We start from the raw sequence: 135,932 nt of genomic DNA on the forward strand, positions 1-135,932 counted from the left end.
CCACCTCCCCATCGCCCCTCAGCCCCTTCCTCCTCCTCCTCCTCCCAGTCTCCAGCCCTGGACCCCTCATCTCCCCCCCCTCCACCCTGGCCTACCCCTCACCTCAGGCCTCCTCACGGCCCCACCAGGTGCCCCGCCACCTCCCCGCGCCCCAAAACCTCCTCGAGGAGCCCCAAAACCCAACGCTCTTCCCCCTCCTCGCACCCGCCTCCATCTTGCGCCCCCCGCCCGCGCCGCTGGCGCTCCTCCTGCCGGCAGGGGGCGCTGCCGCGGACCGGGGCGCCCGTGGCGGCGGGGGCGCCGCTCTCTCCGCCCGCCGGGCGCCGCGGAGGAGGCGGCGGGGCAGCGCGGCGGCGGAGCGGGCCGCGGGCTCGGCGTGAGGCGGCGCCGGCGGCGGCGGCAGCGGCGGGGCCGAGCCGGGAGGCGAAAGCCGCGGCCCCGCTGAGCCCGCCCCGGGGCCTGCGGGAGCAGCATGGCCGCCAGCCTGTGGATGGGGGACGTGAGTGTCCGGCCGGGACCCGCGCGGGGCTTTGTGAGGCGGGCAGCGGGGCGGCCTGGCCGGCGGGAGGCGGGAGGGCAGCGGCCGCAGCGGCCGGCCCCGGGGCGACGGCGGGCTGGGGCGCACTGACTGACTGACTGGCTGACACCCGCACACTGACTGACACCCGCACACTGACTGACACCCGCACACTGACTGACCAACTGACACCCTCACACTGACTGACACCCTCACGCTGACTGGCCGACTGACACCCTCGCACCGACTGACTGACTGACACCCTCGCACTGACACCCTCGCGCACTGACACAGCCTCACGGACCCTCACGCTCTCTGACACACGCATGAACTCCCGAGCCGACTGACACTCTCACGCACACACGCTCCTGTGCACGCTGGCAGGCTCACGCAGGCTGACACGCACACTCGGACATGCTGACAGGCACACTTACACGTGCTGACACACAAACTCACACTCAGACACTAACCCCGGCCCAGCAGGCACCTTCATGGGCAGTTCTCACTCACAGACACAGTTAAGGCACACCCCCGCCCCGAGTGACCCTCGTTGCCTGCCTGCAGCCAGGGTCACAGACACGCTCACGGCACTTACACCAGTGTCCCGTGCTGCCTGCGCTCACGCTGGTGGGCAGGCACGCTCCCGGGCACTGACATGTTCTCACACTTTCATGCTTGTGCTCTGTTAGGCACTTACACACTCACTCATATACTCACTAGCCTGTACACTCACATGCTTCTAGGGTTTATATGCTGGCTTCTATGCTGATGTGCTTGTAGGCACTTACATGCTCATGGCCATACGCTCTAAGGCACTTACACACTCACACGCTTGCACTCGTGCTGCTAGGCTCACACGCTTGGGCTCACACTTGTAGGCAGTTACACTTACTTGCATTCGCGTGCTTTTGCGCGCCTATCCAAGAGCATCCCTCACTGCCTGCCCCACACACGTGCACGTCTGTGGGTACACTCACACGCTGGTAAGGATTTGCACGCTCCTACATGCACACACACTCATAAGCACTTACACACCCCAGTATTTCCCTCATTCCTGCCTGCACGTGCACCTGGCAGCACACTCACGCTCACAGGTGCTTCTTCACCCTAGGGTGTCTCTCGCTGCCTGCTCACGTGCACACCGTGGGCACGCTCACACAGTGATACGCACCCCACAGCGTCCCTTGTTGCCTGCCCTTCACACACACTGCGTACACCCTCATACTCACGCGCCTGTGTCCCTCACCGCTTGCCACTATACACTCACGCTTTCATACACGCTCACGTATGTGTGCTCACACCCAGCGTATTGTAGTGCTTTGCCACCCACGTACACTCCTGTATGTATGTGCTGATGTTGTATTGTAGTGTCTGCAGTCTGCCACTTTTACAGTCGCATACGCAATCGCACCGCTGTATCATAGCGTCCTTGCTGCCTGCCGCATGCTTGTATACATCTGCGCATATGTACAGACATGCACATGCAGTTACACCGGTGTATCACAATTTCCATGTTGCCTGTTACTTGCACGCACATCTTTCTCCAGCCTCTTTCTTACAGACTCACACCAGCATATTGCGTAGTCCTGCTTGCACACACACGTGCACCCTGTAGTCTTCCTCAGCCTCTCTCAGGTGTGTGTACGCACAACCCAGCGCATCACTCAGGATCCCACCGGCTGCTTCTCTCTTAGACGCGCGCTTCCACCAAATTTGCCATTGCATTGCACGCATATACTGACACATCAGTGAGTCTTCCGCTGCTTGCCACTCATGCAAACACACTATAGAGTCCCTTTTCTCTTTACCCGCACAAAGTGCTATCTGCCACCTCTCCACCATAAGGCCATCTTCTTTTTCAGTCACCTCTCTCACAAGCAGGCCGCTGCTCTTTGAAACACACACGTACATATCCAAGCAACAGTCACCTGTTGCCTTTACGAGTCTGGCTTTCCTGCACACACGCACCCCACAGGATCACCCCCTGCATGGCATGTCTGTACAGAGTAGTGCTGCCTCCTGCTATTGGCACATGTAAGGGAGTCATTTCTGCTTTACACTCACGCCTCCTCAGGGCACCTGCCATGTTTTGCACGTGCGAGTGCAATATGGTTACCCGCTATCAGATACTGCACGAATCTGCACCTTCTGTCACGCACAGAAGTGACAGAGCCACCTGGTACCTGACAGACGCACGGACACGCTCGAGGGCTGTCACTTACCACAAGGCCATCTGTCTTACTCACACAGGTGTATGTATATTTATATATATGGAGCTATGTGTGTTTCCCCCACACCCCAGCCTCGTGTTAGCTGTCACACGCAGCGCTCCCCATCAGTATGTGTATTGCACAAAACCCGAATTTCAGTTAGCTTCCTCCTCCACTTTCTGTTACACAGAGAGGCATCCTTTTCCCTCAGTACCTTCATCATATATTTGGTCCAAATTGCGGTGCCGTTTCATACTTCTCAGTCACTGACACCATACAGACCCCTGCGCTCCAGCGTGTTCACTCACACAGTACCACTGCCCTGCGCTTCACACACACTCTGACGTGCACAGTGCCACCCTCTCGCCACGACATAAACACGGGCAGCGCACCCACGTGCAATACAAAGCTCAGACCTACTGTGGGACGCGGTTAGAGGTTTCCCCTCCAAGTGCTGCCCTGCCTATCTCCACAGTTATGCGAGGTAGACACAGCTCTGCAAATCCCTACCCCAGCTCGATGGGGGCTGTGTTACCTGACGCATGCCGCCCGTTCGTCATAGCACCCCGGGCTGTGCCGTGCCTGTGTACCGATAGCGCTGGCCCAACCTCTGTTTGCATACAGAGAAGGAGCCTGCCTTCTCCTTACCCCCTGCTCCGTGTAGTGAACGCTCAGTTTGTTGCTGTATGTTTCTGAGTGGCTTTTGTCCTTCTGTGAAAGCTCCCTGTTCTCTGAAATTCATGCTGTCTCTTGGGTTCCACTTTGCAGACTGTTGAGCCTGGTTCATGCATGCCTGCTGGTTTTGAGTGGCATCGACCCTCTTAAATGAGTCTTCTTTTTGAAGTGTAAGGGTAAAATACTTCTCAATAATGTTTTAACTGCTTAGGGTGACATTGACACATATATTCTCCTTTTTGTAGATGCCCTGGTCTAACTTTTTTTTTTGCTTTTATAGCTGGAGCCATATATGGATGAAAACTTTGTCTCAAGAGCCTTTGCCACCATGGGAGAGCTCGTACTGAGTGTAAAAATCATTCGAAACAGGTTGACAGGGTAACTGTTTATGCTTGTTCTCAGTTTGTTCTACCAGTGCATTTGGACTGAACCGTTTGCCCTCTGCCCGTCACTGTGGTCCTGTCCGTATTACAGTGATTTTCCCTTTGAGCTTTTCACCATTGCTGCCAACGATGTGGGTATATTGATGATGGCAATGGAGAGGACAGTTGCTGGCTCTCAACAAACCAAGGTTTGGCCCTCATCCTGCAGTGCTGCAGCACTCGTTCCGAGCAGCATATGTGTGCCATACAGTCCCTCTGGGAATTGCACCTCCGGGGCTGAAAGCTTCAGTGGCCGGTCTGTGTTAATCATTGCACCAGTGCAGCTACGTGATGCTGGCAGAGGTGGGAAGTCTGACTTGAGAAGGAGCCATATGAGGACCCTTTGAGTTCATTTGGAATAAAAAGAGTGACTACGTAGGATAAAGTAGTTTCATGTTCTTGTAAATGTTGTAATTTCGGTTTTCAATTGTTTAAACTTGGGTGGGAAAATTTATGTAGTCAATGAAAGTAGGAAGTAAACTAATTGTGAGCAAAACTATTTTCTATGTGCCTATGTTGACATGACTTACTGGTAAGTAGGGGCTGTTACTTTACTTGAGATCTGAGATTACTTTGCTGGCTTCTTTTTGGTAGCTAATGTTTATACTTTGAACCAGAAATTGTTCCAAGTATTACAACTATAGCAAATTTCCCACCAGTTATCTAAAAATATGGTATTTCTCCTCAAATGTGTTTTAAATCTGAAATCTTTCTCTCTCCTCTCCCGTGTCGTATGTTCAGAATTCCAGCAGGCTATTGCTTTGTAGAATTTGCAGATCTAGCTACTGCAGAGAAATGTTTACACAAAATCAATGGAAAACCGCTTCCTGGTGCTACACCGGTAAGTAAATGAAATCAGCCAGTTGAGAACCAAAACTGGGAAGGAATAGATAGTGTAGAATCTGTATTTTGAATGATTACAGACAAATTCATAGTTAGCAAACTGGGTTTCTTCTTTTCTTTAGAGTTAAATTAATGAACATGAAACTGTTAATGTTCTTGCTCAGCAAATTGTTGGAAAAAATACTAATTTCTCTGTGAATGTCTGGATAAAATCCAGGTATAGAAATGTTGCATTTCTGAGCCTTTCTACTATTACCAAAGTTGGACTAATAAGACACCAGAGAAGAACAAGGAAAAAATAGATGGAGCATCCCTACCACAGTCCTTCTGTCTCTCTCCGTTTGTAGTTCCATATTAATTTGTTACAGCATGTATGTTGTTATATATGTACAAGATGAACTTGCAAGTTTGCACTGAGTTTTGAGTAACTTTGATTTGCAAGAGAGACATGACTTTTAAGCCTTCCATTATTCTTGGCCCTTAGCAAACAAAAGTTATTCAAACCTATTTACAGTGGAGAAAGAGCTAGTCCATTGCATAGTTGCAATACGTAACAAATGTCTTGGATACATAAAAGCTAGGTAGTTAGGAAGAAGAGGAGGAATAGTCTGAGAGGCTAATTTTAGGATGTTGACTCGAATGTGTAGTAGATTAAAATGGGACAGCTGACACAGCTGTCCGTTGCACCCACAGAAGTTGGCTGCAGTAGCTAGGATGACTGGTTCATAAAGCAGCTCTAGAATCACCTCAGTTACACTGTGATATAGTAAGGTAAAATGATGCCTATTTCAGTGTAGTTAATACCCTGAGCGGGAAACGGGGAAGTTCAGGTGTTGTTCCTTGAACCGTTTGGTCAGCCTTCCTGGGAGGATGGTGTCCCCTGTTAACAGGGGCGGATGAGAGGCCTGGAGGTATCTGCTTCACCTGTCCTGATTAATATGCCCTTATATTGCAAATCAGAGGCCACGGTGAAGGGAAGCTAATCTTCCTAGATGCCTTCTATAGTCAGTAGAGAGAGAAAGAAAGCAGCTCTTGCAAGGAGTAACATAACAATTGAAGTTTGGTTTCGGGAATACCCGGCTTTGTCCACAGTTTAATTCAAAATGTGGTGTTGTGTAGAGGGATGATTTACATAACACATGGAGAGAATTACAGATGTCAGACAGAGATCCAATGTAGGCAGACTAAATCTGCGCTCAGCAGCCAACTGTCCAGCTCCTCTCTTGCATTTAGATACTTTTTCTCTTGTTTGCAGAAAATTGAATGTGGCTCACTCTTTTATTTATTTTTAAATACTGAATCAGCCAAAGGAATAACAGCCATGGTGCTGTTGCTCTCTCTGTTTTACAGAATTACTGTCCCCAGTTCCCATTTGACTGGAAGTACTCTCAGGTCTCTCATTGATTTTAAACCCAAAATCTTGCGATGAAGAGTGAAGTCCAAAAAAAGATGAAAGTGCTTCAAAGTGTCATCTAAATTTTGTGTTAGCTTGTAAATGGTCCGCAGAAAGAGCTGTGTACCACTGTGCACCAGTGAATGCAAGCATGCAAGGAACGTGATTACAGCCTAGAGATAAGTCTTTGCTCTATTTCCCAAGAATTATTTACACTATCTTTGAGGGAAAAAAATACATCATACAAGGTGCAGGAGCACACTAGGCTCTCCGCTGTACTAAACAAACGTCCTGATCTTTAGGTTATGGACTCACAGTAGGCTTGCTTTCTTTGGCCAAATTGCCCATGAATTCTTGCTATGCCACTGTGTAGTACAGAGGGGTATCTGCTTTGGAAGCCTGTTGGGAGATAGAAAATTGCTTTTGAAGCCCCTCAAGCTGACAAGGGAATCCAGCTTAGGTCTTCCACTCTCTGGGTGAGTTCTGATAGTAGTGTTCTTGTAAAGGAGTGCAACCCTTTGCTTCTTCCTCTGTCAGACATGTTTCAGAAGAAAATAGCAATTACCATTGCACTCCGCAGTGAGCCTGCTTGGGTCATTGTGGGCTAAGCATCCTATAAGAATGCCCATGGGATTGAGACCCTCGGGATTTTGAGGCAGAAAACAAGCTGCTCCTTAGATCTTGGTCTAGACTTAAATGTGAGTTGGGTTCGAGTTGCTGAACCCTGGTAGGATGGGGGCGAGGAATTCCAGATGTGCCAGTGGGCACAAATCTAGGCTCCTGGGAAACTTGTTTAAAAAGAAAATCAGGTGCAAAGTTTAGGGAGGCCTCCAGCGTCCAACGACAGGTAAGGCTTTCAGAAGAACCTTAATTTTGGATCTTACTAAATGAGCACATCATCCAGAGCAAAGCATTTGGCCATACTTCCAAACTGAGGGACTGATTCCATTTTCTGATGTGGCGGATTCTGGTCTGCCAGTATTCTTGTAAATCACAAATGTCCAACAGTCTGTGCTGTGATTTCATTTAAAGACCTTAAAATTAGAAGTCATTTAATATTTGTTGTTAGTAGCTCTGTTTTCCTGTCTTCCTTAAAGACAGAAAAATTTGATGCTATGTAAGGTTAACTCTCTTTCACTAGCTTTATAAACTGGTGAAATAAAGATAGGCCAGACCTCTTGGTGCAGGTTCTTTGCTGATTTTCATTATTATAATTGTACTGAAGTAAAATTAAAATGTTGCCCTTGATACCTTAACTGGCTGGCCTGATGGCATTGAGCATCTGTCAGCATTTAAAAAGTTGTATAAAATAAGCCTATTGTATTTTTTCCTAACTGTTTGGATTCACATGAGAACATTTGAATGTATGGATTAATTTTTGCCTTGTTTCAGGCAAAGCGATTTAAATTGAATTATGCAACGTACGGAAAACAGCCTGATAACAGGTAAACGTTCAATATTCAAATATAAGTTTTGCCTGCTTAATGTCTCTTCATCAGTTGCCTCGCAAAGAGCATTCAAAATATGTAAACCCACAAGTTCATCATTGCCGGCTGAGACGTACAGCTAGCGAAGTCGGATAGGGGAGCATTCATGAGATGCATACAACTCAAATTTGTGCCATTTTGTCTAGCCGTGCCAGATAACTAAATCCCATAATTAAAAATGTAGATTACGTTAAACTGCCTTGGCACACACTGTAGATACTTGTGATGCTGTAGCATGTTAGCACTTTTTATGTATCCGAGGATGCATCCTATCATAATACTATATAATGCCATGAATGTGTTTAGCGCCTGAAGATAAATGCGGTGGTTTCACACCAGCTGGCTTAACTGGCTGGAGTACCACCAGTGTCAGCAAAGAGAGCGAAGGGTGCTCCGAGTTGCCCTCTGGAGGAGCCCAGCGTTCTCCATTGACGGTGAAAGGTGCGTAAGGAGACAAACGGGCTAAATTAGGCTCCTGAAGCTGGGTGGTGTGAGCGCCTTTCATAATGCCTGCCCAGAAACGCTTACGCAGTTGAAGCAACAATAACACAAGGAGGCGTTCAGGCAGGTGTGTGCGAGGGTGAAAGCAACACAGTCCTGCGGTTTATTAGGGTAGTGTTAGTCATATCTCGGCAATTATATTTGTATTTTAAATTATTTTTTATGAACCTTTTTATTAAGAAAACAGCTGGTTAGATTAGAATCAAGTCACAACAGATGGGACCAACAATGAGATTCGCATCTGGTAACTAATTCTTATGGCTCCATTTGCTCTGAAAATGCAGATGGATAACGTAGCCTTTCTGATTGCAGCAGCTTGCCCCATGACTCTTTAGCAGAGGGACGATGACTTAGACTGCCTCTCAGTTTTATCCTTTTAACTTTTGTGTGGCACAGAAGATTTGCCAGGAGTGAAGATATTTGAACTTTCTAGCATCAAAGTATCTTAATTCATATGTTATAATTTAAGATCAATATGTTGGAAATAGCAAATCTATAAATGAAATATTAATGTTTTCCTGCCGTATTAGAAACCCAGAGATATCCTGTGAGAACTAAAAATGAAATTCTCTTTAAATAAAAGCAGTATTGAGTAGATTAGTTGTGCTGCTTGAATTAACTTGAAAAAGCAGTGTCAATAAAAATTGTAGTCACCTAAGCAACTTAACTGGTGACACTTTAAAGTATCCATTAAATGGTCTTTTAATACCACTTTTCTCTGAAGTCAAATGTTTAGGCTAAACGTTAGGTGTCACTCAGCACACCTCTTTTTTTTGTATGATTGTACTTAAGAAGTTTTCTTTTGTTTTCTTTAGTCCAGAATATTCACTTTTTGTGGGAGACCTGACTCCTGATGTGGATGATGGCATGTTATATGAATTTTTTGTTAAAGTTTATCCATCATGTAGAGGTGGAAAAGTTGTTTTGGACCAGGCAGGAGTATCCAAGTAAGTAATCTTTTATTCATTCTTTTCTTTCACTTCACATGCAGCAAGAGGAAAGATATAATGCAGCAAGGGAGACAGAATAGTTCTATCAGCTTAGATTTTAGTTATCTAAAAAGACAATGTTCTCGGATATCCAGTCTACAGTACGCTTGGGTTTTGATAGTCACCACAGCGTACTGTCACTCTTCTGTCAGTATTATGTCCTTTTTGTGTTGGCAGTATGTTATTGCCCTTCTGAAAATGCTGACAAATGTCTGTGTAATCTTGAAACACTGTCTCCCTGGACTTTCAGATGGAATTGTGCTTTTAGAGTCTTTAGGCTACTGAGTGTGTATTCCTGTGAAGGCTTTACAAGTGTTTGTTTCAAATAGGGTAGGGCAAATAAAGCGATGATTCATTGTCAAGTACTTAGTAGCCGCCTTGTTCATCTTCACTGGAAATGTCTCACCAAAAACAGATATCAACAAGTCGGGTTTCTTAACGTTATTAAAACATTTTCTAAGTAGCAGAAAATGAAACTGTATTTTCCTGGAAGAGGGACCAGTCGGTGAGCATCCTTGTTTTCAAAACAGAACATGGTTTCAATGAAACACAATATTCTCATATAACACCTATAAGAATGTTGTGATAAGACTTAGAAAATGGCTGTAGATCTCCCTTCTTTCTCACATAAGGTTTCTCAGTCTTAGACATTTTGGTTTGAAGGGACCTTTGGAGGTCTGATGTCCAACTTCCCACTCTGAACAGGACTGCTGCCGATGCTAGATCAGGTCAGCCCTGAATTGTGTAGCCTGCAAAACCTCCCAGGATGGAGATAATACAGCCTATCCGGGCAGCCTGTTCCAGTGCTGCACTACCTCCCTAGTAATGAAGTTCTTAATGTGCAACGTGAATCTCTTGCAGAGTTGCTCAGTAACTCTCTGGCTGTTAAGTACTCATGCTGTTACTGCCACCTCACCTGAGACCAACACTACAAGGGGTGGGCTGGCTCCTCAGAGGTGTAAACCCAGCAATTCTTCTTTTTCTTCACTGCTTCAATCTCTGCCTACAAAAAAGGTGTTGGGTGATGCAGGTTGGGCCATTAGTTGCGCTTTGGGAACTGTTCCGAAGTGCAGACCTCAGGGAAAGGGAATCTGTGGTAGCTTGGGAAGCGGGGAAGGAGCAGGGACTTAAAGTCCTGTTGCTGGGAAGAGCACAGCTATCTCCCCTAGCAGTGCCGGGGTGTTGCTGCCAGGGCATTTGTTGTGACTTGTGCAGTTACTCAAAGCTGAGGCAACTGCAAGTGTTAGTGTGATGTGAGAGAGGAACTTGGGGCTTGTGGACGTGCCTAGCAAAGCCCTGGCCCTTCCAGCCAGGGCTGGTAGATCAGGAAGGCCTCCTCCCAGCACCTCTTGTCCAGGCAAGAGAGGAGCTTGGAGCCTCACACCATAGCGCCGTGCCTGCTCCTTTGGTTTCTGCTGAGGGTGCAGGCTAGGGGGTTTGTCCTAACTGCTGGGACAGGACAGAATGTCTGCCAGGGTGGTCCTGGCCATGAAGAAATTACTTGTTGGTGGGTTTTCTTCTGTACTAAAATCTAGTTTAGCCATTGGTGTGAAAAAACTAAGTGTCTGGAAAAGTTGGAAGAATCACTGTCTCCCTTGCTGCACCTAACACCTGTTCCTATATGCTACATCCAACTCTTTATCTGTCCGTCTCTATTTTGGAACTGCCAATATTCCTGGTTTCACTTACACGCTCCTGGTCCCATCCGAAAGGCTGCAGGACTCTTTGTAGCAGCTCAGAAACTTACACACTTTTGCGTCCCAAGACTTCAAACGGACTCAAAAGTTGACTTGCACTGGTTTAATTTGCCACAGTCCTTTCACAGAAGGCAAGTTAGGCAGAATGTGTACCCATGTAGAGTTTTGCTCTTGCTTAATTATGCAGTTTGTATATAGGTAAGCCTGAGCTTGACTTGCTCTTCTGTATGTGAAGAGTACACGTGCATACATGCATATATGTATAAAAATATATATTTGGACTTGTGTGTATAGGTTGCTATGCAAGACACTGCATTTTATGGGGCACCAACTGCTCTGTGATAGCTTCCAGTGTGGACCTACTACGAGTACTAGGTGATGCCGCTTTCAAAATAGTGTGTTACCTGGTGTTTAAGAGTTCCCACAGAATAGATAATTTACACCCTTGCTTACGGCTCGTTCTTTTCCCCAGGTAGACAAGCCCTTTCCCTCCTGAACTCCTTCCTTCGCCTAGATGGATTCCTCTTTCCCTCCCACACCTAAGTCTTTGATCTTTCTGCTGCGTGAGGCAGCCCATCCCATCTCGGGATCCTGGCACTGCCCTCTTGGATGCTGTTGCATTGCTTCTGACTCACTACAGCCTCGGAATCCCACGCAGAGGACCTCTGGGGTTGGAGGGGAAATTAATATTTTCTGTCTGGCTGATGTACAGTACTGCTAGCACCGCAGTGAAGGATTGCCACGGAGCTGCGGGGTTGCTGGCTGCATGCTATCCCTGTTCAAGTTGCGCTGTCGGAGCAGGTTTTAGCAACTTGACGTTAAGAGCTCGTTTTCAGGTCCGCTGTTGAGAATGCCGATGGGGCAGTGCCATTGTTAGGAATGACAGAAAGCCTATTTCAGTATTTTCCTGTTGAAAAAAGGACTCGATTGGAAAGTGTATCTCAGTTGATCGTACAGAAAAGCAAAGTTTTCCTTCACAGTGGGGCAGTTTTAGATATAAATGGTGCCTGTGTCTTGCCAATCCTGTGCTGACTTGCAACTGTTTAGGTTATCTGTATCCTCCCAGTATAGATTTGAGGCTTTACTACTGTCTGTTCATGCATTTCGACATGTCTTGTGCCAGCTCACTTCCAGTTCCCCAGAATCCACTGGCACAAGAATTACTTTACTTTTGCGAAGCTCTTGCAAGTACTGCCAAAGCTTGGACGTACGGTTCCAAGCATTTTGCAAATAATACAAAGCAACTGGAAGATGGAATCACTTAATCTCTACTAAAAGCAGGGACAGGCCTAGCAAAAGTGTTTCATTTGCTGTGTTTTTCAAAACTGATCTTGACTTCACTGTAAATATTAAAAAAAAAGTGGCATGGCTTTTTTGTTTTATATGAGTTACTCTATCTCTACAGAGGTTACGGGTTCGTGAAATTCACGGATGAACTGGAACAGAAAAGAGCGCTGACAGAGTGTCAAGGAGCTGTGGGGTTGGGCTCTAAACCTGTACGCTTGAGTGTGGCTATACCAAAAGCGTGAGTATAAGAGCAGCCAGACGTTTATATAAGAGCACGGTGATGTGAAATCACATGTATTTTTAAATGTCTTTTAGTGGTTTGGGTACATTTTCTGGATGTTTGCATCACAAAGTGAAGGAATACCCACCAATATAGTAAAGTAGCTAGAGTATCAGAATGCACAGGAATTAAAAAAAAATATAACATGAGATCAAGACTAAGCATTTTACACTGTTTTTATTTGTATACATTATTAAATACACACACGTACACACACTGTATTTAAATGTGATTATTTTTAAAGTATATGTTCCTTTACGTTAAATTGAAATAGTCTAAATCTGCTTATTGATTTCTGGATAGCAAAGCTCAATTACCTTGCTAATTCTATTATGATGTCTACTAAATATAAATCTTTTGGGGCAGGGATTAACTTTTTTTTCTGTGTTTGTTCAGAACCTGATACAATGAGATCCTGGTCTGACTTGGGGCTCGTAGCACTAGGGTAATACAAATAATAGTAATTGCTCCCTATTTGAATAATATTTAGATTTTCAGTGACCTCAGAAGTCTTGGGGGGATAAGGAAGAGAAAAGCAGAAAAAGGGGGTGTATCGTGGTGAGAAGATTGATGTTTCCCTCTTCCTACTTCTCACTAGTTTCATCATTAGACATAGCTTTATGTGTGACGTATTTTTATTTCCAAACAATATTTGTCATCTCATTACTTCAAATCTTAATAATCAGGTGAGGTTCCCAGTTCCGTGGGAATGCTGCCACTTTATGGCAGGGAATGGGAATTTTAGTCAGCTCACAGGCTATTTAAGTTTAGTTTTTTAATTACCTGTAGTCCTTTTTACTTCATGAGCTCTTCCGACTATGTGCATTGAAGACCACCCAGTTCAGTGGGAACGGGGACGACCAGTCGTTGGTTAGGCTTCTGTACGATAGTGGCAGAAGGGAGAGGTTTTTGTCCATCCTTACTAAAGGAAACCCCAGTTCTTTTGCAAGGCTCTAAGTCTTTAATTCTTCATGTAAAGCAAGACTCAGTACCTTGTCTCAGGAAGCTGCAGAGTACTTAGCTTCATCCTATTTATCAGAAGGAAAAAGGGACCCAAGAGTCTGGATCATGGTTCAGGATTGTTCTAAACCGAGGCTCATAGTCCTGAACTCTTCCCTTCCCAAAGCCAGGAAGTGATACTGAATTACTCCTAAAGAATGAAAGCAATGTTTATTAATGAAGATGGAATTTAAACCACTTCTTTCTTTCTGCAAATGTATGCAAATGATAAATGCTGCAGCAGTAAATAGTGAATATATTTTAAAGACTGAAATTTGCATGTTAGACTAAGCCTTGTCTATGTACCATATTGTATCTTAAGCTATTTCACTGCTTTTTTTCATAGTTGTTCTGCATTATTTGCAACTTATTCCTGCTTTATCTTTTTAAGTAATCGTGTGAAACCAATGGAGTACAATCAGATGTACAACTATAATTATAACCAATATTACCAACAATATCACAACTACTATGCCCAGTGGGGCTACGACCAGAACACAGGCAGTTACAGCTACAGCTATCCCCAGTATGGATACACGCAGAGCACAATGCAGGTAGGACAGCGCGACGTACTCGCTCTTCAGGGATCTGTCAGCACAGAAACACGACATAGGTTACAAAACGGTGATGGGCACATTTTATATTCAGCTCTGGGGCCTTATAGCTACTTGATGAGGAAGCAGAACTGTTTAGCGGACCCTGGTGTGTACTGTTGCCTTGTATGGGGGATATTGCTGCGACTGGAGGGGTAAAAAGGCGGGGGGAGCATAAGGGAGTCTCTTAATGCAGTAATCATGGTAGAAGGGTTCTCTTGATACAGGCAGTTGGACAGACAGTGCTAAGACTGCCTTCTGGGATCCTTCATAAGCCTTGTTTTAGAGGATAAAACACATCAGAGCAGCCACCCACTGCACCACAGGAATTTGAAGAACTGCTGCCTCTGTTAGAAGTTTAGTGTGGGATCTGCCCCGTGGAGTCTGTTGGGAGAGGAACACGGGGCTTATGTGTGAAGAATTCTGTTGTAATCCGTGAAATATAAAAGTCAGTATATGACAGCAGTAATCAACAGATGATGTTCGTAAAAGAAAAAATAAATATCTGCTGTCCTAAGGTGTTTTTTTTTTTTCCTTGCAGACATATGAAGAAGTTGGTGAGGATGCATTGGAAGGTACGTTTCTTGAATTCCATATTGAAGTTGTCTGTTTGTTCTGCACTGATTACAGATAGTCTTTTCAAATTGACCCTTAATTTCAACGTATAATATACCTTTATCTTTGAGTAAATCTGAGGTCTGAGAAAATTTGTGGGTCACTGTCACCTAGCACAATTGCATCCTTATTTTACAGTTGCTGTTCATAGTCTGAACCTTGTCAGGACTGAAACTAATTGACTTCCCTAGCATTGAGGTTTTAATCTTCTATAGTACTCAAACTTTTATCCTTTTTAAATTTTTTTTTTTCTGGTACGCTACAAAGACAATGTAGATATTCTGGTTTTCTGTAAAATCTTCGAATTTAGAGCCCAGGATACTTCATTGTGCTTTTAGTTTAAAAAAGAAATAATATCAGTTAGCACTGTGATAAAATATTTGCTTTAGCAGTTATTGCTTGAAATGGGCCACTAAACCATGCCAGGGTTTTAGAGGTACGTACAAACGGTTTTCATTTATTGATGCCAGAAAAAATCATTTTATACTAGCAGTTCCAAATTTCTGTCTTGAGCAGAATATGCACTATGTAGTGTACCTTATTCTTCTCTTTAAAAAAAAATTAAAATCGCATGGTAACAGTAGAAAGCAGCTGGATCCTTTACAGGGTCCATAGGTTATCAGTAATGATGTCAATGAGAAAACCCTTAATGGCTTTATAAGAGCGTTACAGGAGAGCTTTCCCTTCTCTGAAACTAACACACCAGTACTGTAGTTAGAATATCTCTGGGTGTCTTTTTCTCATTGATTAAATTAATATGTTGAAATTTGTAGGAAACTGAAATAATGTATTGCCAGTGTATCATTCCTTTTTCTTAGTTCTGTTCTCCTGTGATGTGTTACAACACAGTATAGCTAAAACTGAACATATTTACAAGCGTTTTATTCCTGATGTGTTTTATAGTTTTTCCATTCAGCTGGCTAGTTGCTTTGTACTCTGACAGTCGCTTACTAACCTATGTGATTGTGCTAGGCTGATAACCTCAGCTGTAGGTTGTGGGTGGTGTTAGGTGAGCTTTACATCCGTCAAGTGGTTTGGGGAATACGATGAGTCAATTTTTGTGAAATGTTAAGTGTGCGTTGGTAGCAGCAGAATTGTACCCGCTGGGTTGCTATCCAGCTCCAAAACGCTTTACAAACGTTTCTTCCAACTGTAAAATAGGGGACATATTCATACGTAATTCACTGGGTGTCGCTGGCACTTCTTTGGTTACTAACTGTGAAATGCTTTGAGGTGTTCGAGGCTTTGGCAGACGAGCTCTGGTGACTCTTGTTGCAGCAGCGTAAGACGCTACCGTCCCCAGCCATCCACTCTGACCCTGTAGCGGAGGGAGCAGAACGGAACGTGTGCCTGCGCCTCCGCTCCTCCACTTTGCAGTCCGGTGCCTCAGTGCCAGCCCACCTTCTTTGGCAGTTTAAGTGGCTACACTGGGCTGCGAGGTGCAGGTATGCGTTCTCTCTGTTGACTCTGCTATGGGGGCGATCACCACTGGAAAGAGGGACATATTTGGATGTAGTTATTTCTTATCCCATTGCAGAAAGATCTATTAGGGCTAATCTAGTCAGGGTCACGATTGGGCAAGCGCTGGGAATGTCTTGTGACTCCCCCCACATTTGTTTTAATAAAACTAACGTGTTCACGGGGTGTGGGTTTTTCCTAACACGTTTGGCGTGTGACCTGTTTGTCTGTCTGTCTTTCCTCCTTTAGATCCGACGCCTCAGTTGGACGTCCAGGAAGCAAATAAACAGTTTATGGAACAGAGTGAAGAGCTCTATGATGCCTTGATGGACTGTCATTGGCAGCCTTTGGACACTGTCTCGTCAGAGATTCCAGCCGTGTTATAGCCTCGTTGCTGAGGCACTGTGTCTGTGTGACAAGCCCGCCAGTGCGCTCCGGACTGTTACGCTGCACCTGGATCCTGCAGTAGCGAGGGGTGGCCCTTTCTCCACCCAGGTCTGTTACTCGAAGTACAGGAGGACTGTGGCCTTCCCTGTACAGAATGAGTACCGTAGGAGCATCATGGTAACTTTTATTCATGGTGAAAGTTAGAACTGCAACGGTTTTATTCCTTTTGTCTTGAAATGAACTCTTAATACTTCTTGGGAATTGTAATTTATAAACTTTCAACGAGATGGCACAGGGGAAAGACTCTACTCCAACATACAATAAAAAAGTTGGTCTTTTAAGTAAAATCACCCTTTGCATTTTGGTTCCTGCCCATCTTTCTGTTTTGCTGCCCATTTAACTGTCTTCAGTCATTTGATCCAACTCTCGTAAACGTGTTCTTTTAAAAAATCATTGTCGGATACCACTAAAATGTCTCAAAAGCTTTCTAGTGACTGGGTGAGGTTGCTGCAACTTGAGCACGGGAAAGAACCATGTAGATGAAAGCTTATGTTCTGCTTAACCTAAGCTGTGATCTTGAGCTAGCAAGTTTATAGCTCGCTGTTCTTAAGCAATCTACCTGAAGAGCATTTTGGAGAGTAAAGACGGAAGGGAGTGTTGCAAAACTACTACAGACCGATGCCTTCTACCTGGTGGTCTCTCGCACGTTTGGCTTGCCTCTCCACCTGTGCGTGAGGAAATAATTCCCCATCAATCAAGCAGTTCAAAACGCTTTTACCAGCAACCTTGTTTAAATGTTCTGTTGTGTATCATGCCTTTTTTCATTGTGGACACACCTTGATGGTCTCATTAAGATGTTAAGATTTCGTAGCGTCTTCCACTGTCCTGTCAGAGTGAATATGGTGAAACTGAAGATCTTGCAGCAAAAACGGGTCAGAGCAATCTAATCGATATATTGTGCAACAAATTGTTGCTAACCTGGAAAGCAGTTTTCTACTGGATGTTGTATAAGCTGGATGGACAAGCAATATATTTAAGCTAATATTATGTTGCATTAGAGGTGAAAGCGAAAAGAATAGCACTTATGTACATGTTATAAGCCCTTTTCAGGCTTTTGTGCCTTAAACTCTTTGAGAAATAGGAACAGATAAACTACCTGTAATAAATGTCTATCCAAGAAATAGTTTGGTAACTGAAATTGCTACTGCAACGCATTTAGTTGCCTCCCTGCCCATGTTGATGGAGAGATTTGCCACAAAATTTAAATACTTTCATAAAGCCTACTTCTTCTACACCTTTGTTTGTGTCCATAATTATGATATATTTGTCAGTCTGTGGTCTTTTTATCAACTGCAATGGTAAACGCACTGTGAATGTGAGGGGAATGGTGACATACGCTGGAGTTAGCATATTTCTGAACAAGCGGAACTAGAGGACTGCTGGACCCCTGCGTTCTCATCTGCTGTGAATTTTTTCCTCCTCCTGTGCATCTGATTGTGCTGTGGGCTGTTAACAGTGTCCTAACCTTCAGTTACTCTGAATTTAAGGAAACGAATGTTCCCTGTGTGTGCTGGTAGTGTTTCAGAGGCAGCGGAGAGGTGGAAGAGAGCAGAGTGGTTTTTTTCTTCTGGTGTAGCTGGTCAGCGGTGCTGAACACTCAGATGATGCCCCTCTTCTTGAAAAGTGCCTGTTCAATAGAGTGGCATTTCAGAGGTGACGTAAAGAAGGTTTTCTTTATGTTCTGCCATTAAACGCTTTCTAGATCGTTCTGTTACTGTGCTGCAACAGTGCTACCCTGTATGCCCTTCATTCTCCTCTTTTGGACCTGCCTCGGTGGGAAGAAAGTTGGTAGCGATGAGTCTGAGCCATCGTAAGTGGCATCCCTTGTTTCTGGGAGAGCTGTGTATATACAGACCCTTGGGCCCTTACGCGGAGAACGATTTGGGAGTACAGAGGCCAGCAAAAATTACCCGCTGAAGCCTGTTTACTGGTGATCAGAGCTTAAAATAGCTCGTGATATCCTTGTAGGAGAGAGGTTGACGTGAGGCTTTGGGCCACGCTCCCTTGATGTGTGAGCCAGCCTTTTGGGGTTGTTTGTGAGAATCTCAGCCAGTGTTCTGTTGAGCTCTTAATCTCTCTGCCCTTTTTGCTGTGTATCACTTATTCGTTTTAATGTTCATTTTCAGCTCCCGGCCATTATTGCAGCATCTGAAGCGCAGAGGAGACTTTTATGTGGAGCTACAAAACAGCAGGTCACCTGGATTTTGTAGGGTTTGTGTTTTGGAATCCAAGTTAAACAGAGTGTGGGATTTTGTTTGTCACGGATGGCTACAGGAAAAGCCCTGATTAATTACCGTTTAGTGTAACACAAGATGAAAGACAAGGACTCCGTGTAGTAAGGTAAATTCTGCTTTTATCTTTATGTGCTAAAGGCAAGAAATCCAAGGCAGATGATATCGCAGCTCACTGGGATTATGTAATTCTTGAAAATTGCATCAAAATCTGTGACTGAGATTATGAAGTATTCTGCCTTTCAGCATGCAGCGTTTACTAGTAATTACAAAAACGCCTCAAGCATTCTTACCGTGTTACTTGATGAAGATGTGATGACCCAATGTAGGTTACTCTAAATCGCAGGGACTCTCGGATTACCCTTTGCGTTACGTAGCCTGAAAAATGTTTAGCGAACTGCAGAGCTGGAAGGACGTGGGCGTTGCTGCTGTTGGGCATGAAGTGGTGATTTCCAAAGCGTAAGCTGCAAGGCTGCGGGGTGCCCTGTTGCCATTAACGTGTTTAATTAAAAGCTTGACAGTAAGCATGGGGGGTGGCCTGTGAGAAATTCTGACCCGCTTCCAATGGGATGAGGAGTCTGAAACCATTTCATTAGCAAATGTGGGGCTGTACCAGCGCAGCGCCGTGTACGGGTCGAGGGGTCTGACGGGGGCCAGCGGTGATGTTTTCTGTGTGTGTCTGACTAGAGAAAATTCCTGTTGCCTGGACCGTTTTCAGGAGACAGGTTCATATCCTCCACACCAAAAACTACCGAACACCCGCAGGTATTTCTCTGAATCCCTTTTGAGGAACAGAGATGTTTGACTCTGATCTTTGCGTACTCAGTTTCTCATTACTGGCTTGCTAATCCCCAGCTTCTGCTAAACACGATCTGAGAGGAATTTTTACCTTCCAGCCTTGCTATCTCCCAGTGCATCTTGTAAAGCACACTGGATACACCAGTTTCTGGATTTAACTTGGGATTTGCTTAGACATGAAATTAATTCAGTGTCAGGATAGGGTATGAATTTTAAATGCAATAGCTACATTTAGAAACTGATAGAGCTAGGTCAGAAAATGTCACTCTGACAAAGCTTGCTTTACCTTTTTGCCTGGTTAGAGCATTTCTTCAGAAAATACCTCCTTTTTTTTTCAAGTTACTACGCTTTTCTTCCTTAGCAGTTATTCCCAGTCAAAATGGTTTTACCGAGTGCAGTCAGTTTTGTAAGAAGGGGTTTGGGGGTACCGGGTGGTACACACTCCGTTTTTCTCAGACGATACGCTGCTTCTGTTGTAAAATTCCCAGGGTCGGAGCAGTGGTAGATAACGCAGTTAAGGCGATGCAGATTGAGCTGCATCTGGACAGGGTTCATCTTCTCCCCTCCGCACACAGGAGCCCCGAGGAGCTGCAGGCACAGCAGCCCACCTGGATCACTAATCCGTACTTGCTTTTCCTTACTGCTATTTTTTCAGAGTGCATCCCTGCGGGTTGTCTGCTCCCACCTGTCCAGCGCTGGGAATTGCAGCCTCTCCCAGCGTTTGCTCCCCATCCTGCACTACGGAAGAGGCTGATGCGAGGCTCCCAGCCACGCTGGGAGGTTTCGTCAGGGCTTCGCTGACCTTGTGGTCGAGCACCGCAGACACACAGCGGGATTTTCTCTGCTCCATCTTCTCTCCATCCATCATCTCGTGATGGGCTGAGGTCTACAGAGCATCCGTTGGTTTTTGGTATTGCTCTTTGGGGATTCTCCATGTTTAGCATTTGGAAGATTCTCTTCCCAAACACTTGATGTTTTCCAAGGTTGTCTGAATTTGTGGGGTGGGTTATTTTTGCTACAATGAGCAAAGTTCTGTCCTGCGCTAGGATTTGACAGGGAGATTTCTAGGTTCACTTTGCACGAGTAGCTGTGCCAAGGAGAATCCGGGCTGCCCGGGGAATGCCTTGTGACTTGTCAGAGCAGCTGCAGGATGCGCAGAGGACGTGGAGTATGGGACCAGCTGCCTGTAACCTGTCCCCGCCGGCTTTGACACGGGCTGTTTTTGGAAGAGCTTGGTCGGACAACATTTGGGGCTCATTTCCAGACCGACTGCTGCTTTAAATGGGTGCTGGGCTTATTTTGTTGGTAATCTGGCATGTTTGTGGTGGGGCTACCAGCTTGAAAGGGCAATTCCTGAGCACTGTGAATTTTTTCATCTGTGAATTTTGCTCAGAACAGATTAAAAACTAACTATTGCTCTCCCTCATCCTTTTTTGCACTTTCTCCAGGGCTCAGGGGCAGGAAGCAGTCTTTTCAACCTGATTTCCCATGGTGGCTGTGGCTTCAGCATCAGTACCTGCAGAAATTTCAGCAGTCCCTTCCAGCGAGGGTGCTCTCATTTTAAATCCTTTCCACTGATTCTGGATCACGAGCCAGGAACCTGACAGAGGTACTGTTTTGGCGATACACTTTTGTTTCCAAGAAACTTTCCTTCCATTCCCCGAGGGTGGGGTGTCCCCCCTGCCTTCCAAAAGGGAGGAAGGAGTGGGAAAAACGTGGCTGCTGCCTTCACCTTTTTGAAGAGCAACCACTGATGGGGAGGAGGAGGGAGAAGTTGTCTTTGTGCCACGGAGACTGGGAGTTCGTTTAGGTGGGGTGGGGGAGCGCGGCTCAGCTGCCGGTGCAAGGAGGGGGGTTGCAAATGGTGGTCTTGCTGCTTGGGGCTGGGATTTCCCCGGCCTTCCCTGCTGCATTTATCGGTTATCCTTTGGGAAGTGGGGTGGCATGGCGGCCTGGGGGGTGGGCAGCGCCAACTACAACTCCCAGAAGGCTCTGCGGGAGGGCCCGGCCCCAGCAGCCAATCAGCGCCCGCGCTGCCGCCCTATAAAAGGCTACTGCGGGGGGTGTTCCGCCTCTCTCTGTGATGGCGGCTGCGGAGGGGGCGGCGAGGCTGCGGCGCGGGGACAATCCGCCGCCATCCGCCCTCCCGCGGGGCTCTCCCGCCGCTCGGCCCCGCCACATCGACGCCCCGCCGTCTCCGCGACCGGACGGCGGCGTTTCAGGGCGCTGCGATGGGCTGTGAAGGGCAGCGCGGCCGCGGGAAGGCCCTGCTCCCTCCCGGGCCGGGCCCGGCGGGCGGGGAAGGCGCCGGGGCCGCCGTGGGTGAGTGACTTCCGCGCCTCCGCTTTGAAAAATTAAAAACCCACCGTGGGAGAGGCGGCTGCTGGGCGGGGGAGCCCTGCCGGCCTGCCCGGCCCTATCGAAGCTGCATCTGTCTCGGTGCTGTGGCAGATGCAGTCAAAAAGGAGCCGAGAGCGAGGCGTTTTCCTCGACGGTCGCCGCGCAGTTTGACCCTCCGTAGCTGTCCGGCAACATTTCGGGAAAATACAGAAAATGCACGGCCCGGGGGGCTGCCGAGGCGAGGGGCTGGGCCTGTCAGGGGCCGCTGTCGCTAGGAGGAAGCGGCTCCCCCAAATACCTGGTGTTGGGGCCTTCGTTGGTGCACGAAGCGGTGGGAGGTGGTGGGTGTCGCGGCTTTTCTGTTTCAAGATACTTTTTCTGTCTTAATCTACCTGAAGCTCAAGACTCTGCTCTTCCCCAGCAGCACCCTGGTGTGGAAGGTGGTGCCAGTGCTGGTGACGGCCGTGGCTGGGCAGCGTCGGGCAGGTGAGATGTGCGATTCAGGCTCCGGAGTCTCCCCTAATGCTGGGAGTTTGGTTGCCATCACGGCCTCCCTTGGCCGGAGCAGCAGCATTTGCTGGCCCTCTGCTCACAGATGCTGCCAGCGTGGTCCTCATTCCGACGCTGTGGATCCTCCGCAGGGCTCCTGCTTGGGGTCAAGCCCTGCAGCCAAGGATTTTAAGAACTGCAGATTCCCCTTTTTTCTTGCTCTGTCAAGATCAGGTATGGGCGGGATAAGGGGAATTTCTTTCTCCAGCATCACTGGGCCAGGCTAGTGGCAGAACTGGGAATCAAATCCGATCCAGAGCCAGCAGATCGCTGCTTTCGCTCCATCTGCCGCTCTGAGGCTGTAACAGACGATGCCAGGCAAGGTCAGTGGTGCCTCTGCATGTTTATCCAAGAGCTGTGGCTCCCTGCAGTAGCTACAGGTCTCCAACAACATGCAAGAGCAACGGGAAGGTCTTTGACTGCTGGGCCTCTTTTGCCTGTTGCTGTCACTCGCCCCTCCTATATATTTTTAGGAATTAGGGTGGCTTTTCTTGCGAGGCGCGGGTGGTTTCTGGGCAGGGTGCGTCAGTGGCGTCTGCTCGCGAGCCTGCAGCCTGCTGCTGACTTGCGGGGGTCTTTGCGATGTGTTCCAGGGTCGCTTGATGTTTCGGAGCGCGCTCAGCCAACAGCCCGCCGGCCGGATAGACCCGAGGTGAGAACGCACGCTCTCGTCAGAGCTCCGCAACCTGTCCCTCCAGATCCCTTTCCCATCAGATCTGAATACCGATCTTGTGGTCGAAAAAGGAGGAAAAATAAAATTCAAACTGGTCTCGGCCTCTTTGCTGGTGCAGTCCTGCTCTGAGAGGGGCCGGTTTGAAGACAGTCTGTGTTGGCCTTGCTCCGTCGGGAAGGCTGGGGTGGGAGCAAAAGCTCCTGGTCGGGAGAAGGGATAAATGCTGGGCACGGAGGGCAGCGGTGCCGTGAGGATTTGCAGGCTGGTGCTCACCTGGGCTGGATCTGATGCATCGATTCCAAGCGTACAGCGGCCCAGTGACCTCGGATACTTACCTGTGGCTCTGTTTTTTTCAGGAATTACTCGCTTAGTGGAAAAGGCCGAGAGCTTACGAGCCCCTCTCCGCAGTGAAGGGATCCCACTTGCTCTCCTTAGGGCCTGAAGCGTGGGGAGGCTGTGACACGGAGCACGTGAGCGTCCCTTGTGGGTAACGGCCAGATGTCTGGTGTTTCATGCGCGGGATCTCGCCGGTCCTAGAGGACAAAGGAGGGTTCAAGCTGGCTGTGCCTGTGCTGGAAGTGGCCAGTCCTTAGTCGGGGCTTTGCAGGTGGGAATGATCGACCTGGTTGGTGCGGTTTTTAATTGGGCAGGCTGTTAGCTGCAGGGCAGAGCGTCGGGGAGAGGGGCGCACCACAGCAGCCCTCCGAGCGCAGCCTGGTCTGTGATGACTCCTTTCTTTGGAGACTGGTGGATGAATCCTGCGGATATGGGGCTGAGGCCAGGCGCGAGCTAGCAGAAATCGCTGCGCGGTGCAGGGAGAGGGAACGCTGGGGAATTCATTGACGTAGGTGAAATCTGAATCAATCCCGAGTCAAACTGCTCTTCATTCAGGCTGCATTATTTTTTATCCCCTCTTTAGGTCTAAGTAGAGCGTGGAGCTGAGATGAGCCGGTCCCTGAGGGTTTCGGTGCTGCAGTGCAAGGCTTTGCCCCTTCCCAGCCCTCTCCTCCAGAAGCGGGAGCTCTGCCTGACAGATTCCCGGCTCCGTCCTGAGCCGTGAGCTCCCCCGGGCGGGAGCAGCCGCTCCTGTGCTCTGCTCACCTGCGCCACGGCGGGAGGGAACTTGTTTGGCTCTGGGTGCTGCTCAAGCTCCCGTTTAAACGCTTGGGATGGAGGAACAGTCCCTTCTGTGGAGTTTTCTGAGGAGAAGAGCTTGGGGGAGCCCCTGGCCAGAAAATATTTTGAGGGTGAATAAACACAATCAATCACTTCAACCTCTTGCTGTGCCTCCCGTGCTCGTCCTTGGGGTGCGTTGGTCTGGGGCGATGCCCGACTGCCCTCGCCCGGGGCTGGGGGGGAGCCTGAACTCGGGAAATGGGAGCAACTTCTCCCAGCCGCGGTTACCGAGCCCGCAGGGAGAGGGTCTGTGGTTCTCCCGCGGCTGTCGCAGGGCTGGGTCTCCCGGCAGCTGCTGCGTGACTGGGATGCGCCCTTGGATGCGCTTTTTTCTCCTGGAAATGAGCGTCTCTGACTTTTTCTGTGCAAGCTGGTGCTCCTGAACATCGAGCTGCCGCCTGGGGGAGCTGATGTGGAAGCCCCTCGCACACCAGCGCTGCGTTGACCAGGGGTTGGTCTTCTGCTTTCCCTTCCTCCAGACAGGGAGCTGGTGCAGCGCCCGGGAAGCTGCCTGGGAAGGCGCGGAGGTGCCTGGGATGGCTCCTGCCTAGGGAAAGGCGGCGGCGTCTTGCAACAGCCAGCATCCCCTGGTGCAGCCCCGGTGACTCAGTCACCCGTTTTCTCACGTGGAGAACAAATCGGGGCTGGAAGCAGCCGCGGGGCCGTTGGGGCCGGCCTGTGGCTCCCGTCCGAGGGAGGGCTGGGCCATGGCAAAGTCCCCGCGCCGCTGGGGGTGACCCGGCTGTTTGCGGAGCGCACCTTTGTCCGGGGGCCGCGGGGTCGGTGCCTCTGACCCCTCTCCCCGTGGGGACTGGAGAGCCCCTTCCCCACGGAGCTCGTCCCTCCCAGTTCTCCCAAGATTTTGGCTTCCTCGGGGGCACCAGCCCCTCTGCGGCACCCAGGGCCCGGCTCTCCCCGTCGCTGTCACCAAAACCACGCAGCGGGACAGAGCTGGCATGTGACAACGCCGAACACGGCGTCCCGGGGACGGGAGGACGAGGAGGGAGCTGGCAGCTTCTCCCTCCTTCCCGGGACGGTTTGTTTGTCCGCCTGGGTGGCTGCGGGGTGGGAACAAGGGTGGGGACCTGGCCCCGGCCCCGCCAGCACAGCAAAGCCCGCCCGGGTCAGGATCTGGCCTCACCGGGCACCGCCGCCGGCATGGGGACGGTGACGGGGCCCCCCCAGGACCCCGGCCCCGGGGGACACTACCAGTTCCGCGTCATCGTGCTGGGGGACGCGGCCGTGGGGAAGTCGTCGCTGCTGCGCTGCTTCGCCGAGGCTCCGGGCGAGGGGGCGGCCGCCCCCTGCCCCACCGTCGGCGTGGAGTTTTACAGCCGCACCATCCCGCTGCCCAACGCCAGCAAGGCCAAGCTGCAGCTCTGGGACACGGCCGGCCAGGAGAGGTTCAGGTGAGGGGGGGACGGGGATGGGGACACAGCCCCCATGCGGGACCCCAGCACCCAGCTGACTCAGCCCCCCCACCCCGGGGTGGGTGTAAAGTCCCCGGCCGGGCGTGCGGGGACGGGCAGCGACGGCTCGCTGGGACGGTGACGCTTTAGGGGCCGCTGCAACCTTGTGCTGAGCTTGCAGCAAAGCCGGAGCTGGTTTTGGGGGGCAGCCAAGGGGGCAGGGCTGGGTGCTGGTCCTGGGCTGCCGGTCCTGGGGCGCGGGTGGGCTGGGGCCGGGTGATTTATTTCCCTCCTGATTGCATCAGCCAGGAGCTCCTGGGAGCGTGAAAAAGGCTCGAATGGGGTGCGACGGGCTGAAGAGCCCGGTGCCGCGGCTGGAGCGAGGGGTCTGGCGCTGCCCCCATCCCTGGGAGCCTTTTGGGGGCCCCAGGGTTGGTCTGGGGGTGCCCCGTTTCTGCCCAGAGCTCAGCCCCATCAGCACCCACCCCCGGGTGCTGCCCCATCCCCGCTGCACCCCGGGCTGTGGGGGGGATGGAGGGACCCCCGAGCCCCTGCAAAACCCCGCAGGTCTCCTCTGGAGCCCCCCAGTCTTGGGAGGGGAGATGTCAAACAGAAAATTGGGGTGCAGATGGTCCAGGCAGGTCTCCCCTTCCTGCTCCCGAGGTCCCAGCTGGGACCCAAAAATCCCCCCCGGGGAAGCGGCTGCAGGGTCTGGCGGGTGCTGGGGTGCCCCCCGAACCCCCCCGGTGTGCCCAGGTCCATCACCAGGTCCTTCTACCGGAGCGCGGCGGGGGTGCTGCTGGTGTTCGACCTCACCAACCGGGCGTCCTTCGAGCACGTCCCCGAGTGGTACCGCGAAGCCGCCGGGGACCGGCCCCCCGCCTTCGTCCTGGTGGGACACAAGTGCGACCTGGCGGCCGAGCGAGCCGTGTCGGCGGAGGAGGCCGGGCACCTGGCCGCCACCCTGGGCATGGCCTTCGTGGAGACCTCGGCCCGCAGCAACCTCAACGTGGAGCTGGCCTTCCAGACGCTGGCGGGGGGCATCCAGCGGGCGCTGGGGCAGGGGGCCCTCGCCCCTCACCGGGGCTGCGGCGGCGTCAGGCTCATCCCCAGCCAGAGCCGCCGCCGGCCCCCGGCGCGGGGGGAGCCCCGGGAGCGCTGCCAGTGCTGACGGGGGGACGCGGGACCCCCCACCCACGGGGACGTTTCTCTGCCCTGCAGCCCCCTGCCCTTGGGCGATGCACGGGGCTGCGTCCCCACCCTGGCTCGGGTTCATTTCAAGCCTTAATTTGGGGGCTCTGAAAAAATACTACTCCCCTGCAGGAGTGTTTTTAATAAACCTGAGGCTTTTCTGCACTAAATAAAGGCTGCACCGAGCGCCGGACCCCTGGCAGGGACACGCCGGTGTGCTCAACCCGTGACATGGGGGATGCTCTGCTTTGGGGGGGTTACTGGGGGAGTTGGCCACATCTGCACGTGGCCCTGTCGCTTGCCGGGCCTGGTGTCCCAGGGCCACCCCGGGGGAAATGGGACCAGGCATCCCTGGAGCGCTTCCAGCTGGATGGAGCCAAGAGAAAGGGAGCAAAGGGGCCCCCCAGCAGCCATGGCGAGGCGGGAACGCCTCTTGGGTGGAGGAGCAAAGGCGCCGGGAGCTGCCTGCCTGCCTGCCTCTACATGCGCCCGGCGCGGGGGCGGCGGGTCCCGGCAGACGGCGGAGGTGCCGATGGAGCCGCGGTGGCAGTACCAGTTCCGGGTGATCATGCTGGGGGACTCGACGGTGGGCAAGTCCTCGCTGCTGCGCCGCTACACCGAGGGCGTCTTCCTGGACGCCGTCAACCAGACGGTGGGGGTGGATTTCTACGTCCAGTTTGTGGAGCTGGAGCCGGGGCTGCGGGTGAAGCTGCAGTTCTGGGATACGGCCGGGCAGGAGCGGTTCAGGTGGGTCCGGATGGAGCTGGGGAGGTCCTGGGAGTGAGGTGTCCCCCGTGGGTTTGGGGTGCTGGTGGGATGCTGTGATCCCAGCCCCAAGGGAGGTCCTCGATACGGCTGTGTCCCCACCGGTCCCCTGGCTGGGGGGAGCCCCATGGAAGCGCGGTGCCCAGCGCCGGGCAGGCCGCAGGGGCCCGGATGAGCCAAAGCCAAGGGCGTTCCCCAGGGAAAGGAGCCCTTGGGGTTGCCTTGCAGGCCCCGGCTCCAGCTCCAAAGGGGGTACGGAGCCCCCCCAAGCGCCCCCCTGCCCCAGCAGCTGCAGAGGCCTGGGGGAAGAGGCTGGGAGCCCGCTGGGCAAAGCGGCTTCCTCAGCTCAGCTGCCAGGAGCCTTCACAGCTCCCTGCCGGGGCTGCCTGCCGCTGGCCGGGCTGGCTGCTGGGGACGGGGCAGCTCGGGGGATGTGGCTGCAGGGGACAGATGAGCTTTGGTGGCCGTGCAGGGACAGAGCTGCCTGGACCACTTTGATACAGCAAAAGGACCGATTCTCCTTACAGCAGCTTGGGAGCAACATGGTGGTAGCAGGGGGCAGGACACGGCTGGGGCTGCTCTGCAGGCAGGGGAGACGCTGCCCACGGCGGCACGGGGAGCCCCGGGGGCTGCTCACCCCGGTTCTCTTGGCGCCCCAGGTCCGTGACTCGCTCCTACTACCGCAACTCGGCCGGGGGGATGCTGCTCTTCGACCTCACCAACCGCGCGTCCTTCGAGAGCGTCCGGCAGTGGCACCGGGAGGTGATGGACACGGTCCAGCCATTCCGCATCGTCTTCTTGCTGGTGGGGCACAAGAGCGACCTGGCGGGGCAGCGGCGGGTGGGCAGGAAGGAGGCGGAGAAGCTGGCGGCCTCGCTGGGGGTGCAGTACGTCGAGACCTCGGCCAAGGACGCCAGCAACGTGGTCCAGGCTTTCCAGATGCTGACGCTGGCCATCTACCAGGCACTGCAAACGGGGCGGCTGGCTGCCACCGAGGCGTGGGACGGGGTGAAGAGCAGCGTCCCACTGCCAGCGCCGCTCAAGGCTCGGGCACCGGAGAAGGAAGAGAAGCGGAAAAGATGCTCGTGCTAGAGCTGGGGACGCTGGCAGCCTGCCCCGGCGGGGCTGGGAGACGCCGGGCTCTGCCCGCCGCGGTGCGGAGGAGGTGAGGCAGAGCAGGGGTGCAGGCAGGAGCCACAAGCGACCGCGAGGGCGCATTAAACACCCCCTGCTCACCTCTGCCTGCCCGTCTCTTCCTGGGGAAGGGAAGCGGCCAGCGCCGAGCTGCCCATGGGGAGGGCGAAGTCCCCAGGCAGGACCAGGACGGGGCAGCGCTCTGCGGAGGCGGGTGTCACCCCCGTTCCTCCATTCTCTCCCCAACCCCTTTCTACCAGGCTGCCCCCATCCCGCAGAGCGGAGCCGCCGCTCCCCCGGCACCCCAGCTCCCACGTCGGACCAGGGCTGACCCAAAACCCCTTTCGCTACCCGGCCCGTTCACTCAGAGCTGGCCTCCGCCAGCTCGGGGGGGGCAAAGCGGCCTGGTTGGAAGAGGAGCAGCTCCTCCCGGGTACCCCGAGCTGGAGCAGCCGCTGAACCACTCCACGTCCCCGGGGCAGCAGCCGAGCACGGCTGGGGTGCGGGAACAGCTTCCCTGCGCCCCGAGCGCCCGTCAGACCGGCCTCGCCTGGGAGGCTGCGGGCGTTTATCGCGCTCCCCGGGCTCCTCAGCCGGTCCCTACGTGAGAGGAGGCGAGAGCCCGTACCGGTTTCTGAATTACTGCAGCAAAGGCGGTTTCCCCTGCAGGTACCGGCAGCCCGAGGGCCCCCGCAGCGAGCTGGGCAGGGGGGACGGGCCCCGCTCCTGCCCGCGGGTGCGCAGGAGTCCCCCCGCCAGGCAGGGGAGTTTGCAGAGCTGCCGGCTCCTCCGCCACAGCAAACGGCGCCTGCGGCTTCCCTGATGAAGACTGAGCAGAGCAGGCAGGAACAGGCAGGGGGACGCGGCCTTTCTTTATGTCCCGGGCAAGGAGAGAACCGGGATCGCCTCGATTTCCCGTCCTCAGCCACCGTGCCCCACTCCTAACGGTCCAAACAGCCAAGCAACGGGCAAACGACTCGCTCTGGGCTGGACGTAAAGAGGGGAGCGCCCGCCGAGCCCTGTCAGCATGGCAGAGGCCACCCAAATCCTTCCCCTCACCGCAAAGCCCAGGGCAGGAGATCTCTTACCAGAACAGCACCGCACACAGAAACCAGGCAGCGCGGAGGCCGCCCGTTTCACCGGCAGTCCCTCTGCGTGCTGTTTGAAGAGCACAAGACTGTGCCGTGGTTTTAGATTAATAATTTCTTTATTCATGTAAAACAAACGCAAGTATTTATATAAACACTGACATTACAAAGTACTGGAGCAGGTAGGGGCAGGAAGGAGGAAACAAAAACCTCTACAGATGCTTCTAATACTGTCCCACGCAAGATCAAATGCTCTGTCCCTCGGATAACCACTTATACGATAAACCACTTTCAAGTCACAAATAAAAGTCTTCGTTTTGAGATACGTTGCACTCTTAGGGCCAATGAGGAAGGGGGCGTAGAATGTTTTTGGCAGATCTCCTCATAAAGTCAAGGTATTGCTGCACCATTAATAAAAAATATATGCTTCTCTGTAAAGCATTAAAAAAAATATCCCATGGATGGCATCGTGTAGGCTTCAGCGGAGAGGCAGATATCCCAAAATGCACTGGCGTCTTCTCCCGGCTCTTCCCAGGGGCTATTTCTTGGTGGTTTTGCGAATCAGTGCCATTCTCTGTAACAAGAAAGAGAAAAACACGGGAGGGCGAGCGTCTCAGACAAGGTGACTGCAAAACAACCCGTGGCTGTGCAGGAACAAGGTATCTCGGGTTCTCTCAGGACTCTGCCTGACTTGTTTCCACACAGGTCTTTCGAGTCCATTTGAATCTTAATGTGGTCCCAAGCTGGAGCCAGAGGAAAAGAAAGCGTCTGTGCTCCTCTCCTCGACGCCCGGGGGTGGCAAGTAAAGCGCCGGCGGTAGTGAGGGGCAAGGGGATGAAAGAGCACACGGGGCCAAACCCCACCCCGAGGCCTCCTCTCTCTGCCCAGCAGTTGCTGCGGGAGCTTCAGGAGGGGAGGTGCGGTATCATCCACGAACTCCGATGGCTCCTGCGGGGCAGTTCCTTCCCCGCCTCTGACCGTACGCTTAAAAAGCGCTGGCCCCATTCAGTTAAAGCAAAATTAAGAGGGGAAAAACCCAGAGCTGCTCAGCTCCAACCTACCGCTGAAACCCCAGGGCAGCAGCGCGCTCTCTGCTACACCTCCCCAGGCCTTTGGGCTTTTTGCAGCTGTTTAAATTCTTACGGTGGCGAGCGGCCCAGCGGCCCGACCCGTGCACAGGCACGGGAGGTGCCGTACGCTGCTCACAGCACACCCGAGCGCAGCAGGGGGCTGCAGACGTAAAACGGCCCCAGGAACTCGAGCCGCAGCCTGCCAGGGAGCCCCGCGGTTCACCTGGAACACCCAGACTGCGCTTCGAGGGGCTACGCCAGCATTTAACCCCCCATGCCTGGGTATGGATTTTCTACTGGACCAGAGGAGTTAGCAGTGTCTTTTCAGTCCTTTCTGCGCAAAGACGGAGCACACGATCTGCAAGGGGGCAGCTGACAGGTTACTGTCTGCAGCTCTCAGCTGGTTTTTATCCCTTCCAAGCTGGGTTGCCCTCTAGACAGCGAGTGCTGCTGCTTCTCTTAGGGCACAGCCAGCATTGCACCGCTGCAGAGGAGCCAGAGCAACCCCAATCCTCTCTGCACAAACAGGTGAGGAGACTCTGGAAGTTATTTCAAGTCCAAACTACTTGGTAGCTACAAAGCCAGGTCGTGCCAGGAGTCCAAGACCACCCTCCCCGTATCAGGCTTCTACCATGCGATTCTCGGTGTTCCTGAGGGCTCCTTACCTGTTTGTGAGCTTCTGTAGTGCAGGCTTTTTTGTAGGGCCTGATTTCTTCAGAACCAAAGCCCGGGATCCACATGTTCCACTGACGTTCTGGAAGAGAGAGCGCAGGTCAGCACGCTCTACCCCAAGCGCCCACCGCCAAGAGTGGCCTCGTCATCACAAACATACCGGCAGCACGCCCGCCTGGAGCTGGTGCTAGAGACGTGCCGGTGATCCGCACACCAGCTATAAAAGCTTCACAAAAGCAGAGTAGCGGAGGGCTGCACAGCATTAAACATGGTAAAGACGCAGTCCCTGTGCTAGGGACCTTCCAACACAGGCTGATGGACAGCTACAAACTGCACAACTGCAAAATTTGGAGAGGGGATGGTTAGGGGCAGACACCCCGTTCATCCCCCGATTATTAAGGCATTATTAAGTAGCAACGAATCTGTAGCTATTCACGGGTTTCCACCCCAACACCGTGGCCGTGCCCTGACTGCAGGGCGTGCGCCCAGCTCTCACCTGAGGGGGGAAAAAAAAATCACTCACCAAGATGTAACTGGACGTCTTTCACTTCCAGGGTGTTTGACTTGCGATGCCGTGCAAGCTGGCAGGCAGCCGTCACCACGCTCTCTATGAAATCATCGGCGATCTGCAACAGCATCTGTGGCAGAACAAGGACAACAACCAGTCTTATCGGTACTGAGCAGCTGAAATAATGCAGAAAGCATGAAAATGAACCCGCAGAAGCTAGTATTTCAAAGGCGTTTGCTGTAATTGCTGTTTTAAAACCCTTCTGGACACCGGGATGCAGAAACAGACAGGGATGGCTGAAGGTTGCCGCGAACATGAGAATACGTCGGTGTTATGTGAACCAACCCTCCCTGCCTTGGACAAAGGGCCACCGGTCCGTGAAAAATCCCAGATTAGCTCTCCCTGCAGCCCCTGCCACGGGTTGGTACCTACTTCCTCCACATCTTCATCCAGCTGCTCGTTCGGATCCACCTCACGCACCAGGTCCTGCAATTTCTTCTTGGTTAAAACCTGAGCGTGTGGGAGAAGAGGAACGATTTACTGCCCTACTTTAGCAGAGCAGCTGCCCACCCGGCACAGCCGCAGCCTCCCCCGCTACCCCCGAGGCCCAAGTCACACGTGTTGACACAGCGTATCAGTTCAGGAATGGCAGAGATAAGAAATATCAGGTGTTAAGGAGACATTTTCAAGCACCAGTGGTTGCTCTGAACAAAAAGTGGAATGCAGCAGGCCAGGATAAATAAGTCCCCTGCACTAAACTGGCACTAAAATGCCACTGGCTGAAGCAAGGCTGCTGGCAAGAGGGGACAAAGGCAAAACTACAAGTCTTAAGAGGCAGACAGCAAGTGCAAGCAACGTTATCAGTGACTAAATTTGTGCTCAGGGCACAAAGGAAGTATTCCCATGGCTCTAGCGCTTATCAGCTTTAGTGTTTCAAATGGAAAACCGAGAGATACGCGAGTGCTGGGTTATTCTAGGGCAGAAGGCAGCACCCTCTCAGCCCAAACATGGCAGGAAGCAAAAATTTTACAGCTGCTGAACAACAGCAGGACAACAACAGCAGTCTTAGAGGATCTGGATGACAGTTATCACCACTGATCTGTCAGCCTGGTCAGATGAACCAGACACACGTGGGAAATTCTGGCCCTTCCTGGTTCACTTCCACCACGGGTGGAACTGCCGTGCCTGTGTTTGTGCCAGGGGACCAGTACGCTTCCCAGAGAGGTCACAGCAGCAGTGAAGCCCACAGAGGTTCGGGGTGCGCTCCTGGAGCACCTGCTGGGCAGCAGCATATTTTATGCCCGCCAAAGACTCCACACCACAACAAGCAAACACGCAAGTCAGCAGCTCCTGGCAGCGATGCTGCCTCTCACACCACCCCGGTAAGACAGAGGCTACAAACCTGCACTTTTATTTCTCCCATCTAAACCACATTTAAAAAGAATTTCCCAATCACACCCCCAATATACATTTTCCTGAGACTGAAAAAAACCTCTACACCTACAGCGTCCATACCCCATCTAGCCTGAAAGTGCCTGGGAGGGAAGAAATACATGAAAACGTTTGCTACCTCAGTAACTGATACTTTAATAGGCATTAAGTTTTTGCCAGTAGTTTAAGGAAGGAGAGGAATTAAGCCACAGGCAGGTCTGAGCATCTCCCCCGTTGTCCTGAAGTTGGGGATGAAATTACCTGGTTGCTTTCAGGACTGAGCCGTCCACCTCCGCTCGGCGTCCCCGGCATCTTTGCCACGGTGGTGCTGTTGGCCATGGAGCTCTGTGGGGGAGTGCTGGCTGGTTCTGGCTTTATCGAGGAGAAGTTGGAGAGGTTGATCAAGGTAGAAGGGCCAAACTGGTTCATAATCTGTTGGGCTTTAGCTTTTAGATCATAAAGCTTATCTAAGTCCTGCTTCTTCTTGGGGTTGTGGGGACCCAAGCCAATCAACTGGAAAAGGAAACGAAAGCCACAGTTAGCAAACAGAGAAGGAATTCAACAGGGAGATCACGTCTTTGTCCAGAGTAAACTGCAGTGTCCTGATGGGGCCCAGAGGTTACAGAAGATCGGGTCTCTCTGGACGCAGCAGGAAGGGAGGAACAATGATTAGAAGAAGAGAAAACATTCCCTGGTATATGGAATATGAAGTTTGCCACGAGAAGCATAGCGGCTGCACGCAGCACACTGCCAAGAGGCGGCAGCTCCGCAGCGGCACTGACCCGTCTGCTCGTTCCTTGGGCTGAATCCCACCCGCGCACCCACCCCTCGCCCTCCGGTCAGGGCCTTTCTGAACACATTTCACTTGGACCACAAACAGCTTCGAGGAAGAGACCATGCAAAGAAGATTTAACTAACGGACACGGCTTGCTCCCGCGGCAGCAATGCAGGGGAACGGCAGGCGCAGCGTTTTCAGTGTTTATCTCCACACTCCGTGGGCCTGAGAAGACGACAGGGTTCAGGCTCCCCTGGGTGGCTGCCACAGAGTGGAGATCTCGTTTTCAGCAACACCACGCTTCGAGCCTGACCCGCAGCAATCCCTCGATGCGGGCTTGACAACGTAGGGTTCGGTTTTGGTTCTGAGAGCACAAGTCTGGGTGCTCGGAGGTGACAGAGAAACACAGGCGCGCACCCACACCTTCAATTTGTTCTTCCCACACCAGGCAACTGACAGCCACAGTAAACGAAGTCAGATTTACTGAGCTGTTAACAGTGAACCAGAAGTGGGTTGCGGTAGCTTAACTGGTTACTCGGATCTTCCAGGTTCACCCTTCGGTGCCTGAAGTTATTCAGGTATTGGCCGCTGAGCTAACACACAGGCTGACTGGCAACCACTACATTTCATGGCTGTAAGGCTCCGAAATCCAGGCTCAGTGAAGCTGTGCTCTGTCCCCACTGCTCTGTGAAAGGAAACTCGTCCAAACCCTGGGCCTTCCACGCCCACAAGAGGTGTGTTCAGCAGCGACAGGCCTGTCACGTGAAACGAGCATTTAATGAAGAGTTTGATGCAAAAGCCCCTCGCGCAGTGTCTGCAGCAGTGGCTGGACCCAGAGATGGGCGAGAAGCAGCTGCTGAGAGTGGACGCCTTTTCTGAAAAGCCCATGCATTTCAGGGTGAACTTAGTTACGAGAGAAGAAGGGAATTTGTTTAAACAGCTTTATAGCACGTTCGCATACAAAGTGATGAACAGAGCATCTGCTACCTGAGCTACAAACAGACATTTTCCCCTCATCAGGGCAAGCTTTGTTAGTTTGGATTAATTCATACCAAAACACAAACCAGAAGTCACACAGGAGTACTCAGAAGCGGCTGCTTTAGTGCTTCATTCCAAGGCACATTCATGCACTGCCGCACCTACAGACACGGAGCCCTTTTAGGAGAATTTATATCCAAGACACATTTCTGTAGCACCCTCAGCAAATTCCTAGCTCAATTTTAACTAATTAACAATGGAAAACCATTACATTCGCACCATAAAGCCCCTCAGATGGCGTTTCTGGACGAGGAGCTTAGCACAAGATCAGAGGGACTTCAATGTGCTAGTCTTGGTTTTAGCTTAGGCTGATCTCAGGCTGCTCACCCCCATGCCTCAGTTTACAAATCCACAAAGCAGAAATTCTTACCCACCATGCAGGGTAGAAAGCGCCGAGATCCTTGGGCAGAATGCACTTTATTAGCATAAAGTCATTTTGTTCATTTATTTGCGGATCTTATCGCACCCTTTGCGTGCTGTTAAGATCACCAAACACAAAACTAACAGGATGCGCAGATTCCCAGGACAAATCCCGCATGCCAGCCCCGACGCTTTACTTACAGCTATCTGAGTGTCTAGATCTTTAATTACATCAGCAACCGCTGTGGGGCCAGCGAACGGAGAGGCCATTTTCCAAAGCCTTCCCAGTACCTCAGCAGTCAGCGTTAACCTACTCTGGCTTCCTCCTCTCTTCCATACAACTCTCATTCCTACAGGAACACCAGATATTTTTCGTATCACCCATTCTATCGTAAGATCACGAGAGGAAACAGTTTCACGCAAGAGAGCATGCGTTCTCCTTACTACAGTGTGAGAGGGTTTATCTATCAGAAGATATCGCACAAGCGTGAGCAGTACATGAGCAGATGCTGCTGCAGAGGCCAAGGCATCTCCCAGGACCCTGAAGCGGGAGCAGAAATTTGGCCAAATTTCATTTTCCTGTCAGAAGACAAAGTATCTTGGTATCTGCCATCAGCAGCAACGTGCAGATGAGCCCAGACCTCTGCAACGGCAGCTTCCCTCCGTGGCAGGAATAGGTCTGGTGGCCGCAGTTAGCGCCACCGACCCGCTGTAACTCATTAGCGCTGACAGCACAGGGTTACAGCTGTAATTAAAGCCTGCGTTAATGCCAAAGAAACCTTCAGTGCATTCCCTGGAGTGGTCAGGGGGTTCCCACTTCCACATAATGATTTTCACGAAAATACGTAAATAGTTTTGCAAAGGAGCGTCCGGTCTGGGTGTCTCTTTATTAATAGAGAAAACTGAGAAAGTTCTTGGGTTTTGCTTTAGTTATAAATGTGAGACACAGTCCTCCCTCACGCTGCTGGAGGACCCCTTGAGGAAGCATCTGTTACAAGCACTTACCCATTAGGCGCACTAGCTAAAAGGGAATGAATAAGAAAGTCCTTTTTTTCTCCCAAAATACATTTGTTAGATACTGAAGGGGAACTCAAACCTCCCTCCTGCTCGACGCAGAGCCTCCAGCTTCGCCTGTTACCCCTAAAGCACCGACACCGGCATCTGGGGAGGGCACGGCTCCACGTCCGCCGCTCAGAGGGGTTTTCTTCCAGCATCTCCCCAGCCACCAGCTTAAAGAGGTCACCAGCCCCACGACTGCCCCCGGGGAACGCCATGACGGGACCGAAGGACACCTCTCCGTGCAAAACGTTTCCGCCGGCTGCCGGGGAGCCGCGACCGAAGCCGCCGGGAAGGGCCAAGGTCACCGACAGCCGCCCGGAGCCGACACCGCCCCACACCGGACCGGGCCCCGCCTGTCAGGGCTGCGGGGGCCGCCCCTGAGGCCCCGGGACCCCCCCCCCCCCCCGACCGCCAGACGGGCGGGGGTTTGACCACCGGCTGCAGGCCCGCCGCCAGGCCCGGGGAGCGGCGGGGCACGGCCTGCCGCGCCCACCCCCGGACTCCCTCCCTATTTTAGACTGTAAAAGCCGGTGTAAACCAGCCAGAACCTCCCGCCACCGGGGAAAGGCCCCCCCGCCGTCCCGTACCTCCCCATGACCCGCGGCCGGACCGAGGCACCGCCGCCGGCTGCGCTCCCTCCGCCGCGCAGCCCGAGCCCTTCCGGGGGCGCCACCCGGAAACGCTCCCGCAGCGCCGCCAATCGGGAGGGAGCCCGCCCACGCACGCGCACCGCCACGCCCGCCAAAGGCGCGCCCTCAGTGAGGGCAAGGCGGGGAGAGGTCCCAGCATGCCGCGCGCGATTTGCATACCCAAGAAGCGGAGAAATAGCATTTTTTGGGGGAAAAAGAATGCAGAAATGCGGAAAGACCAGTGAAACGTGGCAAGAAAGAGATGAGGGATAGAGATCCGGGTGGCGTTGTTGTGGCGGGAAGCGTGCCTCGCCGTGACTTCGACAGTAGTCTGTCGCTTTCCGCTGCGGGCGGGTGGAAGGCACCTATTTAAAAAGGGCTTCTGCCGTGCGTGGCACGGGGGGGCCTCGCGGCCGCCCCCGCGGAATCGACATCAAGAGATTTCGGAAGCACAATTTTTGTGGGGGGGGGGTCGCCGGTAACCGCACGTTCCGGCGCCCCGGGCAGCGTCAAGGGCAGAGACTGAGGCAGGAGGGGCGCTCTGAACCCACGCGCTTCTCCTCACGGACCCGTGACCGGGCGGCGCAGGGCGGGAACGCGTCACACGGCGACGTGTACGTGAATATACGTGTATTTAAATAAGAATGTGCTTAAAAAATTCCCCCCTGGGAGCGGGGGGAGGCTCACGTCCGTTCCCGCCGCCGGGCTGCCCCTCCTCACAGCTTCACAAGGCTTCGTGGTAGACGTGCGAGAGGGCACAGTCCCCCCGCTGGAAGCGGGACCCCTCCGGGGAGGCGATGCCCGCGGCGGGGCCGGCAGTCCGCTCCCCAGGCCGCGGGGCGGGTGCGTCGTACGGCGCCGGGGGCGAGGACGGGGCGGCGGGGAGCCCCGCGGTGCCGCAGGGGCTCCGGCGGGCAGCGGCGGGCTCGGGCTCGCTGAACGGCGTGGCGTATTCGGGCTCGGGCGGCAGCGGTTCCGCGTACTCGTGGTATTTTCCCGGCACGTCGTAGTGGCTCACGACCAGCGGCAGCGTGTAGCCCTCGTCCGGGAGAGGCTTGAAGGTGGAGGGGCCCGTCTGGCTGCTGGGGCTCACCTGCACCAGGTCCGGCTCGGCGTAGTCTGCAACGGGGACGGCGGGCTCTGAGCTGGGGCAGCAGGGGACTGTCCCCGCAGCGGTGAAGGGGTCAGGGTGCTGTTCCAGATGTGGGTGGGAAAACCAGGCACATCTGGACCTTCAGGGCCAGGAGAAGCAGGGCAGACGTGTGCCAAAACCCAGCCGGGGCAGGACACCCACCCCACGAGGACGGGCAAGTCCCTCTGCCCCAGCACCGAGCGGGGCTCCGGGTGCCCTCCAGCCACCTTCTGATGCCCACACCTGTGTCTGAGGTGGAATAATAATAATAATAATAAATAATAAGCCCTGCTAGGGTCTCCCTTGTGCTCAGGGCCATGATCCAGGACAGGGGTCAGACCGGAGTGGTGCTGGAGGGGGGGAATGGGCACCCCAGGGTGCAGTGGGGGAGACACGGCTCCGGCTCTGGGCTGAGGGACCCGTTCGCGCCCCGATGTCCCCGTTACCTGGCGAATGGGTCCGGCTGAGGTCCCCCGGCACAGCCACCGTGGGGAAGGAGGCCAGCGTGGAGCCGGGGGGCGGCAGGCTCTGCAGGGAGCACACCTGGCTCGACTCCAGTTTGGGGTACCCTGAGCAGAGAGCAGAAACCCCCCCAGTTGTCACATGCTGTCCCTCGGGGACAGGCAGTGCCGTGCCTGGGGGCAGACGGGTGCCCCTGGGGCTGGGGCGGCTCAGGGCTTGGCGGCAGCAGCACCGGTTAAACCAGCCGCACCCCTCCTGAATTCGGCCCCAGGCACGGCAGGACCCCCAGGGAGGGGCTGGAGGCCCTTTACCTTTTGCGATTCCGCAGTTCAGCTCCGCTGCTGGCTTCCTGCTGAGGGGAGAGCGAGATGGGGGTGAGGGGTCCCGGCTACCCTCTGCCCACCACTGCCTGCCTCCTTGTGCCGGCTGCACGAGGGCTGCACCCCTCGGGACCCGGCCACCCAGAGCCACCCCGCTTTGGGGGGCCGATGCTGGGTCCCCCGGGGCGAAGCAGGGGACAGGATGGGACCCACCTCTTCTTACGGCAGAGGAAAGCCAGCAGCAGGAGGCTGGAGCAGAGGAGCAAGAAGCCACCGATGAGCAGCATTACCAGCAGCGTGGAGCCTGGGGAGGGAGGGCAGCGTCAGCCCACAGGTGCCCCATCCCACCCCTCTGCACCCATGGGTGCCAGGAGCCCACCTGGGGCCACTAGAGAAGGAAAAATGTCTGTGTGTGTTGTCACAGGGGGATCTTAAAGCCCGAGTGGGTCCATCGGTGCCTGGAGCACCCACCAGATGATGCTGCGCCCCAGGAACATCACCCACCTGCCTTCTCTGGGTCCAGGGCGACACCGGGGATGGGCGTGCGGCTGGTCGGATGGCTAGTGGGGACGGGGACCTCCTTGGGGACGCTGGGCACTGCGGGGCAGAGCGGAGAATGTGAGTGGGAGACCACCACCGGTGCACGGGGAGGCAGAGGTCCCCCCGGGGGACATCTGGGATGTAGGGGGAGAGCTCTGGCGGAGGGGCTCAGCAGAGGGGCTCACCGTAGGGCCGGGGCGCGCGGACCCGTGCCAGCTGGCAGCCCACCAGGGCCGCCTTCAAGGCCACACGCTGGTGCCAGCTCTGGGGCACGACGCGGACGTAGCGGGCGACGATGGGGGGGATGAAGGCGTTGGAGACCTCCCCGTGGCTGTCGGCGTTTCCTTCAAAGACCTGCCGGAGAGGGTAAAGAGGGTGCCGATGGCTGAATGTCCGCGGGCAGGGGGTCTGCAGCCCCCCCCGTTGTCCCCCCACGCCCACCTTGTCCTCCTGGCCACCACTGCCTCGGTAGGGTCTCCAGTTTTTCCCGTCGCGGCTGGAGGAGACCCGGTAGGACGTCACGTAGTAGTCGTGCTGCTGCTCGGAGGAGCCCTTGGTGACGATGCCTGTTGGTGCAGGATCGAGCCCGGGGAGGGCCCTGCTGTCGGTCGGGGGGTGCAGGGCTGGGGAAGGGCTTTGGGGGCTGCCCTGTGTCCCATCCACACCGGGATGTGCCCTGTTGCATGGAGCAGAGCTTTCCCAGCTGGAATAACACCCATCTCTGGGATACCTGGGTCCCTGCTGGGAGGGGACCAGGCGGGCAGGACGTGTCACCCCCCCAGGGTTCCCTCCGGCCCTGGGAGGGGGTTTGGGTGGCAGATTTGAGCACCGGACCCCCTGCTCTGCCCCCAGGAGCCGATAACCTCCGGCCCCGGCTGCCAGCCCCACATTCCTCCCTCCTCCAGCCTCCAGCCGGACAATGTTCCCATTTTCCTCCCCTTGGTCGCCAGCCGCCGCCGCACAAAGCCCCCGCTTTCGGCAGGCTCTGGCCGAACAAAAGGCGCTCGCTGGCACCAGATGCAAGAGCATAATATTAACTTGTTCGTCCCAGAAATGGCTGCGGATGGGGGGGGGGGCAGGGACAGTGGGGACAAAAGGGGGACAGGGGATAGCCAGGGGGGCGTTGGTGCTGTCTGCGTCCCAGTTTGCACCAGTATAACCATGGCACAAGGAGCTCCAGTCCCTCCTGGGTGTTATGGCAGGGATTGCAATGGCTCTGGGCAGTTTTTGGGGGGTCAGCGAGGCTGGCACCCACGTCACCGTGGGGAGGAGAGTGGTCAGGGTGGCCTGGGGATGGGGGCTGCTGGCCAGCACTCACCAGTGACGTTCCTGCGGGTGCCCAGGTCCAGCTCCAGCCAGGCAGCCTCGGTGCCGGGTTCGGCTGCCCAGGAGTGGCCGGCGGTGCCGAGCGCTGCCCGTTCAGCCGCCCAGGCTCGGTCCTGCCCCAGCGCATCCACCTCGTGCCACCAGGACGAGGCGTTGAAGGCGGCCACCTCCAGCGCATCGCCGCAGGCTGGCAACGAGAGACGGCAGGCTGGGAGCCCAGGACCCCTGGCTGGGCACGGGGTGGGGGGTGCCACCAGGTTTGGCAGCCAAAATCGTGACTTAATTTCAGGGGAAATGGGGAAAAAATACCTTTGTGAAATATGAGCCGCTTCTCGGAGAGGGATCCCCTGTGGGGAGGAAAGCGGGGGGTGCATCAGACAGGGGGTCCCCAGGTGAACGAACCCTGGGAGTCTCCGAAATTGAGGGGTGGCAGGTCCCCGGTGTCAGTGCAGATGGGTCCCACAGCTGGGTGTGGGGTGCAGCTGGGGTCCCCAGCCCCCCCCACCCACCTTTTGGAGTGGAGCCCGTTGGCGAAGGCCGACTCGTAGAGCGTGATCCCCTTCTCCCGGGACAGGGTGACCTGCCCGCCCAGCTCGTCCGCGATCACGCCGGCGTGCACGGCCGCCTTGCACAGCACCGAGGTCTGCAGGGAGCAGGGGAGGGGTGAGAGCAGCCCCCCCGGGGCGGGGGGCCGGGCACCCCATGGTGCCCCACAGGGCGAGCCGGGCTCTGCACTTACGTCCCGGTAGCCCTGGCTCGGGTTGCCCCAGATGTCCCCATCGATGTCCTTGCAGCCCGCAGGGCAGTACACGCTGAAACACATGGCGAGGGGGGGGTCAGGGCTCACTCCCGTCCAAATCCCCTCTGTGCACCCGCTTTGCTCCCCACCCTGCTGTGGTTGCCCCCTGAGAGCCCCAGGGCGAGCGCAGCCCCAGCACCCGGGAGAGGGATGGGGACAAAACCGGGGCTGATGGGGACTGGCAGTGGTGCCAGGGTGGGGGACGCCGAAGCGGGGACCGCTCGCCCCCCTGGCCACTCACCTGACGTGCTCCTGGGTGTAGTGCGTGCCTCGAACCAGGCAGGAGACCAGGTCTGCAAGGCAGGGACACCCCAGGGTGAGGGACCCCCACCCACCCCACAGCACCCACCTCTGCCCCAGGGCACCCCATCCCAGCAGGGCAGGGAGGGATGGCGCCTCGGTCCCTGTAGCCATCAGCCCCATGCCTGCGCCTCTGCCTGGTGTTGGGGTCCCAGCTGACCTGGGGGGTCTAGGGTGCTGGGGGGGGTCCCCAGCTGGCTGGGTGGCCTGAGGGTCTCCCATGTTGTGCCCCCAGCCAGGGAGAAGATGGGCCTTTGGGGAGCTTGGGGCGATGGGAGCCCACCCTGGTGTCAGCAAGGAGCTCCCTCCACCCCGGCCGTGTCCCCCATCGTGGGCCAAGACACAGGGGGGGTCTCAGCATCCCTGGGGGAGGCTCCCCCCTACCTGGGTGCTGCGAGGTGGCGTAGGACAGGAGGAGGCCTCGTCCCGAGCGGTGGCTGGTGCTGTTGAACAGGACGGTCACGGCACTGGAGTTTGTCACCAGGAGCGGGGTGGCGGGGACGGCGTTCCTGCAGTAGGGCCCTGCTGGCAGGGACGGGGCCGTGGAGAGGACTGGGGCTCCCCGGGGACAAGCACGGGCACCCAGACCCAGGGCGTCACCTCCCCCAGCTCAGCCCTCCCCAGGGCCGGGGGGGCTCAGGCATTTGGGCTGGCTTAGGGTGGTCCCAGCCCCAGGGTGGCCCTACCCCAAGGGTGGCCCTGTTCCGGGGTGGTCCCAGCCCCAGGGTGGTCCCAGCCCCAGAGCGGGGGCAGATGGGCTCCCGGCCAGGCAGGGACTCCCCCACCGCTTCCCAGAAACGCTTCACACCAGGGCCTCTTCATTCCACCACGGCTGGGACAGCGTGAGTGGCCACCAGCCCTTGTCGGGTTCCTGCCACCGTGTCCCCCGCTGCCAGGGCTGGCACGCACAGCACGGCCCTGCAGGACCCCGGAATGGGGGCCGTGTCCCCGTCCCCTCCCCGTCTCCCCTTTCACACACGCCGCTGAAGCTGCCTTCTAAATCCTCCCCGTTTAATCCAAATTAATTTGCAGTCTCCATCTCCCTGATTAAAGCTTCAGCTTAGCGGGCAGACGGGTTCCTTGGGGACATCTCTGGTCCCAACCGGGGACAAGAGGTGGCCCCAATCTGCGGACTGCCATCACCTCCCACCCGCGTCTCTCTGCTCTGTGTCATGTCCATCACTGGGGCCTCGGGGCACCCAGAGATGCTTTGAGCAAATGCCACCGTTGCCCTGGGGACAGGGAGCTGTGTCCCTGTGTCCTTGTGGTGCTGGTGGTGAAACCGCCCCACCATGGGGTCGTGCCGTGCCTCAGTTTCCCCACCCTGACCCGCACCCTCGCCCTGCCTGGGTCATATTTAACCGAGAGGTCGAGCCCAGGGGACATGTGACACGCGTGTGTGCAGGGATGTCACAGGGTCACAGACATGATGGAATGGGGGCTCTGCACGATTTGCAAATGACATGCATATGAGACACAGATGACGCACATGCACAGATTTCCCACCCGCTGCCAGATGCCAGCGCTGCCCTGGGCTGGTGCTGCCATGTCTGGAATGGTGCCCACCCGGCCGGCGGCTCCGGAGCCCCCCTGGGTGCTGGGGACCCCTCGGCCGAGCCGCGGGCTGGAGGCTGCCACCCCCGCGGGGACCCCAACACGTCCCCAGGCAGGATCAGGCCGGGCGCCAGACCCCGGGTCTGAGTCAGCGGGAGGGAGCCCACAACCTCCGCTTGCTCCGGCCGCTTCCCGAAAAACATCTGGGACTCCTCAAGGGCCGGCGTCAGCCGCGGGCGAGGGAGTGGGACCCCAGCCTGGTCCCACGTCACCCCGCACCCGCCAGCACGCATTGCCCCGGAGAAGGCACACAAAGGGGCTGCGGGTGCCCGGCCGCCTCCGCCAGCCCCCGCCGCCTCCGCCAGCCCCCCCGGGAGCACCATCTGGGGGTGCCCCCTTTCCTGCATTGCTCCGGGACCCCTCCGCCTGGGCCAGGCGGTCTCTGGGCTTTGGGGTTGTGGGAGATGAGGACAAACGTGTCCCCGAGGCCACAGCAGAGGGGACGGGGACTGGGGACCTCAAGTGCTGCCACCCCTCCGGGTACCAGCCCGGAAAGGGTGAAAACCCCAGAAAACAGGGAAAAAATTCTGGTCCCGGGAGCAGTGGCGGATTTAAACTGGCTCCTTTCCACCTCCCATTTCCCAAAGTGTCCCCTGCCCCTCACCGGGCCTTGGGGCTGCTCCTCCTTCCCACCCCATCGACACCCCAGTGGTGAAGCTTCCTCCCCGCCTCCTACGATGTCTCCCCCAGCACCCGCCGCGCTCCCGGTGCTGTCAAATCCCTCCGAGACCATTAAATCTCTCCGGGAAAATCCTGGAAGCGTTTGGGCAGCGGCTGAGCGGACAGAATTAATTAATCAGCGGCTGCATCTGGTCCCAACTGGGGAGCCCCCCCTCCGGCTTGGCAACAGCCCCCTCCTCGGGTACCCCCACCCTCAGATATCCCCCTCCTCAAATATCCCTCTCCTTGGATGTCCCCCTCCTCGGGTACCCCCTGTACTTGGGTACCCCCGTCCTCGGCTATTCCCCTCCTTGGATATCCCCCACCTCGGGTACCCCCATCCTCAGATACTCCCCCCCATGACAAAATCAGCTAAAAAGCCAGATTTTCCTGATATTCTCCTCATCCAGGACTTTACATAATGTGATATCCCCCCCCCCCCCGCCCCATCCGCAGCCCCTCGGCCGGGCGCTGCCTCAGTTTCCCCCAGGACCCCCCCCTTACCGTAGGCGGTGCCGGCCTGGGGGTCGGCGAGCAGCAGGGAGCTGCGGGTGCAGTGCTCGGAGGGCTCCAGGTCCACGTCCCCGAAGGCCAGGAGGAGGGAGGTGCCCGGGGGGGCGCGCAGCCGCCAGCGGCAGGCGGTGTGGTTGGGGTAGGTGCCGGGGTAGTTCTTGGAGCTGAGGGTGCCGCTGTGGGGTGTCAGCAGCGTGTGGCCGCAGCCGTCCCCTGCGGAGAGACCGGAGCTCAGCCGGGCTGCTCCCTGCCTCAGTTTCCCCACTTGGCATGGTCCCGCAGACGCCCCACGTGCACCTGCGGCCCCTTCGAATGTTTTCCTTGTCTGAAATATCATTTTTTTGTGGCTTTTCTGGCCGCTCCCCCCACTGGGGACAGTCCCCGGGGGGATCCGGGGATGAAGCTGCCTCAGTTTCCCCCACAGCCACCCAGCACAGACCTGCGCCTCCAGCCCCTCTCCATCCCCCAGGCCAGCAGGACCCCAATTTTGGGGGGGCTACAAAAGGATGCAAGGAGGAAACACACACCCCCCTCCGCGGGGCTGTACAGCACCGAGCAGTGCCCTGGGAACCCTCGGCTGCAGCCTTGACCTTGAGGATGACCTTGGGCAGCTGCATCCCCATCGCCTCCTCCCCGGGGCGATGCCAGGACCCGCCACAAAAGGGGCTTTTCTCCGGGCTCGCTGCAGCCCAGGCACGAGGGAATATCCTGGAAACTTGAGTTGAAAGTGCCTGGAGTTGGGAGCGGCCGGGATTTCTGGTGGCATTGGGGTGTAGGGAAGGGGAGGGAAGCACCGCTCAGCCCCTCTGCGTGGGCTGGGGGGCCGTGGGGGTCCATCGTGCACCCCCCCTCCCTGCAGCCCCCAAAAGCTGCTGCTCCTGCCAAGCACCATCCTGGCACAGCCAGAAAGAAAAGCGACGGCGGGCACGGCTGTGGCCCTGCCTTGGCCGCCCTCGCTGTCGCCAGGAGACGGCACAAAGCGCCGGCGGGGGGAAAATCCTGCAGGGATAAAAAAAAAGGGGGGGGGGGGCCGGAGGCAGAAGATGCCAGCCCCCCCCAGAGCCCACCCCCGCCCAGCCTGCTGGAAGGGCTGGCGGCCAAAGCAGGGCGGTTCTCCTGTGAGCACCCCCCGGCAGGGATGCGGGACTGGGTGAAATCCCCGATTTCCCCCCGCCGCCCCGGCCGGGCAGCGGCCCCTGCTACGGCAGAGCCGGGAAGGATCGGGCCCTCCGGGGCTGGCGGGGGGCACTGGCGGCTGGCTGCGGGGGTAATGGTCTGGGGGGTGCTGGGAGAGCGGCTCCCGGAGCGGCCGCTGTGCCGAGGGGAGAGAAATTCGGGGGAGGTTCCGGCAAGGAAGGTTGGAGCCATCGGGATCTGCACGGCAAACCCGCTCTGGCAGGACAGCGTGCGCCCAAGCCGGGGGTCCTGGATGGACCCCCACCGGTGGGTGTGGAGGAGCTGGGGGCACCCATCCCGGGAAAACACCCATCCTGGGAAAAACCCATCCCGGGAAAGGAAAGCCTTGGTAAAAGCAACCTGAGAGTGGCCGGCGCGTGCAGGACGGGCATGCCAGAGATAAGCCAAGAGCCGCATGCGCACTTTGGCACCAAAAATGCTACCGAGGGGCCGGGACTGGCGAAGGCAGAGCCACGGGGGGGCTGGGGACTTGCCCCCGGCCACGGGACCCCCCCCTAAAAAAAAATCAATTGCCAAAACATGGGAAAAGTGGATTTCCGCTGGGTGAAGGCGAAGCCACGGCCGGGCCCCGGCTGGGGCCATTGCTGCCAGGGATTTGTTTGTTTTCTCACAGGATGCAGGAAAGACACAACAGGGTGATGCTCCGGGAAAAGCCCGGCACACTCCCGGCCTCCGGCACGCCGCTGGCCCTGGGGGAGCTCCCCCGCGTCCCCCGCCGGGTTTGGGATCCGTTGGGAACCCGCTGTGGGCTGTCACCCAAATCACACGCAGGGAACGCAGCGGGGCTCTGCCCCCGCTGATCCCGTCCTGCCCCGTGCCTCAGTTTCCCCTCGCTGGGAACGGTGCTTCGGGTGTCCCGTCCTCGCCTCCTCACTCCCGGATGAGTTGGGGACGAGCGGCACCGGGGACAATCGTGTCTTCGGGATGAGGCTGGCTGAACGGTCCCTCGGGGCCTTCCCGGACTCCCGGGGGTGCGAACCCCCCCGGAGCCCGCAGCATCCCGGGATGGAGCCCGCAGCATCCCGGGATGGAGCCCGCAGCAGCCCCGGGATGGAGCCCGCTGCCCGGCTCTCCGGGCTCGTCACCATAAGCTCCGGCGATCCTCTTAAACCGGAGCAGAGTCGGGCCCCCGGGGATTAGGGGTTCCCGGGGAAAGCCCTGCGGGCGGGACGGAGCCGTCCCCGGGACCGGCGGCACCGGGAGCGGCGCGGGGGCTGCGGGGGGACGAGGCGGGTGCGGGACCGGTGTGATGCAGGGGTGGCGGAGGCAGCGGGGAGCTCGTCCCGGCCGGTACCGGGGCAGAGGGATGGCGGGGACCCGTCCCGGATCGGTACCGCGGCAGAGGGGAGCCCGTCCGGTCCCGGTCCCCGTCCCCGTCCCGGACCCACTCCCGGTCCCGGTGGCGGTCGCGGCGCACGGCCCACCCTGCGAGAAAAGGGGACCCCCGGGGGTGCCGCTGGGACCGGGGCTCCCGGTGCCGCGTCCCGCTGCGGGGTCCCCCCGCCGCCGCTGCCCCTCGACCCGCACTCACCGTCCTGTCCGCCGGCCGGGCGCAGCCCCAGCGGCCCCAGCAGCAGGCAGCGGCGGAGCAGCGCCAGCGCCAGCGCCCCCGGGGCCGCCCCGCCGCCCGCCCGCATCCTCCCGCCGCCGCCGCCGCCGCCGGCCCCGCCGCGGCCCCGCCGCGCCCACCGCCCCGCGCCCGCCCCCGCCCGCCCCCATTGGCTGCTGCCGCCCGCCCCCGCGCTCCCATTGGGCCGTCCGGCTGTCAGTGGCCCGGCCTCGCGTGGGAAGCGGCGGGGCGGCGCCGCCACCCGCCGCCAGGGGGCAGCGCGGCGCCAGTCGCGCCGCCGGCCCCTTTAAGGCAGGCGGCGGCCGGAAGTGCTGGCGGCCGAGGCCGCGGCGGCTACTGCGCATGCGCCCTCCTGCCCGGCCCGGTTCCCCCCCCTCCCTCCCCCTTCCCTCAGCCCCCGGACTCGGCCGCTCGGCGACGGTAAGGGCCGCCCGGCGCCGCGCTACGGGAGCCGGGAGGGGCCAGGCGGCGCGGCGCGGCGCGGCGGGGCGGGGCGGGGCGGGGCGGGAGGGGGCCCGGCCCGGCCCGCCGGGAAGGGGAGGGGGCGCCCCAGCGCGCGCCGCCGTACGTGCCGCCGCCGTGAGGGCGGACGTCGCGCGCCGCGGGGGGGGGGCCACACCCCTCCCCCGGGCGGCCCCGCCCCGCCGCGCGCCGCGGGGGGGGGGGGGGAGGCGGCCGCGGCCTTGATGGGGGGGCGCTGACCTCTGACCCCTCGCCTCGGTGACCCCCGCCCCCCCCCCGGTGACCTCTGCCCGCCGCGGGGCCCGGGGCCAACCCGAGGCCTAGCGAGGGCCGGCGGCCCCACGGCGGGGTCCCACCGGCCCCGCACCGCGCCCGCGGCCCGCGTCTGCAGCCCCCGCCCGGCGCCTGGGCCCGGCCCCCCCGCCCGGGGCCGGTCACCGTCGGGGTTTCAGGGGGTCCCACAGCGCTGCCGGCCCGCGGGGGGTCCCACAGCGCTGCCCCGGGCCGCGGCTCTGGCCTGGCCGGGGTGCGGGAGCCCTGAGCGGGTGAGGACGTGGCTGGGGAGGGAGGCGCGGCGGCCCGCGGGGGTGCCTGGGCTGGGGACCGCGTCCCCGCCGTGGGCCCGCCATCGCCGGCCGCGGGCCCCCCTCCTGACACAAGCGCTTTCCCAGAAGCTTCTGAGCCCGGCGGGGTGATCCCGACCCACGGCGGCAGCGAAACCCGCCCTGTGCCTCCGCAGCGGCAGGGACGGCCCGGGTCTCCGGCCGCCTCTCCCCAGCCCCTGTGCGGTGGGAAGGGTCAGCACCGGGCACGGTCCCGGTAGCGAGGGATTGGAGCATCCCGAGGGCGGCTGGAAGCGCTGCCGGCCAAGGGGAGAAGCTCCATCTCGGAAACCTTCTCACGCTCTCGCCAAAACCCACCGGGCGGCTTGGCTCGGCCGGCGCCGGGGAAGGCCGCTGCTCGGGAAGTTATGAGTGGGATGGCACTGGGGGGATCTGCCTCTGTCGGTTTTGTATCGTCGGATGAGATGTTCCCGGCTATCGTGATCGAGAGGGGAGGAGAAATCCTCCTGCGTGTTGACAGGCACTTGCCATCTCTGGTGGTGAATTTAAAACGCCTGGTCCCCTCTTTGGAGCCAGAGCTTTGCTCTGCCGGCCCCGCTGGCCCGGCCTTTGCTGCGGTGGGACTGGGCGATCATGCTTACACACCGCTGCCTGCCCCTCTGCCTGCACAGGCAGCGGTGCTGCCGCGGTACAGACCTGCCTCTGCTTTGCCCTCTGCAGCACCACGGCACCCCGCCACCACCGGGCTTCATGTGAGAGATGGCGAATGCCGAAGTGAGCGTCCCTGTGGGTGATGTGGTGGTTGTACCAAGTGACGGAAACGAAGGGGAGAACCCGGAGGATACCAAAACCCAAGTGATCTTGCAGCTCCAGCCGGTGCAGCAAGGGTGAGTTGGATGGTACTGGTGTGTCTGGGAGGTGCGGGGTGGGATGGGGGACGTCCCTGTAGATTTTCGTGGTGTGGGGACCGAGTGTTGCTGCGTTTTCCAGGTCTGCGTCGGTTTTGTGCCACGCATGGTAGAGAGAAAAATACAAGGCAAAAAAGCTTTTGTCTGTGTCGCTGTCACGGGGCCTCCGAGGACTGAAATCGTCCTGCAGAGAGGCGTCCGCGCGATGCTGTCGCGGTGGATCGCGGCAGCCCGGGGCTGGCTGTGGCAGCGGGGGAGCGGCGAGGTGGTCACGGTGCTGCCCCAGCCGCTCGTCCTCCCGGTCTCCCTCTTCCCTCTCCCGCCCCAGGGTGGGTTTTTGCAACACTGCAGCTGCTGCACATGGTGGTCTGTGCCCGTGTGTCCAGATCCGCATATGCGTCTGTGCCAGCTTTCCCCTAAAATAATCCTCCTCTAAAATGCAATGAAGCTGGGATGTTGGAGGGAATTTTGTGGTACCCATGGCAGCTGCTGCGGAGAAGCGGCTGCCACCAGTCACTTGATCTTAACTCTCGATCAATCAGGACGTGAATATACGGGCTCCAGTTTGATAATATTCGCAGAGCAGGGTGGCTGTGGGCCTGACAGTGACTCTTCCCTGTGTGATCACCCGTGCTGCAGTGTCACACAGGGCTGGAAGGGAAATCCTGGGGCATTGAGCTCTGCTTGCTGTTGTCGTGGGTAACTGCCTTTAGCAGAAACCAGAGGAGAAGGCACAGGGAAGCGCACTGCAGAGCTGCTTCAGTGGTGCTGGCAACGTGGAGGGTGCGATGACAGGACTGGGAACGCCTCTGCGTGTTTCAGTCCTTGGGATTATTAGCGTATTTTGTATGTGCCAAAAAAATGCCTGTGATTGAAACCGTATCAAACGAAATCCACATCCTTCCAGGGCAGGCGAGAAAGAAACGAAGCGAATTTTTAACCCTGTGCTGTGAATCTTAATTTCCCGTGATTTATATAGTTTGTTTATGGATGGCTGCTTTCACAACAGGATTTACCAAGAGGGCTCCGAGGCCAGCGCCGCCGTAGTGGCCGTCGAAACCCACACCATCCACAAGCTAGAAGAAGGGATCGGTGAGTTCCCGCTCGGCGTGGGCAGAATCCCCTCCTCTGCAGGGCTGGTTGCCGCTGAGCTGGTGCCTCCAGTTCGCTGGGCTTCCTTCTGGCTCTGCCCCTGCAGATGCTGTTTCCCAGGCATGGATGTGGGTGCAGGGTCTGGGCATACTCGGGAATAAGAGTCTGCTGTTACTGCTTGGTCTCAAAGTCCTGGAACTGAGATCCTGGCTCTCCTGCAATGAATGGTAAGGGCTCCCACGGGGTCCAGGGGAGCCGAGATTTCACCCTGGTCTTGGTGTGCGACTCTAGCAGGCAGGAATGATGGTTATGAGGATGGCGGTTGTGTCTGCGCTGGTGGAGGCATCAGACTCTGATCGCTGGTTCTTTGCTGAAGCGGTTTGGGTTGGATGGTCGGAAGAACGGAGCAGGTTGGCTCTGAGTGCTCCCTGCCATCCTGAGGAGTAGGTGGGGAAAGGCTCCTGTCATTAGGTGCTGTCACTGGATCTTGGCTAGTGTTCTGCTTCCTGTGTGGGTGTGGGTCTTTCAGCAGTATTAGCAGAAACTCTACGTGTGAAGAGAATATCTTATCAGTAAATATCTGATATCGCTGCTAGAGAGATACCAGAGCTCCAAGAAATCTGACATATCTGTGCTTCAAATTTTAAAGCGTTTTGTTTCCACAAAGATTTTTCTCATTGACACCCCCCCTTACAGATGTGTTGGATTTCTGATCTCACGCTCTCCTGATAGATGAGCTTCATTTTGAGTGTTGCTATATTAAAAAGCAGATGCCAATTGCTCTTAGAGCTAGTAATTTGAGAAGACTAAGAGAGGACTGATCCTGAACTAGGGTCGGCCCTTCTTTTGGTTTCCTGAGTGTATGTCTCACAGCCTGTGAGCTTTCAGCTCCCGCCTTGTGGGATTTGAGCCTCTTGGGTGTGAAAGGTTCATTTTTACCCATTCCTCCCTCAGACCCCAGCACCATTGAAACGAACGAGGAAATCGAGATCGCTTATCCCATCACCTGCGGGGAGAGCAAAGCCATCCTGCTCTGGAAGAAGTTCGTCTGTCCGGGAATTAATGTCAAGTGCGTAAAGGTAAGGGAGTTATCGCAGCGGATTCCTTCTCTGCTCTCAAGGGCTGGTACTCGACCTCCACAGGACTTTCTTACTTTTTGTGTTTCATCTGAGCCTTGTCCTGCAGCCGAGGGACTTTGCCTTTGCAGCGTGCTGGATTGTTAGCACTAAGATTGTTTCTAGCATGGGGAGAAGCAGGAGTGGGTTAAGGAGTGAAGGCCTATCACCCACCTGATATTTCAGTGCTGCTCTTGATTACTGTTTAAAGCAGAGTCATATTTGGCCCTTGATGAGGGACTTGGGGCTGAAGGCAAGCGGGGGATGTGTACTGAGATCTGCCAGAGCTTTTCTTCCTTGTCTCTTTCCCTTGGTGTCCTGATACTCCATGCCTGTCAGCTCCACGGTGAGCAGGTTGCATCGAGAAGAGAAATCTTGCTGTTACCTTTTTCTGCTTGAGAGTGTGCTAATGTAAGAGCTGATTCGGTGAGGCTGAGTCCCCGTGTGCTGCTGCAGCGAGAGCGCTCTGCTGCTGGCCCTCAGTGGGAACTATCTTAGTCACTGGAGCAGGATGGAACAGATGCCCGAGTGAATACCTGTGTCAGCTAGATGTTGCTCGGCTATTTCATGTAATAGGAGTCTCCCATAATGATCTCCAAGTTCACAGAAGGAGCTAATTTGGTTCATGCTTTGTACAAAAGCCTTCAGGGCTGTTCTTGGCTAGAGCTGTGTGGTTCGAGTGCCGATGGCTGGCAGGTCATCCCTGCAAACACATCTGTTCTGGAGTTATAAGCATTGCGGTGCCGAGGGGATCAAAGCTGGTAGGAATTTGAGAAGCAGCTCCTCTTTCTGGGTACAAGTGTGGGCTTAGATGAGCTGTGGGCTGGCTGTGTTGGATGTCCCAATGCAGTCTTCCAAAGCCACGTTACCCTGTGTTTGCTGAGCCTTTCTTTATCTCATTGTCAGTTCAATGACCAACTGATCAGCCCGAAGCATTTTGTTCACCTGGCTGGGAAGTCTACCCTAAAGGACTGGAAGAGAGCCATTCGCCTCGGAGGAATCATGCTGAGGTATTTGACTTGCCTACCAGTGTGTCCAGCTTCAGGGCTTCATCACTGCAGCTGCAGGATCCCGAGCAGGTGTTTTGTCTGCTTTGCAGTCCCCGGGAGGTCTCCTGGAGGCTCGCGTTACCTGGCCAGCAACCTGCAGCACCTCTGGGGCAGAGATCCTGGCCCCGTGGTCTGAGCAGGATTCCTCTTCCTGGGCAGAAGTGGCCTCGCCTGGGGGACCTGGTGCTTGGTGGGGGTGGAGCAGGACTGGAGCCCTGTATGTGAAGCTGGGGAATGGCTTCTGTTTGCCATTTGGAAACCCTGCAGGAGATGTTCTGTGTGCAGAGTGGTGCTGGGTCTCCCTTTCTCCATCCTTCCCATGGCCATAGCATTCCTACGTGGAATACTCCCTTCTGTCTCCAGGCTGAGGTTTGAGCTGAGCCTGGTTCTCTCCCCACTCCCTGCACAGGAAGATGATGGACTCAGGGCAAATCGACTTCTACCAGCATGACAAAGTTTGCACCAACACCTGTCGAAGCACCAAGTTTGATCTCCTGATCAGCAGCGCCAGAGCACCGGTGCCGGGGCAGCAGAGTGTGGTGCAGACTCCTACATCAGCTGACGGTAGGAAACCGGTTAGCCATGCCACGGGAGTTTCCCTCTGACACTCTTCTCCCTCCCTGGGCTAATCAATTCGGGTTGACCCACACACACACACACACACTTTACACCTTCTCCCCAGGCGTAGCAGGGTGGTCCCACCGTTCAGGAGACTGCTCTGGCTTCTGGGAAGGAAAATGCTTCTCGTGTCTGCTCAGAGAGGCAGCATCTGTCAGGGAGCTCTGCTCTGCAGTAATGGGAGGGCTGGACAGCAACCGGTATTAAGCAGGGACTAGAGGCAGCCTTGGGAGCTGGGGGGGGCTGGCCTTGAAGGGATCCCTGTTCTGCGGTCACCATGCGAGCGAACACCTGAAAGAGCTCGTCCAGCATTTCCTGATGTCTTTCCTGTTTGAGGGCCGATTACAAAGGCATGAGGTGGGCTGATCCTCAGGAATGAATCCAGGCGTGCTGACCTCCTCCGGAGCAGCCTGCTCCACATCACCTGGACATCCATGAACGGGGTGTGATGGCTGAACATGATTTCATCGTCATTCCAACTGCAAATTCTCAGTGAATCCCATGCTTCAGAGCAGAAAGTGATCTCTTTGTTGAGGTTAAGGGAGAAGACCACTCCCAACCGTACCGCAGCGTTCAGCTGGGCGGGTTACATTTCTCGAAGGCCCTGGGTGGGTGAGACGGCAGAGACGTCCACAGGCTAAGGAGAATCTCCTGGAAAGCACCACAGCCACATGGTAAAACCTTACAGTGGCTGCACGTTGGCTTAGTCCCAAATTTGATCCAGAAACTTAGGATTGAGTCAGATCCGTTTCCCTTCTATAAACCAGCTTGGACCCTGACCCTGTCATTTCCTGAGAGATAAGGGCATCTCTAGGGTGCAGAGCTCCTTGTTGATGATGCAGGGGGAGAAGGGTGGCTGGCCTGAGGCTTATTTGTTCCCTTCTTTATTCTGATCCCTTTCTGCTCCTTTCTGCCAGGACTCCGGTTTGCTTTCTGGAGGGTTCGTGGTTTTCCCCCCAGAAGCCCCAGAGCCTTTCACAATCACAGTTCCAATGAGAAGCAGCAATATTTGCTTTTATCCAATTTGCTTGAAAGAAGCCAGGCACAAACAACCTGACCACGAGAGTGAAAAAGAGCCTGGGAGGGGTGAGGGGGGTGGAAAGCAAAGCAGGGATTCAGGGCTGGTGCTCCGGGTGCTGCAGGGAGAGCTGACGTTGCCTCTCTGGCAGGGAGCATCACCCAGATCGCGCTGTCGGAGGAGAGCATGGAGGAGGGGATCGAGTGGAACTCGGCTCTGACGGCTGCCGTCACCATGGCCACTGAGGAAGGCATGAAAAAGGACACGGATGAGATCTCGGGTAAGCTCAGGCTGCTTGTTGGGTGTTTTCTCCACCTCTCCTCGCCTGTTACATTCTGGAGACTGAAATCCTGAAAATAAGGGGAGTTTAGGCACTGACAGAGCTGTCCCCCAGCCCCTTGGCTATCCCAGCATTTCCCAGGCGTGCAGGGTCCCTGCCAAAGGGAGCTCCTCACCACAGCAGGCAGAGAGAGACTTCAGCCCTGGCCTTGAGGCTGATGGATGATCCCCCAATCAGTTGCTACTAGTTCCTAGGGGCTTTTTTTTGTTCATTCTAAGGATGTAAACGTCTGCCAGCCTGGAGCTAGACTGAAACCATCAGGGAGCAGTGTCTTGTTAGTACCCCGTGTTAGTACCCTGTCAGCTCTCTTGGCTGTGTCTCTGGCTCTGGCGCCTTGCATTCCCTCTTAGGATCAGTACAGAAGCTTAGGCAGAATTTCCGCAAAGATTTTAAGCTCTGCATCTTGCGAAGATGTGAAATGTCGCCTTGGAAGTCATGGTGCTGCTCGAAAACATGTTACTGATTTGCTGCTTGGGTCTGTTTTGCTTCTTTTGTTTTTGTTTTTGTTTTCTTTTTTTTGTATGTCATATCCACCCCAACGGCCAAATTAGAAGTCGTCTTGCAAAGTTACTCTTGCCTGGAAGGTTTAAGGTAGCCTTGTGGGAAAAATGCCAAATGCTCGTACATGTTGACTTCTTTTTCCCTCTCCTTGTGCCAGAGGACACGCTGATGTTTTGGAAAGGAATAGCTGACGTGGGGCTGATGGAAGAGGTTGTGTGCAACATCCAGAAGGAGATAGAAGAAGTCCTAAGAGGCGTCCAGCAGAGGTTGGGTCAGTCTCCCTTCCAGATGACAGGTAGGTTGTGAGCCACAGCCTCTGGCTCTGCGGTGGGGAAGGATGCTCAAAAAGGCAGCTGCAGGCAAAAAAATGTGACAAGGGTCCATCCCCACCATTGAAAGCTGTTGAGTCAGGGTGGTGAGCGAGTTACAGCTCATTAGCTGAGCTGTGGGCGCTGAGTCTGGGTGTGGTCTCAGCCTGCCCAACCGTGAAGTGCATTCGCTTACACCACCGCGGGGCACAAGGACACGACGTGCCACCCTGTCCCCTGAGCAAAGTGACCCTGGCAGCTTGCTGAGGCCATCGGGCGCCTGTCCTCAGCGCCCGGCCCTCGCAAAAGCCTGCCCAGACTCCCTTCTCAGACCAGAATTATTCAAACGCTTTTCTTCGTGACAGTGCAGGCTTAAACAGGTCCTGCCCCCTCACTTCTTGTTCTGTCTTCACTTGCGCCAGAAAACCTGTTTTGGGGGCTGAACCAGAAGAGGGAACTGATCTGGGTTAAAAATAACTCCCCTCCCCTCTTTAGGGTTATTTTTAACTTGGATCAGTTCCCTAATCCAGTTCAGCACATGCCCCTGTGAGCACAGGGTTTGAGGGCACCTCTTGTTGATGCTCTTACTGAGAGAACATCCATGTAGCCACAAACTTCGTTTTACTCAGGATATTTTTTTTTATTTTCAAATTTAGCTTTGGACTGGCCGATCTTTGTGTCTGGTAGGTGGCAGCTTTTGGAAGCTGTAAGTGGTTGAAGTCAGTGGATTATAATAGAAATTTTGCACAGCTTTCAGTGGAGCTGGCATGTTAATGACACTGTCAGCAGCACGGGGTGATGATTTGTAGGTGGCGAGCTCGTTTGTATCTCTGTGATTGCAAATTATGCTTTCATTTGCAGCAATTTTGAGCTGCTTGGGTGACACATCTCTGTTTCATTTTCTTTATCATGTGAATGGGATTATTTAGTCCTTGGATGTCGGAAGGATGAGGGAGCTGGGTCTGCCCTTGTCAGCCAGCCCTTGTGAAAGAACAGAGCTTTACAAAAAGCAGCAGAAAATTTTTAGTGTGATACGAGCATCTTTTGAGTACCTGACTGAGTCCCACCTGTGGGACTAGGCACTCGTCCCCATGCACTTTCCTTGCAGATGCTGCCGTCTTGAACAACGTCGCCCACACGTTTGGCCTAATGGACACAGTCAAGAAGGTTCTGGACAACAGGAAAAACCAGACGGAGCAAGGAGAGGAACAGTTTCTTTACACGCTGGCAGGTACAGTTGGTGCCTAGTAAGGCTTCTCACCCTGTTGCTGCTCTCTGGAACTGATGTGACTTTTCTTCGACATATGAACCGGATTTGGGTTATTGTTCCATACACGCTGCCCCAAAACAAATGCATCCCAATCCCTTTCCATCTTAGGGCTTGAGTGGAATTTCCCCTCTCCTTTACCTCGCAGTGAGCAGTTGCTTGGGGCATTTGACAGCCCAAAGTCTGTGCCCTTTGCTGCAGCCAGGGTGCTGGGAGTGCGAGTCCCATTCCATCAGCGTTAGGAACTAGGTGCTGCTAGCTCAGGGCTGTGCAGCAGTCACCTGAGCTGCAGGCAGTGCCGTGCTGTGCTCGAGCTAATAAGCTTCTCCATGTACGGGGAGTGGAGTTGTCTGCTTGTCTTGGCGTGGAGCTATCGGGTGTCTTGGACAGCTTCCCCTGAGCTGAAGCCAATAACCTGACCTGGATTCCCCAGAGCCGCTTGCTGGATGTGTCTCCCTCCTCACCGTGTCCTGCAGAACCTGTTCTTATCTGGGATGTCCTAGTCCCCTACTGCCCTGGATAAATGAGATTACTGTGCTGCTTCTGACTTCCAGCGTTCACGCAGACAAGGGTCGAGGGAGATGTTGCATTGACCCAGGCAGTCCAGCTCCCTCTCCCCAGTACAGGTGCTCAGCTCCTGGGGAGGGGACCCAGCCAAGCTCAGGAAGCCGTTCCTGCTGCCCAGGGGGGTTTGTCCACTCTCCCGTGTAGGTGGGTCTAGCTTGGGGAGCAGAAATGCCCATCTTCTCATCAGCAGGAGTAGCCAGCTGGTGCAGAGCATTGCCTGCTCCTTATCCAGGCGCTGACAGCCGGCCAAAGCAGGCTGAGCGGGTGCAGAACATTGACCAGGGCTGCGTGGGTGGCAGGAGAATCTGGCCTTTTCCTTCAGTGCAGTTTGGTCTTGAGTTAAATGCTAAGATCGTGCTCGACTGGGTGGCTAGGAGACCTCCTGTCGCAAACGTGGGGTGTAATGGCTGTTTGCGGAGCCTGCGAGTCCCCAGGAGCTCCCGCAGCGTGCCGGCCCTAGCCCAACGCGCTGCTTAGCCGTTCTCTTTGCAGACCTGGAGCGGCAGCTGGAAGAGCAGAAGAAACTTGCCAAGGACCAGAAGGCAAAGTCCCAGACCATCCAGAACGTGGTGCTGATGCCCGTCAGCGCTCCCAAGCCCCCCAAGAGACCCCGCCTGCAGCGCCCAGCCTCCGCCACCGTCCTCAGCCCCTCCACCCCCATCCAGCAGCCTCAGTTCACCGTCATCTCCCCCATCGCTATCGCACCCGTCGGACAACAGTTCTCCGTGGGCAACATCCCGGTGGCAACCATTAGCCAAGGCTCCAGCCCGGTGACTGTTCATACCTTGCCATCTGGCTCCCAGCTCTTCCGATACGCCACCGTGGTGTCCTCCTCCAAGACCAGCTCCTCCGACACGGTCACCCTCCACCCCTCCTCCAGCCTGGCGCTGCTGAGCTCGGCAGCCATGCAGGACAGCGGTGCCCTGGCGAATGTGGCGGCCGTGGTCAACCCCGTGGAACTGGTGGCCATGGAATCCGGCCTCACTTCCACCATTCAAGCCGTGGAAGGCACCTCGGATGACGGGCAGACCATCATAGAGATCGACCCGGCGCCGGATCCCGAAGCGGACACGGACGAGTCGGAGGGCAAAGCTGTGATCCTGGAGACGGAGCTGAGGACTGAGGAGAAAGTGGTGGGAGATGTGGAGGACCATCAGCACCAGGTCCATAACGTGGAGATTGTGGTCTTGGAGGACTAGTGGGGAAGGCAAGCGTCAGTTTGGGGAAGAGTTGGGAATTTGTTTTATTTTGGGCTTTTTTGTTAAGCATCTTTGCCAGCCACCCCATTTGTTTTCATGGATATTTTCATTGTACTGTATATTATATAGATATATATATAATTTTTTTTTTTTTAAACAAAAAAGCTGGAGAAACACGTGAGACCTGGAAAAGGCTCCGTCTCCGTGGAGCACTGAACAATACCGCCTGTTTGCAGGGTCAAGGAGAGACTGGATCTCTGCTGAACAACCCAACCGGGAGGAACTGGACAAGGGCTCCCGGCGCCGAGAGCGCGCCGTGGCCCAGCCGCGCGCATGGTGCTTCTGCTCCGGGCCTGCCCTGGCCCCGATTATTTTATTTCAGAGAGACAATAACCAGTGGCTGGAGCGTTGATGTGACTGTGGGAAGGGATGACGGCTTTGGGGTGGAAAAGGTACCTCATTTGTATTTTTATTTTCCCCCAGGGAAGGGAATTCTGTCGGACTCTTCACTGTCACCTCAACTGGGATTTTTTTATTATTATTCTTGCTTTGGGGAAGACGACAGTAACCCTGCCTGTACTGTCCATATTCTCCTTCTCCTCTGCACAAATCGTTTTTATATCTATATTTTTTTGTATTTGTTTGCTCTCCCTTCCCTTGGCCAGATTTCCCAGCTGCAAAGCCCTGGACCTACTCTCGCCGGTCTGGGGGGTCCCTGTATCCCAATCCCACCTCTTCCCGTGGCACTTTTCCCCCATCCCTTTCCCCGCCTGGCCAGGCTCGGTGCTGCAAACGCCGCTTGGAGACTCCGAGATCACTTCAACCTTTTGCATAAAGGCAAAAACTATCAACTCAAGCTTAAAACCACAACCTCCCCCTTCGCTGCTCAGCGCCGCAGGGACCTTTCGGGGTGTACAAAGCATGTTGTGCTTTTGCTTTCCGGGAGAGCTGGACTCCGGATCGGGGCAGCTTCTGTTTACACTGTGTGCTGGGGCTGCTCCGTGCTTGTCGCTACTTGTTTGGTGGTTTTATTTTTGTATTTTTCTTCTTTCTTCCTATAATCTCTTGGCAGGATTAGAACCGGCACGTTGCTGAAATACCGTGCGCCCGGCTGTTTTCCCTCTATCCCTCTTTTGGGTTTGTTTTTTCTTTTTTTGGTGGCCGGGGTCCCTTTGGGCTCCGCTGCGGTGGGAAGGTGGAAGGAGGGAAGCGCCGGGCGAGGGCTGGGAGGGGGGGAGCTGCTTGGCTGGAAATATTAAGCAAAAAGGAAACACACCTGGGGAGGGGGAAGGAAGATGTGTTTGGCTATTTTTTTGCATTAAAAGGAAAAAAATCGAAGTACGCTCGAATGGTTTATTTGTGGGTAGGTGAAAGGCGACGGCTCCGTCACCTCCGCGGCAGCGCAGGGCAGGGGTCCCTCTGCCCGCAGCCGCGGAGGGGTGGTCGCTGCTGCTCGGACCCCCGCCTCGGCGGGGAAGAAGCGTTGCGCCCGTTTTCCGATGGCGCTGGGGGCCGCGGTGGGAGCGCGTCGCGAGTCGTGCCGGCCTGGCGCAGGCGGTGGGGACCAGATCCCGTGGATTTTGGATCGGGGATGCGCTCGGTTGGGAAAGGGGCAGGGTCTGGGCAGGCTGCGCTTCCCCAGGGCAGCTGCTCCGGGCCCCTCGGGTGCTGGGTTGGCGCCGGGGGTCCCGGAGGGCGGCCGTGGCCCCTGGCCCCCCCGCACCCCGCGGTGCTGGGCTGGGGGCCGTGCCCTGAGCAACGGGGGGATCTAAACTATTGGGGTGCGACCGAGCAGAGTTGGGGGCTGCAGCCGGGCCTCGGATTTGCCATTCTTTTTGCTGGAAAAGCGCAGCGGGGCAGTGGGGGCGCCTGGCCCTTTAAGAGCGGGCCCCCCCCAATACCCGCACCCCCCCGCCTGCGCTCCCGCGCCCGCCCGAGAGGGGGCGCTACGGCCGCCGGTCCTCCGCCGGCCCGGCATGCACCGCGCCGCCCCCCCCCCCGCCCCCCCGCCATTGTGCCTGGGAGCGCGGCGCGCGCGCGGTGCCGCGTGACGCCCGGGGAGCGCGTGTGGGCGCGAGGCGGCGGGCCTGGGCCATAGACGCGGGCCGGAAGGAGAGGCGAGGGGGTGGCTAGAGCGTCGCCTCAGCCAGCCAGCCGCCGCGGGCGAGTCGGAGTCCGCCAGGCAGCCGCGCCGCGCCCGCTGCCCGGACAAAGCCGCCGCCGCCGCCCGCCGCCCCGCCCCGCCCCGCCCCGCCAGCAGCCCCGCCGCGGAGCCATGTCGGCCAGCAGCCTCCTGGAGCAGGTAGGAGAGCCGCCGCCACCGCCCGGCCTTCCCCCAGGCGGCGCCGGGCCTGGCCCGCTAGGCGAGGCCGCGGCTCGGGGCCTAGCGGCGGGGTGCGCGGGCCGGGCCGGGGCGGGCGGCGGCCGCGGCCTTCCCCCCCCCACCCCCCGCCGCCTCCTCCGCCACCTCAGGGCCGCGCCTCCATTGTGCTGCGGCGCGGCCGGGCCGGGCCTCGCCTCGCCGGGCTCCCCGCCCGCGCCGGGGCCGCTTCGCCCCCCTGACTCACCGCTCTCTCCCTCTCTCTTTCCATGCCGCGCCGCCGCGCCAGAGACCCAAGGGCCAAGGCAACAAAGGTGAGAGAGCCCGGGGAGGGCCGGGGAGCGGGGGATCCCGCCGGAAAGTTGCGCCTTTGGGGAGCGTGGCCGCGGGGGAGGGACGGGGAGGATCCCCTGCGAAATTTGCCGGGCGCATCCTCGGGTGCGTGTGCCTGCGCCCGGCGGAGCGGCTGGGAGGAAAACAAACGGCGAGCTGTGAAGCCCATCGTCGCTCCTGGGGAAAGTTTGCAGTTAAAGGGGGCTTGTGCCGTGGCGGAGTGTCTTTCCGCTCTGGGCTGGGCGGTAGTTATATTATAAGGTCTGTCTTTAAACGCTTTAAGCTGGTAAATGGTGGAGTTTATCGGCAGAGTTCTTTCTAACGCTCTAAATCTTTTTCTCAGTGCAAAACGGATCTGTGCATCAGAAGGATGGGTTAAATGATGATGACTTCGAACCCTACCTGAGTCCCCAGGCCCGGCCGGTGAGTAAGAGTACCTGCTAACGGGCAGGAAGCGCCCAGAGCCCGGGGGCTTCCTCCTCCTCTCTAGCAAAGGTGAATTTGGCATCCTTGACAATTCTCCACTCATTCCCTGTCCCCGCTGATTGCATTTTAATGTTTGCTTGGTTTCTTATCATAATATGCTTTTTTATACATGCCTTTCTCCAGGCAGAAAATACTAAAATCCATTAGGTTGTGGTGCGAGAGGTATAAAGGTTTTAGCAACTTTTTGGGGGTGTAAGGACTTCCCTACAGTTGGTCCTCAGCTCGTTTTTTTTCAACGCAGCTGCCTTGAAGTTACTATTTCTGCTCTTCCAGTTTTACTGTTATGACCTTGTTTCCTTGCTGGTTTCTGGTTCTTGACACCGTACGAGGAGATGCGCTGTGTTGCGTTGTGAAATTGCTTCACGCGATGCAGTTACGCTCTGAGGGCTTCTGGAGGATGCTATCAACGTTCTTATCTCTCTGCCAAGGAAGCTGAAGATGCGTGTCATGGGGTTTTCTCTATTTTTCACCAAGAAGCCCCACAGACCACACATGTGATAAAGGCTGTTAAGACTTCGTGAGAACTTTAGTTAGAAGTCAAGCTGGAGAGCTTGTGATCAGCTCCTGAAAGTCAGACTTCCAGATACTTTTCCTCTTAACTTTCTATTTAGGATTAGCTCTGCTGTTAACTGGGTTTTGTTTGTTTTTCTTAATGAGTGGTAGGAGAGTGACACATAACAGACAGAGTTCAGCTGATTAGATGGTACAAGTTAGTGTTATAGATAAACATCTGTAGTAGCACTGGAGTAGTTAGGTCATTCTCTTGGCTTCTCTTTCCTCTCCACTTGTGATTAGTAAAAATAAGCTGTTCTGGTTTTCCCTTTCTGTATTTTTTCAATCATTTCTACTAATCAGTGTATTTTTTTCACATAAGTGACGTGTGTTTTCTTGGAACACAAGAACAGGTTTCTGTCTCAGTTAAATTTTCAACAAGTATTTTCCTAGTTTGTGCTAAAGACATGAGGCTAAATAGTCTCTAAGGTCCTGTCAGCTGTTCATAATCTTCAGAATTCAACCTGTCCATTAAGATAACTTACTGCATTCAGCTCCCTAAAAAGTTACAAGCATAAATTCGACCTCCATAGGGCGAGAGAGTGTGATTACTTTCTCAAGTCTTGAATGAAACTAGCTACTTTCCTAGGAGCTCTCATTTAATGGTGGGTTTTTTCTATCCCAGCAATTAACATCGCCAATTTCCAGCTTCCTTTTGAATGTGGGAGTATTTCCTGCAAAGTGTAGTTTTATTTAAATCTCCTGAAGAGAATAGAGGTTACTATAAAACGCTAGAAGCAACGTGGTATCTTACCCTATTTTGCAAAGAACAACAACTTCTGAATATTTAGTTTCTTCTTGCATGCGTCACACTGGTAAAAATACTTTTTAAAATCAAGGCAGTGATTGGAGCGTGCCCCAGGAGGTGGAGCAGAGCGGTTGCTCTAGAAATTCTGCAGGAGTGAGGTAAACTGTGCCGTGCTAACTTTGAAGGAAACTTTAGGGGAGTTTATTTCAGTTTCTCTCCATGCTGTGTTGCTCATCAGCTCTTGTCCGTGTTTTGGCACTCAATATAGTAGAAAACAAAACCCTCGGGTTCAGTCTGGAAGGGACCATGGTTCTGCTGAGCCGACCAGCCAGGTTCAAAACCAGAAAGGTATCAAAGTGTGCACCTCTTTTCCAAAGGTGGGAAAGGGAGTTACAGATAAGGCTCTGGAAAATGAATTAAATGGAGCCCACTGCTGCAGGGTAACGCGAGTGCTTTCTGGAATTGCTTTCCAAGTTTTCCACGGAAGCACTGCCTAACAAGTCCTAAAGTTTCATGGCTCTTCATTCAGGAGCTGCCGTTTCAGGTGTGACTGTTACTAGCTTGTCAGCCTAGTACATTAGGTTACTGTGTATTTTAAAGCTCAGATACACAGTAAGTGATTCTTCAACAGTTTAAAAAAAACCAAAATAAAAGCTCAACAGCAACAATAAGTGAGCTTAAACCCTGGTTCTAGTCTTGAGGTGAAGAGGAATTGTGAATTTGAGGAAATAACTGTACAAAATGTCTTAGTCATTGGAGAGAATTAAAAGCCGTTGAAGTTTATTTGCATACTAATCAGTAACTGTGTCAGTTGTGCGAGTGCAGGGTAGCAGAGCGAGGTGGCGTGTTTGATAGCGAAGTGTAGTTCTAGACATTCAGGTAGTGAAGAGCAATGGGCCTGCCTTAAATCTGCTTTGAGCTGGCAGCGCTCAGCTGTTGTTTAACTCCTGTGCTCCCTCCTTACTCCATGAGTATAGCTGGTGAATACTCTACAGGTAGTAGCTTAATACAGGCTATGTTAAAATATCTCATGAAGTTAAACAGATAAGGGCATGGAAGAAAATATTTTGAAGTGACAAGGGGACAGGTTTTCATCTGACAGCGATGTGCTTCGTGTGCTTTGAGGGAGAAGCCTGCGGAGAGGAAGGTGCTGCTCCGCCTGCTGGGCTCAGGTTTTAGGTATGGGCCAGCATGTTTATGTTCCGTTAAAGCTAATTTCCAGGAGAGTATATTGTTACTCTTATAATTGAGGGCATTATCTTTTGAAGAGACTTTGCTGATTCAAAATAATAATTTTTTAAAATTCCTTCATTTGCCTTACAAATTAGTCAGCGTCAGTATTCGTGCGTTTGGACAGGTTGAGCCCTAAAGATCGTTCATTGGTTTGGGTTTAGCAGGACCAAGTTCCTCAATTAGTAAAACTGTACCCTGGGTAAGAGTTAGTTTTGTTATTAATGTGCTTTTGGGACCCCTTCTTGGGAAAACGGAAAGGCTGGAGAGGGTGTCTCTGAGTTTTCATGCATTCATGCCATGAAATAGCACAGAAAGCTTTTTAGTGTTTTATACAACAAAGCAAACCTTGTCTCTGAACACATTATGTTAAATAATTCCTGTTCATTTTTGTCGAGTTGGGGCTGGGTGAGCCCCAAACCTGTTGCTTTCCTTTAACTCAGTGGAAGGTGGAGAGGCAAACCAGCTGTTTCTGGAGGGTGCCAGAGCCATCTTGAGAGCCTCCATAGATTTCAGTATGGCATGAAGTCCCTTGGGAGCTGCACTTGGCACGTGGAAACGTGATTCAACGAAAAATGGAGTAGAGCCTGCTGCAAGCCAAGCTTTTAAATGGGAACTGAACCTGACTTTCATCTCATCTGCATTGGGTTGGCATGTAAGCGGCTGTACAGCACAAGGCTGTCTGCACAGCGGTTCAAATTACGGGATGATAATGTCCATTAGCGTGGCGTTAACCGCTCCCCGGAGGGGGCATTGGTTTGAATGCAAAATGACAGATGTTTTTCATGTAAGCAAATCTTGGTGATGTCTGAGAGTTTTCCTTAATTGTAAAATTAGGCATTTGTTTTCGTAACCTAAAGGCTACTTGGATGTTAAAAGGGAGACCAAGGCATGGAGCAGCTTTTTTTCCTCTCTGAATTTGAAGCCTGCTTTCTTGTGCTGCTGCTGTCACCGTGCTATAAGAGGCTCCTGTTGAAACCCTTTTGATTACTCCCCATTTTCAGGTATTTTTTTAGTATGTGCCCGCAGCATTGGAGCAGTTTGTGTTTTGAGGATGAGGCTTTAAATCCATGTTTGTTTGCAAGTTCTTGGGATATTTTGAGCTCTGAAACTTTAAATTGTAGGGATAAAGCTGTTTTCATGGGTAATAAGTTTGAGGGGCTAAGGAAGGCAATTAGGGACATTCATGATTTTGGCAGTGCGCTTCCACTGGACCTTTTTCCTCCATAGTCCACTTCTCTCCGAGTCCTTCCCCACCCCCACCCCCCCAACCAGCAAAATTAAGGTGTATACGTACGTTACCCAGGCAAGACAAGCCCTCTTTGGTAGTAGCTACAAAAAGTAAAAGATAATATTTGGATGCTAGGTAAGATACTGGTTTTATAGCCTGAGCAGGAGCTCTGGGGCAGTCTGGTGTCCAGTCCCACATCATGCATCAGGAACGCAATGCGTTCCCGTCTAAGCATGGGAAGCTTGCTAAGCCTTTGTGTTTAATCTTTCTGGCAACGAAACCGTTTTCAGAGCGCTTCTAACAAAGGAGGTGTTTCAAGGCCGGGCCTGTTTATCTGCCCAGCCCTAAGGTAGGGAGAGGTGGGGCATGGGAAGTCTAAGATGGCTTTTATTCCTGGTCCCTTGAAATTTGCTCAACTCATTCTAACTATTCAGTGCTTATTTTTTGTTTTTTTCAGAATAATGCATACACTGCAATGTCCGATTCCTACTTACCAAACTACTACAGTCCCTCCATTGGATTCTCCTACTCCTTAGGCGAAGCTGCCTGGTCTACGGGGGGTGACCCACCCATGCCCTACCTAACCTCTTACGGACAGCTGAGCAACGGGGAGCCTCACTTTCTCCCAGACGCGATGTTCGGGCAGCCAGGGGCCCTTGGCAGCACTCCATTTCTTGGGCAGCACGGCTTTAACTTCTTTCCAAGTGGGATTGACTTTTCGGCTTGGGGGAATAACAGTTCTCAGGGACAATCCACTCAAAGCTCTGGCTATAGTAGCAATTACGCCTATGCCCCTAGCTCGCTGGGTGGAGCGATGATTGACGGGCAATCTGCCTTTGCTAACGAGACTCTGAACAAGGCTCCTGGCATGAACACCATCGACCAAGGGATGGCAGCTCTGAAGCTGGGCAGCACAGATGTTGCAAGCAGCGTCCCGAAAGTCGTTGGTTCGGCTGTTGGTAGTGGATCCATTACCAGTAATATCGTGGCATCTAACAGTTTGCCTCCAGCTACTATCGCTCCTCCAAAGCCGACCTCCTGGGCTGACATCGCTAGCAAACCGGCTAAGCAGCAGCCCAAGCTGAAGACCAAGAACGGCATTGCAGGGTCAAGTCTTCCACCGCCTCCGATAAAACATAACATGGATATTGGAACTTGGGATAACAAAGGGCCGGTGGCAAAAGCCCCCTCGCAGGCTTTAGTTCAGAATATTGGTCAGCAGCCAGCCCAGGTGTCCCCCCAGCCCGTGGGTCAGCAGATCAATAACAGCCCACCGGTGGCACAGGCTTCAAGCGGGCAGCAGCCCCAGCCGCTGCCCCCACCACCGCCGCAGCCGGCCCAGCTGCCCGTGCCGCAGCAGGCGGCTCAGCCCACCCGCTGGGTTGCCCCTCGTAATCGTGGCAGCGGGTTCGGTCAAAACGGAGTGGACGGTAACGGAGTGGGACAGTCTCAGGCCAGTTCTGGTTCTGCTCCTTCGGAGCCGCACCCAGTCTTGGAGAAGTTGAGATCCGTCAACAACTACAACCCCAAGGATTTTGACTGGAACCCAAAACACGGCCGGGTTTTCATCATTAAGAGTTACTCTGAGGACGATATCCACCGTTCCATTAAATATAACATCTGGTGCAGTACAGAGCACGGCAACAAGAGACTGGATGCCGCCTATCGCTCCATGAACGGGAAGGGCCCCGTTTACTTACTGTTCAGTGTCAACGGTAGCGGTCACTTCTGCGGAGTAGCAGAAATGAAATCTGCTGTGGACTATAACACGTGTGCGGGTGTGTGGTCCCAGGACAAGTGGAAGGGACGTTTTGATGTCAGGTGGATTTTTGTGAAGGACGTTCCCAACAGCCAGCTGCGGCACATCCGCCTAGAGAACAACGAGAATAAACCAGTGACCAACTCCAGGGACACTCAGGAGGTGCCTCTGGAAAAGGCTAAGCAGGTGTTGAAAATCATTGCCACCTACAAGCACACCACCTCCATCTTTGATGACTTCTCACACTATGAGAAACGCCAAGAGGAGGAGGAAAATGTTAAAAAGGTAACTTGTTTGTCTGTCTCGGCGAAGTCCTGTGGGGCAGGAGAAGGAGGAGGGCTGCCTTGCACCGGACTAAATCCGGGGCCCGAAGGCATGGGCTTGTGAGCAAGCTTGGTGGGCATCAGTCTGCCTTTTGGCTAGCTGCGTGCTCGCACGTGGAACCCGCCACCCAGATGGCAGCCGCTGTTTGGGGTGGAAATGGGTGCCAGCACTCTGGCAGAGTGGTGTGAGGAGGCTTGCCCAGGCCCTGCCTGCAATCCACTGCCCTTCGGTTGCTCTAAATCTCAGCCTTCCCTGAGTACCGTATTCTAAACAAAATTTATTTCCGTGCTATTGTCAGCTCCTGGATCGGAACAGTATAAAGTAGGAGATCAGTGGGGGGTTTGGGGAGTTGTTAGAAAACAGAGCTGGGTCTTTGAATGGCCGCCTGATCCACCCCTACCTAAAGCGGGGTCAGCGTGACAGATGTTTCCCACCACTTGTGAAACCTTCAGGAATGGCAGTTCCTGTCCCTCCCCAGGCAATCTATTCCTATGCTTAATTATCCTTCCTGTTAGAAGGCTTTGTCTAATGCCCAACCTAAATCTCCCTTGCTGCAATTTAAGTCCGTGACTACTTGTCCTCTCTCCGGTGGACGCGGCGCGGGTCATTCTGTTCCTCTCGGCAGCGAGCTCCGCTGTGTTTGAAGCCGGTGGGCTGTCGCCTGCGTGGGCACTGCCCAGCAGCGTGGCACATGAGATGCGCTCGCTGCCTGCCCAGCTGCGCCAGCTCACCGCTTGGGTCCGTTGGCCCGAAGCCTGCTGTCATCATTGATTCCTTAACGAGAGGATTGCTAATTGAAAATTCTGCCCAAAATTCAGTGACCAGCAGGCCTTGAATCTTACTTGGGTGCAGCTGTGTTAGTCACTTGTGGCCAACCTTCCCCATAATAGGGGTCTTGCTTGTATTTGATCAAAACAGTGATTACAAATTAGCATTAGCACAACTTTCTGGTAGTTTGCCAAGTTTTCTGATGATCTCTTTAGTTTCAGCAATGGGGAATTTTCCACCCAAGGGTTGAAGAACTGAATCAGGAGCTGCAACTGCTCACCGTGGCGGTGAATGCAGCTGTTAATTTTTTTAATATATTTTCCGTGCATCATTGGCTGTATAAATAACGTCACCCATACACAAAGGTGGTCACGTTTTGCAACTGATACCCTAGCACTTACTGTGCTTGAAGAAAATCTGTAAGGGAGGAATACGTGGCAAGGTGTGGAGGTGTAAACTTCATTTTTGTGAGAACCTGAATATTTTGTGTGACTTCACATCCTAAAATTGTTCTGCTTGGTATCCAGCCTATACTGAAGTGGTGATTTCTCTTTTACTACCTGAGGTTTTGAATGCGATCAGAAATCTAGTCTGTGCGGGGCATCTTAGGAAGTGGGACTTCTCATATGCTCCAGATCTGACTTTAGGGAGCAACAGTTTGCAGTGCGAGATGGGCAGACCCTGGCCCAGTGGGAGAATGCCAGAGGGGGGAGAAATGTTGCCGGAGGGCAGGTGGGGGGTGGACGGATGAGAAGAGTTAATACTGGGTAAACGTAAGCAGGTAGCAGGCAGAAGGAAGAGCAACGGAGTGGGGAAGGCTGGGGGAAAGGCGGACAGACTGGTGGTCTCTTCTGCTGGAAGGCTGCTGTGTTTGCAAGCTGTTTGTAATGTCTGAAAATCATTAAGGTATTAAAAATGTGGCTTAGCAATTTTCTTAAAACTGTAAACTGTCTTTACTCATCTTTTCACTTGTATTTTGAGGTCTCGTCCTCTGCTTTCTTCAGTTTCTTTGAGGCGTGCTAGCGTAGGAGGGTCAGAAGCAGAACGGTAGCTGAGCGACGTTCAGTGCGCCAGCGCCTCCTTCCTAACTGATGTTTGAGCTGATTCAGTGTGGCACTCCAGCGCAGAAGCGGTTGATCAGGAAAACGTTTATTCTTTGAAAGGGAACTTAGTCATATGTCTCTGGAATTCATAGGCAAGGAGGGAGTCTTGTAGATACACAGTTGGTGTTTGCTTTTTACCATTGACTCACTCTGTTGCATGCTCAGGGCCCTTGCCCTGTAACATCTGGCACGGAGGAAGTGACTTGGTCTTTCTTTCAGCAACAGTTTGACCTCCTCGATCGCTCGCTGACGCAGCCTTGGAGATGGTTGAGGTTTCTGTAACTGCTCTTTCATGGTTTCATTGAGAAGCAGTCATTTTTGCTCAAGGAGGTTTTTTATTTTCCCCGGAGTGAATGCTAATGCTTACCCTGGGACTGCGGGTGGCAAAAATCCCAAGCCATGCTATGTCTGCCTTGAAGCATCTCAGGTAATCACCTGAAAAAAAAAAAAAAATCAGAAACCAGAGTTGAGGCATTGGAAAGTTAAAACGCTGCTCTGGCAGCAGCCGTGGCGCAGCTCCCTGCCTGCGGTCTGTCAAGCTGCTTTTGTGTCAGGGAAATCCCATTGCTCCCAGCTCTTTGTCTCTGCCACCAGTCTTTGGATGGCGGTGATATGTTAATGTTCTGCATTCCTGTTCCTTGAAGCTTAAATGTCTCAAGGTTTGGCTTGTTTTGAACTTCTGGCAAGCTGCAGTTGTTTCATTTGGCTTCGATTTGCCTGAACCTTTGTCTGATTTACAGTTTGATTCCTGCTTGCTACCCGAGCAGATGGATGAGCTCTTATGAAAGTCTGAGAACTCTTGAATATTCTTTTATACTTCTCACTCTTCAGAATTCCCTAAAATAGTTCCCGGAAATCATATGAAAAATGCTTTGCTTAGTGTTCGTGCTGTTCCCTTTGGCTGGTGAAGGAGGGTAAACAGTTTGGCGTTGAAAGCACTGAAATCATGCTCTTGCTTGTCCTTTTCTGCCACTTCTGCCCATCTCCTCCTCAGAGACTAATCTCCGTTTCTTTCGAGTGTCTTGCTTCGCTCTACTAATGCAGTTTTTAAAAAGGTTTGGATGTTCTCCTGACCCAAAATGATGAAGCTGACTCCCAGTGCGATCCTACCTGAAGCAGTTTAGGACTTCTTGAAACCCTAACAGCTGCTTTTGTGGTAGAGCATGTCACCAACTTCTTCGCTGTAAGGACTGTTTTATCTTTGTTAAAAAAAAAAAAAAAAAAAAAAAAAAACCAACAGAGCAACAAGAAAAATCCCTAGCCCACAGTAATACACTTGTATTTCCAGGAATGTTGCGGTGACCTCAACATAAAGATCTTAGCTAGTGATCTGCTTGCATGTGAAAGGTTAACAGCTTGTGTTTTCTGGAAAAGCAATGAATGTCAGCTCTAAGGGAAGTTTATTTTGGTTCTTTTTCCCATTGCCTTGTCCAGGGTACTTGGCTACTTGCAGGTTCCAGGGATTTTAGGAAGGATATCCCATGAAAACCAGTCCTGTCCTGTCCCTTCCAGGGCCAGAGTGCTCAGCTGTCAGGTTTGCAGTTGGTAAGAGACACTTTGCGTTGGGACTTTGGGTGTTGCGTCAGGATGAGCTGTGCAGGATGGGGTGGGGTTTTGTGGGGTTTTTCATGCTGAGGTACACCAGCCTCGAAACAGAAAGGTGTGATTTGCCAGATTGGAGCTATTATTTCTGGAAATGTGCTGCTTTGTGTCTCGGCTGACACCATCTGCTGGGTAAAGGAGCATTAATGGTGACAAGTGTCACTGCCCCCCTTAGAAGATATGATTTAAGGGAAAACTAAGTGGGGTTATATGAGTCTGTTTGAGACTAGCGGAATATTTCACAGTCGCTGTAAAAAAGAAATGCTTTCTGATGTATTTTGCAAAGCTCTTTTTTTCTTCCTAATTTGTAATCTTGGTGGGGAGGAGAGAGCATATTTCCTATAGGGTGGGCTAGTGCTTTTCTCCCGCTGTTACAGTCGTCCTGGCTAGTGCTGCATTTGCTTTGGTTTTACCCTATCCAACAGGACAGTGTTTCTGACTATGAGATTCCGTTCCTCGATACTGCATATCCAGGCAAAGTCAACTGTGTCCTATGACAGCAAGGGAACACTGCTTGCACTCGCACAGTTCCTTTCATCCCGTGATCCCAAGGCTATTTGCTCTTTCTGCTCCAAATCCTGGCCGTAGCGAAGTTAATTGATTGATGCACCAGAACAGAATTTCCTTGCTGCGAATACCCTCTGCTCTTCCGCAACGCTCGCGGTTTCTCTCAGTTTATTTCCAGGCCTTTTAAATCCTGTATGTGAGTGTCCGTGCTCGTGTATTTGCCCAGTAATAGAGGAAACAGGAACCGTGCTGCTTATTCTGGTAGTTTGGTACTGGCTGTTTGACATAAGGAGTGCCTTGTCCTTACGATATCTTTAAGCCAGCACTGCAAAGGGCATTCTTTTTGATTGTGTTCTAGCTTTCTTCAAAGGCAGGAGAAAATTGATGGGGAAGGCTTAGATCTAGCTGGTGCTCTAATCCTTACTTTCTGCTGTAAGACTTTATTTCCCCATCTGTAAAATGGGTGCAGCTCGGAGCCATTTCACTGCAACTGAAGTGGAAGTTGCGTGGTGGAAGAGCAAGCCTGTTGCACTTGCCTCGTAGCCCTGCCTCTTGCTGTTAATATCTTGTTAGCAGTCTTTAAAATAATATTTTAATATAACATTTTGTTACTATTCTAAAATAATAAAACAGGTTATAAAATATAATGTTTAAAGTTGACTTGTTGAAGCTGGTTTAAGGAGCTGTCGAGATGCACTGCTTAAAATTGTTTTTTGAGGACTGGTAATGGGATTCAGAGCTGGTCTTCTCTAGTCGCAGGGCCCGACACAGTGCAGGCTGTATGCGATGAGGTTACACTCTTACAGGGATGGCCTTGAGCAGGGGGAGTTCATTTCACGTCCTGCTCTTGTGAGCTTGTTCCCAACTCATTTGTTGCCCGCTTGGTGCGGGCAAGGCCTCGTGCCCCCTCCCACCCAGGTTACCTTCACCTCGGCTGGGTGATTTCAGCTCCCAGTGGCAGAATAACCTGAACTGATCGTTCTTATAAATATGTTAATTGCATTCATTATGAACATACTAATGACTTCAAATGAATGTCTTAAATTAAAAAAAAAGACTTTGTTCTTCCTTCAGCAGTTGAGTTGAAATTGCATGTGTGGGGCTGGCAAATTCCCTAGAAGCAACGTGGAGGGTTTGGTATGCAAGAAGGCAGTGTGTAAGGTGTCAGCAGCGGTGGCTTCCCCCCCCCCGCTCCAAGTGGTCTGCGTAACTTGCTGACACTGAGGTAAATAGCTACTGACACAGTTGTTGTGTTTCGGGTTATTTTATTAACAGTTACTTCCGCAGAAAAAGTAGTTTTCCTTAGAAGATAAGTGTTTGCCAGCTATTTTGTTCAGTGAAAGCACCGGGGCATGGTCCTCTTCAGTTCCCTGGAACTTCTGTCTGGTGTGGAAATGCAGCGAGTCATAAGATGTTGCTGAAAGCTGATTAGGATCCCAAGAAAACTGTTGAAGACATGAACCTTGTATATATGCAACACATCAAGAATAGCTTCATGTACAATGTTCCTTGCTTGTTCTTAATGAAAATGTAATTCCGTAACAGTTTGCTGTCTGAAAGAAGTCGCTTTCTTCTTTTCTGTCTCCTGTAAAGTGTTACGTGACCTTTTATTCATTTCGGAAGCTTATTGTTCTGAACTGTGCAATCGTTTTTGCTGCAATTATTAGAGCCTTCTTGTTTTCCTGGATGTTCTTGTTTGTCCCTGGTAGTAATTGTACTGTCTTATGGCTTTGTGAGTTAATAAACCAATTCTTTAGTGGTGCAAAACGCTGGACGCTTGCCAGCGAGAACAGTGCCACCCTGCTTTTACTGTAGCAAAGTTACCCAGGGAAGTCTCCGTTAACAAGGATTGTCATTATCCAAGCTGGTGACTGGGATAGAGAGTTGATTGTAGCTCCTTCCAGCGCCTAGCTGCCCAGTGTGAGGCTTTTTAATTGTGTATAAGTCATGTAATAGTGCATTTGAGCAGTTAATAATGAAGCATTTGGATTTTGTAAGCCGTTCTGCAGCAAGAACTTGGAAATTAAGACTGCATTTGTGGTTCCATATCATTAGAACTTTTTTTATGTTAAAAGGACAATGCTGAGCTTTTTTTTTTTCCCTGGTTTACTGCAGAGCTATTTCTTGTAATGTAATACCAGTTTAGAAGACTTAGCTAAAATCTACCTAAAACTCTGTTTTGTTTCTAATCTTGGGGAGAAAAGAAACCATGCTATTTTAGTTTCCTTCCCTATGTGTATCTGTACACACGCAGAAGTTATTTTAATTTGATGCCATCTCCTGTAAAACTACTTCAGAGAATTTCCCATCATCATCTGCAGGTCTTTAAGAAATCACAAAGTCCTGATCATCAACCTTTGGGCTGTTGCAAGCCAGCCTGCATTGGGGTTCAGCTGATTTGAGTGCTGTGTTCTTGATATATTTAAAGGGGAAAAAAAACTTGAAATATAAAACCGTGTTCCAGTGAATACTGCTATGTGTTCCCTTTCGAGTGGCAATAAAATGAGGGTACACACAAGGGGCTGTAGGGAGTATTGGCTCTTTTACTTCAGCTTGTGAATTCAGCTCTTCATGGTTGACAGAAATAGGCAAATAGATCTCCTCTTGTCCTTTCATAATACAGAATATTGTGTGGTTTTTCTTGTAGCGTGAAGTATTTCTTCTGCCTTATTCGGGATGGAGGCAGTATTTTAGCCTCAAACACAAGAACAACTGCAGTGGGTCTGACCGTAAGTCTGTGTAGTCTCATGTTGCATCCCTGGTGGCTGTGAGATCTGCAGATCCGATGGACACGTAGAGAGACATTGCTCGAGCATCCTTGCTCTCTTTTTCCAAGTAAAAAGCTCCGTGTGCAGCTAACAATAACATGGTCAGGAGCAGATGCCCATAAGGACAGCGCAAGCACACATTTATCCATCTCTGAAGGTTTTCCTTGCCTTTAACAATTTGTAGCTCGGGAATTTCTTTGACCAGAGGATGTATCTTTGTCTTTAATGGCTCATGATTTCTCTTCGTGTCCAAGATGTTGATGCATTCCTAGAGCATCTTCAGGATCCTGCGGCAGCAAGTTCTTCAACTTAATTATGTGTTGTGTAAAGAAACACATCCCTTTGGTTTGCTTTGAGTCTGCCTCGTGATACTCCCTAGTCCTTGCGTTGGAAGAGGTGGCGAGCAGTTGATTTCAATGTACTCTTTGTGCCTGCTCTGCTTTCACAGTCGTGTCTCTTCCAGGCTCAAGAGCTGGAGCACAGTGGCTCTGCAGATGAAACCCTTCTGTCCTTTGCTCGTCCCTGTTGCTCTTCTCTGACCCTTTTCCCGTTCTTCTGCGTGCCCGTAGAGATGGAGAGGAGCAGAGCGACACACTGCTCAGGATAGAGGTGCAGCTTGCGTTTGTATAAAGGCATAACGATCTCTTCTGAATGTTGTTTACTTTTCTTGATGGTAGGCATTTTCCTAGAGTTGTAAATTGTAACCCTGAGATCGTGTTTCCGATTGTTAATGGTCAGTTCGGAGCCTGTCATCTTAGAGTTTTTTTCCTACGTGTCATTTGATTTACCTAAACCAGGCAGACCAGATTCACTGTAGTGTTCAGCTGCTTTTTCTCACAAAGTCCTCCATTTCTTCACAGTCGGCTGCTATTTTTATTGCCCTGAATAGCTTAGTATCATCAGTAAACTTTGTCACTTTATTATTCACTTTCTCTAGATCTTTTATGAATATATGGAACCACAAATTCCAGTGAAGCTCCACAGGTTTTCTCCACGCAAGATCACTCAGTCCTTGGCTTTATGCTTGCGTGGTAGAGCACAGCACAAAGACGTTATTAACTCTACAGCAGTGAAGATTTTGAAACATTAAAGTGGGGGTCCTTCCTTTTCTAAAGACTCACATGGCACTTGTTTTCAGGTGCTAATACTTACTGCGTGAGCTATGATTTAAGGTAACTGAAGTCATGAAACGCATTTCATGTAAACCCAAATGAGAAGGAGCACTCGTCTGTTATCTGGTGTAGATCAAAACTCTGGTGTGATGCTCAGCGAGCCTCTGGTAAATGCAGTTCAACGCTATTTGCTTAAACTTTCACATTGACTTTTCCCATTACTTTTGTCCATGCTATTAAGTTACTTAACTTCCCTGCTTTGTGAGGATTTAAGTGTGGACAGAGAGGTCAAAGCCAAGTGCCCTGCTCTGTAGTGGGGAGGTTGAGCTGCCCAAACGGGAAGTGTTGGCCTGCTTAAAGCAGCAAACTGCAAAAAGAAACGTGGCAAACTTCTCGTCCCTTGTAGCGACAGGGAAGAATAAAGACTCCCTGCGGTAAGACAAGAAGCATTTTATTTTCCATCCTAATGACTTGAAAGGACTTGTGCCGTTGTTGTTTTGCTTGTTGCTCCAAAGGCAGCAAGTCCAGTTCCAGTCCTTAGTGGGAGTCCGATCGTTCTAGCATGGAGTGCCACTGGGAGTCCTCCCAGGCTGCTCTGCCTTGCTCTTTGCTCTGAATATTCATGTATGTTCTTCGTTTTTTCATCATTCTGTTTCCTGCACGAGTTTTGCCCTGTGGGACAAGGCGCTCTATGGGAGGGTAATTATAAATGGTTTTGGGAATTGAGCTGCTTTATTCATGCAATCAAATGTGATGTTTAAGCAAGAAGAGGTTCATTCTTTGCAATCGGTTGCATCAGTTTTAAAGGTGCCTTGGAAGATGTTAGGGAACAGCAGCCTGCCTGCTGGTGTCTGACAGCTGGGACCACCTTGCCGGTATAAAACCCACTGCAGGTGGAAAGTCCTGGCACTCTTCGTGTCCTCCTAGCCCCAAGCTAGTTGCTCTGACAGGGAAATTCAATGTCTGATGTAAAGCGCATGGCCACTGTGCTGTTCATGTTCCCTGACGTTAAGGCATGTTTTGGCTTACAGCTGTACCTGAAGAATTACATCTTGCTGTTCTGTATTTATTCTCCATGACTTAATATCCTTCTGACTAAATGGCGAGGTGACTGGCGTGTAGCAACGCCGCAGTGTGCTTGGGTTTTGAGAGGAAACCAGAACTTCCTAACTGCCCAGCCGTGCATGCTCAGTGTGGTGCAGGGGACACTGGTGCTTCCCGCTGCTTTCTGCAGTTTTGGGGGCAGAGTCTGAATTGCAGGGGCTGAGCAGGCACGGTTGCACCCCTGCTTGCTTTCCAGTGATGCGAGTTTGCTCCTTTTGGGGTTGTGTGGATATTTAGATTTGCTCCGTTAGAGTTTGATCTGTAAAACAAAAGGTCTTTCCTGCTCTGACAGTCACTTTTATTTGCATATCTCCTGTCTTCGTTCTTGGTGGTGAGCTCCGTTACGTGAACAAGAGATAGGATGAAGACGACTGACCACAACCAGATCCCTGTACCTGATTTTTATCCCCTTTCCTAGGGGAGGCAGACTAGGATGTAGCTTTCCTCTGCAACTCTGATGGCTTTCTAATGCTGACAACAGGAAAACCTCATGTTTGGTTTGTAAATCAGTTAGGACTCGAGGCTGTTTGTGGAGCAGATGAGCATAATAAAAAAGTGATGCATCGTCCATCATTTGTGCTGACTGTGACCATGCCTTGAGCTGATCCTGCTGGGAAGGCTGTGCTGGGCACGTCTGAGGCAACGGGTTGCCGTGACTGCTGATTTGTGAGGCAAGTCAGACATTTACCTCGGAGACACGGGCACATGGAAATCCTGCTGCGTTGTTTGCCAGGATTGCATCCAGTGCGCCATAGGCCGCAGCGTTGGGAGGAGAATTCAAACAGCAAAACGCCGCGGCGTTGCAGCGGGCGTCGTGGGCTGAGTCGGGCTGTTGAGCAAAGCGTCTGTGAGCGAGAGTTGGGTGTGTGTGTCTTAAGGCTGGTATTTGATTGCTGGGTGTCTCAGCCCTTTGGGCAATGATACTGGGATAGCATCGACCATACCCTCATGAAGTGATCTCTTGCTGTTCCTTTGTGGGCAGTTACTGGGAAAGTGATGCCTTTTGCTTGTAGTTTGAAACTGAGGCTGCTTCCTGGCCTGCCTCATGTCTTCAGGCTGCTACACTGTGCTCTGGGTCAGACAGGTCCAAATAAACGGTGGTTTGTATGCTGCACAGCTGGGAGCCATGCTCTTGCTTCTTCTCCAGGCCCTCCCTTTGATTATAGTCTTCTATTTCCCCATCTGTAGTGTGGCAATAGTATCCTTACCTTTGCCCAAGGAGTATCGAGGTTGAACCTTGGTTGTTAATCAAGGTAAGAGCCTCTGAACAAATATGCAGCGTTATCGGCTATTGTCATCATTTCTCGGTGCAAACTCTTGAGCCTTTTGTTGTTGTTGGCTCCCCACAATGTGACTAGATAAGGTAATCTCTCATCAGCCTTCTCCACCAGCTCGTTCAGTTGCTATTATCAGGACCTGGCTTGTGACACTGCTGCAGCCCCCCGGGGACACGGTGACATGACTGAAGTGGCTTAAGCGGGATGATTACAGAGGGCTCCTACTTACACATGCTTGCCTTGTCTGAGCTTGGTGCCTCTGAACACCGCCAGCCCAGGAGCACGCTGGCCGTGGTGTGTGGGTGTCAGCACTTGATGTGAGCGATGGCATGCGTCTTTCTAGTAATCGGCATATCGCTTTGCTCTTCAGCCATTTTGGTGCTGCCGTGCTCCTGCCCCTCTGCTTGCTGAGGGATTTGATAGATGGAGGCAAGAGTCTGAGCTGGTGTCTTTTTTTCTTGGTCCTCCCACATGGATCAAGAAGACATGGCCCAGGTGTAATGAAAGTGCAGCCGAAGAGAATAAAACGCTTTCTGATGGAATCTCTTTGCCCTCCAGGGACTATATGCCAGAGCAAAGCCCAGCGTGTGCGTGCAGATGCTGCTCTGCCTTCTCCTGGGCTGTCCCGTAGCTGGATGGGCTGTGGGTTACACCATCTCACAGCCTGTGATTTCGGAGGAAGATGAGCCAGGAAGGATGAACGTTTGCAACACTGCTGACCTTTGCTATGTGTTCTGGTAGCTCTTTGCTACTTTGCTCTGATTTGGGTGCTCACTTGTAACTCCGCAACACCCCAAGGACCAAGATGTGTTCAAGGGATGTGCTGCAGCTGGGCTGGCAGATTAGATGATGTAAAATCCTTCAGGCCTTGGCTACCTGCCTTTCCCAGGAGGAGATGCAAGAGAGCGGCTGTGAATCTCCCAGAGAAGAGCAAGAAAAGCAATACTGAAATTAGTGGCGAGTAGAGAGCTGTTCCTTCCCTGCCATCGAGCCCTGGCAGGAGTGCCCTCAGCAGGGCCTGCTCGGCTGGGCAGAGCTCTTGGCTGGCTGCCTCCGCATCTCCTGGGGCGGAGGCTTGGCTGTGCCTAAAGCCCTGCTCTTCACGGAGCGCAGGGCAGGACAGGTCGAGGTAGGTGTTGAAGTCAGCCCCTCGCGAGCCTGCAGCAGGTCTGGTTAGATGTCATGCTGCGTTTTTCTGTTACGGACTCCTTAGGGTCCTGTGTGCAGCACTGATGGAGGGGAGCGCGTAGTTCTGCGCCGGTATTTTGAGGTTGAATGGCAGGAGGTTTTAAACAGAAGACTGGGTTGAGAAAAAATTGGGTTATAATCCACCCTGAAATGAAGATGTTCACTTCAGGCATTTGCTTCTAGCTTGGGGACATGGGGACATTCACTCCAGCCTCTCTTTTGAAGGTGATGCCTTCTGTTCTGGCACACTGGGATTTCGAGGGGGGGTCACTTTTGCACCGAGGCTGGGTCCTGTTTCCTGCTCGCTGTGTTAACCAGGCAGTGGCCTCCGGAGCCGCTTCACCTTCACAGCAGGGAGGAGAAGTGACTAATGGGGGTACGTCTGGTCACCTAACGGGGCGGCGTGCTCAGCAGGAGCTTTGGCCACCGTCTGCAGCCAGCCCGGGACACTGGCCCTGGCTGCCGATGAGGAGGGGGCGATTGAACCTGGCAGCCGGCTTATCCCATGTCTGCATTCGGGAAGACGGAGGCATTAGCTCAGGCAGTTGCAGTTTCTTCCCGAAAGAATGCGTCACGTTGCCATCTGTCCTTGTTTAGTGTAATGTGCTGGCTGCCGAGCCAGGCAGCAGAGAAGGAACAAGGCTTGGCACCTTCCTTCTGATTTGTGGCTTTCCCTGCAGCGCTTGTTTTACTTCACGTTCAAGACTGGCTTTGCTTCTCACCGTGGTAGGTATTTTTTTGCTGTTGTGCAATGGTTTTTTAGCAACAGATAGCACCTACAACAGATTTGGGCAGACTTACTGGAAAAGAGGAGAATTAAGTCGACTTATGTGGGGCAAATATTCTTGAAGAGAATGTGTGCCTTCATCTGATGCCTTTCCCCAGAAGGCAATCTGTGCACGGTATCACATAGGGCTTGCTTTGCCTTCCAGCTTGTGCAGAGGAGCCGGAGCTGAAGCCTTCTTGGGTCACTGTGTGTGTGTGGCTGAGGGGCTGCCAAAGCCTGGGGTATTGTTTCGAGCTGGATGCAAGTCCTCCCTTTTTGGGAAGGTTTTTAAGAATAGATGGTTATACATGCTGTTAGCCCGGGATTGAAGCTTCTCAAAGATGAGCTCTCCCCGGGTTTAGCAGCGGTGGCAGAGGACACTGTTTCTTCGAGCAACCCGCATGCTTCTGGCAGAGGTCGCGTGCTCCCCCTGCCAGCGAGCTGCCGAGGTGGAAGGGAAGGTGCCTCTGATCACCAGGTTAGCGTGGGGCAGGGGGCAACAGGCAGGCAGCTCTGCTGCTGCCCTGACATCAGGGGACCAGCCCCGGGCAGAGCAGCAGACTCGCAGGGAAGCATCCTGAGCTGAAACAACCAGATTTCAGTTTGTCAGAGCCCTAACAGTGTCCCTTCTAAGTGACGTAAGTTAACACCGGGGAGAACCCACATTGTCTGGCTCTGCCAGCGGGCACCTACTGCAGGTGTTGCTGTGCTGTGGAGGTGGGATGGACTTGGCATCTCTCGAGACTGGCTTAGGTGGCGAGTAACTCGCTCCACCACTGAGTGTGGGGGCTAGAGCCAAAACGCCGTAGTGCCCTTCACACAAGAGACTGCAGGGACTTGCCTGTGCTCAAAGGAGATGCGGTTAAGAGGCAGGGAGGAGCATCAGCCAAGAGCCCTTTAGCTGTTGACAGGTTTTATTTTTGAGGTGGTGTCATACGATCTGGAAATGGCGCTTTGAACATGGGCTGGGCAGCATCTCTTAACCCTTTGGGATAGTCTAGACCCACTTCTGTGCAAAGCTGCTGGGTTTGGGTTTAACAGAGAAGAGACTGTGGCATGTGGTGCTCAGCACAGGGGAGGATATCATGCCGTTGATGCCTGGGTGTGTTTGGTGCTGTGCTGCCTGTTCAGCTTGGTGCAAAGGTTTGTCTGGACAGTGCGTTCCTTCAGCGCTGGAGCAGAGATGTGGATGATCACCGAGGGGGTGGTAGCATTACGTGAAAAACCCTTGTGAACCTGTTGGTTTTCAAGTGAGATGCCATCAGTAGGTTTCAGAGTTATCAGTGAGGTGTTCTGCTGGTAGCTGTGGGCTATTTCAGCCCCTGCAGCCCGAGGCAGATGTCACGACTGAGGTTTGAACTGCTCGGATGCTCACACGTGAGCTCAGGTGTAGCCGCAGGTCTGTGCAGCACCCGGGGAGCCGGGCTGCCCTGCTCCGGCAGAGCTGTGCCGCAGGCCCTGGCGCTCGTTCCTCGCTTCCTCTTCCTTCTCCCCGATGCAGGGGCTCTGATCCCCGCAGCGTTCCCGAGTCCTGCTCCCAAAGCCGCCCAAGCCTTCTCCCGCTCTGCTGTGCCGGTTCCCAGCCTGGTGATGGCAGAGATCTTGTGGGTGCTGTGGCTCCGTGCCCGGGGTGGGGAGCTTTGTCACCCCGCTCCCAGCCCGCACTGACTGCAGCTGCAAACTTCAGCACTGACCTAGACTCGCTTTTTTTCACCAATTTTTCCTCAGTTTGTCCTTCTTGGTTGTTTTTTTTCCCCCCCCGTCTGTTCCTCTTTATGCTGTTAAACCTCTAGCTTGGAGCAGCCTGGTGATGTCTGTCCTGGGGAGAGCCACGGGCTCTCCCGAAGGACGTGAGCGAGGAAGAGGAAGGGGAGCGGAGCTGTGGTATCAACAGCCCTCGTCAAGGGGAAACGTGATGAGCTGGTAGACCCAAGCAGCGTAACGCATCGTCACGTTAGCCGTCCGCGGTCACGGTACCTCCTTTGCCCACAGAAATACTCTTGTTCAGGCTTCGCTCACATGGGACAGGCCTCCGTCGCAGATCCACGCGTTGAAATGCTGATGTGTGAAAGCGGTGAATAAAACTGCTCTCGGCTAACGTGTTCTTCTTTTTTTCTTTTGCAGGAACGCCAAGGCCGTGTCAAGTAAAAGGCCATTCCTCCCACAGAGACTGCAGCAGAGATTGCATCCCAGCTGTCTTTCAGAGAGAGAAAGAAAGAGCAAAAATATCCCAGAAAGAATTAGGACTTTTTTTTCTTAATTTCATTGACTTCAAAAAGACTCTTACAAACTTGCAGTTTAAAAAAGGAAAAAAAAAGTATTGGAATTTCACAAGACATAGGACTTAAAAAAACAAAAACAACAAAAAAAATCCCTTCTAGGTAGAGTATAGGTAAAACCTGTCCCCTTTCTTTTGGCTTTGGTTGTGATTTCAGAGCATACGCTTTGTTTTTTGTCTTTTTACTATGTTTTTTTGGATTTTAAAGTCCATAAGTGGCATATGCCTTTTTTTTTCTCTAATTTTTAAACCCCGCCGCTTCCCTTCCTTCCACCCCCTTGCGCCTCCTTCCCCTGGTTTTGACATTTGCACTTGGAACACCGAGTTGTAACATCCACCACGGAAAGTGGAGTAACTTCTTTTTTTTCTCCCTCCCACCCCAGCCTGGAAGAGGAGGAATTCTATGAGGAAGTTGGGGTTTTGGCCTAAGAAGAATTGAACAGAAATTGTCCATGAGGTTGTGTCTTAAAGGTGGTTCATTTTTCTCTGACCCTTTGTTACTCAAAGTCAAGTACTAGGAGTCCTAAGAAATGTTCTGTTCTTGTGCATTATACGGATTTACAGATTAAGCCTGGATTAATTTGATTTTGAAAGCTGAGAACAGTGGTAAAAACTTGTTTTGTTTACAGGAAAATGAATTTTGGACAAAAAAAAAAAAAGAAATATTGTAAAATGTGTAGTGAATATGTTTCTTCAGTTTCTTGTTAAGCCAATGAGGAATGGGCGTTGCCTTTCTTTTCACCATTAATCACTTCTCAATAATAAACGTGAGATCCTGTTGAGCATCACTGTTGTCTGCCGCTCCCTTTTCAGCGCTGCCCGCGCCGTGGCGGAGCGAGGACGTGCGCCCCGTTGTGCACGACGACTCAGGAGTTCGCTGCTGTATTAATACCGTAAAATAATGAGTGAAGCGTGGTTTCTCCTTGGGTTCGAAGCAGGGTGCTGTGACCCGGCTGCGGGCATCCCGAGCTCGGTCCTGGCGCAGCGCCGGGGTTTGTTCCCAGCACGGCGGGATCGTTTTCGCTCCCTGATGTGGGAAGATGTCCGGTGGCGTGGGCTGGCACCAGGCGGAGCCAGCCAGCCCTCCCCAGGGCGAGAGGATTCGTTCCCGTTTCATGGGTAAGTTGGGGGTTATCCAGCTCCTTCCAGGTGTGTGAAATCCCGGATGATCTCCCCTGGGAAAACTGCTCGAGGTCAGGAAATCAAAAACCCAAGTTTTCTTGTTCTGGCACTTCAGAGGGAATAAGAGAGCCACAAACGAATCTGCTGTCTGAGCCAGTAACTGTGCTTTGATTGTCAATACTTAATGGGTCCTCACCAAGGAAAATTGTGCTATATTGAAAATATTTCTGTTATTAAATCGCAGTTGGGAAACATCCAGGACCAGCCAGCTGCCGGCTCCGCTCTTCTCGCCTTGGGCGGAAAATCAGGCTGGTGAGCCTCGCTTTCCCAGCGCCCCGTTCCTGCCCCGCGCAGGACAGCAAATACTCACACACCCTGCATGCACTCACTGAAAAGTGTGCTGAATTTTTTTTTTTTTTAATTATTCTTGCTTCTGAAAAGCAGCCAAACAAAACCCAGCTCCAAACAGCCCGGTCCGTGTCGGGTAAGGACCCGGGCTGCTTCCCTGGGGGGTTTGGGCTGGTGTTTCTGCAGGTGTCGGAGGCGGTTGTGTGGCCATTTGCATTTTATTGGGATATTTTACTTGTTTTCTCCGGAAGAATTCCTGTCCTCTTAATTCTTTGATGGCTTTGGCCTCTCTGTTTGTCTCTGAGCTGGCCAAAAACCCAAATTCCTTGCTGGTGTCCTCATGCGTTTTCAGAGGGAGCATAAAACCTGCGTTGTTTGCAAAGCTGGAGGAAATAAGGGCAGAAAGCTTGACTTGATTAAAGGCCTAAATGAAACAATTTGTAGTTTGAGAGAATCTTAATTGTGAGTTAAAAAAAAAGCCGGAGGGTTTTTCTGCTGTGCCTGGCAGGTGCTTGCGTGCTCGGTTTCGCTGTTGGTCAGACCCGGTTTGTTCCCCGCTTTTGGTCTTCCAAGCAACCACCCGAGAGAGACGCGAGAGGAAGGGGAAGATGCGATTTGAAAACTGCAATACTTCAGATGCAGGTGTGGTACCTGCAATTACTTTTACATAAGGGAAAAAAAAAAAAGAATACTGCCCGATCACTTCAGTCGCAAGCCGTAGATCCACGTCCTCCAACCTGGGACAGCCCCACGCTGGTGTCGCGTGCTGCTGCTTAAATTTCCCCTTGTGTTCAGCTGCGTGAGAGCTAAAATACTTCTTTTTTTTTATTTTCTTTTTCCTCTTTTAAGGCAAAGCAGGTGAATTGCTGGGACGGCGCAATCCTGATGCCCGGCTTCCCTGCAGGATTTATTCCGCAGCTCCTTCAACCTTGGCATCACTTCCATGGAAACCAGCCGCCTCCAGGGCTGTGCGTGAGGGTGGGAGTCCGGCGTCCCCGGGGGACCTGAATCAGCCACGTTTCACCCCAAACTGGAGAGGGGAGAGAACAAGAGGTGGTTTTGTACCTCGCTGGCTGGCTGCGCTCCTCCTTCGCTGTTCGGGAGAGCTTCCAGAGCACAACGGAAAGGATAACACCAAAACAGGGCCTGATGTTAATTATTAGAAGGGTTTTTTTTAAAGGAAGAGGCCAAGTGAATGTCCCAGGGAGCAGAAATAGTCCTGGGAAAGAGGGGGTAGCTCAGATATGGGGAAAAAAGTGGGTATTTGATGCATGACTGGGAGGCAGCTGCTTCTGCCGACCCTTCCGAGGATGCTCGGAGGGCAGGAGTAGCAGGGACCAGTTTCAGTCTGGACCTGGTCCTGTTCTGGTCTAAACTGGGACAAAAAGGGGAACTTTCTAATGCACCTGAGGAGGCTTCGCTTTCAGCCGGCTGCAGCATGGCTGTGCGCAGCAGGCTTCGGGATGCAGGCAGAAAAATCCACCTGTAGTTATAACTGAAGACCCCAACGGCGTGCAACACCATCTCCCTGTGAGCGTGGCGCAGGTAAGAGCAAAAAGGTGGTGAGTGCTGCTATTTCTTGGGGGGAAAAAAAGGGGCAAAATATTTGCAGGGTTCCCTGGGCTGCGGGGGGAAGGGATCCCTGTCTGGTTTTTACCTGCTTAGAGGGAGGGGAGCTCCCCCTGCCCGACCGCCCTCGCTAGCAGGGGGCAGGGGCTGGGGTGCTGTAGGGAAGCAGGGGACGGAGGCGAGCGAGGGGCTGCGTTCCCCGGGTGCCATCGCAAGAGAAGCCGCTGCATTCCCTGAAGTCCTATCGACCCGGGCTCGGCCGTCGCACAGCGGGTCCCTGCGGGGCCGACGGGCTTTTCCCAGCTGTTTGCAAACCCCCCGACCCTGGGGAAGGAGCAGCTCCGCTGAGCCCTGGGGGCAGCAGGCTCCAAGCGGGGGGTTTGGGGGTGCAGTGTTCCGTGCTGTGGCCAAGCACCCTGGGCTGCTCTCGCTGTTGGCGTTGGCTGCAGCTCTGCTCCTGGTTTATTTGCTCGGAAAAAGGAAATTCCCAGATCTCCCCATAATGAGGGAGGGGGAAAAAAAAAAAAAAAAGCTGGAAAACGTGAGAGCTAAAGGCTTGAAATCCAAAAGGCAAAAGCAAAAAGCCCTGAGGTGGGTGCAAGAGCACCGCCTGGGAGGGTGCGGGGCTGGGGATCGCCGCGGGAGGGCTCCCATGGGCCCCTGCCTGCACCCCTGCCTGCTGCCCTGCACCGCTACGCAGGGCTGTGTGTGGTTATGTGTTGCTGCACGTGGTTGTGCGCTGCTCTGCGCCCCTGTGCATGGTTGTGCACCCCTGTGCGCCGCTCTGCGCCCCTGTGCATGCTTGAGCACCCCTGTGTGCCGCTCTGCGCCCCTGTGCATGGTTGCGCGCCCCTGTGTGCTGCTCTGTGCCCCTGTGCATGGTTGCGCACCCCTGTGCGCCGCTCTGCGCCCCTGTGCATGGTTGCGCGCCCCTGTGTGCTGCTCTCCCTGCCTCTCTCGGCCGTTTTGGGGCTGCAGAGCATTGCAAGGCCTGGGAGGCAGCAGTGCCTGCAAGGAAGGACAAGATACTTTTAAAATAAGCATCTTTGATGGCTCCGGGCTGGGGCAGAGGCTGAGTGGTATGGAAGAGCCTGGTGCCATCGCTGCAGCCCTCCTTCTGTGGCCTTGAGTCACCAAACGTGGTCCTGCAGGGACCCCGAAGTCTCTGGGGACGCGGGGAAGGTGGGGGGTCCTTGAGCATCCAGCTCCCCCTTGGGCGATGCCAAATGCGCGGCCGGGCTGGAGCCCGGCTCCTTCCCCCAGAGGAGGGTGGGTGCTGCACCCCCACTGCCAGAGCAGGGGCTGGAGCCTGGGGGGCGCAGGGACCCCTGCACGGGGCCGCGGAGGCTCTGCAGGGCTGGGTGCTGGGACAGCCCCCGTTGTGTGCGGCTCCGGGGGGACCCGCAGCTCTTCGGGTGCCCAGGGGTCCCTTGGGAGGGTGGAGAGACCAGCCCGGGTGCAATGCCCTGCCTCCAACCCACCACGTACGGGGAGCACCCATGTCCTCAGGCCACTGGAGATGAGCGGGGTGCAGGGGTGCTGGGAGCCCAGCGCAGTTCGCGTTGTTCCTAGAGCCAGCTTGGGGGATGATGAGATCCTTCATTGACAAACCAGCCCCTTCCCTTCCCGGCTGCCCCGGGACAGCCCCGGCCCCGCGGGTCGCCTCCCACCCCAGGCTGTCCAGGGGGGAGCTGAGCAGCAGGACAGAGTCCGACCCCAGCCGCAGCCTCTTTTTGGGGCTTGTGGGGTGTTTAATGGCCGTTGTTGGCTCCTTCATCCAGGCCTTTTTTTTTGGTGGCCGGGAGGGGATGGAGCGCGATGCCCGGTCCTGCCCTCCCTGGGTTTCGGGATGAAAATGCGAAGATCTGGGATGAGAAAGGAGCGTGCTGCCTGCAGGGATGTCTGTCCGGGGGCTCGGCGTCTCCATCGCCTTCCCTGCTTTCCAGAGGGCAGGGGGTGCCCTGGGCTCCCCGGAGGAATGGGGCGGTTGGGGTGCGCAGGACCCACGGGAGGATGAGGATGCAGCAAACGTGGCTTTGTGCTGCCGAGGCTGCGAGAGGGCCCCGGGAGAGACACGGGGCTCAGCACCGAGCCAGCCTGGCTGCAGGGACGCTGGCAGCCGCAAGCCTCGGGGGACGGCAGGGACACCAACAGTGGCAAATCTACAGCGATGAGACACTGGTCCTGGGCAAATTTCTTGGCAGGGGAGAGCAGGACATGGGGAAAAGCAGAGTCTCCTTGTGCTCCTTGCAGGGAAAGCAGCAAAAAGCATCCTCAGAGGGAGCAGACATCAACTCTGCCGCAGCCTTGGGTGATGAGCGGGTTCCTGGATTAGTCCTCGGGGACCTGTAACCTTGAGAGCCCAAAAAGCACCTTGCTGGGAGAAACACAGCTGAACCTGGAGCCACGGGAAAAGCCGGCTGAGACAGGGCAGGTCAGCGATGCTCTCCCTGGCAGGAGCAATTTATCCAGCACGGAGGACCATGGTGGGTGAAATCTCCATCCAAAATGTGGCCCTGGGAATGTGGGGCGTGAGCGGCCGCTCCGGGCTTTGGCTGGAGATGGGTGAGTGTATGTCAGAGGCGGCCGGCAACGCCGGAGAAACGGTGGCTCAGGTGAATGCCGAGGCTGCAAAAGCATCTGGGCAAAGTTTGGCTGAAAAAACGCCTGGAGCCGTCACCCTGTCTCTTCCCCCATCGGCAGGGAGCAGCCGGGCGTGAGGCCGGAGGCGCTGGGTGGTGGGACGGGGGCCGATGCCTCCCCGTTGCTCCCCACTCGCCGGGCGAAGGGTGTTAACGCAGCCGGGTCGCTCCTCGTTCTCCTCCCATCAACGCAGGCTCCTCAAGGGCTTTCGGCTGGTCCCTTCCTCCAAAATGTCCTCTGTGTTCCCCCTTCCACCCCATCAGCTCCAGCGCCTCTGAAGGCAGCAGCACCCGCTCCTGGAGAGGGAAAATATGGGGAGGGTCCGTGGCTGGGGCTCTGTGGGGTGGGGGCCGTTTGGGGGTGCCCTGGGTTTGCATCCCCTCTCCTATCCTCGGCAGAGCTGGGGGGGTCGGGGGAGGGGCGGTTTGGGGGTGCCCTGGTCTGCCCTGGTGCTCTCGGGTGGGACTGGGGGCACGGGGAGGGGTCGGGGGGGCTGGGGGTGCGCGTTCCCTTACCGGCCCGTGGCGATGGGGTGCTGCTGCTGCTGCTCAGGCTTTTTGGCATCTCCATGCTCCTCCTTGGGCGAGCGCGGCCCCCCCAGCCCAGGCCGGCCCCCCCTTCGGCATTCACCGCGTGCCTTAATTGTGTGACATGAAATCAAGGTCCGCGGTGAACACGAAACGCTGGGGCCGATGGCGCACAGTGGTGGGGTCCCGGGGTCCCTGTTCCATCTCCAAACCCTCATCGCTCCCCGGGACCCCCATCACCCCCCTGGGCTGGGACCCACGGCAGATTCGGGGATGGGGGCTGCCCCCACCCCTTGTCCCTGTAGAAGCCCGGATGCCCCCGTGCCCCCCGGCCCCTCTCCGTAGGGTTACCGTAGGAGCCCTGTGTGAGCCCTCTTTCTCCTCTGCGTAGGCTCTCCCCAGAGCCCCTCTCTGCCCCCTGGGGCTGGGCTGAGATGGTTGGGGGCTGCGATACAGATGCACCCCCGGATCCAGCCCCATCCCGCACCCTTCAGGCCCCGCTGGGAGGCGGCTGCTTGACCCCTCTGCGCAGGATCCGGCCCCGGTGCCAGGACAGCTATTTTTGAACGAGATAAAAAGCAAATCCCCGGCTGTCCTCGCCTCCCCCGGCTTTCGTCAAGCCCTCGGCACCCTCAGAGCCATGGAAACCCGGGGGGGGGGGCATCTTCCTACCGGCTTAAACTCCCCAGCAGATCAGTCCGGGGGGGCTGGGGGGCTGCTTGGTTGCAGGGGGACGGGGAGGTCCTGGAAGACCAGCTAGAGCAGGGTGAATTTGGGGGCATTCAAGCGGCTTTTGGAACACCGGTCCTAGGGCGGTTGGGGGGTAAAACCTCATCTGCTCTGTTTCCCCAAGGTATTTAGCAACAAAGTAGTTGAAATGGCTGAAATTGCCTCAAATTCCCATCCTACGGCCTGGCCCTTCCTCCCCCCAGGTGGGGGCTTGGTCCCAAAGAGCAGCATGTGAAGGCCAGTCGAGACCTCGCAAACTCGGCGCAGGTAACCCCCGCTCCCTGCTGGGCACCTGGAGGGAACCCAGCTGGAGCGATGCGGGGAGGGGGGACACCCCACTTTCACCCCCGTGTCCCCCTGCATCCCCCTGGGGCCATCCCAAGTGCACCCCAGTAAACACCACTTTACACCCGTGATTTGGGGGGGGGGGGGTATTTTCAGGGCAAATATTCCCAGGCTGGGGGGAGTTGGGGGGGGGGGATCTCCTTAGCGGGGTGCCCGGGCCATTCCCGGGGGGGGGGGGATTCCTTGCGGGCCCTCCGGGACTCCCCCACCCCAACCCCTCCGGCGCATCCCGCACCCCCCGGGAGCAGCCCCTGCCCCCCATCCCCCTGCCTCCCATCCCCGTGTCCCCCCCATCCCCGTGTCCCCCCCCCCGCTGTTACCTCGGGGCCCGCGGGGCTCCCCGGCAGCAGGAGGAGGAGGAGGATGAAGGGCACCCGCAGGCAGAGCGTGGGGGGCAGCAGCGGTTGGGGACAGGCTGCTGGCGTTGTCACCTCCCCAGGCAGAATGAGGCCACCGGCGGGCTGGGGGTGCGTGTGTCTGTCTGTCTGTCTGCGTGTGCGTGTCCCCGCGTGTGAGGCGGGTGTGCGGGTGGGGTTAACCCTTCCCTGCTCGGCCCCGGCTGGGGACACGCGGGGCTGCGGGTGGGCTCGGAGACGGACACGGTGTCCCCGTGTCCCCCCCCGGGTCACCCCTTGTCCCCTGCTCGGGGCCAGGCTGGTGGGGTGGGACGGGATGGGATGGGATGGGGATGGGATGGATGGGATGGGATGGGGACGGGATGGGGACGGGAGGGATGGGGTGGGAGGGGATGGGATTGGATGGGAGGGATGGAATAGAAGGGATGGGATGAGGTAGGAGGGATGGGATGAGGTAGGAGGGATGGGATGGGAGGGATGGGATGGGATCTGATCTAGAAGGGGCAGGGGGATCCACCGAGGATCCCCAGGGACCACGCGTCCTGGCTGTCACCTGCCCGGGTCGTGGCTGAGCGCTTCCCAGCGAATTGTGGGTTATGGGGGGGCTGCTTTGCAGCGTAGGCTCAGATTGGGGTCAAACCCAGTGGGTTTGGGGACAATTCCTCGTGCGGGCAGGTGAGCGGGTGGGGAGGCCCTCGTGGGCACGGGCGGGGACGGGTTCGGATGCGGTGCTGCCTGCAGGCAGCGTGGCTCTCTGGGGGGGTCAGGATCAGGCCCTACCCTACCCTGACGAGCCCTCAGGCACCCCGGGGGCCATGCCCGCTGCCGGGGGTCCCGGGGGGATTGCCCCCCGGGGCTATGCACCCTGTCCCCGTGTCACCGTGACAAAGCGGGACGTCCCCTCCTGTGCCCCCTGCGGTGACCCTGCTCCTTGGGCCAGGCTCTGCCTCCCCTGCACCCTTCTCCCTCCCAGTGTTCCCAGTGCCCTTCCCAGCTCCCCCCTCCCCGTCCGCAGGGGCAGTGGGCCTCGGTGGGATGTCCCGTCTCTGCGGGGCCATGCCGGGTGCCGGGGTGCTCCCACAGCCCAGAGGCCACTGGTGACAGGAACCAGCACGGGCATTGGGGGGGTCCCTGGGGACAGGGAGGGGGTGGCACCCTGCTGAGCCCCCCCAGCACCCTTGTGTGTTTTTGGGGGGCTGCTCTGGGGGTCTCGGTGCTGGGAGGGGTGGTGGCCCTGTCCCCAGAGCGAGGTGGCAGGGAAAGGTCCAGGGCAGGGTGCTGGCGTGGCCCCATCGCTGGGGTGTTTTGATCCCAGTGCCCCCCCTTCACCATCACCCAGACGTGTCTGGGGGTGCTGGGGGGGCCTGGGCTCCTCTGTCCCCCCAGGAACGCTGTAACCCCCGGCTGGCTCACGGGGACCATCCCCGCGGGGAACTTGGTGGGGACACAGAGGGTTTGGGAGCCCCAGAAGGAGGAGGGTGAGGAGTGCGGAGGGTGTTCGTGCACCACAAGTGTCATGAGCAGCCAGGTCTCAGCTTCCCTTTGGTGCTGGCCGGGTGGGTGTCTGGCAGCAGGACCCCCGTGCACACCCGCAGCGGGGCCAACCCATCTGCGGTGGGATGGAGATGGGGGGGACCTGTTCGCCATGGCAACCGGTGGGGTTCCCAGGAGATGGCAGCCTGGGGAAGGGGAGGGATGCTCACAGCCCCCCCTTGTTGTCCCCCCCCGGCCTCCCCAGCCCTGGGCAGGTTCCCCCCCAGCCAGAGCATCCCCGGGGCAGGAGGACATCCCTGCAGGGGGGGCAGCGCTAGGCAGGGCACGAGGTACCAGAGCATCCCCGGGGGAAGGTGACAGCCCCGGGACCCCCACAGGGGCTGGGTCAGGGTCAGGGTGGCCATGAGAGGCCAGGCAGGCCGAGGAGCTGGAGGGGATGGGGACAGGGTCAGTGCCTGCTTTTTGGCGGGGGGGACAGGGCAGAGATGGCTGCAGTTCAGGGCAGGCTGGGGGTCCTGACCCTGTGTCCCCCCCACAGCCACCCGCGCCGTCAGCAGGAACCCCACGCTCCCCCCATTCCCAGCGGAGATGCAGACGGCAATTTTCGGCGAGTGGTTCCCCCGTGCCAGGGAAGGGGGGTGCCGGCAGCCAGGGCTGCCCCCAGAGCCCCCCCAGCCCAGCTCACCCCTCCCCTGAGTGGGGGCAACCAGCTGCCCGCTCCCTGCCTGTCCCCCCGCAGGCATGGGGTGCTTCTGCCGGGTGGAGCGGCTCTTCTGGAAGATGCTGGGTGTCTTCTCCACCCCGGTGGGCTACGGGGGGAGGCTTCACCCCCAGGCCCACTTACAAAGAAGAGCGCACAGGTAATGAGGGGCTTCTCCTCCCATGCTGCAACAGGGACCCCCCAACATCTCCCACACCTGCGGTGGGGTGACGTCCCCATCCAGCATCGCAGGGTGTCCCCCAGCCCCTGCCTTGCCCTGGCCTGGGCTCCCATGGGATGCTCTCCACCATCCATGGGATGCTGATCCCCCCCTTGTCCCCCACCCCAGCCCTCCAAGCCCCCCAGCCCGGACAGATGGCTGCCCGGCTTATGTGGGAGACGTTCTGCAGAGGATTAGCTGTCTGCACGAAATATTATCAGAGCTGCTGTCTCCAGCCGGGGATTTACCCCAGTGCAGGGGGCCTTGGGCATCCCATCCCCGCCAGGCACCCGGGCGTCCTGGGTGGGTGCTGCAGCCCCTCCGTATCCAGCTCCCTCCCTCCAGCCCTGCCGACACTCCTGCTTCGCACAAGTCCCACGAATTTGCCAGAGCTCAGCTCCCAGCAGGAGGGTGCGTCAGCTGATGGGGTCCCCCCCATCCTGGGGCAGGAGGTTGGGGGGCAGGAGGCCACAGTGAGGGGCTGCCCCGGTAGCCAGGGCTGATGGGGCACAACGAGGTGGTGAGGGTCATCTTCGACCCCCAGAAGTTCAGCTGCGAGGAGCTTCTCAAAGTCTGCCGGGAGAACCACGACCCCACACAAGGTAGGGATGAGCCACCGGGGCCAGGCAGTGGCCACGGGTCCCGCTGCAGCCCTGGAACAGCCCCCGAGCCCCAGTCTGGGGGGGCTTAACCCCAAACTGGCCCCAGCAGGGGGGTCCTTGGCATCTCCATTCTTTGGTGGCGGGCGCGGGGGGCCTCGCAGAGGCTTCCCTCCCCAAGCCCTGTAGCAGGACGCCCCGCAGCCGGCTCTGTACCCCCGTGCCTCCGTTTCTCCATCTCGCCCTGCATGGGTGAAGGCCCTGTGCCCGGTGGGGCCGGGGGGTGCCCCAAACCCCCCGGTGCTGCACCCCAGCCATGCGGCAGCAGGAGGACCTGGGCACCCAGTACCGCTCCGTCATCTATGCCCTGGGCCCCCGGCAGCAGGCAGCTGCCCTCCGCAGCAGGACGCTGTACCAGCAGGTAGGTGGGGACACCAGGACCCCCCTGGGGACACCGGGATGCCCCTGGGGACACTGGGACCCCCCTGAGGACACTGGCCACCTCCCCCAGCCCCGGGGTGTGGGGCAAACCCCTGCCCTGGCTATGCCATGATGTGGGGCAGTGGGATGGGGGGTCCATCGAGGCTACCCCCCGCCATGGCACTGTCCTAGGAGCGGAGGGAGTGGCAGTGAGGGGACATCACCACTGCCATCGAGCCGGCTGGTGACTTCTGCTGCACCCAAGCCCGCCACCAGCAGCATCTGCCCACGGTGCCCGGGGGCTCCTGTGGCCTGAAGGGCAGCGGTGTCACCTGCCCCATCGCACCCTGGGGGGCCGCCTCGTGTCCCCAGGCTCGTCCCCATGTCCCCAGCATTGCAGGGCAGGGTGGGCACAGCAGCCAGCCCCGCAGCTCCCACGCTCCCCGTTGCCCCGTCAGGATTAAAGCCCTGTGCCCCCCACCCTGCCCAGTCCCACGGGGGCAGCTGAGGGGGGTCTGGGAGCTCTGGGGGCTGGCTGGGATGGGGAGGGACCCCCATGGGCCCTGCCTGGGGGGGGCTGTGCCCAGGGCCCTGCCGCGGGGGGGGCTGCAGCCCCGCGCTCTCCCGCCAGGGGGCAGCAGCGGCGGCGCAGGCAGCGTGCGCGCCTATACGGTACATACGGTACGTGCGGTACATACGGTACGGGAGTGCGCAGCGGGAAACACGGCACGCACGGCCTGTACGGGTATGGGTGGCGCAGGGGACACAGGGCACACGCGTGTGCATGCACAGGGGCGTGCAGCACACACACGTACAAATACACCCATGCACAGGGACGTACAGCTCGCATACATACAGGTACGTGCATGCACAGGGCTACACAGCTCGCATACGTACAGGTACGTGCATGCACAGGGACATACAGCTCGCATACATACAGGTATGTGCATGCACAGGGACATATAGCTCACATACATACAGGTATGTGCATGCACAGGGACATATAGCTCGCATACATACAGGTATGTGCATGCACAGGGACATATAGCTCACATACATACAGGTATGGGCATGCACAGGGACATACAGCTCACATACACACACGTGCATGCACAGGGGCATGCAGCACACGTGTACATGCAAGCACAGGGACATATGGCACACATATGTACAAGTACATCCATGCACAGGGACATACAGCTCACATACGGACACATGCATGCACAGGGGCATATGGCACACATACATACATGCACGGGGCATGTAGCACACATACGTACACATACACGCGTGCACAGGGACATACAGCACACACAGGCACCCGCGGCACACGTAGGTACCTCCGCCGTGCAGGGGGGACGCTCTGCAGGGGCAGGCTCGCTGCCTCCCGCCTGGCTTTGGGGGATGCCCTGGGCCCCTCCTGTCACCCGTCCCTGGGCCCCTCCTGTCCCCCGAGTCCCCAGACCCGTGCCCCTGGCCCGGGCAGAAGGGATCTGGGGAGCACGTTCCTCCGATGTCCCCTCGCCCCGGTGCTGCAGTGACAGCGATGACGGACAGGCCCCGTGCTGGCTCCCAAAGGGTTAACGGCCCCCATGAGCCCAGTTAGAGCTGAACTGGCCCCAGGTGTGTGCTGGGGGGTGACGAGGGGGCACAGCTGGGGGGGCCTCAGCAGCGGTGACGGAGGCGGCTGGGGTGGGCAGGTAGGCTGTGTCACCCCTGCCATGTCTGCAGGGTCCCCGTCCTTGGGGTCCCCCCCAACAGTCTCTGTCCCCCCACTTCTCATGGGTGGGTGTCCCAAGGTGACCCCCACCCAGGGCCCAGGCAGCCCATGGGCCCCGTGCGCCCACCCAGCACCCAGGAGCCCTGGGCTGGGTCCACCTCGGTGGGAGGGTCTGTGGCTGGAAACCATCCTGCAGGGGATGCTTTGGGGGTGTCACGATGTCCCCCCCAGGGCAGGGGGGGTCCCCGTCTCGGTGTCCCCAGCACCCCTCTTGCACAGGCAGATTTGGGGGCTGTGTTTGGCGGATTTACAGCAAAAAGGCTGGCAGGACGTGAAAATAAAGCTGAAACCTCCCAAAAAATGTTGTCAAGGGTGAGTGAAAGCGGAGAACCCAGACGCAGCTTTTGGGGGGGGGCCTGGGGGGGTGACAGGGCCCGGGGGAGCCCCTGGGTGCCGCAGGTGCCACATGCCGGGGACCTCCCGACCCCCCCTGGGCCAGCGCTGGCGTCCCCCTGGGTGCTGGGCGTCCCCTCGAACTCCAGGGATGGGTGCAGGGCTGGGTGCCGTCCTGTCCCCATGCCACAGGGCGTGAGCTGAGCCCGTTGTGGGGCTTGTCCCCAAGCCTGCAGGAGGGGGGGACACAGGGACATTTTTTTTTAGAAAGTTAAGTTCTCTGGGTCAACAGAGAGTGAAAAAAATAAATAAAAATAGAGAGAAAGCGAGCGCAGGTCGGCTTCCAGCACCTGGCTCTGCAGCTGCTGGGCTGCCTGGCTCTGAGGAAGGAGTTAAAGAAGAACCAGGGACGGGGACAGGGGACCCTGGCCTTCAGCCTCACGCCCTGGCATCTTCCTCATCCTGCAGGAGGTCGTGGGTACCCATGGTGGGGTTTCATGGGGGGAGAGGGCTGGGATGGAGGGTGCCCAAATCTAAGGATTTGTGTGGGTTGTTCTTTTCTTTTTTTTTTTTTTTTTTTAAATAAATCTCCAGCTGCTGGAGTCAGGGGACGGGAGCAGGAGAGGGGCTAAAGGCTGGGGAAGCGCAGGGAGGTGTCTCTTGCGATGCTGCGCCTCCCCCCGCTGCCCGGGCAGCCTGCCCAGGGGACGGGGAGGTGACAGCCACATCACTTAGGGGCTGTGGCAGGGCTGGGGTGTCCCAGGGGACGGATCCTGCCCCAGCGTCCCCATCCCCACCCGCCGCGGGTGGGTGCACAGCCAGGATCACAGCCACCGGCCGCTGCTTCGGCCCCTCTGGGCTCTACCACCACATCTCCTTCCATCAACCCCAGGGATTTATTTCCCCCGGCGTCGTCCCTCGGGGTGCAGGATGGGGCCAGGAGCACTGGAGCCCCTGGGAGGATGGGGTGATGTTGGATTCTCTGATGTCTATTGGGGTTGAGCCAGGTCTGAGCTGTGCGTTTGTGCCTGTGTGGGGAAGCAGGATCTGTCCCCAGGGTGCTGGGCGGGGCAGGGGGACCCATCCCTGCAATACAGATAGACCCTTCGGGTCAGGCTGGATTTTGGGGAGCGGGGTGGGGTGGGTGGTGATGAGGGTGGGGGACTTTGGGGGACCATGGGGGGTGTGTGGGCGGGCTGTGTTGGGGTTCATCCCCCCAGAGACTGAGGGGCAGCACGGGGGTCTCCCACAGCTCCAGTGGGTTCGGGGGAGCACTGGGACGTACTGGGGGGATCAGCCTCATGTCCCCCCCTTCCCTGGATGGGGCCCTGCAGGGACGCAGCTGGAGGAGAGGAGATGGGGGGGGCCCTTCTTGCCCCCCCCCCCCCCCCCCGCCCCTCACCTGGGACCTGCTCCGTGCGGATGGAAACTCTGTGTCGGGGAAGCGGGAAGGGGCCGCGCTCCCGGCCGGGGCGGGGGGACACCCAGCTGTGCCCCCCACCAGCGCCTGCGCCCAGGGGCTGAGCTGCCCCGTCCCCCGGCACAGCTGGGATGAGTTGGGCAGGTCCCAGCCCATCCTCACAGGGGTGGGTTCCCAGCAGACGGAGGGTACAACTCCCTTTGTCCCCCAGCTTTGCTGCCTGACACGTCACCTCCTGCTTAAACCCAGCGTGGCCGCGCAATCCAAGGACCCCCGGGGCGGGGGGGCCAAGCTGGGGCTCCCCATGCCCAAACCCCAGCGCTGACCCCGTCCCTGCCTCAGTTTCCCCACTCAGGGTCTGAAAAGTGGCTGCTTCCCCCCAGCTGGGGCTGGAAAGGCGTGATCCAGGGCTGGAATGCTGTGGTCCAGCCCCGAACCTCTGCCAGCACCCAAATCCCACGGGGATGCTCCCATCCCGTTCCAAGAAAGCAGGGTGGCGGGGGCCGGGTGAGCGAGGAGGTCGGGGAGGGGATGCTCACGCGTTATTTATAGCGGGGGAGGTATCTGCAGTGCTCTTCCCTACAAAATCACAATTCAGGCAGGTTTCAAAAGTGCCGAAACCACGACAGGAAACCCAAACTGTACAAATGCGATGTGAGTAGAAAAAGCGCTTGTGCTGGTTGCTCTGGCTTTCACCCTCGCTAAAAATAAAGCTGCCTTATTAGGGGCCAAGGTAGAGCGTCTTCCCTCCCCCTCTCGCCGTGTTACTCTGGGGGGGGCTGTTCCGCACGATGCCGTGGGACGCGGCTCTCCGGCCGTGCCGAGGGTGGTGGGGACGGATGGCTGGGCCGGGGGCTTGTGTCGGTTTTTTGTGGAGGATCTGGGGGCTTTCAGGGTGCCGGGTGGGGACGGTCAGGCGTTCTTGGGGCCTCTGAAATTGCAAACATCCAGCGAGTTCTCCCACACCAAGGGCGCCAGGACTGAACACTGTTGCTGGCCCTCACCTTCCCTTGTGTCCTGGTTTAACCCCAGCCGGCCGCTGAGCCCCACGCAGCCGCTCGCTCGCTCCCCCCCGGTGGGATGGGGAGAGAATCGGAAGGGTAGAAGTGAGAAAACTCGTGGGTTGGGATAAAGACAGTTTAACAGGGAAAGCAAAAGCCACGCACACGAGCAAAGCAAAGCAAGGAATTCATTCCCTGCTTCCCATGGGCAGGCAGGTGCTCAGCCAGCCCCAGGAAAGCAGGGCTCCATCGCGGATAACGGTGACTTGGGAAGACAAACGCCATCGCTCCGAGCGTCCCCCCCTTCCTTCTTCTTCCCCAGCTTTACGTGCCGAGCGTGATGCCGTACGGTGCGGGACAGCCCTGGGGTCACCGGGGGCAGCTGTCCCGGCCGCGTCCCCTCCCAGCTCCTTGTGCCCCCAGCCACTCGCTGGTGGGGTGAGGAGCAGAGGCGGCCTTGGCTGCGTGTAGGCGCTGCTCAGCAGGAACCAAACCACCCCTGGGGTGTCAACACCGATTCCAGCACAACCCCAAACCACCGCCCCACGCTGGCTACTGGGAAGAAAATTAACTCTACCCCAGCCAAAGCCAGCACACCCCCTCTCGGTTTGCCAGAGCATCTCCCTGGGCCACCCCTTTCTCAGAGCAGTCTTTTTGTCCTCCGCCTCGCTTGCTCTCAAGTTCTGTGGCACCCTTGGCGCCTAGAGATGGAAGCCTACAGCTCCTTGCAGGGCGCACAGAACAAAACGGGCGTCTCGCAGCAGAGCGCTGGAAGCCTTCATGTCTCACACGCTGAGCAAAACAAACCCACCAGCGCAACACCGGTGCCGGCAGCCTACAGCCGCCCGCAGGCCACGCTGGGCCAGCGCGGAGGACGCCGTGGCGAGCGCGGGGCAACCGCACGGCCGGGCACGCGGCACGGCACAAAATGGCCGCCCGGAAGTGCGGTGGCGGAAGACTACGCCCCCCGGCATGCCGCACGGCACAAAATGGCGGCCGGGAGGCGCGGTGGCGGGAGGCTGTAGGTTTGTCCGGGGTTTGGCTGGGGTAGGGTTAATTTTCTTCCTAGTAGCTGGCATAGTGCTGTGTTTTGGATTTAGGATGAGAATAACGTTGATAACGCGCTGGTGTTTGAGTCGTTGCTAAGTAGTGTTTATGCTAGTGAAGGACGTTTCAGCGTCCCCTGCTCTGCCCGGTGCACAAGCAGCTGGGGGGGGGCACAGCCAGGGCAGCTGGCCCAGACTGGCCCAAGGGCTATTCCATACCGTATGGCGTCATGCCCAGTATAGAAACTGGGGGAGTTGGCTGGGGACAGCGATCGCTGCTTGGGGACGGGCTGGGCATCGGTCAGCGGGTGGTGAGCAATTGCATTGTGCATCACTTGTTTTGTATGTTATATTATTATCATTATCGTTATTATCACCATTATTATAATTATTATCATTATCATAATTATTATTATTTGCCACACAAACCAATCATGTATCCTCGGTTTCCAGTGCCAGAAAACTATGCAGCACGCCCCTGCGTTCTCGTAAGTTTTTAATCCTTAGGCGATGCCACCTGTAGTGCTGCTCCTCCTCCTCCCTCCCCAGCCCCGCGGAGCCCAGAGCGAAGCCCCAGGATTCCCAGGCCCGGCCGATTCAGCTGTGATACCGCCCCAGCTCTCCCCTGCCTCCCACCACGTACCCCCAGCCTCTCCAGCATCACCCCACACCTCTTGCTCTCAGGATCCCGAACCCCCTCAGTCCCCTCTTCTCCGGGATGCCCCCCAGGGCTTCCCCCGCTCGCTGCCTGCCTGGCACATTGAGCCCCCCGCGCTCAGGCGGCCCCACGCCGCCCTGGTGCTCCACCTTTACCCCTCAGTGGCCACAGTGTGGTCATCCCTGTGCACCCCCAGATCCCTCTCGCATCCCTATTGCTCATGTCACGGTGCTGCGGGTGGATCTGCGGCTTGTGCAGGACCCACAGCCCCGAGCATGGACCCCTCATCCCAGCTCACCTTCTCTGCGGTTGCAGCTGCTGCTCCGGTCCTGGCTGGCGATGCTTGGTGGCATCTCTGTTGTCCCAGACCACCCCGGCATGGCGCGGCACTGTGCGGAGCAGGGCACCCCGCTCCAAGCGGCCACCCCCATCCATCTGTCTAGCCGATTCCGTGAGCAGCACCTGCCCCGCGGGCGCAGCCCCATCCCAACCTGCTGCGTGGGCCACCGTTGCGGTTCATTGAGAACACGGCGGGCCATCGCCATCAGCCGCACTAGGGGCGGCTGGGCCTGCCAGGGCAGCGGAGCTGCGCCCCAGCTCCTGAGAGCTGCTTTCAGGGCCACAACAAGGATCAGAGGGCTGGAACAGCTCTGCTGTGATGACAGGCTGAGGCTGGGGGTGTTCAGCCTGGAGAGAAGGCGGCTGCGGGGAGAGCTTATTGCGGCCTTTCAGTGCTTAAAGGGGGCCGACAAGAAAGATGGGGACAGGCTCTTTAGCAGGGCCTGCTGCGACAGGACAAGATGTAATGCTTTTAAACTAAAAAAGGGGAGATTTAGACTAGATAGAAGGAAAAAATTTTTCACGCTGAGGGTGGTGAAACACTGGAAGGGGTTGCCCAGAGCGGTGGGAGATGCCCCATCCTTGGAAACATTCAAGGCCAGGCTGGACGGGGCCCTGAGCAACCGGATCTGGTTGAAGATGTCCCTGCCCATGGCAGGGGGGTTGGACCAGATGACTTTTAAAGGTCCCTTCCATCCCAAAGCGTTCTATGATTCTGAAAGCTTGAAGGGAGAGCTCGGGAGAAGCTGTAGGCCGTGAGGACATGCTGTAGAGCTCATTGTGGCCGACAGGAACTCACCTGCAGGCGTCCACCGTCCCTGTAGAAACTCCCTCACTCAGCACCACCCACAGAGGCGCCAGTCCGCTGCCCCAGCCACAGTGGGACCATTTCGGGGTGCTGCGAGCAAAGGCAGGAGCAGCCTGCTATGCTTGGACCGCTTGGCCGGGCCCTGGCTGTCCCTGGGGTGATAGGAGATGCCACCAACAGCCCCGAGTGTCCATGACAATGGAAGGGAAATCCCCTGGAGCCCTGTTGACAGCACAGAGGTTCTCCAGGAACCCCCAGGGATGGAAAGGGGGTCTGTGAGACCTTGGGACCAGCCCCCTCTTCCTCAGGCACAAAGAATCACCTCCTTCCCTTGGGTGCTGTCACAGACGCTTACTGAGTGCAAAGGGACTGCAGGAACCACAGCCATGAGTGGAAAGAATAAAGCAATCTTTCAGTAATTAACGCACGTAAGCGACACCTAGGACGAGTCTACCAAGGAGCTCAGAGCCCCCATCCTCTGTGACAGCTCAAGAGCCATTACTGGCTCAGCGTTTAGCAGTCCAGTGGGGAAGGTCAGCTCCTGCTGCTGCCCTCGGTATGTCGAGTCACGGAGTAGCTGTTAGCCTTCTCCCCTGCTTTCTCCTTGAGAGGTAGAGTTCAGTTCCAATACCTGACAGGAAAACCCCTGATCTCGTCTCTCTGTGATTCTGCCCTAGCCCTGGACTAGAGCCCTGCACAAAACTTCCATCGCTCTCAGCTCGACCGCGGCCTCGGCAGCCCGTCCGTGTCATGCCTGCGCCGTAGCAAAGCGCAGGTTCGGATCGGAGCTGAATGCTGGGTGGCACAAGGAAAGGTTACTGTACTTTGAGGAGTTAGCGATCCATCTAACAGTTAATGTGAGAAGGTGCAGGCCTGTGCTATGCTGCGCTGTCCTGGTTTCAGCTGGGATAGAGTTAGTTTTTCTTCCTAGTAGCTGGCATAGCGCTGTGTTTTGGATTTAGGATGAGAATAACGTTGATAACGCGCTGGTGTTTGAGTCGTTGCTAAGTAGTGTTTATGCTAGTGAAGGACGTTTCAGCTCCCCATGCCCTGCCAGTGCACAAGCAGCTGGGAGGGGGCACAGCCAGGGCAGCTGGCCCAGACTGGCCCACGGGCTATTCCGTACCGCATGGCATCATGCCCAGTACAGAAACTGGGGGGAGTTGGCTGGGGACAGCGATCGCTGCTCGGGGACGGGCTGGGCATCGGTCAGCGGGTGGTGAGCAACTGTATAGTGTATCACTTGCTTTGTATATTATTATTATTATTATTATTATTATTATTATTATATTTCATTTTACTTCAATTATTAAACTGTTCTTATCTCAACCCACGAGTCTTCTGACTCTCACCCTTCCACGTCTCTCCCCCATCCCACGGGGGTGGGGGAGTGGCCGAGCGGCTGGGTGGTGCTTAGTTGCCGGCAGGGGTTAAACCACGACGTGCACGTATAGCTTGGCTCTCAGGCCTGCTTTGCGCCGCGCGTATCCCTCAGTCTCGGCATAAACTGAGCTGGCTAACGGTAACGAAGGAGCCTGTAGGTAGCTCCCACTTGGCACGGGCAATTACAGCAGCCGTGTGTCTTGACTTCATGTTCAAGTGAAGCAGGAGGGTCTCATGCAAACATCCTTGTGACTGACAGTAGAAATGATTAATAGAACTGTTTTCCTTTTAGACAAGCACCGTAAGAGCTCTAAAGACCGCGATGTGAGCAGAACCTCTCCAGGAACAGGATCCCGACTGCATGCTGTGCCCTGATAAGAAGTCCCTCTGATTCTGCACAAGTCGTGGTTCCCAGCATCTAAAGGGATGTATGATTATTTGCACTACCCTCTTTTTCCTTCTAGTGTTAGCATCAATAAATGGAAATTTAACCAATATGGAGTCCGAGTGCCTTTCTTACTGGGATCGTAACAAACACTAGCCCCGGTGCATTACAGTTAGGAACCGCAAAGAAGGGTTCGCAGCCTACTGTTTGGGATTCAGGGCTTACAGCTTCTTGTCACCTGTTCAACAGAAAGGTCAAAATCCTTAAGCTGTAAACCCTGAATCCAGAAGTGATAAACTGCAAATCTTGGAACTCAAATGGTCGTTGGGGGATTTAAAAATTTTGGATAAGGTTGGATTTTAAATCCTGCGCCATGATCGGTAAATGACTGAACTGGAAACGCTGATTGATAAATACTGACAAACTAAATACTTACAAAATACAGTAATGAACCGTAAGCCCCTCGGTGAGAAACCCTCAACAGCAACACCTGAACAAAAAAAAAGTAAATAAAAATCTCCGAACCCTCTCTTTTAAACAATAAACGCTACACGCATATAAGCAGGAAACTGATAAAGGGAGGCTGTGGAATTTTTGCTCGCAGCTCAAAATGTTTTGCCCCTCGCTAGGAATCTCAACAGGACAAGCAGATGGACACCAGGAACACATTACAGTTGCTTTTTATAAGCGTGGTTTTAGCCACTGTACGAACATGACCATAGGCATGAATCAATCCCAACTATTGAACTAAAATGCACTTCCACCCAATCTACCTGCAGCCCCAGCGAGAACCAGTTCGTCTGCATTAGGGATGATAACTTGATATTTTTAGTCCTCGCAGCTCCGCGGGCAGACATCCAGAGCCGGTGACACCTGTGACAGCCAACCAGCCTTTTCTTAAGGAAACCGGTTCCTGCTGAAGAGAGAGAACAGCGTTTGTGACGAACGGGAACGCTGTTCCTGCGGTCGCTAACAGCGCCACAAAACCCGCTTCCTCAGGTCAGTAAATCTCACCCTAAAGACTAACCGGAAAATTCCTCACAGAGTGGCCAGAACAAGGGTAAAACATCTTAGCCGAGGAAATATTTTTTATGATTTTTAGCCTATTACCCACATGATGAACATATGCAGTTCAAACTACCTAAACGACTGCCTTATTGCTCCAATTATGTTCAAGGAAAAGCGATTACCTTTTTGTTAAAGATGCCGAGGCTCATCTGATTGGATGTTTCTCGGTTGTAAGGATGCAGTTTAAATGTTTTTGCCTCAGATCTACAAAATTTCTACACAATCAGTTCCTAAATAGCAAGAAACTGGTTTTTGAGTGTTCTGTAAATGCCTTGGAATGGAGCATTTGGGGAGTACAGGCGTCCTGCTTACTTTACAAGAGGCTCCTTTCAACATAGTGAAGGGGAAAACTCGTGTGGGGAAAAGGGAAGTCCCAAGAGGAAATATGGCATGCTATCTAAGCCTAAAAATAGCTAATTAGTGACAAATAAAACACCTGGATAAATGCCAGGGCGTCTATGGAAATTTTGCTTGTGAAAGCGAAAACACAAATCTGCACCTACTGATTTGCATGTATAGCTCAGCAATCAAAAGTGAATCTCTAAGCCAGCACAGAAAACGGACAAATGTGAAGAGCGTGTGCCTTGGTCTCTATATGGTATTCTCTGGCCTGCTTTCAAACACAGTACCGCTGGATTTGGCGGTCCTACAGACAGTATTGAGTAGTATGGTTGTCCAAATTTCTCGTTATTTCAGTTTATCATTTGTGATCCTAACTTCACTACTGAAAGAAAACTATGGGAGTGAGTCCACGTTACCCTGCAAGCCTGTAGGACACATCGCTGATGTTTGTGCCTCTAGTTATCCAGCTGGCCGTTGTGGGTCAGACAAATACAGTAGAAAATAAAAATCAATTGTACACATAAAGTGCACATTATTGATGAGTAGGAATGAAAAGGTGTTGATTTTTGGAGAATATTTCCACAATTGAAAGATTTCTGTGGCGTTTGAACCTGACCTAAGAAAACATAATATGGGCGTTAAAGTTTGGGGGATATTTTGCAGCACCGACCACCGAGGAAAAGCCAGTGAGGTTGCTTCTAGGCCTGGAAGAAAAATGAGTATTTTCTCCTTATATCAGTAAGTATTTTGTTACTAAACACTGAACGTTGGTATGACTGTCTAAATAGTCAAACTGGAGGGTTAGAGTTTGTGTAAATAGCAAAATGTCTGGACTAAGGTGAAGAGCAGCATTGGCACTATAAAATTGTTATTGGTGCTCGAATTCATTTTCCCTCGTGACTTGTCAAGTTGTCATTTGACTGAAATACCATTTGAAATGAGATAACGCATCCCAGAACATTTTGTGCAGATCGTTAAATGTTCGTCTTAACCTTTATCTTTTACCGAAGAAGCAGATCCCCAGCCACCGTAGTTCGGTCTCCCCGAACACTTAGGATTTTCAAACAAAGCTTCAGCACCTTTGCAGGAGGGGGGGGTTCCATGGACCATTTCAATGGATGTAGAATTTTTTTTACCAATAGCAGAAAAAGTAGTTTGTTTTTTGTTTTTTTTTTTCTTCTAAACTACTAAAGTAGTTTAGAAACCTACTTTAAGTACTCAATAGAAGAGACGTATCTTTAGGAACCTGCTTTAAGTACTTAATAGAAATGGCTGGCTGTAGACTGATAGCTTGCCAAAATGATCGAATACTTCCAGGCAAGCTGTTATTTAACTATGAAATCGGACATGACCTATTGACTGATCCTCAGCACCAAAATTAAAAGATAATGATTAGCTTTTTAGAGTTCTCAGCAGAGGAAGTTTATTTATCCTATACAGGACACTTGGATCAGCGATACACTTTTGCAGGGCGCTGAGGAGAATCATCTAAAAGAGCATTATAGTGCTGGCTACACTTCTTAATTCATATTGATCCTAGCGCTGGAGCTACACATTAATACCAGGCATGCCTAACAAGGCCGTAGCCTTGGCCATCGCGCTGCTAATGCTGGCTCCAGGGCAATCTTTGTACACAAAACAAGCATATTTCTTTTCCTGTTTTTCCTTTTCTAAAATGAGTTCTCTTTCCCTCCCCTCTCCCCAACATTTTTTGCAGGCATTTCCTAAAGTTTAGAGCATTTGAAAGGGCGTTCCCCAGCCTACCATCGGTCCCCAAAATGCACCGTAGCAGTCTGATAGGCTCAAAAAAAAAAATTGAGTAGATTTTAAGCTCTCCTAAATAATTTTCATGCGTCAGCTCAGCTTACAAGCTGCGATCTATCCCCGAGTGCCAGGCAGCTTTTTTAAAGATAGCATCTACTCTTAGCATCTTTATGTAAGCAAAGGAAGAAATTCTTTACGATGGAGGTGGTGAGACACTGGAACAGGTTGCCGGAGAAGTTGTGACTGCCCCATCATTGGAAGCGTTCAAACTCAGGTTGGACGGGGCTTTGAGCAACCTGATCTAGCGAAAGATGTCTCTGCCCATGGCAGGGGGTTTGGACTAGGCGGTATTTTAAGGTCCCTTCCGACCCAGCCCATTCTATGTACCTTTAGCCTGTAGAAGTTCTGCCGCCATTCTTCCGCTTTCTCCTACTCCACATTAACCTTTTGTTTTTCAAACTCGGTGAAGGCTCATTTAAGATACGGAGTATTCATTCTGTTCCAGTAGCTCCGTCTTTATCCTCCTCTAGGGAGACACAGAGAATGGTTTGTGGCGTAGAGGTGCAACCGTGGGCTCCGTTTCTAATTCTGCCGCACGCTGACGTGGGGAGGACGTACAGTGTATAGCTTTACTCAGTCTTTTACTGTAAGTAAGCAGGTTCTTCAGTAGAACAAACCCATTTATTTTCCCAAGTCACAGGGCGACTGCTGCAACGATCCGTCTGATGATAGAAAGAAGGTAATAGGCAAGGGAGGAATTTAAAAGAAAAAGTTAACAACAGTAGGCTGTAACCCGTGAACAATTATATCAACATATGTGTCTCTTGCATTCCTAAACACCTAAAAAAGTCCCTGTTCTTTGAGACTAGGCAGTTTGTGCGCTCTTTTATACTGGAAAATAGTTCAGCCTGTTCTCGGTATTCTTCCCGCTGGGGTAATGCGGAGGGGTGGCGGAAGGCCTGGGATAACAAGGGGACTTGGGTCACTTGGTCTGTTTTTACAGGCTATACATAAGTATTACTATCGAGAAGAATGACTGACATCTTTAGTATGTCTGACGCTCAGGCTGGAATGATAACGACTTGCTCCTAAAAAGAAATACTGAATTATATGCACGGGGAAAATGGTGTAAAACAGTTGCCACGTCCAGGGGTGTTTTAAAGAAGTCAGTATGACAAGTAAGACGGCGTAAGGAGAATAAACGAGAGGTGCAGAATTGTAGAATATAAGGGCAGATGCTGTCTAGGAAGAGGGTGTGAGTTTGGAGGGGCCGAAAGTCCTACCATGGGGTTTGTACCTCAGGAGCGTGGTGCCAAGCCACTCCAGGAGAACAGCCTGTCTGCAGAAACGTGCGGAGCGAGTCTTTGGGAGGATCCCCCTTCTTCGCTTCTACATGGGCAAGCCAAGCATTTGCTGCTACTGAGATATGTAAACTAAAACTTAGTCTGAAAGTTTTCTTTTATTCTGTCTGAGGCTGAGATCGTTCTTAAAACTTGCAAGGCGAAAGAAAAGATAATCTGAAGGAAGTTAGAGCTGCAGATTTTTCATTTCTAGCTTTTTAAAATGAGATTCTTTCACTAGTCATAGTTAAATTATGCTTGGAGCGGTAGCAGACTGAACAACAGATTGATTTTTCTCCTCCCTCCATCCCTAGCAAATATAAATTCAATGTGCAAAGCTTGCGCTCCATCACTTGCTCCTGTAGCGAAATAAACTGCTTATAATGTGAAAATTACTCACAGGGGCGGAAGATGGCAGGGGCTGTAACTGCTCACCGGACGCCGCAGATCTTGAACTTTACACATTCTTGTAAAGAAAGGTATGTGTTATTTTTAACTTGCCATCTATTTTTAATTTGTTTATCTTTAAAAAATATCTAACTTGCCTATTTGTATACCGATTTGCAAGAGTATTTTCATGTTTAGTAGGCTGCCTTAACATAAAGTTTCCCCTGTAGTCATCGGTATTGCGGCTGTAAGACTGCAACTTCCATTTGATTTCTTAACACTCCTGTTTTACAGGGTGAAAATGAATCCCATCTGAATAGAAAACACGGTGTTAAACCACCTTTATGCTAAAAAAAAAAAAATCAGATTATTCTGGTTTTAGTATAACTGAATTCTACTGAACTGTACTGTACATACAATAAAAAGGTAAATCTACAGATGTACCGGTTATCCCCGCACATAAAAAAGGAAAAGATTTTTGTTAGTGTACGCAATAACATAAACACTGACAAGGAATTTAAAATCTTGTCCACAATGTTGCATCCTGTAATGGAGAAAGACACAAACACGTGAAAGAAAGGTGAGATGTGCAATTACCCACATATATTACCAGGTTACCTGTACTCAGATGATAATCATTTAGGAAAATGCTGGTAGAGAATTTTTGCATAAATCATTTATTTTTCACCGAATCGGGGCCAAAGATAGCAATGTTTGACACTTAGGCACTGTATTCCGTATTCAAATGCAGGTGTCATTGATCAGAGGAAACTGGACCCACTATGGTGATTCTATTTATCTGTTTATCGTTGACATCCACAAACAAAAAGCAATTGTCTGCGACAAATTATATGCTTAAACATTTTTTTTAATTTAACAATACAATTTTAGTGAGATGTTTTATTCCCTCTCGAGTTCCTTTGTATAACCAATTTTCACTGCAAAACAGTAATTGGACATTACCGTAACTTCAGCTGCAACGTGGGGCTCGGAACATCCGAAAAGCAGGACCGGGAAATATTCCTCTACCTTCATAAGTGCCTGAAATATAAATGTACTGTTCTCACTCTGCCGTCGGATGACGGTTCAAACAGATCGCATACTGCTCTGAAAATCTTACGACAAGTCAGGCACCTGACTGATTTGATGCAGGCTGAGGATGCTTAATGCCTCGTAGCGATGTGCTTATCGGGATGACTTTTACTGATAAATTAGACACGGGCGGACGGTGCACTTCCCCATCTTGTAGATGAGAGAGAATAATACCTGGATTATCCATGAGCAGTGGGTCATGTTGCCGTGGTTACAATGCGAGATGTGATGGTTTTTCCCAGTGCCATTTTTTTCGTAATGTGTTAAGGAAGGACCGCAGCTTTTACAATGTTTGATACTTTTTTCTCTCATACATTTTAGTGTTAAGATGGCAGAATAACCATGGGAGACTGGAATTTCCTTGGAGGCATTTTAGAGGAGGTCCACATTCATTCCACTATTATTGGAAAGATTTGGCTAACGATCCTCTTCATATTTCGAATGCTTGTCCTCGGAGTGGCAACTGAGGATGTTTGGAACGATGAACAATCAGAATTTATATGCAATACCGAGCAACCCGGTTGCAGAAACGTGTGCTATGATGAGGCCTTTCCCATCTCTCTCATAAGATACTGGGTCTTGCAAGTTATATTTGTGTCTTCCCCTTCCTTGGTGTATATGGGTCATGCCTTATACAGACTAAGAGCCTTGGAAAAAGAGAGGCAAAAAAAGAAAGCTCAGGTAAGAGTGGAACTCGAAAGCACTGAATTAGAAATGACTGAAAATCGGAAAAGGTTGGAGAGAGAACTCCGGCAATTGGATCAACGAAAGCTAAACAAAGCACCCCTGAGAGGCTCTTTGCTCTGCACTTACGTGATACATATTTTCACAAGATCTGCAGTGGAAGTTGGTTTTATGATTGGGCAGTATCTTCTTTATGGCTTTCATCTAGATCCCCTTTATAAATGTCAGAGAGATCCATGTCCAAACACCGTTGACTGCTTTGTATCTAGACCGACAGAAAAGACAGTGTTCATATTATTCATGCAATCAATAGCGACTGTATCATTGCTTTTAAATATCCTGGAAATTATCCACCTAGGATTCCGAAAAATTAAAATGGGACTCTGCGGGCAGAATAAAAACAAGGACGACCCTGACAATTTCTACATAAACAAATCTAAGAAATTCTCTGTGATACCACGCTCTTCTTCGGGAATATCCACCACCCCTCAAAAAACTCTTCCTTCTGCACTTAGCGGTTATACCTTTTTAATGGAAAAGCAGACTGACACTGCCGCCTACCCGGTTCTAAATTCTCCTCCCATCTTTCAGTCTGTGCAGAATAACCGTCCAGAAAGCAGCAGCAATTACACCCATCACAATCAGGAAAACAAATCGCCAAAGAAGAGGCCAACTACGAATGCTTTAGACAATCGGACTCAAAATACTAGCACAAATCATAAGGAAGGCTTGCTTGGCAAGCTTGGGACTGAGGCACATGACGCTCAAAAAGAAGCTGAAAAGCAGTGTTTCCTTGTTGGTGCTCAGAATGCAGATGTAGCTTCAAGCACGTGCTCGAGAAGCTTTGCTGAAATGCCATCGCAAACTTCACTGCAACCCGATACAACTTTTCCTATTCCCGGTTGCAGAAGACAACATGGAATCGGTTCATCTTGGAACTGCTCGGCAATGGTTGAGAGCGCAGGATCTTCAACAAATTCCCTCCTGAAGAACAGCAACCGACGACAAAGCAGTTTCAGTGCAAACAAAGCCCAACCTCCTTACAATGCTGACGTAAAGAATTCTAGCCGACCAGACACTCCTGACTCTGCAGGAGAGGTGGGCTCAGAATGTAAACTAAGTAGGAACTGCGATAGTCCTAAGCCTTTCCCTCTGCCTAGGCGACTGTCGCTGTCAAGTAACGCCAGCAGCAGGCGTGCCCCCACTGATCTTCAAATATAGCGTGAGTTAACCCGTGAATCGCCCTCGCCAACGCTGGGATCGTTACCGAGCATTGCGATATAGGCAACGCCTATGTGTAAGAGCAGCTAAATTGTTCAACTTCAACCAGCTGTTTCACCTAGATAGAAAAGTTGTGTAGCCCTTGGAATATCAGCTCAGTCACTTTTAAACAGTCTCTTTACTTCCTTTGTAATGAAAGGGTGGCTTAGACCTCAGCGTATAAACTTCTACGCTACCCCTCCAGCTAAAAAGGAAAACATACCTCGTCTAAGTCCACATATTAGGAAAAGTCAGGCATAAAATCACAGCTGATACTATTTAAACTGAACAAAAGTAGAAGACAAAATCTACAGTCTAACGATATATTTTATGAAGACCAGGAAATGAAATTAGGCTAAAGATGGCACTGGCGCTCTCAGCAGAAATTAATTATCGGTAAATATGTTTCTGCTTAATCGCTCTGAGAATTCAGACATTTGATAGCTGTCTGAAAGCAGAACGTCAAACATATTCCGCTGTTTGAACTGTGTTAAATACAAAAAGGACAAAACATTTGATACATGTATCACTAATTCTTTGGCTCCACGGTACACTTTTTTTTCAGTGTATCACCACTGACTTCCTCAGCAGAAAAATCTGAGTCAATCTCTTACCGTATACTATTACTGTTAAATACACTATTACATTTTTAAAGCATCATGAATTACAAATGAGTTGTGAGCTTTAATTCTGAGATTTTGCATGACACTGATAAGCTAGCAATTTTTTTTTTAATCAGAAAACAAGTTACTGAAATTTATTAATCAGAAATTTTGGATTTCACAAACCTTACTATGGTAAAAAAAAAAAAAAAGAGGAAAAAAAGAAAAAATGATAGTACCTTCCTACTTTCAGTTACAATATAAAAAAAAACATATAAAAGGTTTATCAAACTGTAAACCTACTCCTTTTCTGGATGCTATGGGGTCCGTCTGTCCCCTGAATACTGACAAACTTTTAAATCAAAGAATGCTTATAACTGATTAGAAGGAGCATTTCCATTTATGTTTTTTACGGGGGTAATAAAACAAATAAAGGACATTCATCCACTTGCTGCTCCAGTCCATGTAGTGCAAGGCAAGTTCCATGAAACATCTTGAAATAATAAAGGAGGGAAAGATGAACAAAATACTGTGTTACATTTGTAATTGAGACTTCCATGAATGAAATACCTTTACTTGAGTTGCACTGACAGGCTGTAAATACTTGGTGAGGTGGTCGCATCTGGGATGTATTAGTGTATACGTGTGTATTTTTTACTAATGGATTTGGGACGCATTAGTGTATACGTGTGTATTTTTTACCAATGGATTTGACTTACTGTACGTGTACTGGAAAAATAATTTGTGAGATGTAGCGTCACGATGTTACGGCATCGTTAAATTCGTAGTGTGCATTATCATCATGCTTATGAGCCAGCCGTGTTTCAGAGTGGCTGAAGGCTGTGCAATAGGAAAAAAAGGAGCCAGAAAACCTACAAGGCTCTTCTGCTTGCAGCATTAATTTGGCCCCGTCCACATAAGAAATACGCATTAATACCATTAAAATTATTCACTGTAGATTTCTCTCCAGCGGCTATTCTTCTCACCTCTGGTATCTCTCTAGGTGTATACATAAATACAGCCCTGCGTAATTCTGCTTACACTGTAAAATTTATCATTGTGTAATATACAGGAAGGTATATAAATGTATAGCGTGATTTAGCTGAGTTAATACTGCTACTGTGGCTTTAATTCTTGCATTTCTTGGTGTGTGAGTTTCTGTGGGTGATAACTGTGCTAATGCATGTTTTGCATTTAATGTCTCCGGAATAAAATGCCTAGTATTTAATAAACTCCTCTCCCACTGTCTAAACAATAGAAAATTAGCATTTAGATGCTCACATATGGGATATGGTGTTTGCATTTCTGTTGGTTCAAGATAAGATACAAAAGAATTTGTTTTTCTGCTGCTGGCAGAGGATTTCTATTAACTTTTTTGTGTGGACATGGGTCAAACATTCTGGTTCATCACAGCACCTTGCCAACAGAAAAGTGTAACTTAATTCAGTGAAAACTGAAGACGTTGCAGAAGAGCGTGCAGAAAAAGTGTGAAAAGACCCTAACATTGCAGGTGCAGGATTATGTGGTTGGTTCTTTCTTTTTTATTTTTGTAATAAACAGATTTTATCAGTCATAGAATCATAGAATCACAGAATCGTTAAGGCTGGAAAAGACCTTTAAGATCATCAAGTCCAACCATTAACCCAGCACTGCCAAGGCCACCACTAACCCATGTCCCTCAGCACCACATCTCCCCGGCTTTTAAATCCCCCCAGGGACGGGGACTCAGCCCCTGCCCTGGGCAGCCTGGGCCAGGGCCTGGCAGCCCTTTGGGGGAAGAAGTTTTTCCCAATGCCCAACCCAAACCTGCCCTGGCGCAGCTTGAGGCCGTTCCCTCTCGTCCCATCGCTTGTTCCTGGGGAGCAGAGACCGACCCCCCCGGCTCCAGCCTCCTTTCAGGCCGTTGCAGAGAGCGATGAGGGCTCCCCTCAGCCTCCTCTTCTCCAGGCTGAGCCCCCCCAGCTCCCCCAGCCGCTCCTCCCCAGCCTTGTGCTCCAGCCCCTGCCCCAGCCTCGCTGCCCTGCTCTGGCCACGCTCCAGCCCCTCCATGGCCGCCTTGGGGTGCGGGGCCCAGCGCTGAGCACAGCATTCGAGGGGCGGCCTCACCAGTGCCCAGCGCAGGGGGACGATCCCTGCCCTGCTCCTGCTGGCCACACCGTTCCTGATACAAGCCAGGATGCCACTGGCCCCCTTGGCCACCTGGGCACCCTGCTGGCCCATGTCCAGCGGCTGTCGACCAGCACCCCCAGGCCCTTTCCCGCCGGGCAGCTCCCAGCCGCTCCTCCCCAGGCCTGCAGCGCTGCACGGGGCTGTTGTGACCCAGGGCAGGGCCCGGCCCTGGGCCTGGCCGACCCTCGCACCGGGGCCCGGGCCCGCTCAGTCGGTACCGCAGCGCTTCGCGTGGCGCCGCTTCCGCCGTTGCAAACGGCCGCGGGAGGCCGGGGCGGGCGCGGGGCGTTGCCGCGGCCCCGTCGCTGCGGTAACGGCGGGGAAGCCGTACAAGAGCGGTGCGCAGGCGCGGCGCGGGGCAGGCGCGCGGGGGGTCAGATGGCGCATTACAAGGTAGGGGGGAGCGAGCGAGCCGGCGGCGACGCGGGGTCGGTGCGGCTTCGCCTGCCGCCTGCGCGGAGGGGCCGGGCCGCGGGTTGGCGCCGGCTCGGCCCTCCGTGCCGCCGCCGCGGAGGAGGGGGGGCCGGCCGGCCTGCTCCGACCGGCCGCCGCCGCAGCTGAGGGGGGGGCGCCGCCGATCTGACCCGTGTGGGCGTCCTCCCTCAGGCCGCCGACTCCAAGCGGGAGCAGTTCCGCCGGTACCTGGAGAAGTCGGGGGTGCTGGACACGCTCACCAAGGGTAAGCCTGCGGCCGGGGGCCGTTCCCCTCGGGGGGTCCCGCTCCGGCGGCGCCGCTGCCGGCCGCCCCCCGGGCCGCCCCGGCGCCCGCCGCCGGCCCCTCGCCGAACCGGTCGCTCCTTCTCCTCAGTCTGGGGCGCGGCCGGCGGCGGAACCGGCCCGGGAGGGGCGGTGCGGGGGTCGAGGCGGAGCCGGGCGGCGAGGCGGTGGGCGCGGGGGAGCCCCGCGGGAGGGCGGCCCGGGACCGCGGCGCCTCCGCTCCCTGGCGGCTCCGCGTTCGTGGCCGGGTCGGTCGTTAGAGACGCGCCTGGCAGCGGAGAGGCGGAGGCCCCTCGGGCAGGGCAAGGCGGTTCCCGGCCCCTCGGGTACCGCTCCTGCTCGGCCAAAGCGCTTGGCCCCGGCTTTTGGGAACAGCTGCATTTCTTGGGGCTGTTATCTGCCAGAGCTCTCCAGAGAAAGTCAGGGCTTGAGACAAAATAACAGCAAACGTGCTCTGAAAAACACTCTATTAAAGAAGATCCTTTCTTGAGTAGACCTTGGCGCTTCTCCTAAAACTAATGAACCCGTAAGTTTTGTGTGAGTGACTATCCATACCGGAATGGGGAAATGATGATGCTAAACTTGATGCATACTTTGGCTTTCTGTATGGCTTAGCATCTTCTGAGTCCTTCTGAAGTCTTTTTGAGAGTCTTCCAACAGTATGTGGAGAAAATCTGTTAATATTCCTGCTTGGAAACTACGCTGTTTGAAGAGGGAGCGGCAGATCTAGGATGTCAAGTGAATAGGTGCCGCGCTAAGACGCTCGGCCTGGCTCGTGGGTACCGTTTGCTTGCTTTCTATTGCAATCCTAAGCATCCTATGGGATGGCAAAACAAGTCTGCCAAGCAGCGTGGCATCCTAATTTTGTTTTTAACTCAGGTGCTTAGCTTAAAACTAATTTGGCTGTGCAGTTTGGACATCTGAAAGCAGGAGAAGGGCATCTAAGTATTCATGAAAGCAGACGTCTTCTGTAGCCACGTGTGCCCCTGTGGGGAGGGGGAATGGTGATGTTTGGGAACTTTCGGAGTGTTCATGTGGCCGAGTTCTCCAGGTATGGAATTGGTATGTGTACGGCTAGTTTTATTTAAGCTGTACTGCTGCTGATGCCTGACCTCTCTGGCACTCTGTTGGCCGCTAAAGCCCCCATCCATAGAGATGATCGGCGTCACCTACTCTGATGGTAGCCATTTAGTTTTGTAACTGTAGGTGTTCGATGGAGGTTTGCTTTTATGCTGAAAGTTACAGAAGTGCTGATGTTGTCCTGCGGTTCAAATATGTAGCTTAAGTGGAAGTAATGGTTTATGAAGGGAGAGTCTCAAAATAATTAGAATTTCAATTTTGCTGATGAAAACCAGTACTAGGGTTGTGTGTGGAATGTGTAAGAATTGTACAGGCTGTTTTGTGTTCCATGCTAGAATAGCCAAGGACTGTGGTTAGGGGATCAACAAAACTTCTGTCTAGCTGTTACTGGGTGCGATGCACTGTTCCCTCCGGTACAGCGGACCTAGTCTTTATGTCAAAGTACATAGGTGAAAATCTTGTTAAACAGAAAAATGTGCTATAAATGTGGCATGCAACTTGTAAGCCTTCTGACTGTTGGTACATGTTTTTAAAACTTAAGAATTGCATGAACTTCTTGCAATTGTTGAATATTTTCTATTTGCAGTGTTGGTAGCCTTGTATGAAGAGCCAGAGAAACCAAATAGTGCACTGGAGTATCCTTTTTCTCTTCCGTGAATTGTTTGTAGAGACTTCACACGAAACAGCAGTACTGCTTCTGACTCATAGGCGAACTGGAGAGGCTTGTTTAGAAGACTTAAATTGAGAACATGGCTTTTATGGATGCATTTTAGCTAATAATTGTGTTCTTACAAGCTAACAGAAAGTCTGACAGGATGCCAGACAACTGTGCGTATCAGTACACTAGCAATTATGAAGTTAAGTTATAGGCCATTACAGAATGTCGTAGACCTGCAGCATTAGATTTGAGTACTTACAGTATCTGTGGCTTCTGAAGTCGGCTTCTTCACACTTCCTCTTTTTTTTTTTTTTCTTTAATCATACAAGAGGGAAAACAAATTAATGTCTTTTGTTTCTTGCTATTTTTTTATCAGCCTCCCTTTTTGGCTATTGCTTCTGGCTTTTTGCTTGTTCCTTTTAACTCTTCAAAACTTCTGTGTTTAGGAGAGGAAAAGGAGGGTGTAGTGAAACATGAGAATTTGTCCTGTGCGTACTGATGTCTTGCTTTGTTTTTTCTTTTAAGGAATATACCAATGAACTTGAAAAGCTTTCTTATTTTTGTAACTTCATCCTGTAGGATGAAAAGCACTGTAGTAACGTTAAGTGGTTTAATGCAGTTTTGGTCATGTGTATTGCAGCACTAATTTCATCGCAAGTGTTAAAACTAAAATGCGGTTATGCTATCTAACTGAAGAAATACTTAACATCTAAATATCAGCTTTCTGAAGCATCATCTGGGAGCTTCAGCTCCTGAGAATCCAGAAATAGAGGCACTTCGCTTGGAAGTGGCAGAGATGAAAGAAAAATACGAAGCTGTGTTGGAAGAAAATAAAAAACTGAAAACCAAGGTAAAAGTCTACTTAGTGTTCTTCAATAGTTCTGTATTACACAACAAGACAATACTTTAATACTTAGAATACAGCTAACTTTCTTCCATTAGAGTAACTGATAAATGTTGTTGCATCATTTAGCCTCATGGCTGAGGAATGCTGATAGAATTCATTGTACTAAAGATTTCTTTTTTGATGGGACACTTCCTGTATAGAATAGTATTGCTAAACTAGGGATTTTATTCATTTATTTAGTGAAAGTGGATGCTATCGAGGCTAATCCCATGTCTTCATTCAGTCCTGTCTGGATGTGTTTAAGTTGTCTGATATTATGTAGCTCATGCTTCCACAAGAGTTTTGAACAAGAAGAAAGCTAATGTATCTATTAAAAGGCTTTCAAAAGGCAAACTGAAGGAGGAATATTATATATTAGTTTGTGTGACCTGGCACAGACTTGCAGGTGGCAGGACGCTACCAGTGGAGGCACTCGTATCCCTGTGGAACAGTAACGCACGCTTTTCAGCTGAAACAACCCTGCTATTCCTCCGCCTGCGACAGCAGTGGATCTGAAGTGCTAGCTAGGGCAGAGCCGTTCTTTAAGGGGTCTACAGGCTGTCTGAAACAGCTCTGAGATGTGAACAACTTCCCCCTGCGAGAGGGCGCTGACTGTAAACCTAACGCCACCAGAGAAGGAAACCTTTGAGAACCTTAATAAGCGAGTAGCTTATGTTCCGCCTCAAGTTTCCATGCATTTGTTGGAAGAAGACGGCGGCTGTTACGTGTGAACATCCCGATGGGTTTTTTACTGGGAGACAACCACCCTACCTTAGTTCTGGGAGAAAGGATTCTTGGGCGTTACCCTTTCGTATTTCTCATCTGGAGTGCCCTCTTGCTGCCCTAGTAATCCTCCTCTTTCTCTGTTACCCACTGTGAGTCCTTACAGCTACATTTGTTATTTCTCACTAGGAAATATGGCAAAGAGCAGAATTTTAGGGGGAGTAGCAATAGACCAGCAGTTCACTTGGCGTAGCCGACTTAAAAATGCAACCGATAGTAAGTAGACACATGAAAGCAGAGTAACCTGGGTCTTTGTTTAAAGAAATCTTTTAAAGAAGTGAAAACTTGTTCCAGGAAAGTAAGCCCTTCCATAATCATAGGTTATTTGTGCTTTCACCTTCTTCAGCCTTCAAATGAAAACTCTTATGTGTGTTCCAGTAGTAATGTTTTTGCTTTTTCCCCTCTTTCCCCTACCATCTTTTGCCCGTTGTTCTGACATACCGTAGAAGTTCACATGGACAGATTGCAGGGAGAACACTACCATTGAGCTTTTTTTTTTTTTTTCTTTTCTTTAGCAGTCATCTAGCATACAACACATGCATTTAACTGTGCACTTATTGGTAACTTGAATCATGTCCAAGTAGGTGGTGTTCTTCTGTTGCATTCATCTGTGAAGATCTGTTCTTTTCCTTACATTTATTGGTCAGCCTGTCAGGTATTTGGGGGGGCAGGAACTCAACAGTCAGTTAGGCCTTTGTGGAAAAGAAAACTGACTTTGGATTGTGCACTGGCCATCTTTTGTGGTAAAATCTACAAGAAAGACAAACTGCTATTTTAGCAGTTCTTGTTAGTGATATAGTGATTGCTGTAATTTAGTGTTGCTACGAGAAACACATGGGTGTTTTAATTTTTTTAGTGTACTTTGTTTATTTTTAACCTACTCTGCAATTTGCAGGAGAAGGGAAGAATCTTAATTGAGGAAACTGGACTGGCCTATTTCAGAGACTCAGTCCTAGAACTGTTTTTGAAGCTTGAGCTTATCTTTAATGTAACTGAGGTCAAGTAAACACTTTCATATGTGTCTTTGGAAATAACTTTACAAGCAAAGGCCATACTTTAGTGCATAGCCGCCTAGGCCATACGCTCCAGAAAGCATAATGAAAGCTAGAATGATTACAGAAAATGTCAGTTTGGGTACTGTTGCTGTGAGAATGACCCGTTTCATTTAATCATATTCCAGTGAAATCAAAGCTTATAAGGCACTGATCATTATCAGCTGCTATTTGAGATGAAAAGTACTTAATGAGACCTAGAACAAGAAACAAGGAAGAAATTAAGGGCAAGACCTGTATGCTTGCAAGTGCGTTTAAAAAGCCCCCTTGTTATAGCGGCATGATTATACAAGGTGACCAATTGATGTTTTGAGGGAAGGGTTACTTTGTTGCCTAACTTGAAAATAGACTTGGATAAATATCAGTGATGGATTAAAATGCAGAAAGTAAATGGAACACTTCCAGACCAAATGTTTTCCTACATTTCTTAATGTAGAAAGTCTCTGAAATGTTGCAGCTAACTCAATTCCTCTCTTTAAATCCACAGCTGGCTCAGTATGAACCACCTCAAGACGAGAAGCATGGTGAATAACAGTAGTTTCTCCTTTAATGCCTTGACTTAATAAAGGGCTTCCTGAGAACTGCAGTCTTCTTTTTATTCACCACCCCCCCCCCCCGTGAACTCTGCATGTCTACTTTGTTACCTCGTCATCTTAAAGAAAGATAAATGCAGTATCGTGAATGTACACCTATTTTTGTGCAGCTGGAGCAGCAACTGATGAGTTTAAGCATACTGGCCAACTTTCTGGCTTCTGTGTTTGAGAAAAGGTGATAGTTATGATGAAGTTGTAAATAACTGTGCCTGCTAACTTTGTGTAAATTTTGCATCATGGTCAATGGTCCTGTTAAGCTGCTGCTCTCTCTCTCTTGGTTTCCTTGTAACTGGAGGGGGTGACATGACACAAATGGACCAACTGTAAACGAAAGCAGGACCTCCAAGGTATGTCCTAAGTCAGTTCTCAGCAGTGAGTTTAGGCTTCTACTGAAGCTGATAGGGTAACTGTCTACTCAGAGGGGCACAAAAGGAGTGAGTATAGTTGAGTGATGGACGCAGCACAACGTTGGAGATGCAGGACCTGCTGAACTCACACTTTTTTTTAATTTGCATGAGCTGTACTGATTTCCTTGCAGTTCATGTCTCCGATCCTGTTTCAGAAACCGGGCCTTGGAGAGTTGATCCAGATATTGCCTGGATGGTTCTGAACAGAATACAAAATTCTTACTTGTCGTGGATGTCCTGTGTAATTAGAGTGGCGCGTGTAAGAGTACAACGTGGGGAGTTCTGCTTTCCAATTCATCCAACGGGGAAAAGAAAATCTAGGCAGGGCAGAAAATCCAAGAGTGGGGTGTGTGACTTGTGATTCCTAATTTTGCCTCTATGTTCCATGGCCCCTGTTTCCCTGAATCAGCTTCACAATTCTGAAATGCAAAGTTGTCCTTTAAAAAAAAAAAAAAAATTCATTTTAAAGAGCTGCATTCGTCTCCTATCCTAAAACTAGGTACTTTAAAGGCAACTAATGACAGGAAAAGTAAAGGGGTGGGGGGGAAGTGCAGCAGCTGTCTTATGCATTAGATCCACTGGCTATTAGTTTAACTTTGTTGTTTCTAGGATGGGCTTTGCAGCTCATCTTACAGGAGCGGGAGGATGGATCAGAACTTTTGCTAAAGGCAATGTACAAACTGAAATCCAGGGCTAACGAATGTAATGGGTGCTTACCTTGCTACTGTACCCATTATTGACCTAAAGAAGCCAGAAGAGAGGTAAACGAGGGGAAAATACCGTGTTAAATCTTTAAAACGACACCACCACCCCGCCACCACGAACAAGCAAGCAGAACAAACGCCCCCTGCTCTGGCACAAAGGGGAGAAGCGAGCTCACCTGTCAGTCGGGACCTGCACCGGGCGCTGCGCGGCAGCGTGCGGGCACGGGGGGAGGCTGCTGCTGCAGGAAATGCGTCCTACGCCAGCTCCGAGCCAGGGGAGCGGAGGACGAGGGGGGTGAGCGCCGCCGGGGGTGAGCGCTGCTGGCGGCGCGCCTCGCCGGGGCCGCACCGGCGGGCGAGGCCTCGGGGCCGGGCCGCGAAGGACGCCGTGGCTGGCAGCGCTTTTCACGCCCTCTGAGAACAGTTTGGTCCTGCGAGCCTGAAATAAGCATTGCCGTGAAATAAGTATTTGCTACAGCTTCGCTCGAGCTGCCTGTACAAGTGACGCCAGCAGAAAATTAGTGACGACTTAATGAAGACCCCTGCGCCTGGGCCGCTGCGGGCCCCGCCCCCCGCGCTCACGTGCGGCAGCGCCGTCAGGTGACTCGGGTCGTCTGACCGGAGCCATCCTACCTCGCTGCCTCCCTCAGCCAATCGGCGCCGCGGAGGCCGGTGCCAGCCAATCGGGGGAGGGCTGTGTGGCGTCGGGTTGGGTTGGAGGAGCAGAAGGAGGCCCCGGGACGGGCGCTGGCGGCCGGAGGGCGGCGGGCCCGGGCGGACATGGCGCTGCAGTTCGGCGGGGCGGGCGCGGCGGGCGCGGCCGAGGAGCCGGCGTTGGTGGGGGGTAGCTTCGGGGCTGCCGACTCGTTCCCCAAGGACTTCGGCTACGGGGAGGAGGAGGAGGAGGCGGAGCTGGAGGGAGGCCCGGGGCCCGGCGGGCCCGGCGGCGGCGCGGGCGGGCCCGGCGGCGGCGCGGGCGGGGCGGACTCCAAGCCGCGGATCCTGCTTATGGGGCTGCGGCGCAGCGGGAAGTCCTCCATCCAGAAGGTGAGGGGCAGCAGGCGGCTCCCCGGCCCCGCCTGCCGCCCTGCCTCTCCGGCGCTGAGCTCTTTCCTTGCCCTGCTGCTGCTGAGGCAATTTCTGCTTTTTCATGTGGGCGCATCTGGCGAAGTTGGAGCGAAGGGAGGCTCCTGCTTAGAGGCTTGCTGCCCGGAGCGGACTCGGGTCCTCAGCCCCAGAGAGGAGGGTTGTGTAGCATAGCTTGTAGCCTTCGCAGTTCTTCACTTCAACGCTCCAAAAATAAAAAGTGAAGATACTGGTGTGCAACGTCATGAGGCGTTTTCTTACGGTTGTGGAAGCACCGTGAGCGGTACAGGTGTGTGGTGGTCAGCTAGTGCTGCCGGTGGGAAGAAGACTTGAGCTGTTGTTCTGCCGTTTGATCCTCTGAAAGAGACTTCGGCTTTTGTATGAGCAGAAAGGCAGCCTCTGGTTTCCTTTAGTACGCTAGACCGAGCAAACGAGCGTCGCTGGTAAAGGAGGAAATAAAACAGTTTCGGTGCCTTAGGTTTGTCGGTAGCTTCGTCAAGTCGCTGGTGTTTCTTAATAAAAATAAGACAAAACTGACTATTTTCATTTGCCATGTAGTTCAAGAGAAGTGTAGCGCTAAGAACGATCCTTCTTCCTCAGTGCAAGTTTTGTATTTGCAGTCACTATTATGAAGCTTTTAGGTGATATTTTTATGGGAAGGTGTTACTAGTGAAATGCTAGTTCTCAAGCTCTCGGCTTAGGGGCCTCAAACTTTCTGCAAATGCAACTGTGGAAGCCTTCAGAGATTTCTGTAAAGGTTTTATGCAGGGAAGCCTTTTTTGGACACTGCAGTATAGCAGGTATGGATCTGCTTCTTTTAGCTATCTTACGCAGGCTGCTTGGTAATCCATAGGCTGTACTAGACCAGCGGCTTCTAAACCATAGTCTGAAGATTCCCATCTTTTGCTGTAGGCTTGCCTTTCTTTAGACAAGGTTTGCGAAAGGTACCGTGTCTGTTAGTGAGAACTTTTTTCCATTGTGCTCTTCTGAAATGCAGCGGCAGACTGGGCTGTCGTTGCTTTTCAGTCGTTCCAGTTATTCCCCATGATTTCGGCCTAATGCCCGCGCTGTATGTGCAAACGCAGTGATGGCACTGAGAGCCTTTCTCGAAGTCTTTAGTCAGGTGAATGGCTCTCGTTGTAGACTCGGTAGAGATCTTATTGTATTATCCACAGTTGAAAAAAGTGAGCCCCAAAAGCTAGAGGGAAGCAGTAACTCCAAGTTGCAGCTAGATTTTAAGACTTTCCAAGTCACTTTATAGATGTAGCTTTTGGACTTTTTTTTTTTTATGACCAAGGTCGGTAGCATCAGTTCTCTGAGGACCCATTCAAGCAGTTGTACAGGAGAGGAACAGTGCGATGTTGAGTATGCAATAAGAGGACGCAGAATTTATCTTTTTCTGATTGGTTGCCAATCTGGCTTGGGAATTAGAAGCTGTGGTTCTGTTACCTAGGGGCTCATTGTGCTGCTGCCTGGGCAAACTAACTGCGGCAATAAGTTGAGATGCTTGGAGTATCAAGAAGTTTCTCGTCAGCAGCACCCCAGCTCTTAGATCTGTCTAGGCCAAAAATGGTCATAACCAGACCCGTCCCTTCTGTCTGGGCACCAGTTGCTGATCACCTTGCCAGAGAGTGGGGGTATGCACGATAAACACTGGGTTGGGAAAAAGTATTTGCTTTGTGGGAATCTAGAAATTTGTGTGAAAAACATGAGTTATTAAACCATTCCAGCCTTCTGCTGAGAGCGATATTAACAGGAGGCCTCTCACAAAACAAAAAATGATGGTGCTGGGGAGGAACTCTTTTTTTTTTCTTTTGGACAATTGTATTTTCCATACTGCTATAACCTGTGAATGTTCAGTAGCAAATTGAGATTAGGAGATTTGGGGAATGTGATGATTGCTTCAGTTTATAAAACAATTTTTTGTGCAGAATTATGACTTGCGTAACTGGACTTACTGTACTGTTCTTATGTAATAGGAACCTGGAAAGAGTTCAAACAGAGTACCTGGTTTGGGGTTTTTTGGGTGTGTGTGGGGTTTTTTTTGCTTTGTTTTTTGTTTTTGTTTTTTTTTTGTCATGGTCACCAGACTTGCTGCTCTGCCTTCATAAGATTAGCATAAATATATTATTGGGGGAGGAATTTGTGTGTGGTAGAACCTGAGGCAGCAGCTTGTTTGGAGCTGCTGTAAGCCTTTCATTTATACCCATGTTTCTTTAAAGGTGTTAAATAAATGAATTGAATTGGGGGAGTAGGGAGTCAGAATCAGCTGTCGTGCTTCTGCAGCGCACTCTAATACTTAGAAAATCTTACAGCAAGATGTAATGTAGTACTCCTAATAACTAGTGAATTTCTTTAAAAACTGTCTGTCTTGTCTTCCTTTCGCTGTACTTACCCTCTTCCTTTGTCACCCCACACCCCCCAAATCTCTCCCTGGAAAAAAAGACAGCTGCTGCTTCCGAGTCCATCTCATTCATTATAGCAGCTTAAGAAATCCACAAAATTAAAGCAAAGATTCTGGGAAGCATGAAAATGACAAAACGGTTGTACATCTTACTGCTGTTAGGGAATCCTTTGGAAGTTGCTTTTCGTTGTTACCTGTGAAGCAGCTGTTCGCTTCCAGTTAGTAGATTCTCAACACCATCTTGCAATACCGTACCTTTTCTCTCTCTTTTCAGGGACCTCCTTCCATCTGCCCGTGCAAATTCCTTTCTGGACATCAGGGCAATAGAAATAGTCTAATATTACCTCAAGGAAAAAAGGGGTTTACTGGAAAAAAAAAAAAAATGGAGTTTGAAAACCCATTCTGCATTTGGACTTATAGGTAAAGGTGCCTATTTTTATGTGCAGAATGATCCTGTGCTGCAGTGGGGAGACTGGTTGTTTATGAAGGGCACATTGCCTGCTTCGGCTGTCGGACTCCGTGGAGGCGTGCTTCGTGGTGGCTTGGGATGGCTCCCGGTGACGGGTTCTTCCCTTCGGGTTACTTGCACTGTGAAGATTCTTAGAAAAGTTCTGGCTTCAGCTGTTGTTTCCCTTCCGAGGAAAAGGATGTAGATTTCTCAGATATAAACCAGTTATTCATGTTGGCAGACAAAGTGTCAAAAAAAAGGGAAACTATCCTAAGTTTGTTACTTTCTCAGCAACTTGCAATTCCTGCCTTAGATATTCTTCTTGCAGTTTATAGGTGTTGCTACAATGTACCCGACAAGGTGTCTTGCGGTGGTAGCTTGTATTTGATCATAAGCTCTGGCAGTAGGGATGTTGTGGAAGTCATGCTTGTCACTCGATGTATAGGATTATTGTTTGGCGGTCTGGGAAATTTTTGTTTGTATGGATCAGGCCAACATTTCAGCTGGAAGGGAAATTCTGAATATGGCTGTTCTCTAATTTGTAAAAAAAACCCAAAAACCAAAAACCCAAAAAACCCAACAAAAAACCCAAACAAACAAAAAAACAAAAAAACCCCCAAAAAACCCCCAAACCACCCCCCCCCCCCCCCCCCAAACCCCCAAAACCCCAACACCTGCTTCCCTGGGGAGTCCTTTCAAAGTTTAAAGTAGTGGGAGCAAATGTGTTGGACAAATTCAGCTCGGGGATCCAAGGAAGGGTAACTACTTGAAAACTGAGACAGAAGTTGTGACTTTAAAAAAAAAAAAAAAACAAACAACAAAAAAAACCCAAAGAAAAAGGCAGTCCAAAACCATGGAAGTGGTTCAGAAATACTGCATCAGGAGTGCAGCTTAACTGCTGCAATTCAAAAATAACAGCAAGTGCCGCTGTAGAGAAGTTATTGTAGTGAAAAGGTTGACATGTCAGGAAATGAAAAAAATCCTGAAAACGCAGAGATCGCGGCAGGTCAGGTGTGAATGGGAAACTCAGAAGGGATAAAAAAAAACCTCTGAAAGAGTATACTGCTAAGAGTGCTCAAGCTGACAGTGAAAAGTTCTTAAAACAGGGTAAAAGGAGGAAGTCGATGAGACCGTTGGATGTTGAAGGTGTAAAAGGAACACTTGGGAACGGTAAAAGCCATAGCGAAGAAACTCAGCAGATTCTTAGAATTTTACTAGCTTTGTCTGCTCTGCCTGCGTGCGCCTAGGCAAAATTGCTTGGCATCAGCGTTAGCTGCGTGCTTCCGATCAGATGCTTCCACAGCCTTTTTATTTGCTTCATTGAAGCTGTGTGAAGCGAGTAAGAGTTGGGGGTAGATGCTAGGCGATAGAAATGGAATTTGATCAAAACTGTGCCCTGGTTCCCCTATTAGTGTACAAAACAGATGGGGAATATCAGTCTGATGAAACGTGCTGCTTTGGGAAGGAGGGGAAAGGGGGATGATGGCATTGCTTCTCAGAGACTCATCTGCTTTAAACTGGATTTGCTAATTCTCCCCTCCTCCCTGTGGGAGACACTGAGTTCCAGAGAAGGACCATTGATTTCAGAAGGCATTAAAACTGCACTGCAGACCCTGAGGAATTTCTAGTCCTTGCAATACAGCCGCTACGTATCTAGAACTGTTCTTACTTTTCCATACAAATGCCGTGCTGTTTAAAACCTCGTTTAGATCCTGGCTTCCTCAAATGTTTGCCTTGAGGAACTGAATTTTTTTTCCTTGGTCTTAAAAATCTAGGCTGATGTACTACTTTGAACCTCACTAAACAGTCCATTGATACGCTGGGTGTCGAGTTGTCTGTCTTGCAGCTTTTTTGACAGAGATTGTTGCACTAGGTCTCTTTAATGGATGACTTCTGTAACTGTGTGAAACATTAAAAAAAATAAATTACCGAGTGCTCTATAGGAAACATCTTTCTTTTTGCAGTCCTAGCATTTGACCACCTTATGTTTGTAGTAACTTTTGTAACATACGGTTGAGTTGCTTTAGCGCAATGTTCGCTGTTGAAACTGCTTTTGCTACAGGCTGCTTTGCTGTGGGGTTACCTGCTAGTTCTGTTTGTTCGGGGAAGGGCTAAAATCCCAGGGGGGCTTTTTGAGTACTAGCAGTGAGGATGTTTTTCATCACTGCAGCTAAACCGTTTACCAGCTAGCATGAAAGCGTTCATCGTTTCTTTAGGGTATTTGAAAGGAGAGAGTCAGCAAAGATAATTCAGTTGTTAACAGATGGTAAACTACTTAGCTATTCAGGTCTCTAAAAATGAGATGTTATTTTTGTACATTTTTATTGTAGTTTAGGAAGTCTGATTATATTGTGTCGTAACACTTGACACCAAACTAAAAGCAAAGTTTCCTTTAGGAATTTCTAAGACTGGAAAGGAACAGTTCTTAAAAGCTTGCAGTTGCTTAACACGATGGCTTCATACCAGATCTGAATTGGCTAATATAGCAGAATTTGAAAATACTGTGTTAGACTTGCAAGCAACAAAGAGTAACTGGAATGTATGTGTCTTTAGGCAGTAATGTTATTTAGACTTGTGAAAATGTTTAACTGTATTCGGTTGCTCGGTTCTGGTCAAGGGGAGGTTATTTCCTTAGCTGATGCAGGAAGCTGTCTGTTTGCCAAAAGGAAACTGTATACTTTAGAAAGGACAAACCTATTTGTAAGATGCAAGTCACAGAACTTTTCCCAATCTCTTCTAATAAGATAAAGTTGAGACTATTGTTTGTGTTCTTTTGACAGGTGGTCTTTCACAAAATGTCTCCTAATGAGACTCTGTTCTTGGAAAGTACCAACAAGATCTACAAAGATGATATTTCCAACAGTTCATTTGTGAATTTCCAAATATGGGATTTTCCTGGACAGATGGACTTTTTTGATCCAACATTTGATTATGAGATGATCTTCAGAGGAACAGGTGCTCTAATATATGTTATTGATGCCCAGGTAAATACAAATCACTAAGAATCACAAGGAAGTTTTCTTTTTGCTTTGTGTGCAAGAGGAATGATCGAGAAGCTAATAATTTGTATTTTTAGATAAGTTCGTAAAACATGTGTTACGTATGAAAGGATGCGTTGGCAATCTAACATTTGGTTTGTGGTTTTTAGTTTTGTGAAGTGACTGGAACGTACGCTCCCGGTGGAGAGAGTGGAAAGGGGCGAGTACTCTGAACTTACCTTTTCTACAATAATAGCGAGAACCTGCTGTGCTAGATGGTCTGAGTTGTCCCTTCCCTCTGCTCTTGACTGCCACGGAGTTCATTTAATAGCAGCACGCTTCTGACCTCAGTTTCAAGCACTGGTACTACTGGGTATCTGGTAGCTTCTAATGAACTTAGGAATTGCACCGTGGGCGATTACCTGGTTATTAGGACTGTCCTGGAGATCACTGCCTCCTTTTGCTGGAGTCGAAGTGTAACCTGCCTTTTGCTCTGAAGCCTAGTTTTGTGTAGCTGAGCCTTGTATAGCTAATGCAACTTAATTTACAGAACAGAATCTAAGCTACCTGGATTTCTGACACTCCAAGGTATTCTCTCCTCCCATACTTCTCTTTAGTTACAGAAGTGAAGTGAAGTTCTTGCACTGAAATATTTTGTCCTTGTACAGAATGGAATAGTTATCGGAGATAAAGCCTTGTCATTCATTCCTGCCAAAACTGATTTACAGGATGACTACATGGAAGCTTTAACAAGACTCCACATTACAGTTTCAAAAGCCTACAAGGTCAACCCGGAAATGAACTTTGAAGTTTTTATTCATAAAGTTGATGGTTTATCAGATGACCATAAAATAGAAACTCAGAGGGATATTCATCAGAGGGCTAATGATGACCTTACAGATGCTGGGCTTGAAAAACTTCACCTTAGGTGAGTTAAAGATTCTGGCATAAGTGATTCTGCTGTTGCTGATAGGCATACAGACGAAGGGCTTTTAGACGTGATAGCGGATGGACTGGAGCAAGGCCTTGTTAGTTTATTAATGTTGCACAAACTCTTGTTATAAAACACACTGCTGAATTTATGGCCAAGCGTCAGCTGTTAGGCAGACTAAAATAAGGCAGGCTACTCTATCAGATTCCAGTCAACAGTTTTATTCATAAACTTGCTGATAATTCAAGGTCCTTTTGCATACTTTTCATTCAGCTTAACAGGTCGAATTTGTACATGTGGCCTGGAGGGCAGGGGAAGGAGCGGGAAGCTGCCTGCCTTCTGGTCCTGGCTAGCACTGACCTTTCGGCATGATTGGTTTTAAAAGCTTAGTCTCTTACTCGATATCTGGCTCGCTTTTAAGGTGTCTTCTACTGACACCTTTAAAATGAGCTATCTTTTCTGGTTTTACTGCTATTTTGGTTCTCATGGAGCCTTTAAGCATTGCCAGCATCTCTCGGTGTTAGTGTGAACAAAGTGGAAGGCCAGGAACGGAACTTGAAGAAATCTAGTCAAGCGTTTAACACCTTTGTGATAAGCATTCTGTAGGCTAAATGTGTTGTGAAAGCATGTTCAAATTTTTCTCTCTATTCTCCCATCTCCCGGGGACGGGGGAAGTCTGTTTCATGTTTACTCCAGTCGCTCAGAAATTAGGTTCTTGGTGCAGTGGCCAGATATATTTGTGATAAAGGCATCCCAGCTAAATCATCAGGACTAAACGTTAGAAAACATAGCTTTAACATCTCTATTGCAATTCTGAAATACTCTTGAATCTTTGTTCTTTTTTTGTCCTTTTCCCTCCCTCTTCATCTCAGCTTTTATTTGACCAGTATCTATGACCATTCAATATTTGAAGCCTTCAGTAAAGTGGTACAGAAGCTCATTCCGCAACTGCCAACGCTGGAAAATCTACTAAATATCTTTATATCAGTAAGTGTTAATCTAACAGAACTTTGAGTGAAATACGCGGAATGGTAAAGCAAGTCCTTGCGCTAAGGAGCGCTGGCTAGATCTGCCCTTGGGGGATTTGGGTGGCACTCATGCTGGTGTACTCTGCTGGCCCGGTTGTCTGCGTTAGAAGCTCTTTTCCACAGCTAAATTGTACTGGTGCCTGCTTTGTGCGGGTTTTTCTGAACACTGACAGAACATAGTTTGGCTGGTTGTAACTGTTGATACGGAAGTTTTCTGCCAGCACGATACAGTGATTAGTTTGCTACGGTACTTAGTAGTCTAATGTAGCTGTATTGGCAAGAGACTTTTTTCATAATATGAACTTGGCCTTGAACTAAACTGTCTATTTCATGTGGCCTGTGAGACTTTTGCCCTTATTCTTTTAGTGTTTGCATTTCTTATAGAATTTGTGACATTGAAATTTCTGCTGTATACTTTACATGAGGTAAAATATCACCCTAGAGACAAGGCTGAAGTAGCCCGTCTCATTTAAGTTATGTCTGTGAGGCTGTTGCAGGCACGTGGACAGCGTGGAGCTGTGGGGGTCAGACGGGTCCCCCCATGCTACTGTACAACGCGTGTTTCCTGTGCTGGTAGAGGGCTGTCGGTAATAACCTGGCCCCGTGGATAAAGGGCACGTTGATGCTCACCCTGCTCGGTGCCATGAGGGTATGGAGCACGGCCCTGATGCCAAAAGGATCGTCTGGATGTCCTCAGGACACTGCCCTGGGTATTCAGACTGGTTAGGAAGAAGCAATAAGGAATGCTTCTGGTGCATAAACAGAAATTAAGCTTTGCCAGAAATCCGTAGTGTCTATGTGGTAACTTGCTTAACAGCAGAAGGCTTCTGAACTTAGTATGAGCACGTGCACTTTGCCCTAGTGCTTAGTTACAAATGGAGTTGTAGGTTTAGAAGCTGACTTTATTTGCTCTGCATGTTAAACTACACGGCAACTGCCTCACACAGAAAATGAACTGCCAAGATACTACAAGCGTAAAATTTAAGTGTCAGCATAGTACTGTGAAGTAACTCGTTCCTGAACCTGGTCCTTTGGGTGAATGTGAACGTGTGGCTCTTCTGGGGTTAATAGAACCACAGAAGAGGAAAACTGCTGAATTTGGGTTCTGGAAGCATGGTAAAATGTAACCTTAATTATGATCTGGTAAATAATAAACTAAAAGGAATTCTAAGAGAGTCCCCAGCTTTATTTTTGTCAACTAGAAGGTGATGTTGGTATGTACTATGGCAACGAGGGTATTGTATTTATAAACTTTATGCTCTAAATCTTGATTCTGTCTTAAGCCTCTAAATTGGTTATGTTTAAACCATTTCCTGCTATTAAGAATATGAAAGTGTATGAATTCTACTTGAGATTTAAAAAATGCGGTTATTTTAAAAATTCATCCAAATTCTTTCTCTTTCTGAAGAATTCAGGCATCGAAAAAGCATTTCTCTTCGATGTAGTCAGCAAAATCTACATCGCAACAGACAGTTCTCCTGTGGACATGCAGTCGTATGAGTTGTGCTGCGACATGATTGATGTAGTGATAGATGTTTCCTGTATATATGGGTAAGTGATGAATTCTCTTAGGGGAAAAAAGTCCTTAAAAGTTGTAGAATAGGTTGCAAGCTGCGCAAGTGGTGCTGGCTTTGTCATCCAGCAAGATGCAATCACTTGGTCTGTCGAACACATTGCTTCTGTAAGTTAACTAGAATACAGCCAAATGATTTGGTAGCTGGATCGAGCGCTTGTACTCTGTTTCCTTCCGCTCATGGCCTTAGACAGCCATCTGACATTTGTAAAAGTCAAGTGTTTTGTGTAAAATCTGAATACTGCCGTGTCTTGTTTGGCATGGTGGGGGCAAGTATGTTAATATCTGCAAATAGCTGGGGTTGATAGTGTGCCATAGCTCTAAGCGTAACTTGCAGTCGCATTGCTTTGACACTTGCCGCTATCGGAACAGAATAGCTTTGAGGTCTGCTTGGCTCTTGCTGACTTTCTCTGAGGGATGCATATAGTGCCTGTTCCTCACAATTTACGGCCGAATTGCACTTCACGGTGGATTTTTGAAGTGGCTCTAGAGAAGCAGTAACTTTATTTTAGAACTGGAAAATACAGTGCTGCCAAGAAATGCTGCAATGTTTAATGGTCTGTCTCCTGATGGGTCAACCCAGGGTTGTGTAACTGTTTTGGTTTTTTTTTCAGGAGTGAGTGCTTAGAAGTAGCTTGCGATACATCTTTTGCTTCTACAGTAATTTAACTAACAGTAATAACTTGCAGATAGAAAGCAGCATCCTAATCTCTTCTTGTAAATGCAGGCTGGTTTAGCTTAAGACCAAAAAGTGTCCTGCTCCCTGTTGCACTCACCCCTTCCCTCTGGCCTCACTAAGGAAGCCTTTATATTAATTTACCACAAGTCATTTTGCTGAGACGTCACTTTGTTGACGTTTCTACAGAGAAGTCTTGCATTAGGATCTTCAAACCAATCACTTGATACCTTACTGTGGCACTGTAATCTGAGTGAGACAGCGAGCAGCAGTGACTCTTTGGTTTGAAGGTAAACTGTGCTATAACTAGTGTACTACACTACCTCCGTTAAGAATGCTCAGCTGTAAGCTGAAAACAGTATCGACTAAACAGACACCACTCTTAGTTTGATATCAAAAGAATGCATGCTGATAGCTTGCTCTTAACTGCTCGTCTAAGATGGTACCTAGTGAAGGCCTCTACTCCATTCAGGCTTAGCTTTCTTGAGAAGCTTCAGGTGGGACAGTGGTCTTACTTGCGATAGTATCAAGACCTGCATTGCAGGTTCTTCACTTGCTCACCGTTCAGTATGAGTAATGAGTTCTTCTAACTGCTTTTAACAGGTATTTGTCTTGAAGTTACTTATATGTGCCTACTAGCTTATGCCTTGGGTTAACTCGTTCTTTCTTAGGTTAAAGGAAGATGGCACTGGAAGTGCTTATGATAAAGAGTCAATGGCAATTATCAAGCTCAATAACACAACGGTCCTGTACTTAAAGGAAGTAACAAAGTTTTTGGCATTAGTTTGCATTCTTAGAGAAGAGAGTTTTGAGCGCAAAGGTAAGGACTTCCCCCCATTGAATGGCTTTTATCTAATGTTTTTATCAACTGTAAAATATTAATATGACTTTACAAGTCACCTTGATTTTTTTTGTGTCAGTAAATTTGTTTAATTTCTTCTGGGAGGAATTTTCTCTCTTCCTAGAGATAGGTATAAAGAAGTCTTATTTTTATTCTTGTGAATCATTGCTTTAATCGCTCTCCTCCTGCTGAAATGACTTGTGTGGCTAATGTGGCCGGTGTCACTACCAGCTGCTATAGTGGAATCAGTAGAGTGGAGTAATCCTTATATTCTGCTTGGCGGCTGCTGTATTGTGAACAGCTGTATTATCTGTCATGTGTCGCACCGATGGAATTTTTTTAACGTATGACTGAAGAAATCAACTGTATGTACTGTAGGCTGGTACAGTATGTGGTAGGAACTTAGAACAAAGTGTTTAATACATTGCAGGTCTAACCAACTATATAGTTGCTTCGACCTGTAGGAGATGATGGTATGAATGGTCTTGCATATGTTACGGGGTAGAAGTGACAGCGTAGGCCCTAATTTCAAAGTGATTGACTTAAATGTAGGCCCTAATTTCAAAGTGATTGACTTAAATGGTGACAGGACAGTACTTTGGCATTTTAGAAAGAGAAAAAGCAGATGTGTTCTTTTAATAACTGTACTGTATTTGATCTCAAAGTTTTTCTCACCACAGTTAGGATAGATATCAATGACATAAAGCGCAAGATAACATTCAAGCGATGGTCATGCTGTACTGGCATGTTTTTGGGGGGTAGAGTCTTGTGTTGTCCCCTCACCTGCTGTTTAATTATGAATACACGCCTTGCATTCTAAATGAGTACTTTTTTTTTTTCTACAAACTGAGACAGTCTAAATAAATACTGGCATCAGTAAAACTTTGTTAAATCTGAATCCAAATCCATACTAAAATAGGTAGCAAAATAGCTATTGGTTAAACGAAACATGTTATATTGATTTTGAAGCTCTGTTGATTACGTAAATGTGCCAAGCTGAGCACGGTTTTTCCTCTCCTCTCCCCTTCCTTCTTGACAGGTCTGATAGACTACAATTTTCATTGCTTCCGCAAAGCCATTCATGAAGTCTTTGAAGTAGGTGTTGCCTCCCACAGAATCTGCAACCATCAATCAAGCGCCTCAAATATGAAAGCAGTGACTCACAATGGCACACCTAGGAATGCAGTCTAGAGGAAAACTAAAGACGTTGGATAGACTTGTCAGCTCTTCACTCCAAAGTTTTGTGGAACAAGAGAAGAGTAGTCTGAAAGCCTGAAGTATGTTTCACAGGAGAAGAGTGGTGCTAACTGTGGAACAGCAGCTTGTAACTCATGTTGGACAACTGAAACTACTGTAAAAATACTTTGAGGCCAGTGGAGTTAGAAATGCCAGTCTGAAACCAGCTTTATTGCAAGTGCAGTGGTTTTTCAGTTTGGAGTCCTATTTTAACAGTCTGTCTCTGACTGATTGCCCAGTCAAAACTTACAAATGATTGAGTTGAGTTTTGTGTGAAACACTGAATACGCAACTCAATTTTTTTTTTTCTTAAATTAATCTGTAGAATGTCCACCTTTGCTTAAGTTTACCCTTTTGTCATGCAAAAAGAAAAAAAAAAAAAAAGGTGGTGTTATTATTCAGGCTTGTGAAACTCAGGCTTTTTGTTTGGTGAGGCTGGTCTCACAAATCATTCCATAAAGTAGTTGTTGCTCTCGCCGGTGTGCTCAGAGTATTCTCGTGAATTCTGTACTTGTTAAGTGGATGCAAGGTAGAGCTCTGTTCTAGTGATTCTATGTTTGGAGAGCTGACCTGGAGCTTCATTGTAAGAGATCGTGATACTTTGCTTTCAGACCACGCTTCTTGGTATGCCCCCTTTGATGGAAGGGAAATATTAAAACCAGAAATAAACTACCTGCTCTCTTTTGCAAAAACATGGATGTCATAAATCTGTGTGATTAATCCTATTCACAAAACAGCTGCATGGCTAACTAAACTGAAATGTCTGCCATCTGTTGGAATAAAGCAACCACTTTCAGCTATTCCCAAGCGCAGAAATGACAAAGTTACTGACTTTTGCTGGTGGATCTCTCTCTACCCTCTGACTGATAATCAAGACAATTCCTAGGAAAATGTCTGAGGGTGTTATCCTTGCACGGCAGTTAAATATCAGTGTGCCACAACCTACTAATAATACTGGACATTGAAAGTGCGTTGATTCTGTACTGTGGCAAACACCTTCTTGTTTGTTGCCATGCAATCTGAACAGAATAGTGTTTTTTCTGATTTTGTGAATGCTGGCTTTCATACTATGGGAAGTATATCTGAATTGTTTTAATCTAATTTATTGGTATTGATATTATTACTGCAGATGTCATACTGTACATCGGCCTTGCTATGCAGCAAGCTCAGCTACTGGCCCGTAAAGATCTTGCCTCTTTTTACCTGTCCCTATGTGTGTATAGGTGTTGCGAAGCCACTGGACCAACTGACTATAGAAGTGCCACTATAAAAGTTTCTGCGAGATCTGTAACTGTAAGCAATCTCTGCAACTGATGTATTTATGTGGTCAGAAATAACCACGGGATTGCTTCTGTGCTTATAGAATGGATTTTCATTGAACTATGTAAAAATGAATATACATGCATTAACATTAGGGTGTATGCACATACTGTGTAAATGTTTTTCCTTTGTTTTAAAGATGTTGTATGATACTAAATACATAAAGGATCTGCTCCAAAAGTTACCACGGTCGGCAGGAGACGTGGGAATTCAAGTGCTCTAGTTCAGTTCTCTTAATAGCAGGCGTAGTTCTAAACCTAGGCTGAGCCCCCTTCTTGGTAATGGAACTGCAGGGTTTTTTTAAGGAAGCGCTGCAGGCTTGTAAGATTGGGTTTTGTAGCTTGCAAGCTCTATCACAGTGTTCTTGTACTCCAGGTGAGACGAGAAGTAATTGGCAAGATCGCAGGAAGGAAGAAATCATTCCCATTTGTGCAGTGAGTTTTCCATGTTCTAAGTACACATGTATGTTCCTCTCTTTGTCTTCACTCTCTACATGATTTTGTGCTAATAAAATGAAAAAAGGTCAAACTGTAACACTATTGTTTCTGTTGGAGGGTGAGACACTTCAACAAAAGTCTGTAAAGGCCTGTATGGTTAAGCAAAGTTCAATAAGCCATGTTATCTTCACGGTATTTTAAAAAAATGTTAAATACCACCTTCCCATGTGAAGCCTTAAAAATTTTAGTTAACCTTAGCTTTCCTCTCAATTAAAAGCTGACTCAAACCTGAATACTCAATTTTCAGAAGATGACTCTGGACTTGAAAGGCATATAAATGACGAAGTGACTTGTTCTCTTCTTTTGATTAATGGTGAGCCTTAGGCTGTGTTCTGAAATTCTGCCTTCTGGTGTGTGTTGTCATGTTGTTGGTTGGGGGTTTTTTTTTGTTTTTTTTTTTTTCCTTTGTCAGCATTACCTTACTCTTGAACGGTTGCATTTACTAAAGGTTAATGGTAGCATCTCAAAACTGTATACTGATTATTGTCACTATTACCTGAACAATATTAGTTTTAAAAGTTAAATTTGTCTCTAGTAAGAAGCACGGTATTTCTTTAGTTTACTAAACCTAGTCTTAATGTCCTTCCTAACAATCGATTTAAGTCAGATGCTGCTATTCAAGTAGAGTGTTACTTAACCTGTTGCTGCTTTAGCAAGGCAGTTTTTGGTTTCTGCTGAAATCTTTATGCTGCCAGGGAGGGAGGGGGAAGGACAGGAATTCTGCTTTATTTTCTGCCTTGTGCAGGGACCTGTCTCCCCCTCCTGCGCTGACCTGCTGCAGGGAGAGATCCTATTAGAGATGAGGGAAGGCACTATCACAGTCTCTCCAAGAAAAGGACTGAAATTGTAAAGGCCACCAGCAACTAGTGCTTCACCTTTCCGCCTTTTTCCCCCCT

General features: G+C 52.5%; 11 protein-coding genes and 1 long non-coding RNA gene across 28 annotated transcripts; 10 read left to right on the forward strand and 2 right to left on the reverse strand.

Moving 5' to 3' along the window:
- Positions 1 to 406: 406 nt before the first annotated feature.
- TRNAU1AP (tRNA selenocysteine 1 associated protein 1) lies at positions 407 to 21,041 on the forward strand. 4 transcript variants are annotated; one of them, XM_082329863.1, is made up of 12 exons: positions 418 to 499; positions 3,496 to 3,572; positions 3,683 to 3,780; positions 4,566 to 4,665; positions 7,453 to 7,505; positions 8,864 to 8,995; positions 12,140 to 12,259; positions 13,692 to 13,854; positions 14,435 to 14,468; positions 16,216 to 18,066; positions 18,540 to 20,352; positions 20,891 to 21,041. In XM_082329863.1, exons 3-10 carry the CDS (start codon positions 3,695 to 3,697, stop codon positions 16,350 to 16,352), a joined length of 825 nt encoding a protein of 274 aa, XP_082185989.1. In that variant the 5' UTR covers positions 418 to 499; positions 3,496 to 3,572; positions 3,683 to 3,694; the 3' UTR covers positions 16,353 to 18,066; positions 18,540 to 20,352; positions 20,891 to 21,041. The 4 variants fall into 4 exon arrangements, with proteins under 4 accessions (XP_082185988.1, XP_082185991.1, XP_082185989.1 ...); XM_082329862.1 differs by lacking the exon at positions 3,496 to 3,572 and having other exon boundaries at positions 407 to 499; XM_082329865.1 differs by lacking the exons at positions 3,496 to 3,572; positions 18,540 to 20,352; positions 20,891 to 21,041 and adding an exon at positions 15,787 to 15,953 and having other exon boundaries at positions 407 to 499; positions 16,216 to 16,308.
- A 479-nt stretch (positions 21,042 to 21,520) lies between these two features.
- Positions 21,521 to 24,265, forward strand: LOC309598647. Of its 3 annotated transcripts, none has more exons than XR_014230100.1 (5): positions 21,521 to 21,764; positions 22,204 to 22,268; positions 22,925 to 22,983; positions 23,361 to 23,611; positions 23,924 to 24,265. It is a non-coding gene; the product is annotated as an uncharacterized lncRNA (long non-coding RNA). The 3 variants fall into 3 exon arrangements; XR_014230101.1 differs by having other exon boundaries at positions 22,207 to 22,268; XR_014230102.1 differs by having other exon boundaries at positions 22,207 to 22,268; positions 23,361 to 23,487.
- A 1,073-nt stretch (positions 24,266 to 25,338) lies between these two features.
- On the forward strand, positions 25,339 to 26,760 carry LOC309598798 (ras-related protein Rab-42-like; the record flags this gene model as incomplete). The annotated part of the gene is made up of 2 exons (XM_082329742.1): positions 25,339 to 25,589; positions 26,346 to 26,760. The coding sequence occupies 2 exons, from the start codon at positions 25,339 to 25,341 to the stop codon at positions 26,758 to 26,760; spliced, it is 666 nt and encodes a 221-aa protein (XP_082185868.1).
- A 552-nt stretch (positions 26,761 to 27,312) lies between these two features.
- Positions 27,313 to 28,637, forward strand: LOC309598611 (ras-related protein Rab-39A-like; the record flags this gene model as incomplete). The annotated part of the gene is made up of 2 exons (XM_082329351.1): positions 27,313 to 27,527; positions 28,205 to 28,637. The coding sequence occupies 2 exons, from the start codon at positions 27,313 to 27,315 to the stop codon at positions 28,635 to 28,637; spliced, it is 648 nt and encodes a 215-aa protein (XP_082185477.1).
- Positions 28,638 to 29,889: 1,252 nt separating this feature from the next.
- TAF12 (TATA-box binding protein associated factor 12) lies at positions 29,890 to 37,350 on the reverse strand. Of its 4 annotated transcripts, XM_082329444.1 has the most exons (7): positions 37,268 to 37,350; positions 33,710 to 33,961; positions 33,203 to 33,292; positions 32,450 to 32,527; positions 32,033 to 32,147; positions 31,503 to 31,591; positions 29,890 to 30,341 (listed from the first exon to the last, which is right to left on the reverse strand). In XM_082329444.1, exons 2-7 carry the CDS (start codon positions 33,875 to 33,877, stop codon positions 30,306 to 30,308), a joined length of 576 nt encoding a protein of 191 aa, XP_082185570.1. In that variant the 5' UTR covers positions 33,878 to 33,961; positions 37,268 to 37,350; the 3' UTR covers positions 29,890 to 30,305. The 4 variants fall into 4 exon arrangements, with proteins under 4 accessions (XP_082185570.1, XP_082185572.1, XP_082185573.1 ...); XM_082329446.1 differs by lacking the exon at positions 33,203 to 33,292; XM_082329447.1 differs by lacking the exons at positions 33,203 to 33,292; positions 37,268 to 37,350 and adding an exon at positions 35,823 to 37,039.
- A 523-nt stretch (positions 37,351 to 37,873) lies between these two features.
- Positions 37,874 to 59,959, forward strand: GMEB1 (glucocorticoid modulatory element binding protein 1). Of its 7 annotated transcripts, none has more exons than XM_082329433.1 (11): positions 37,874 to 37,923; positions 49,488 to 49,654; positions 50,685 to 50,767; positions 51,722 to 51,846; positions 52,789 to 52,892; positions 53,341 to 53,495; positions 54,719 to 54,847; positions 55,566 to 55,703; positions 56,825 to 56,947; positions 58,043 to 58,713; positions 58,986 to 59,959. In XM_082329433.1, the coding sequence occupies exons 2-11, from the start codon at positions 49,527 to 49,529 to the stop codon at positions 59,808 to 59,810; spliced, it is 2,481 nt and encodes an 826-aa protein (XP_082185559.1). In that variant the 5' UTR covers positions 37,874 to 37,923; positions 49,488 to 49,526; the 3' UTR covers positions 59,811 to 59,959. The 7 variants fall into 7 exon arrangements, with proteins under 7 accessions (XP_082185559.1, XP_082185557.1, XP_082185562.1 ...); XM_082329431.1 differs by lacking the exon at positions 37,874 to 37,923 and adding an exon at positions 48,112 to 48,162; XM_082329436.1 differs by lacking the exon at positions 37,874 to 37,923 and adding an exon at positions 48,112 to 48,162 and having other exon boundaries at positions 58,915 to 59,123.
- Positions 38,034 to 47,809, reverse strand: LOC309598638 (discoidin, CUB and LCCL domain-containing protein 1-like; the record flags this gene model as incomplete). Its single annotated transcript, XM_082329391.1, has 15 exons — positions 38,034 to 38,428; positions 38,888 to 39,010; positions 39,215 to 39,252; positions 39,437 to 39,527; positions 39,728 to 39,820; positions 39,949 to 40,117; positions 40,205 to 40,329; positions 41,082 to 41,276; positions 41,399 to 41,436; positions 41,599 to 41,732; positions 41,829 to 41,901; positions 42,130 to 42,181; positions 42,573 to 42,710; positions 44,967 to 45,188; positions 47,704 to 47,809. The coding sequence occupies 15 exons, from the start codon at positions 47,807 to 47,809 to the stop codon at positions 38,034 to 38,036; spliced, it is 1,992 nt and encodes a 663-aa protein (XP_082185517.1).
- An 849-nt stretch (positions 59,960 to 60,808) lies between the features above and the next one.
- YTHDF2 (YTH N6-methyladenosine RNA binding protein F2) lies at positions 60,809 to 82,971 on the forward strand. Of its 3 annotated transcripts, XM_082329379.1 has the most exons (5): positions 60,809 to 61,051; positions 61,359 to 61,383; positions 61,746 to 61,825; positions 66,107 to 67,693; positions 82,052 to 82,971. In XM_082329379.1, exons 1-5 carry the CDS (start codon positions 61,025 to 61,027, stop codon positions 82,073 to 82,075), a joined length of 1,743 nt encoding a protein of 580 aa, XP_082185505.1. In that variant the 5' UTR covers positions 60,809 to 61,024; the 3' UTR covers positions 82,076 to 82,971. The 3 variants fall into 3 exon arrangements, with proteins under 3 accessions (XP_082185505.1, XP_082185506.1, XP_082185507.1); XM_082329380.1 differs by lacking the exons at positions 60,809 to 61,051; positions 61,359 to 61,383 and having other exon boundaries at positions 61,813 to 61,897; XM_082329381.1 differs by lacking the exons at positions 60,809 to 61,051; positions 61,359 to 61,383; positions 61,746 to 61,825 and adding an exon at positions 65,316 to 65,422.
- A 274-nt stretch (positions 82,972 to 83,245) lies between these two features.
- LOC309598799 (peptide methionine sulfoxide reductase MsrA-like) lies at positions 83,246 to 102,586 on the forward strand (the record flags this gene model as incomplete). Its single annotated transcript, XM_082329743.1, is given in 8 exon segments — positions 83,246 to 83,324; positions 91,877 to 91,945; positions 92,078 to 92,151; positions 92,153 to 92,198; positions 92,756 to 92,860; positions 93,172 to 93,398; positions 93,554 to 93,683; positions 102,510 to 102,586. Coding segments are annotated over 8 exon segments (807 nt in total).
- Positions 102,587 to 108,623: 6,037 nt separating this feature from the next.
- Positions 108,624 to 110,328, forward strand: GJA9 (gap junction protein alpha 9; the record flags this gene model as incomplete). The annotated part of the gene is made up of 1 exon (XM_082329427.1): positions 108,624 to 110,328. The coding sequence occupies exon 1, from the start codon at positions 108,766 to 108,768 to the stop codon at positions 110,326 to 110,328; it is 1,563 nt and encodes a 520-aa protein (XP_082185553.1). The 5' UTR covers positions 108,624 to 108,765.
- Positions 110,329 to 113,406: 3,078 nt separating this feature from the next.
- On the forward strand, positions 113,407 to 118,901 carry MYCBP (MYC binding protein). The gene is made up of 5 exons (XM_082329705.1): positions 113,407 to 113,531; positions 113,745 to 113,817; positions 115,522 to 115,570; positions 116,314 to 116,443; positions 118,802 to 118,901. Exons 1-5 carry the CDS (start codon positions 113,517 to 113,519, stop codon positions 118,844 to 118,846), a joined length of 312 nt encoding a protein of 103 aa, XP_082185831.1. The 5' UTR covers positions 113,407 to 113,516; the 3' UTR covers positions 118,847 to 118,901.
- A 1,863-nt stretch (positions 118,902 to 120,764) lies between these two features.
- RRAGC (Ras related GTP binding C) lies at positions 120,765 to 135,339 on the forward strand. The gene is made up of 7 exons (XM_082329704.1): positions 120,765 to 121,065; positions 126,737 to 126,940; positions 127,663 to 127,862; positions 128,738 to 128,852; positions 130,302 to 130,444; positions 131,814 to 131,962; positions 133,023 to 135,339. Exons 1-7 carry the CDS (start codon positions 120,799 to 120,801, stop codon positions 133,172 to 133,174), a joined length of 1,230 nt encoding a protein of 409 aa, XP_082185830.1. The 5' UTR covers positions 120,765 to 120,798; the 3' UTR covers positions 133,175 to 135,339.
- Positions 135,340 to 135,932: the final 593 nt, after the last annotated feature.

Source organism: Platalea leucorodia (genome assembly GCF_965183815.1).
Source record: "Platalea leucorodia genome assembly, chromosome: 18".
NCBI classification, from domain to species: Eukaryota; Metazoa; Chordata; class Aves; order Pelecaniformes; family Threskiornithidae; genus Platalea; species Platalea leucorodia.

Bases quoted from the DNA above. Each gene is read 5' to 3' on its own strand.
- TRNAU1AP (XM_082329862.1), top strand. From the start codon at position 473: ATGGCCGCCAGCCTGTGGATGGGGGAC. The intron at 8,996-12,139 runs GTAAGTAATCTT...CTATCTCTACAG, and splicing joins GACCAGGCAGGAGTATCCAA to AGGTTACGGGTTCGTGAAAT. The intron at 14,469-16,215 runs GTACGTTTCTTG...TTCCTCCTTTAG, and splicing joins TGGTGAGGATGCATTGGAAG to ATCCGACGCCTCAGTTGGAC.
- TAF12 (XM_082329447.1), bottom strand. From the start codon at position 35,969: ATGAGAGTTGTATGGAAGAGAGGAGGAAGCCAGAGTAGGTTAACGCTG. The intron at 32,528-33,709 runs GTAATTTCATCC...CCACACGCTCAG, and splicing joins TCAGTCCTGAAAGCAACCAG to GTTTTAACCAAGAAGAAATT. The intron at 31,592-32,032 runs GTGAGTGATTTT...TCTCTCTTCCAG, and splicing joins AGACGTCCAGTTACATCTTG to AACGTCAGTGGAACATGTGG.
- GMEB1 (XM_082329433.1), top strand. From the start codon at position 49,527: ATGGCGAATGCCGAAGTGAGCGTCCCTGTGGGTGATGTGGTGGTTGTA. The intron at 51,847-52,788 runs GTAAGGGAGTTA...TCTCATTGTCAG, and splicing joins TTAATGTCAAGTGCGTAAAG to TTCAATGACCAACTGATCAG. The intron at 53,496-54,718 runs GTAGGAAACCGG...CCTCTCTGGCAG, and splicing joins GACTCCTACATCAGCTGACG to GGAGCATCACCCAGATCGCG.
- YTHDF2 (XM_082329379.1), top strand. From the start codon at position 61,025: ATGTCGGCCAGCAGCCTCCTGGAGCAG. The intron at 61,384-61,745 runs GTGAGAGAGCCC...TCTTTTTCTCAG, and splicing joins CAAGGGCCAAGGCAACAAAG to TGCAAAACGGATCTGTGCAT. The intron at 61,826-66,106 runs GTGAGTAAGAGT...TGTTTTTTTCAG, and splicing joins TGAGTCCCCAGGCCCGGCCG to AATAATGCATACACTGCAAT.
- MYCBP (XM_082329705.1), top strand. The intron at 113,818-115,521 runs GTAAGCCTGCGG...TTCTATTTGCAG, and splicing joins GCTGGACACGCTCACCAAGG to TGTTGGTAGCCTTGTATGAA. The intron at 116,444-118,801 runs GTAAAAGTCTAC...TTAAATCCACAG, and splicing joins ATAAAAAACTGAAAACCAAG to CTGGCTCAGTATGAACCACC.
- RRAGC (XM_082329704.1), top strand. From the start codon at position 120,799: ATGGCGCTGCAGTTCGGCGGGGCGGGCGCGGCGGGCGCGGCCGAGGAG. The intron at 121,066-126,736 runs GTGAGGGGCAGC...TTCTTTTGACAG, and splicing joins GGAAGTCCTCCATCCAGAAG to GTGGTCTTTCACAAAATGTC. The intron at 130,445-131,813 runs GTAAGTGATGAA...GTTCTTTCTTAG, and splicing joins GATGTTTCCTGTATATATGG to GTTAAAGGAAGATGGCACTG.